This window comes from Amyelois transitella, chromosome 18 (genome assembly GCF_032362555.1).
Source record: "Amyelois transitella isolate CPQ chromosome 18, ilAmyTran1.1, whole genome shotgun sequence".
NCBI classification, from domain to species: domain Eukaryota; kingdom Metazoa; phylum Arthropoda; class Insecta; order Lepidoptera; family Pyralidae; genus Amyelois; species Amyelois transitella.
Genome location: NC_083521.1, coordinates 4,665,087 through 4,784,985, shown reverse-complemented (window position 1 = coordinate 4,784,985; position 119,899 = coordinate 4,665,087). Strand labels below are relative to the sequence as shown.

Genomic DNA, 119,899 nt, shown 5'->3' with positions numbered 1-119,899 from the left:
TTAGGTAAAGTCTTAATTCCAGCCATCAAAAGCTACCAAGCATGTATCAAGTAGGTCATTTCAGGACTTAGGAATGTATTAATATCTAAATGTAATTATGTAAGTACATACATTTTACACATTTTCCCTTTATTTTGTAACAGATATGACATCATGTTTTAACTGTGTTCTTAGCTGAATACCAGAATAAAATAATCTATAAAAGCATGGACGACATAGAAACAATAGTGGATTTAATATTTGCGAGTAGTGGGTGCTAATGCTTTTAGTTAAGATTTGTGGTAATATATCGTCATGCGAAATGTGAGGTGGAAGTGAACATATCTACCAGTGTAATCATTGTTTGCTTGGTGATGTGTGTTGTGCGTGCTGATTCGAATAAGTTCATAGTTACGGTGCCAGTTCAAAGGGACCAATAGTACCACAATTAAGGATTAGGTATAACTGCTCGCACGCTATAATGGATGAGAACACAGGATGGACTTCTATAGAATTGGAACAATTGATGGCAAGATATTTGTAATATCATTGGTACCTAATAAATTATGATGGCGATTAAACGCTATTCAAACCTTACGGGTATGTGGTTGGTGAATTTATTAACTGTATTAGCAATTCGTATATAACTTTTGTAATGGCTGATTTGCTAAACCTTTCGCAGCCGTTCTTTTATTTTTGGACGCTCATTAAATAACTTGCAATTTCTTCTTATGCTTTGTTGTTTCGCAAATTTCAACTCTTGTATTTATATAATGAAGAGGCTGCGTACATAAGCAGTCTCTTTTGTATAATACCTTTTTTTGAGTTGTTGTTGCTAGGCGCTGTTTGAACTTAGCGGTTTTGGTGCACGTACCCATCATGGCACGACGAGTACAATAACATTGACACAATCACATCGCGTCTAGAGAGGTTAAAAGCATGGATACATGACAAAATGTATGGTTGGTCACCGCTTGATAAGGATGATTGCAGTACAAAAAGTGGAGTTCAAGTAAAAATGATTTCCAACTTACCCATGTGAAGCGATCATGGATTCTTCCTACTTAGAACAAGTTATGTATTGGAATGTTAATGTTTGAACTTGACTTCTAATAAGTAATATGCATAACCCTAACTTGTGCACTTTTTCCATGCCTTGTCTGTTTAGCTTAGGTGCACGTTGTCTTCCTCGGTCCTGTATAGTGCTTCAGAAAAATTACTATAAAACTTTGAACCAACTATTAGTGACAAAAATACCTATCAACCCTATTTTTGTGACTGATCAATGGAAAAAAATCTTACTTTAATGAAATCGAAGGGTATTTTTTGCTCTAACCGGTAATGTCTTTTTTATTTATACTACTTATAGATCTAATGGTTATGACAGCTGATTGTAGAACTATTAATTACTAAGCTATGTAATTAATTTGTAATGGCATTAGTTGAATTGAAATTTGCAATATCCGGCGTGTTTTGTTTCGATTTGTTTAGCTTAGGTGTTAATCTGCTCACGAGAATGCAGCTGAAAATTACAATTACGGTGACTGTACAATGAGATCACATCATTATCATCACATGGTCAATGGCTTTACTAGAGGAATATATGGTTGCTCCTGAAATACTTTGCGCTAAACCTTATAATTCCAAAGATCCTGCTCGGATGTGAACGATGCTTTAAATGTTTTAATCATCACTGCAGCATTGCAAGTATGGTATATTTCTTTTTATTAGGAATTTTATTATTTAATCTTTATCCGTTATTTTCAAATTTATTCATACATTGAAGCATTTCTTTGAACAAAACAAAATTTGTATAAAACGTAGGTAGGTAGGGCCCAAAGATACTCTTTTCTTTAGAATTGCAGAAACCAGAAAATGCACTGCGGCACATAGTTTAAGAAATGGAAGCAATAATGCATCAAATTATAAATAATCCTCATCATCCAAAAGTGGCTTGGTAAAAATGGAACCAAAGTCAAATCTTTGAAAAAAAATCTACATTAATTATCGACGCCAAAATAAATCTTGTCATAAGTATCGTACACCTACATACTCATCTGACAGGTAAATTAAGGTAGTTACTGTATCTATAATCTTAAAATTAAATAAAAGTATTACCAGAAGCAAATGGCCATGCCAGGCATAGATTATTGGGAGTTCTGTCTTGGCAGCACACATGAGACCGCGCCTGTCTTCACAGCCGGTGCCTCTAGACCTGGGGCCTTGACCGCGCCTGTCTTCACAGCCGGTGCCTCTAGACCTGGGGCCTTGACCGCGCCTGTCTTCACAGCCGGTGCCTCTACACCTGGGGCCTTGATCGCGCCTGTCTTCACAGCCGGTGCCTCTACACCTGGGGCCTTGACCGCGCCTGTCTTCACAGCCGGTGCCTCTACACCTGGGGCCTTGATCGCGCCTGTCTTCACAGCCGGTGCCTCTACACCTGGGGCATTGACCGCGCCTGTCTTCACAGCCGGTGCCTCTACACCTGGGGCCTTGACCGCGCCTGTCTTCACAGCCGGTGCCTCTACACGTGGGCCCTTGACCGCGCCTGTCTTCACAGCCGGTGCCTCTACACCTGGGGCCTTGACCGCGCCTGTCTTCACAGCCGGTGCCTCTACACCTGGGCCCTTGACCGCGCCTGTCTTCACAGCCGGTGCCTCTACACCTGGGCCCTTGGACTGCGCCTGTCTTCACAGCCGGTGCCTCTACACCTGGGCCCTTGGACTGCGCTTCTTTTTCAGCCGGTGACACCACCTAGGCCCTTAGACCGTGCCTGTGTCAAAGCCGGTGTCAACAATCATCTTCAGCCTCATCGTTAACAAACTTGTGGCAATGAAAACACATAAATAACTAAACATGTGAGCATAACATCCTGCTGTATTACTGAATAATCTAATTCGAAATAAAATATCAAAGAATGAATTACACCGCGCCTTCTCAGCGGGTACCATCATGCTAAACCATTGTTCACAGCCGGTGCCTTCGAATCGATTTTGCCTCTGAAGTCGACACCACTGCCTTAGACTGGCAGCTTTAAAGCCGCTAGTAGCTACCTACTGGTTCCTACCCTTGGACCGCTCTTGTCTCACAGCTGGCGTTGTTTGGGTCGCGCTTCTCGCAGCCAGTGGCAAAGCGGCGTCATTGGGCCGTGCATGTCTTCGCAGTCGGCGCCGCAGTTCTTCGTGGCGCCCTTAGGTGGTGCCTGCATACATCTTCAATCTCATCGTGACAAAATACTTGTGGTAAAAATGAAAATACCAAAACTCGCCTATCATGCCAATATTATTGAATGATGTCACCTTGAAAAAACAAGAATAAAAAAACCTATACCGCACCTGTCTTCGCAGCTAGAATCACTACCAGAACCCTGAATCGGCCTATCTTCACGGCCGTTATTATGTTCTAATACTAGACCTTTGTACCGCGCCTGTTTTTACAGCCGGTATTATAGACAACCATTTATTTCACAGTCCATTAGCCGCACCTATCTTCACAGCAGGTGCCACTAAACCTGGGCCCTTGGATCGCGCCTGTCTTCATTGTTGGTGCCACTACACCAGGGCTCTTGGGCCGCGCTTATCTCACTACTGGTGCCACAGCTATTGCCCTTGGGCCGTGAATCTATTTGCAGCTGGTGCCACACCAGTCGTGTTGGACCGTACCTGTCTTTGGAGCCGGCAGGTTTGGACCGTACCTGTCTCTGGAGTCGGCAATTTTGGACCGTACCTGTCTTCGCAGCCTGTGCCCTTGGACCTCGCCTGACTTCACAGCTGTTATTTCCTCCATCTTCAACCTCCTCGTTGACGAGAAACTTGTGGTAAAAAAAAAAAACACCAAAACTTACCTTATCTTGCAAGCTAATGAATCTGCGATATTTGTGAATGACTTCACCTGAAAAAGAAATTGGAATACAAAATCTTTACCGCGCCATTTTTCACAATCGGCGCCGTTAGAACTGGTACTGCAAAGGGCACCTGGACCGTGTCCGTCAGCGACTGGTTAGTTTTGTAGATACTCTGAATTCACAACCACCGCTAATAGACTTGATAGCAGGTACCACCAAAAGATCAGAAGCCTCAATCTAGAAATCGGACAAGACATTTCTGACGACTGAGTCATATTTTTACAGTCGATGCCACAGAATTTGACAAACGCATTTGTCTTTTTAGTCGGTGCAGTACATATAGGAAATTTTTGCTACCAATAGATGTTACTGCATGGGTGCTATATATCAGCCGCACAAACCGCGCCTGCCTTCAAAGCCACAAACCTTTTATGTTTTCACAGTTTGTGCACAATCTCGCCTTTCTTCGAAGGCCACGAAACGGGATTTTCTTCACAGCTAGTTTCATAGACTGCCCATCTTCATAGCCAGTGCCAGATCGTTTTCATAGCCCGTGCTGCAGACCGCCCCACTACGCTATGTATACTGAGCGTATCACAAAGATACGTTGTGGATGATTTTAAGATGTAATGACAAAGGAATTTTCTCTGGTAAGAAAGAAATATAGCATAAAGCTAGCTAGCTAGCTATAGCAAAAAGCGTATGATTCATTAGTACATAATTATATCAGACAGTCCTGTGGATTGACACAGCTGGACAACACTTGGACATCGTAACTAGATGATTTGAACTGGACGAATATGATAGCAAAACCAAAAGCAGCGATGCATTATCTCTACCAGTTTTCATAACTGGTGCTTTATTTTGCGTTTACCTCGCTGAAATCAGCGAACTTCATAGTGCTGTTCTCAGGTGACCTCTGCCTAGCTCTTTGCGCAACATCGAAATGCGAAGATCCAAATGCTGCAGAACATCAGCAGCTCTGCGAGTACCTACGCGGCAAAGCGTCTGAGCATCACAACTGCTGCTGCTGCTGCGTCATCTTTATATTGCTCTTGCGCGCAATTAACGCCCACGCACGTATATCGTCATTCATTTCCGTATAATACGATAGATATAGTACATACAGAAAATAGCCGTGCGACATTAAAGACTAAATAGCTGTTGGCAAGAAAAATACTTAGGTTAATATACTTAGGTACCTAACGTATCTTCCTTAAGATAATTGATAGATTGTGGGTTGCTTTGTGGGTGCTCAAAGCGTACCCTGCCTTCTTCCCGTCAGTGCGGGAGCTCGAGTCGTCCCCTGGTGGCTTCACAACGCGTATCCTGCCGCCTTCCCGCCTGTGCGGGAGCTCGAGTCGTCTCCTGGCGGCTTCTCAACGCGTATCCTGCCGCCTTCCCGCCTGTGCGGGGCGCTCGAGTCGTCCCCTGGTGGCTTCACAACGCGTATCCTGCCGCCTTCCCGCCTGTGCGGGAGCTCGAGTCGTCTCCTGGCGGCTTCTCAACGCGTATCCTGCCGCCTTCCCGCCTGTGCGGGAGCTCGAGTCGTCTCCTGGTAGCTGCTCAACGCGTGTCCTGCCTCCTTCCCGCCTGTGCGGGAGCTCGAGTCGTCTCCTGGTGGCTGCTCCACGCGTGTCCTGCCTCCTTCCCGCCTGTGCGGGAGCTCGAGTCGTCTCCTGGTGGCTGCTCCACGCGTGTCCTGCCTCCTTCCCGCCTGTGCGGGGGAGCTCGAGTCGCCTCCTGGCGGCCTCTCAACGCGTATCCTGCCGCCTTCCCGCCTGTGCGGGAGCTCGAGTCGTCTCCTGGTGGCTGCTCAACGCGTGTCCTGCCTCCTTCCCGCCTGTGCGGGAGCTCGAGTCGTCTCCTGGTGGCTGCTCAACGCGTGTCCTGCCTCCTTCCCGCCTGTGCGGGAGTTCGAGTCGTCTCCTCGTGGCTTCTCAACGCGTATCCTACTTCCTTCCCGCCTGTGCGGGAGCTCAAGTCGTCTCCTGGCGGCTTCTCAACGCGTATCCTGCCGCCTTCCCGCCTGTGCGGGAGCTCGAGTCGTCTCCTGGTGGCTGCTCAACGCGTGTCCTGCCTCCTTCCCGCCTGTGCGGGAGCTCGAGTCGTCTCCTGGTAGCTGCTCAACGCGTGTCCTGCCTCCTTCCCGCCTGTGCGGGAGCTCGAGTCGTCTCCTGGTGGCTGCTCCACGCGTGTCCTGCCTCCTTCCCGCCTGTGCGGGGGAGCTCGAGTCGCCTCCTGGCGGCCTCTCAACGCGTATCCTGCCGCCTTCCCGCCTGTGCGGGAGCTCGAGTCGTCTCCTGGTGGCTGCTCAACGCGTGTCCTGCCGCCTTCCCGCCTGTGCGGGAGCTCGAGTCGTCTCCTGGTGGCTGCTCAACGCGTATCCTGCCTCCTTCCCGCCTGTGCGGGAGCTCGAGTCGTCTGCTGGTGGCTGCTCAACGCGTATCCTGCCTCCTTACCGCCTGTGCGGGGCGCTCGAATCGTCTCCTGGTGGCTGCTCAACGCGTATCCTGCCGCCTTCCCGCCTGTGCGGGAGCTCGAGTCGTCTCCTGGTGGCTGCTCAACGCGTATCCTGCCTCCTTCCCGCCTGTGCGGGAGCTCAAGTCGTCTGCTGGTGGCTGCTCAACGCGTATCCTGCCTCTTTCCCGCCTGTGCGGGGCGCTCGAGTCGTCTCCTGGTGGCTGCTCAACGCGTATCCTGCCGCCTTCCCGCCTGTGCGGGAGCTCGAGTCGTCTCCTGGTGGCTGCTCAACGCGTATCCTGCCTTCTTCCCGCCTGTGCGGGAGCTCGAGTCGTCTCCTGGTGGCTGCTCAACGCGTATCCCGCCTCCTTCCCGCCTGGTTCTGTGCGTCGCGTGTCGTCCTTCAGGGCATCCCCGTGGCTACGCATTCCGTTCCCGAGCTAAGTGGCTGCTCATCGCGTATATTTCAGGTATATTTTACGATCAAAAGAAGACACTTTTGTGAAAATCTTTAATTTATCATCGTAAGTCATCAATTGAAAATTCAATCTTGGCAGATATTAACACACTTCTCCGAACGTCTCCGTGGCTCACTGCATGTCTACTCAGTTCTTCGTGGCTGCTAGACGCGTGTCCTCCATCGTCAGCCTGGATACCGTTGGTCGTCGTGTCCCCTGAGACGCCCCGTGACTGCGAATCGCGTATCGTCCATCTGAGAGATCATCGTGTGCAGTCCTCCTGAGCCTCCCCGGGGTTTGCTGTTCGTCACGTGTCTTCCACCTGGGGCTACCCGTAGGTGATGATTGCTCGGCTGCCTCCGAGCCTGCCTTTGAGGCTGCTCATCGCGTATCGCCCTGAGCCGCCTCCTTGTGACTGGCTTCTACTATACGAGCATATTTCAGGTATATTTTACAATCAATAGTAGACACTTGTGCCAAATTTTTTAATTTGTCAGCTTTAGTCATCCATTGAAAAAATAACTTTGGCAGGTGTTTGAAACTTTTCTACGAAACAATCACTGGGTGTTTATCCAAGTTCACTGTGGCATCTCATCGCGTGTCATCCTCCCTGAGCCTCTCCGTGGCTACTCGTCGCGTCTCGACTTCCTGAGCCTCTCCGTGGCTGCTCGTCGCGTATCGTCCTCCCTGAGCCTCTCCGTGGCTGCTCGTCGCGTATCGTCCTTCCTGAGCTTCTCCGTGGCTACTCGTCGCGTCTCGACTTCCTGAGCCTCTCCGTGGCTGCTCGTCGCGTATCGTCCTCCCTGAGCCTCTCCGTGGCTACTCGTCGCGTCTCGACTTCCTGAGCCTCTCCGTGGCTGCTCGTCGCGTATCGTCCTCCCTGAGCCTCTCCGTGGCTACTCGTCGCGTCTCGACTTCCTGAGCCTCTCCGTGGCTGCTCGTCGCGTATCGTCCTCCCTGAGCCTCTCCGTGGCTACTCGTCGCGTCTCGACTTCCTGAGCCTCTCCGTGGCTGCTCGTCGCGTATCGTCCTCCCTGAGCCTCTCCGTGGCTACTCGTCGCGTCTCGACTTCCTGAGCCTCTCCGTGGCTGCTCGTCGCGTATCGTCCTCCCTGAGCCTCTCCGTGGCTACTCGTCGCATGTCTTCCTTCTGCACCTCTCCGTGGCTGCTCGTCGCGTGTCTGCCACATGCGCCTCCCCGTGGCTCCACGTCGCGTGCTTGCCCCCTGCGCATTCCCGTGGCTACTCGTCGCGTGTCTGCCTCCTGCGCCTCCCCGTGGCTCCACGTGGCGTGCTTGCCTCCTGCGCATTCCCGTGGCTGCACGTCGCGTGTCTGCCTCCTGCGCCTCCCCGTGGCTCCACGTGGCGTGCTTGCCTCCTGCGCATTCCCGTGGCTGCACGTCGCGTGTCTGCCTCCTGCGCCTCCCCGTGGCTCCACGTGGCGTGCTTGCCTCCTGCGCATTCCCGTGGCTGCACGGGCTGCACGTCGCGTGTCGTCCTCCTGAGCCTCTCCGTGGCTGCTCGGCGCGTCTGGACTTACTGAGTCTTTCCGCGTCGGCTTGTCGCGTGCTTGCTTCCCGAGTCTCTCCGCGGCTGCTCGTCGCGTATCGTCCTCCCTGAGCCTCTTCGTGGCTACTCGTCGCGTCTCGACTTCCTGAGCCTCCCCTGGGCTGCTCGTCGCATGTCGCCCTTCTGCACCTCTCCGTGGCTGCTCGTCGCGTGTCTGCCTCCTGCGCCTCCCCGTGGCTCCACGTGGCGTGCTTGCCTCCTGCGCTATCCCGTGGCTGCACGTCGCGTGTCGTCTTCCTGCGCCTCCCCGTGGCTCCTTGTCGCGTGTCTACCTCCTGTGGCTCCCCGTGGCTGCTTGTCGCAGGTCGGCCACTTGCGTCTCTTCGTAGCTGCTCGTCGCATATCGTCCTCCTGCGCCTCGCCGTGGCTCCTCGTCGCGTGTCTGTCTCCTACAACTCCCCCATGGCTGCTTGTTGCAAGTTATCCTTTTGTGCCTCTCCGTGGCTTCACGTCGCGTGCTTGCCTCCTGCGCATTCCCGTGGCTGCTCGTCGCATGTCAGCCACTTGCGCCTCTTCGTGGCTGCTCGTCGCGACTCGGCCTCGTCGCGTGTCTGTCTCCTGCGCCTCCCCGTGGCTGCGTGTGGGTCTTCAAAGACTGTCTCTCTTTACTTTTCCAGGTATGTTAACTGTAGGTTATTGGAAATCTTTTCTTCGAAATTACTATCGAGGTATGATATCCATTATATTATACCATAGTATACCATCTACCACCATCAAGTAAGATTGCGGTCCTAGTTTTTAGTTTAAAGAGATCCGTGTCAGTCAATATTTCACTTATGCGTTAGCAATGTAAGCAATGTAAGTGAATATAAACCACGCTTTGCAGGAAAGCAACCGTTAAGTATGCTTAAAAGGTGGCAACGGCCGACAGCAGCTCAAGCTACCTTGAAGCTTTAGACTTTTAGCAGCGCACGTTGGTATGGCCGGAGTAACTTCAAATACCCACCCATGCGTAAGTGAACTGCTAACTCGGTGCAAAATTGGATCTCAAATGGATTAAACTCACTTCTAACACCACAACGACACGATTTCAAGTTGATATGAATTTCAAAACCATACTATTCCTAAGACAATGGGGGAATCCACAGGTAATTTAAAGTTATTCTTTTTCCTTGTAGGTATATCACATTTTCCCAAAGGGTACATCTTTCTTTGCAGATTTAAAAATTGACAGAGAATGTTGAAAATCTCTCATCAATTTGTGTTTGTTTAATTACATTAATTTTATAGCAATTTACCTGGAACAGCTTCCATTTCTACTTAATTGATTCATAACCACATCTTTGTGAATGCCTAATTCTAAATATTGGGCCTAACAGCAAAAAATCGAGTATTGGTTCTGCGTATCAAAAAGGTGCGTTATTTTTACAGCATAAGCATGAATATAACTAAACTCTAAAGTTTTAGCTAAGGTCCGTTAATATCTGAAATTAGTTTGTTCTAAGTGTTTCGTGCCTGATAACACACAGAATCAAGTGTAAATTACCATATGAGATATATATGTTGATATGGCATGAAATAAGCTTTGAATATTATGGTGGTGTCTAATGACCGAGCTTACACTAATAAAATACAAACCGGATCGAGGTATGATTTATACATAAAAACTAAGTTTAGAATAATTAGCGAGCTTAACACACAAGTTCCTGTTTAAGTAACCGACGTGAAAAAGGAAGATATAAAACAACTGAAGTAAGTCAGTTTGGAAAATTTTACGTTTTTAATGGGTAGCCTCTTGTTTGAAACATTGTACATGTGGCACGTCTGAAGTAAGTGAATTTAGATAACTGATTGCTGATAACTTGTAAGTTTCTATTGAGCAAGCTTGAACACGCATTTCCTGTTTAGACAACCAAAATGGTATGTTGATACTACATTAACAACTAAGAAAGGCTTTTACGAATACTTCGTTTCGTTTCTAATGAGCAGCCTTAAAACACAGAATCTGGCATGTCTGAAGTAAGTCGGTTATAACTGTTTTTAGCATCTGTTGAATGAGCTTGATTACGCATTTCCTGTTTAGACAACCAATATGGTATGTGGTGTGAATTTTATAATAACAGCTGAAGTAAGGGAGAGTATACTTTGATTCGTTTGTAATGAGCAGCCTAAACACACAGAATCTGTTTGCTTGCACACGCATTTCCTGTTTAGAGAAGCAGTGTTGGTATGTAGATATTACATTTAAAACTAAGTCGGGCAGTTTAGAATATTTTGTTTCGTTTCTGACTAACGAGCTTAAACAACCTGCATGAGGTATGTGGATACTGGATATTATATTGTTGAGCCAACCTGACCCATTACTTAGATTATGCTTGGACATATTAAAACAAAAGAAATCTACAGACAGACGATGTTTTACGTTTGCTGAAAGGTACAACTTTATAATCTACTTATGAAATCTCCTCGTGTGACATGGGGAAGCAACAAATGGCAACAAAATCTTAAAAGAGTAAAAATATCAAGATGTAGAGCTTTCAAATTTTACATCTTTGTAACAATCGAGTACGAAAATCGCCGTGAAAATGTGGTTTGTTAGTATTAAGCATACTTACACTACTTAATTATATAACACCGCTTTAAAATATCAAGAAATGTAATAATTTGGAGAAATGCTAATAAGATGAAAATGTTAAGGTACCTAACATTGTAGGTACATTTGTTATGGAACGAGGTATGAAATAGTTAAGTGACTACAAAAAAATCACAATTATCTGCGTGTTGTATTTGCCTAGATGTTACTGCTATCAACTTTACCTACAATACTTTTCTTTCAGAAACCTCTTTAGGTAATGCTTTTATTATTTATTTGGACTGATTTTGTTATTATTAACATTATTTTCAGAAAACCAACATAAAGGTAATTTTATGTTATCTTTAATCAAATAATGCTTTAAAAAAATTTTGTCTAGAAAAACGCAATTGAATTAAATTTTCAGACAATTGTCACTAAAGAAAAATCATCATTGCAAAAAATACTTATAACTCATTAAAGAAAGCGGTAAGTTCGCTAATGACTACTTACTTTGCAAGTTATAATCATAAAATTCTACTACATATGTAGAAAAATGACGCTGTCGCAAGAAATATCAAGATCCAAAAATAATTAAGAAAGCGGTAAGTTCCGCTAATGACTAATTTACAGGTTATAATCAGGGAATACCTATACAATACAGAAAAATATTTAGATACAAATTTTTGTACCTAATCAAAATAAGAAAGCGGTAAGTTCGCTAATGATTAGTTTAGGTACAAGTTAAAATCAAGGATTAGACAACAAAGAATATTATGTAAATAATGAATATAATATCTTTAAATAACGACGCCATTACTACGAAATAAAGAAAAAAAATATAAATAAAATCATGAAAGGGATAAGTGGCTAATGACTATTTTGCAGGTTGTTATCATGGAATTCAACAAAACATAAGAAAAATTTCTTATATTACCTACATAACACAATAAAAAATGCAATAGGAGGCTCAGTGTTAGGAGGCCTCAAAAATGATATTTATTATATTCCCAGGAACAACTAATAGCTAGATAATGAGTTAAGACAAAACCAATTATATATAATTCTTATCTACCTATAATAAAACAAAAGATGAAATGTACTATTTTAATTATCAGGAAGAAAATTACGAAAAAAAATATTGAATTATCGTAACAAAAACACTTGCGGTGAGTTTTTTAACAAAGTTCCTTTACAGGTACCTTACATTTGCCTAGTTTCAGATTAGATATAAGAAGCAAGTAAATCAAAGCAAGTAAAAAGAAAAATAAATTGTTGGAACTAAAATAGAAAACTCAATGGAATGACATAAATATTTTGAAAGTAGTTCAAAATAAATATTGTTACCAAGCAATTACCTACTTTCCAAATTTACCAAATAAGCATACCTATTTCAATAGGTAGATAAAAACTAGTTTTCAAGATTTAAGGAGGAGGAAACTAAATTACTGAGGTTTAAATTATACCTTCATAAATAATTGTGACACATCAATGACAAATTACCATAAACTTCAAGAATATCTTCATCATTATAGTTTTTTTTTTTACAATGCAACGTGCAACATGCGATAACATGCAAAATGCGACATCGTGCAACATGCGACTGCCAATATTTATTTTATAACAGGTTCAAGTTTTCGTTTAAAAGTATTATCTGCATTGCAAGACACAGGCGAATGCCTAAAAGCGCCAAGCTTTTTACAAGAAAAATATTTGTCGGTGATAGAATAATTCAACGAAAAATAAAACAAGAGAACATGAAATAGCTCTCGGAGATTTTCTAATTTGCAGGTCAAAAGAAAACTAGTATGACCCACTGAAATATAAATTATCGATAATTAAAATCACTTAAGGAATATTAAAGTATAGAAGTATAATATTGCACCTAGGTAAGATAATACATTTTTTCTACAGGTGTTCCTGTCTTATGTTTGAATTTCAGGATGTGATGCAATATAATTTAAATACATATTATAAATATAAATATGAGATATCTAACGAACTTGTCAACAGGTTTTCCAGTATAATCTTTTGTTACTTTTAGGATTATTATTTTATGATGAATTTGTAATTTTTTAGCTATTCAAACTTAAGCATGTTTAGAAAATAAAAAAAAAAGAAACAAAATGCGGCAAAAAGAAATTGTGCCCAATATATACATTTATATAAAAAAAACAAGTGGAGAAAAAAAAAATAAAACATTATGAAAAAAAATACATAAAACACTAATCAATAAAGAAAAAAATAACGAAAAAAAAGACGACAATAAAAATTAAAACGAACTAATAAACACGATGAAAACAATATGTAACACAAATCTGAAGTAAGAAGACATCGGAAGCAAGAAGACGAAGTAAGAAGACATCGGAAGCAAGAAGACGAAGAAAGAAGACATCGGAAGCAAGAAGACGAAGAAAGAAAACATCGGAAGCAAGAAGACGAAGAAAGAAGACATCGGAAGCAAGAAGATGAAGAAAGAAGACATCGGAAGCAAGAAGACTAAGAAAGAAGACAACAAGAAGAACAAAAAAGAGCAAGAAGATGTCAAATTAAGGCTAAGAATACAAAGAATAAGACGATAAAAGAATACCAAGCATTCCAAAAATAGACCAAGAAGATGAAGAATGGAGACCAAGAAGATGTAAAGAGTGTCGTCCTCCTGCCCCTTCCCGTGACTGTGTGTGTGTCACCTTTTCTTTCCAGGTATGTTGAGTTTAATTGAAATCATTACTTCTTTTTCTGTTAAAACCTACTATTATGGTACGAAAGCCATGATATTAACTATTTGTTTGCAGGTGCTCTACTAAACCAAGTTCTCGCTGTCTTCTGCTCCTGCTGAATGTCAGGTATTCCTCGAGCATCGCTTCAGTCCAGTTTCATAGTACACCATCTACCACTATCAGGTGACATTGTGTTCCTTGTTTTAAGTTTTGACCCGTGTCCATTCACTTATTATTGCTTATGGCAATATAAGTAAATATACCACGATTTTGCAGGAAATCTACATTATGTCAACCCAATACCCTTATGCCGAAAAGATGACATCAGGTTAAGCTTCCTTGAATCTTTCTTGACTTCACATGACATGACAACAGCAAATGGGTGTATTTTCGGAGTAATTTCAAATATTTATCCAAGACTTCAGTGAACTGCTAACTCGATGCGACACTTATCAAGTTTACTGAACCCACTTCAAACATCACGATTTCAAGTTGACATATTCCAAGCCAACATTACTTTTTCCCCTGAGAAGACTCTGGCAAGGGTCCCGTTACTCGTATAAGGTATACGTCTACAGTTACTTTACAATTACATAGTCTTTTTACTATTATATCGCATCCTTCAAACGTACGTATTTCGTTGCAGGTAAAAATGTTGGAGATAAATGTAAATTGCGTAAAGTCTATTCTGGCTACAATTTGTGAGGTTTTAATCACAATTTTTGAGCCTTCAATCTGAACCAGCTTGAACGATTTCTTCATAACCGCATTTTTGTGAGTTATTCTAAATATAATTACAGCAAGTTATGGAGTATTTATTCATACTGTGCTTGTACTGTAAAGTTTTAAGGTTGACTAGGATGAATATCTAAACTCAGTTCTACTTACTGTATCGTTTCTGCCTAAAAACCTTCTTACTAAAGCCTGTGACCTAAAATAAGCTTTGAATTTTTGTATTTTGTGTCTGATGACCAAGCTTACACTCACAAAATCAAGTACAAACCGGAATGATTGGTACATGAGAGCTAAGTCTAGTATAATTTACTGTGTATCATTAGCGACCTTAACAAAATTCTGTTAAAACAACCGAAGTAAGTTAAGAATATTTTGTTTCAGATTTATCTGATGTACGAACTAACCAATTAGTAATCCTCTTTATTTAATCAGCATGTGGTATGTTACATTAACCATTGAAATATGCAAGTTTAGCTGCCTGTCATATCGGATGAGTAGCCTAAATACACCAAATCTTAATAAAACATTGTTATGTACATATGACACGTCTGAAGAAAGCTAGTTTAGATCGCTGCTGCTGTTTTAGTATCTATTGAGCAAGCTTGAGCACGAATTTTCTGTTTAGACAAACAGATTGGTATGTGATATTACAATAACAACTGAATAAAGGCTTTTAGAATACTTCGTTTCGTTTCTAATGAGCAGCTCTTACATATGAGTCAGTTTGAAACATCATACATGTGGCATGCCTGAAATAAGTCTGTTTTTAACATCTGTTCAACAAGCTTGAACACGCATTTCCTGTATAGACTACCAATATGGTACGTGGTGTGGATATGCAGTTTAGAATACTTTGTTTGTAATAAGCAGCTTAAACACACAGAATTTGTTTAAGACATCGTACTTGTAGCGTCTGTTGAGCAACCTTGAGCACGCATTTCCCGTTTAGACAGCAAGTATGGATATTACATTAATAACTCGAAGCAAGGCAGTTTAGAATACTTTGTTTGTAATGAGCAGCCTAAATACACAGGATCAGTTTAAAACGTTGTACGTGTAGCATCTATTAAACAAGCTTGAGCACGCATTTTCTGTTCTCAGTATGATATGCGAGTTAATACTGAAGTAAGGCAGTTTAGAATACTTGTTTCTGATTATCGAGCTTAAACAACCTACATGAGGTATGAGGATACTAGATATTCTACTGTTGAACCAACCTGACCCATTACTTAGATCATGCTTGGATATATTAAAACAAAAGAAATCTACATATAGAAAAGTTGTTTCACGTTCGCTGAAAGTCTACAACTTTAGAGTCTACTTAAGACCTAATTGTAATGGGGAATCAACAAATGACGGCAAAACGTTTAAAGAGTAAAAATATTAAGGAGAAGAATTATGAAAATCGCCTCGAAAACTTGGTTTGTAAGAATTTAAGCATTTGAATACTGTAATTATATAACACCGCTTTAAAATATCAAGAAACGTAATAAACAGGAGAAATTCTAATAAGATGAATATATTAAAGTAACATATTACGTACTTTTGTTATAGAACAAGTTTCAGATAAGCGACTATAAACTTATATGCACGTGTAATAATGGGAGAACTGAAATCTCCGAAAAATGTTATATACAAAAACATTGACATATAAGGAATAGAATTAAAGGTCAAATAAGCGATGTGATAAAATTGAGGAGAACAAACATTGCATGGATCAATATTTCTGACTTGAAAAGTATCTTGCATAGTTGCATAAGAAGCAGTTCTTAACGAGTCAGTGGCAAATTGTTAGTTTACCTAACAATCTGCGACTGATTTTATTTTCAGATTCTTCATATTGATACTGAGTAAAAAGGTAGAAAGAACCACTTTAGAAAAATTGCTACCCTTGAATACCACAAACGTGTGGCTTAGCATTCACTACGTTACCGCTGAAAATTGTAAAAATAATTGCATAATTATAAAATATTTTTTTTTTGCTAGAACCGAAATACAAAAATAGTATGGCTATAATAAAGAAAACATAAATTAACTGTTGTATCGGAAACCTGCAAAATAAAAAGGTAATTTATATTTGAAATTACTCTCTTGGTCTGCAACTGCGGATAAATAAACAAATGTTTTAGAATATGCACAGCACAAGCATGCTACATCATTGCTTCATAATGTTGAAATATATCTACCTACTTATCTAACTGCATACACTGTAGGCTTTCTACTTTATTTTGGTGTAACCAATCATTTTTATTTTGGTTTTCGTTGTTCTTTGTTTACACTTATTCATTATCAATTCTGTGTTAGATTATATTGTGCTCGTTTTAGCATTACGTAATACCTTTTTAATGTCTTAAAATTTGTTTGTCGTGCGAATATTTTTTTAACAGATCGCCAGTGACGGTTTGGTAATTTATTTCGATACAATTTTTATTTTTTATTTTTTTGTGTTTTTATTCAGTCTTTATTACAGTGACCTATGTACTGATATCAAAGCAGGTATTTGCCTAAATGTTAGAGCTATCAATAATTAATCAATTCTTTCAGAAACCTCTTAAGGTAATGCTTTTATTATAATTTGTTTTCGTTGATTTTGTTATTATTTATATATTATTTTCAGAAAACCAACATAAAGGTAATTTTGTGTTAAATAAATCTGTGATCAAATAATGATTATAAACTTTTGTCTAGATATGCATTTGTAGAAGTAAATTTCGAGACAATTTTAACTAAAGGAAAATATGTACTGATGTATATATATATCTGCAAAAAATATAACATGTAAAGGTATATTATGTACATATCTACAATAAATATATATGACAGTAAAGTTCAAAGTCTAGATTCAAAAATCATTAAAAAAGCGGTAAGTTTGCTTATGACTACTTTGCAGGTTATATAATCGTGGAATTGACTAAACAATACAGAAATATGTTTACACATATTATTGTCCCTTATCGCGCTATCGCTATCGCTACGAAATAAAGGCTAGATGCAAAATCATTTAGAAAGCAGTTCGCTTATCACAGTTTACAAGTTACAATACAGAATCATAACTAAAAAAGAACATAATATCCTAAAATTACGGAAAAGAAATAGATCAAAAATCATGAACGGGGTAAGTTTGCTAACGACTAGTTTACAGGTTGTAATCATGGAATTTGACTATACAGAAGACAAATCATAATGACGCTGTTGCTAAGTTATAAATGCTGATCGAACGAAAAACATGATGATCATTCAAAATACTAATGAAAATTTTCTTATATTTGTAATATAAAACAAGGAAAATGCAAATGCAAATGAAGGCTGAAAGTTAGGGTAAGCAATAAAAAAAATTATTTTCCCAGGAGCAACAAATACGTAAGGGTTAAGAAAAACCTATGATATATATGTATATAATTACCTAAAATAAATGAAAAGGTTAAATGTAATAAAGGACATTTACAAGAACATTAATTAATTATAAGCAAGAAAATTACGACCAAATTATGAAATTATCGTAACAAAAGCACTTGATAGCGGTGAGTTTCTAACAAAGTTCCTTCACAGGTACCTTACATTTGCCTAGTTTCAGATTAGATATATGAAGCAGGTACAGCAAATAAATAAAATCGGAACTTTTAGCGAAATAGCTTTGCGCCAAACAAAAATAACTCATTTGTTGGAAGTAGTTCCAGATAAAGACATTTTCTTACCAAGAATAATAATTTTTATCGTGAACTTCAAGAATATCATCTAAATCACAATATTATAACGCAACTTATAACATGCAACATGCGACATCGTGCAACATGCAACTGTCAATTTTTTATTTATTTTAGGATCAAGTTATCATTTATAACCAATATTATCTGCATTGAAAAACAAAAAAGCTTAAAAACGCCAAGCTGTTTTGAAGAAAATATTTGACTGATAGAATATTTCAACAAATATACCTAATAAAAAAGCTCTCGGTAATTTTGAAATTTGCAGGTCAAAGGAAACATGTACTGAAAAATTTATTACTGATAATTAAATTATCATTTAAGGAATATTATTAATGTATAATTAAATATTAGTATTAATGTAAAGGATAATATAGTTAGTATAATGTTGCTAGTAGGTATGATAAAATAATTTTTCTACAGGAGTTCCTTCTTTATGTTTAAATTTCAGGATGTGATGCAGTATAATTAAAATTGTTTAAACATAAGATCTAAAAAACCTGTCAACAGGTTTACCAGTCCAATTCTTTTATGTTTTATGTTTAACTAATGTAGAAATAGGAGAACGTGAATACCTAAGAATTAGGTATATAAAAAATAAAAGAAAAAATATGCGGCAAAAAAAAATTGTGCCCTATATATATACCTAAAAAAATAATAATACATACCTATCTAAAAAAAAACAAATTCTACTTACAAAAAAATATGTTGAAATACTATAAAAAAAATATACGTATAGAAGTAAATAAAAAAGATGGAAAAAAAGTGATCCAAAAAAATTGTACCATATGATGTAAAAAAAAAACAAATTATAAGATAACCACGATGAGAACTATATGTATGATGTGAGAGGTGTGGAATGAAGAGAGAAGACCGAGAAGCGAGAAGATGAAGAGAGAAGATAGAGAAGATGAAGACGGAAGACCGAGATGAAGACGGAAGACCGAGATGAAGACGGAAGACCGAGAAGATGAAGAGGGAAGACCGAGAAGATGAAGAGGGAAGACCGAGAAGATGAAGAGGGAAGACCGAGAAGATGAAGAGGAAAGACCGAGAAGATGAAGAGGGAAGACCGAGAAGATGAAGAGGGAAGGCCGAGAAGATGAAGAGGGAAGACCGAGAAGATGAAGAGGAAAGACCGAGAAGATGAAGAGGGAAGACCGAGAAGATGAAGAGGGAAGACCGAGAAGATGAAGAGGGAAGACCGAGAAGATGAAGAGGGAAGACCGAGAAGATGAAGAGGGAAGACCGAGAAGATGAAGAGGGAAGACCGAGAAGATGAAGAGGGAAGACCGAGAAGATGAAGAGGGAAGACCGAGAAGATGAAGAGGGAAGACCGAGAAGATGAAGAGGGAAGACCGAGAAGATGAAGAGGGAAGACCGAGAAGATGAAGAGGGAAGACCGAGAAGATGAAGAGAGAAGACCAAGATGAAGACAGAAGATTAAAAAAGAAGACGAAGAAAGAAGATGAAGAAAGAAGATGAAGAAAGAAGATGAAGAAAGAAGATGAAGCAAGAAGATGAAGAAAGAAGATGAAGCAAGAAGATGAAGCAAGAAGATGAAGCAAGAAGATGAAGCAAGAAGATGAAGCAAGAAGATGAAGCAAGAAGATGAATCAAGAAGATGAAGAGGGAAGACCGAGAAGATGAAGAGGGAAGACCGAGAAGGTGAAGAGAGAAGATGAAGAGGGAAGACCGAGAAGGAAGATGAGATGAAGAGGGAAGACCGAGAAGGAAGATGAGATGAAGAGGGAAGACCGAGAAGGAAGATGAGATGAAGAGGGAAGACCGAGAAGGTGCGGAGAGAAGACCGAGAAGGTGAAGAGAGAAGATAAAGATGAAGAAAGAAGATAAAGAAGAAAGAAGACGAAGAAAGAAGACGAAGAAAGAAGACGAAGAAAGAAGACGAAAGAAGACGAAGAAAGAAGACGAAAGAAGACGAAGAAAGAAGACGAAAGAAGACGAAGAAAGAAGACGAAAGAAGACGAAGCAAGAAGACGAAGCAAGAAGACGAAGCAAGAAGACGAAGCAAGAAGACGAAGCAAGAAGACGAAGCAAGAAGACGAAGCAAGAAGACGAAGCAAGAAGACGAAGCAAGAAGACGAAGCAAGAAGACGAAGCAAGAAGACGAAGCAAGAAGACGAAGCAAGAAGACGAAGCAAGAAGACGAAGCAAGAAGACGAAGCAAGAAGACGAAGCAAGAAGACGAAGCAAGAAGACGAAGCAAGAAGACGAAGCAAGAAGACGAAGCAAGAAGACGAAGCAAGAAGACGAAGCAAGAAGACGAAGCAAGAAGACGAAGCAAGAAGACGAAGCAAGAAGACGAAGCAAGAAGACGAAGCAAGAAGACGAAGCAAGAAGACGAAGCAAGAAGACGAAGCAAGAAGACGAATCAAGAAGACGAAGCAAGAAGACGAAGCAAGAAGATGAATCAAGAAGATGAATCAAGAAGATGAAGAGGGAAGACCGAGAAGGTGCAGAGAGAAGACCGATGACCGTAAAGGTAAAGCGGGTAAATAAAGAAGATGAAGAGAGAAGATGAAGAGGGAAGATCAAGAAGATTTGAAATGAAGACCTGCGAGATGAACAAAGAAGATGAACAATGGCGACCAAAAAGATATAGAGAAGTGACATAGAAGTGAAGAATAAAGAATAGAACATGAAAAGAAGACCGAGAAGATGAAGAGAGAAGACAGAGAAGAAAATGAAGATCATGAAGAAGATGAAGAAGAGAGAAGACCTAGGAGGGAAGAAAGAAGGTCAAGAACGAAGTATATCTAAAGGATCAAAGCCAAACAAATAAAAAACATAAAAAATATGCCAAATGAATCAAGAAAACAAAGTTTTACAAAGTTCCAATATAAGAAAGAATACACTGCGGAGGCAAAACTGCAAAAAATGAAGATATCTAAAGCAACGAAGATATCTAAAGCAACAAGATGTCAGAACTCACGAACTAGGAGTGAAAGGTTTGCCAAGAAAGTTAAAATAAAGAGGAAAAATTGAGTCTTCAAGTTCAAGCCAAATATTGAGAGTGTACGGGATAAAGACCAATAATTTTTAGGTAAGTACATTGCACTACCAACTTAAACCTGTTAAATATTTATACTAAACAAGCGACCAGCCGTAGATTCGCAAAAGTAGCATTTATAGATATAAATCTACATCAAAAAATACTCCTTTCAACATTTCAAACAGGACAGAATCCGTCCACTACTTTCCGAGATTTATTTAGATACAGTATATGGGATCTTTATAAAATATATGTAGCGATGATGAAGTTAAATGATTTATTTTATGGGATATTATAATAAATCTTCCAAATATTTTTTTAAAATAAAAACTTTTCCGAAGCATTTATTACTCCTGAAGGTTTTGTCTTTCTCTATTCCAAATAGCAAAGATGGTCCAGTAGTTTATGATAGATTAATAAAAATCTTTTCTTTTTAATTTTAATATGGATAGTTCACGAATACCTATTCAGAAATACCTAGTCTTATGATTGTTATTCATTTCATTTCAGGCTGTATTAGTCAGACGAAGGAATCCTGAAAATTCACTGAAAAAGAGTTGGAGGATAATATTAAAAGAAATGAAAAATGAAGACAATCTTGAAACTGGCCAGGCATAAAAGGTATAATAAGTACTACATAGGTAAACCTACATAGCACCTATCTAACATCAAACTTTTATGAACGACTCTGCTTATCTACTTTATAATAATCCCAATGTGTTCAGAATTAACATGACTCTTTTGCCTGGGTCTTCACTTCCGTGGCAATTTCATAATAGCCGCAATAACTGTTACTCCTGAAAGCTAGTTACCTCTGCAAAATTTATCAAATTAATTTTAGTTGTTTTTTAAGTTCATAACTGGGTATACAAATTAACCATAACTTCTCTTTTTACAGGTAATCTTCAAATGAGAAATAACTACAGAAGACAAAAATGAGAACCCAGAATATCGACAAAGTGATAATGTTTTAATCAAAGAATATGTATAGTACCTACACTTTCTATAATGAAATAAAGTTCCATGTATATAAATACTTAGTGTAATTTATTTTATTTCCTTTTCTCTAAATAAGATCTGCGTATACTGAGTATGACTTGCTTAAAATGTATTAGGTATGTGGGTATTTTTTGGAAAAAGAAGCCTGTCTTTCGTTAAAAATACTTTCTTCTAAATCAGCCCACCAGACTGTCGTACCTAGCCGTGAAAGCATTACACGGAAATTATCGGGGAAAAAAAGCCTAACCCAATGCTCCCTGAAGCAGAACCACTTTTGATTTACAAACATACACGGAATTCACTACAGGCTTCGTAGGTAGGTACAGGCTACCTACAAATAGCACACGGGCGCCCTCGCTCCGTATTCTAATAAATTTGTGGGAGAAGCATATATATATATGTCACCAACAAAAAAAATTTTTGTCTGTACATAATATATTGAAAACCTTTAATTTTGGAAAATTGTTAACAACATCACGTATGAGTTCCCGCCAAAAAGTTCCATTCCGTTAATTTGCGATTCTTTGTTCTCAAGATGATGTAGGAAGCGGAGAGTTTCAGAAATTCCCACGGGAAAGAGGAAATTGGTAATTTCGGGCAAAAGCTATGGTATATAGCGCACCTAGTGCCATTTTTAGGTGTGGTACTGAGTAGGGGGTGGGTACTTTTTATCCCGGGAAAAGGAACTCTTCCAGTAGAGTTACCAATAAACAATACGTGCCTTGGAGAAACCGCGGTTACAACTAAACAGTGTTGCCAGTATGATTTCCCAAAAAAGGACTGTTGACTTTCTGAAAAAGTACGGTTTTCAACTTCAAGGTACGGTTGGGTCGGGATTCTGCAAAAACTAGATTTTTTCCTTCGAGTTGGCTGTCTGCGACCATAGGTTAGAAAAAAGCGATATAATATAATTGATTTACAAATGAATTTGTTCGATATTGGCAATCGGAATTTTCTAAATTCGGTTGTTAATTCACAAGATGGCAACCCCAACAAAACATTAAAAAAACAGGATTTTTAGCATCAAACTTATCTGTTTCATTTTGACGCTAGTGGTGATTATTAATTTTATATGTCGACCAGAAATATAGCAGACTTTGCCACACTGCGGATAAAAAAAGCAACAAAAAAAAAAAAAACTGGCAACAAGGCTAAAAAAAAATGTTACCATCACCCGACAATATTCAGTAATCAGTGTTGCTCTATGGTCTTGCTTGTTCTTACATCTTCTAAAATAAGTCTGATTATATTTGACAATTTGACAGTTTACTCAATATGACATACCTATTTGGTGTTGCTTTGCTAAAAAAGGACTGATATAAAATATATATTTACGAAAATGAACACTATTTTAATCAACAGTTTTGGCTACTCAAAAATTTCATTGAAACACTTATATTTTTATGGTATTTTAACAATTGTTAAGTCAACAAATAACAATCGCATTAATTTCTTTGCATGTATTTTTAAATCAAAAAGAAAATATAAATTTATATTTCGCTTTTTTATTTTTTATGGTAACCCTGAAAATCATATCATGTCATGGCGTCGGATGATTTAGCATCTTTTTAGCATTTAATGTTTTTTATAGCATATGTTATATAAAAACAATTCCAAATTTACAAAGTTAAATAATCTTAGCAAATTCTAATTTGTCTCACATAGCCAAATCGCCTCTATCGCGACTATGAAGTCGCCTATTAAAAAGGGACAGCCGGCCCCCGTACTACCTATCTCGCTCGGGTCGTTTTTTCGCTAGGTATCTATCAGTTATCAATCCTGTTTAGGGTATAATGTTATTGTATAAAATGCATAATTAGCGCCCTCGTTGACAGGTCTGCAATATTTCTGGTCGACCTATAAATAATTTATTATATCAAACGTCCAAGGCGATTAAATATAGTTCTACCCTTGACCATCAGATCGGAACAGATAGTTTGCAAAATTTTAAGTTGTTTGTCAGTATCTTTTTAATAAGAATGAATGAAAGGCAATAAACCACACCTTGGCTGTGGTGATAAGAAAAGAAATAGCATTGTCATTTAGTCACACAACTTTGCCTTCTTGCCATGCAAACAAAAATCATGCATGAAAAATGCAAACCATCATCAACATCAACTTACCTTGACTTAACTTTTCTTCCGTCTCGAGATTCGTATTGTTTTCTCAATCAGTTATGTGATTATCCGGACAACAGAACACAGTACTTTATATTAAAACCAAATTCTAATCATACTTGTGAAAATAAGTTATTTTTAAATATTTAGTTCGATCTCGGTTTCAGATTGACTATTTGACATTTGGTGATAGTCCCGCCAATTCTTTGAGTCCTGCAGACCGCAGACTATATTTTGTTTTTTTTTTTTAAGTTCATCGTTTCTTAGTAAGAAAGGCAATGAATGTAATCCAAACAGCTAAGTCTTATTTGTTTGGAAGAAAAAAGTTTTTTGAACACAAATTCAGAATGTTGAGCAAAACATAAAAAGGCGATTTTTTATTGTTTTTTACCCTTTGTAGGTTGTAGTGAAAAATAAACTACTAATATGGAAAAGGTACGAAAAAGGTACGGTCTGCACTGAGGTACGATAGTGGTACGGTTGTGTGATGAATAGTACGGAAAACCGTACTTTTTGGTACGGTCTGGCAACGCTGCAACTAAAATCGGTCCACAACTTCCGAGATATGCGCATACCTAGATACAAGACAGAGAAACTAGGACCTTAATTAATAGATAGTGTTATAGAGTTTGGGTTCAAATTATTCGTCTTGACGAGTATACTTATTATTATTTCTACCTCTTTTCTTTCTCTACTCTATGGTGGAATTGTAGAGCTCATAGGTTAAGCACCTATAATAGGCACGAAGACAATTTTTCTTTGTCTTGTGTTAATTTAGTTTCAAAAACAATGGCATCAGTAAACTACCTGAGATATACGAAGTAACATAACACATTATTTTGACGAATCCAAAATGCTCCTTACAAAACGCTACTCAAGTGTGACATCATACCATACCTGAGTTTCTTGTATAATTCATGAACTTTATTTGTATGGCAGCTACGTTTATGGATATGATGTCTTAATAAAAAATATTCCATATTTTTGTTTATTGACTCCTGGCAAAGTTAATTTTAAATAATTTGAAATTTTCCATCGTACATTGAAAGATTATAAAACATATGAGGCGTCAAAATTAAAACTAAAAATTCAGTTTACGTGTATTCTATCATGTTATTAAATAATTAATATTGTTTTACGACCTTGTTATAATACCTATTATGGTAGAGTAGACCTGCTGCGTAGATAGAGAAAATTCGCCGTAGGTATCGTTAACTTTGATGAGGAAAAATCAAAAATGGAATTTATTAACACGTGCTGTCAACTGTCATTTGTCACTGTCATTAGTTATTATTTGAACGTTCATTCATGTAAAACTTCAAATTAAATCGGCTTGCATTATAATTCATTTCATTTCTTTAGATTGTGTTATTGACTAGATATATACGATAAATCATATTAGACATGTCTTACCAGCTATACAGAAACACAACAATTGGTAACACACTTCAAGAAAGCTTGGACGAATTGATACAAGTAAGTTTGTTTCGACTATAGATGCAATCGAAGGCCACTTGTGGCATTGTTTATTTCGTTAATCTATAAGTACTTAAACTATTATTTCAGTATGGGCAGATAACTCCAGCATTGGCGATTAAAGTATTACTGCAGTTTGACAAGTCTATCAACCAGGCACTCTCCAACAGGGTAAAATCTAGACTCACATTCAAAGCAGGGAAATTAAATACATACAGGTATTTGCTGCTTACAATTATTTTTCATTTGTCAGTAATTTCTTTCTCTCTCATTTTTGCGTGTTTCCAGTTGTCCCCTCGACATAATGCTTTCGGCTTCTTTGTTTGTTATTCCTAAATGCTGTGGATTCGACCTTGCTCCAGACGGGCTGTTTTTTAGAAGACATAAATTGTCCCCTAAATCCTATTCACACTTGTTATGAGAAATACATTCTGAATAGGTATGAAATGGACAACGATACCGTCAGAAGGCTAGAACAACACTACTAAAAATTTTGAGATGAACGCAGACCATCTGATCTTCATTGTTACTTCCCCAAATGTTTATGTTAGAGAGAGAAAAATATTACAAATACTGCGCCTACAGGCAACTGAATATGTCATCATGATCTAATATGAGGTCCATATATAAGGGTTACAGAGATCAGATAGATGCCTTGTGTAAAAACCTTATGTGAGGGTACAATAAGGATTAAATGCTGGGAGGATAATGAATGTTCTCATTGCTATCTTGATAAACTGTTCTGTTTTAGATTTTGTGACAATGTATGGACATTTATGTTGAATGATGTTGAGTTCAGAGAAGTGCAAGAGGTAGCTAAAGTGGACAAAGTAAAAATAGTTGCTTGTGATGGAAAAAGTAAGTAACTATCTGTAATCTTTATTACTAATTCTGATTATGAACATGATACTTCACATATTCATAATTTAAACAAACTATGTATAGCTGGATTTTCTGTTTTGCTCACTTTATAAAGTGTGACAAATGCTTAAAATTATGTGGAGGAATCGTGAAGTATAAAGGGATTTTGGTAAAATGAAAAGACATACAGAAGTCTACTTTCCTGTAGTTTTATGTTTACATAAAAAACAAAGGAAATATTTTTATTTTTTGCAGATGTGGAAGATCGGAGGTAACCACAGAAGAATGATTTTAGTCTAAATTAAAAACGAAAATGTATTATAGGTGTTCCTGAATATGCAAAAAATTATAAATATTCCATTATTCACAGTGTGCAGTAACTGGTATACCTTTGTATTTATTACATAACTTCTATACTACATTTATTTTCTCATTTAAAAAGGACTTTTGATGTATAAATAAAATATCTTATAACTCTTCTTTTTATTATTATTATAAAATACCTAATAACACAAATTATATCTATACATAGTATTTACAAACACCTATAGTCATACCAATTGAAAAACAACCCAAATTTATTAAGTAAAGGTGAATTAGTCACTAATTACATAACAATCCAAAATCAATAACTAAAACCAATTCGAAAATAGTCGAGATATAGATAGAATTATATGAAAACAGATTGACTTTGAAATCTTTTAATTTTAAACTAGGTCCATGATTCGGGGTTAATCAAGGTTATTATTTCGGAAATTAAAGTGGTTTTTAGTTATTCGAAAATCTCAAATAATAAATTGCACACTTTAATAAAAAAAAAGTAAGAACAATCATGAGCATTGTGTAAATTTAAAAGGAAACAAATGAACTCTCTATTTCAAATAAGCAAAAGATAATTGTCTTGTGACCGCCACCCAATCATGTCTGGATGCATTAGCCATCACCTTTAAATTAATTTATTTTGCATAATATATTATAATGCAATAAATTGGTAAATTTGTATTATATTATTAGCGAGCATAATTTTATAAGGATTTTCAACAGAATAGAATACAAAAATATACTTTGGAAGTAATATTGAGCAGAATGTAATGACGTTTCCAAAGAAACTTGATGCAAAAACAGGTAGCAAAACTTATCACATGAGTACAGCCTAAATTAATATTTTGCCGAGATGTTGTCATCCAAACTGCATGAGAAATATCGCGGTTCTGAAACTATTCTCCGACGAACGCTTCGACCACACCAATTTTATCTTTAGGCATTCAGCCCACTAGACTTAAGTATTCGTTGACAGAATGGACTTTTCTATTTTCTGGCCACGGAAAATTAATCGCCGAATTAAGCGCCGACTTTAAGCCAAACTTCCGTCGAAGAACAGTTACAGACTTAAAAGTTCTCATTATCTCTAAGCGCAATAACTGGGAGGCGATGTGAGGTCTGCGAGTAGATCTAGTTCTTCCTCCGTCAACTGTTCCCTGTGTTTCGGCCAGTCGTCCTGATGTGTTCTTCTGAAGTCGGCTAGCGCCGTGCGTATGGTCGCTGGTATGGGGTCGGGTGCGTTCGTGTGTCTCGCCAGTTCCGTTAAAACGTCTCCCAGTCTCGGGCCGAGGCTGTACGGTCGGGAGGCGAGGTAGGCGCAGAGGCCTAAGACGCCACAATGGCGTTCGACCAACTCTCTGGAGTGACAGCTACGCATCAATTTCTTAAGTGTTTTCTCCTCGTCGGGCAGAGCGCGACAGTGCATCAGGCCGGTGAGGAGTTTTGCTGCTGATTGCCGGACCTGGAAAAAGATTGAGTGATGATTATAAATTTTTATGTAGTACAAAAGAAATATAAAAATGGCAAGCCTATATTTGTATAACGAGGTATCCAGATTGCATAACGAGGCCGTATATAACAATTACCTCGAGCCTGGGGTCCCTCATCAGCTTGAGCGTGAAGTTCTCCGCTCGCACTGCTCTGTCTGGATCCGCGCACAGCATTGGTAGCCCGTAGAATAAGAGTGGTTGTGCGAACTCCAGGCACGAGAGTCGAGCCCACCACGACCGGTCTGTTGATAAGTTGGAAATTAATTAGGTTGCTATTGATACTTTAAAAATAATAACGTTGTATATTTATTTATAATTATGTGGCGACATCTCTACGCCACTCGTCACAACATCCAATCACACGACAACTGTCAATCATCGCGAAGAAATTGACGCGCTCAGCCAATAGCAGCGAAGAATCCAAGGCGGGCGGGTGGTACGAGCGCGGCGAGGAAGGCGGCTACACACTGCACTCACCGTCGGCGAGCCGCTCGAGCGTGCGCAGCGCGGTGTGGAAGGCGGCGGGCGGGTGGTGCGCCAGCGCCAGCGCGGCGAGGAAGGCGGCTACACACTGCACTCACCGTCGGCGAGCCGCTCGAGCGTGCGCAGCGCGGTGTGGAAGGCGGCGGGCGGGTGGTGCGAGCGCGGCGAGGAAGGCGGCTACACACTGCACTCACCGTCGGCGAGCCGCTCGAGCGTGCGCAGCGCGGTGTGGAAGGCGGCGGGCGGGTGGTGCGCCAGCGCCAGCGCGGCGAGGAAGGCGGCTACACACTGCACTCACCGTCGGCGAGCCGCTCGAGCGTGCGCAGCGCGGTGTGGAAGGCGGCGGGCGGGTGGTGCGAGCGCGGCGAGGAAGGCGGCTACACACTGCACTCACCGTCGGCGAGCCGCTCGAGCGTGCGCAGCGCGGTGTGGAAGGCGGCGGGCGGGTGGTGCGCCAGCGCCAGCGCGGCGAGGAAGGCGGCGGCGGCGCGCGGCAGCTCGTCGTGCTGCGCGCCGCGCGCCGCCAGCGCGCACGCCGCGGGCGCCAGCCGGTACAGCGTGCTCGTGTAGTTGCCGGGCCCGCGCAGCACCACGCCCAGGCACCCGCGAAGCACTGGTAAACCCACATTAAAAATATCAAATACTAGCTTTTTCCCGCATGCGAAGAAGAAATCCAACACATAACGTTACGTCAGCGTTACTATGATGTCGGTGTGAATTGCTATTTGACGAGCTATGCCATGTCTGAAGTTCAGACTGACTGCAGTAGTAGTTCAGAGTCTGAACTCTTTCGTACTACTTAAAACATTTCTGGCGCAAGTAGACATACGAAGCATGACATGCGACACTTTCGTGTGTGCCATTCACATTCATTATCTTTCTCGCAAGTAACATATTCAAATATGTGTGAACCCTGAAAAGGTTCAAAATGGACAAGGAAATTGAATAAAGATAATAAAAGGCTATTACTGACCTGTGGTAAGCAAGCTGACCGCATTAGCGTGATCGCTAGCCAATGGTGAAACAGCGTCTCCGGCCAATCGCAGAGCAGAGTCCAGCCGCGACACTAGCGCCGCATCTAGGGTTTCTCCACAGGCCATCGCATCCTCCTTGTGTTCAGATCCACCGGTTGTCTGATGACAATTTTAACCATGATTAAACGAATGATCAGCGAGCTATGTAGAGGGGCTTCTTGGCTTAGAGTTTGTCTAACGCGTTCGAATAAGGTTAGTAATTAAGAAAACTATAATCAAATTGGTTTAGACGCTTCTTCAAGTTTGCAGTAAGACAAATATGTCTCTTCCAAGGAGGAAAACGGGTCTACGTCCAGCAAAGGACAAAAATAGACAATTGGACTGGAGCCACCAGTAGCTAGGCCGTAGGACTGCAGAGAACGAAACCTGACGATGGGTGCCGTGTCCAAAAGTAGTACCTTCTGTCCAGAAGACAGACGCAGGAAGCGACTTTGCTGTATAGTGACAGTGACATGAGACCTGCGGGTCGTCGTCGGCGAGCGCGGCGGCGGGCGCCAGGCGCGCCACGTCCAGCAGCACGGCCAGAAGACAGACGCGGGAAGCGACTCTGCTGTATAGTGTATAGTGACAGTGACATGAGACCTGCGGGTCGTCGTCGGCGAGCGCGGCGGCGGGCGCCAGGCGCGCCACGTCCAGCAGCACGGCCAGAAGACAGACGCGGGAAGCGACTCTGCTGTATAGTGTATAGTGACAGTGACATGAGACCTGCGGGTCGTCGTCGGCGAGCGCGGCGGCGGGCGCCAGGCGCGCCACGTCCAGCAGCACGGCCAGAAGACAGACGCGGGAAGCGACTCTGCTGTATAGTGTATAGTGACAGTGACATGAGACCTGCGGGTCGTCGTCGGCGAGCGCGGCGGCGGGCGCCAGGCGCGCCACGTCCAGCAGCACGGCCAGAAGACAGACGCGGGAAGCGACTCTGCTGTATAGTGTATAGTGACAGTGACATGAGACCTGCGGGTCGTCGTCGGCGAGCGCGGCGGCGGGCGCCAGGCGCGCCACGTCCAGCAGCACGGCCAGAAGACAGGCGCGGGAAGCGACTCTGCTGTCTAGTGTATAGTGACAGTGACATGAGACCTGCGGGTCGTCGTCGGCGAGCGCGGCGGCGGGCGCCAGGCGCGCCACGTCCAGCAGCACGGCCAGAAGACAGGCGCGGGAAGCGACTCTGCTGTCTAGTGTATAGTGACAGTGACATGAGACCTGCGGGTCGTCGTCGGCGAGCGCGGCGGCGGGCGCCAGGCGCGCCACGTCCAGCAGCACGGCCAGAAGACAGGCGCGGGAAGCGACTCTGCTGTCTAGTGTATAGTGACAGTGACATGAGACCTGCGGGTCGTCGTCGGCGAGCGCGGCGGCGGGCGCCAGGCGCGCCACGTCCAGCAGCACGGCCAGAAGACAGGCGCGGGAAGCGACTCTGCTGTCTAGTGTATAGTGACAGTGACATGAGACCTGCGGGTCGTCGTCGGCGAGCGCGGCGGCGGGCGCCAGGCGCGCCACGTCCAGCAGCACGGCCAGAAGACAGGCGCGGGAAGCGACTCTGCTGTCTAGTGTATAGTGACAGTGACATGAGACCTGCGGGTCGTCGTCGGCGAGCGCGGCGGCGGGCGCCAGGCGCGCCACGTCCAGCAGCACGGCCAGAAGACAGGCGCGGGAAGCGACTCTGCTGTCTAGTGTATAGTGACAGTGACATGAGACCTGCGGGTCGTCGTCGGCGAGCGCGGCGGCGGGCGCCAGGCGCGCCACGTCCAGCAGCACGGCCAGAAGACAGGCGCGGGAAGCGACTCTGCTGTCTAGTGTATAGTGACAGTGACATGAGACCTGCGGGTCGTCGTCGGCGAGCGCGGCGGCGGGCGCCAGGCGCGCCACGTCCAGCAGCACGGCCAGAAGACAGACGCGGGAAGCGACTCTGCTGTATAGTGTATAGTGACAGTGACATGAGACCTGCGGGTCGTCGTCGGCGAGCGCGGCGGCGGGCGCCAGGCGCGCCACGTCCAGCAGCACGGCCAGAAGACAGACGCGGGAAGCGACTCTGCTGTATAGTGTATAGTGACAGTGACATGAGACCTGCGGGTCGTCGTCGGCGAGCGCGGCGGCGGGCGCCAGGCGCGCCACGTCCAGCAGCACGGCCAGAAGACAGACGCGGGAAGCGACTCTGCTGTATAGTGTATAGTGACAGTGACATGAGACCTGCGGGTCGTCGTCGGCGAGCGCGGCGGCGGGCGCCAGGCGCGCCACGTCCAGCAGCACGGCCAGAAGACAGACGCGGGAAGCGACTCTGCTGTATAGTGTATAGTGACAGTGACATGAGACCTGCGGGTCGTCGTCGGCGAGCGCGGCGGCGGGCGCCAGGCGCGCCACGTCCAGCAGCACGGCCAGAAGACAGGCGCGGGAAGCGACTCTGCTGTCTAGTGTATAGTGACAGTGACATGAGACCTGCGGGTCGTCGTCGGCGAGCGCGGCGGCGGGCGCCAGGCGCGCCACGTCCAGCAGCACGGCCAGAAGACAGGCGCGGGAAGCGACTCTGCTGTCTAGTGTATAGTGACAGTGACATGAGACCTGCGGGTCGTCGTCGGCGAGCGCGGCGGCGGGCGCCAGGCGCGCCACGTCCAGCAGCACGGCCAGAAGACAGGCGCGGGAAGCGACTCTGCTGTCTAGTGTATAGTGACAGTGACATGAGACCTGCGGGTCGTCGTCGGCGAGCGCGGCGGCGGGCGCCAGGCGCGCCACGTCCAGCAGCACGGCCAGAAGACAGGCGCGGGAAGCGACTCTGCTGTCTAGTGTATAGTGACAGTGACATGAGACCTGCGGGTCGTCGTCGGCGAGCGCGGCGGCGGGCGCCAGGCGCGCCACGTCCAGCAGCACGGCCAGAAGACAGGCGCGGGAAGCGACTCTGCTGTCTAGTGTATAGTGACAGTGACATGAGACCTGCGGGTCGTCGTCGGCGAGCGCGGCGGCGGGCGCCAGGCGCGCCACGTCCAGCAGCACGGCCAGAAGACAGGCGCGGGAAGCGACTCTGCTGTCTAGTGTATAGTGACAGTGACATGAGACCTGCGGGTCGTCGTCGGCGAGCGCGGCGGCGGGCGCCAGGCGCGCCACGTCCAGCAGCACGGCCAGAAGACAGGCGCGGGAAGCGACTCTGCTGTCTAGTGTATAGTGACAGTGACATGAGACCTGCGGGTCGTCGTCGGCGAGCGCGGCGGCGGGCGCCAGGCGCGCCACGTCCAGCAGCACGGCCAGAAGACAGGCGCGGGAAGCGACTCTGCTGTCTAGTGTATAGTGACAGTGACATGAGACCTGCGGGTCGTCGTCGGCGAGCGCGGCGGCGGGCGCCAGGCGCGCCACGTCCAGCAGCACGGCCAGAAGACAGGCGCGGGAAGCGACTCTGCTGTCTAGTGTATAGTGACAGTGACATGAGACCTGCGGGTCGTCGTCGGCGAGCGCGGCGGCGGGCGCCAGGCGCGCCACGTCCAGCAGCACGGCCAGAAGACAGGCGCGGGAAGCGACTCTGCTGTCTAGTGTATAGTGACAGTGACATGAGACCTGCGGGTCGTCGTCGGCGAGCGCGGCGGCGGGCGCCAGGCGCGCCACGTCCAGCAGCACGGCCAGAAGACAGGCGCGGGAAGCGACTCTGCTGTCTAGTGTATAGTGACAGTGACATGAGACCTGCGGGTCGTCGTCGGCGAGCGCGGCGGCGGGCGCCAGGCGCGCCACGTCCAGCAGTAGGGCGCGCGCGGCGGCTCGGCGCGGCGCGGGCGCGCTCGCCTCCGCTGCGCGCGCGCCGCACGACCCGCTCGGTAATGATGTCGCCGGTTTCACCACTGCCAAGGGAACACATTCAACATTGTTGTAATTAAACTCTCGACCTTGTTCACGATCCGAGTAAAACTATGGTTGACTTAAAGAAATTCCAATGTACATATTTTTCTAAATCCAATGACTGTTTTGTAATTTTTTGTAAACTTATCCAATCAGCCTCACTCCTCACTCGCGCAAAAGAGGCTATGTGTGACGTGTAAAAAATTGTAAAAACTTATTTATTTAGATATACCAACAGTGAGTACATACTAAATTCACAAAAACAATAGCATCTTAGTTCTAATGTCTAAAAGTTATTAACAACTTAAAACTAACAGCCTAAATAAATCCTCGCAGGTTGTTAGAAATTACCTGTCTGTATGGATTTGGTTCACAGACCCATATTATAAACTTTGTTTTTTGATCAACTATATACCCATGCTTGTACCAACAGTCCGGTTATAGGAGCAGAATCATGGGTGTGCGCTGCTTCTCGTGTTCGCTTTCTTTAACAGCACACCATTTCTTGACCCCATATACACATAGTATTCCTTAAATTCTATATTACTCACTCACTCTTCACGACTCCATATTTTGATAGTTAAATAATTGATTTGACAATTCACTACTTTACCTATATCTCCGTTCTCGTCGTACAAGGCAGCGAGCCGCGGCAGCACGGTGTCGAGGTACTTCGACAGGTTCGGAGAAGGCCCGTGTTCACCTCCAGGAAACACTAACTCCAACATGAAGATTGTCATAAGTAAGCTGTGGGAACAAATTGGTATATATTTTTTGATAAGGGGTTTAATGAGCAATATCAAAATAAATCAGCATAAAACTTATCAAAAAATCCGCAAATTACTTTCTGATGAAAAACGGACTTTCTAGATAAAAAAACTCTTTATTGCACCATAAGAGTAAAACATACAAAACAACACAAAGTATAGATGGTACAAAGGCGGACTTATCGCTAAAGCAATCTCTTCCAGTCAACCTTTGGGTGGAAGGAAACCAAACAGGAGATCGGCGTTGGCGCAGAGCAAGATAAATAAATGTTTGAATATAATAAAATACAAACAGAATATATATCTATATATAATACATATAAATACATACAAATACGCATAAATACAGATAAATACATATAATAATAACATATACTTAGGATAGAGTAGAAAGATAATGAGACTTAACGAGATTTTTGAAACTATTAATAGTCTGGGCTTTCCTGATATCGACAGGGAGAGCATTCCATAGACGGACAGCTTGTACAGTAAAAGAGTGGGAGTAAAAATTGGTGCTGGATGTCGGTAGTCTTAGTCGTAGGGTAACCGTGCTACGCAGACTGCGGGTGGCGCCTTGGGCATCGCTATAAAAATTGAAGCGCTCCTTTAAATAAGATGGAGAAAAAGGATTAAATAAGACCGAATAGAGCATTGTCACAATATGCAAATTGCGACGGAGTCGGATAGGAAGCCACTTCAGCTGCGAACGGAAAGAAGAAACGTGATCATATTTGCGAAGCCCAAATATGAAACGAATAGAAAGATTTTGAAGACGCTCGAGTTTGTTTAACTGTTCCTCAGTGACGTCGAGATAAGCAGTATCAGCGTAATCAAGGAGGGGGAGAAGAAGAGATTGTGTCAGCGCAATTTTAGTATCAACAGGTAGGAAATTACGTAACCTTCTAAGCGAGCTGAATGCAAAGAACATTTTCCTGCTCACGTCATTAATATGATGCGACCATGACAAAGTTTTGTCGAATATTAAACCCAAATTTTTCACCTTGTCACTAAAAGGAATTACCACATTATCAAAATTAAGAGGAGGCACTAATCTCCAATCAATACGAGAAACAAAATAAGGGCTACCGATTATGATTGCCTGCGTTTTAGATGGATTCACCTTAATTCCAAAAGATCTGCTCCAGTCAGATATTCGCATCAAATCACCATTAATAGAGGAAATCGCGGAAGGTAAATCAGCTAATGGAGAGTGACAATAAATTTGCAGATCATCCGCATAAAGATGGTAGGAAGACCGAAGGTTATCAGTGATACGGTTAATAAAAAGTGCGAACAATAAAGGAGAGAGCACACCGCCTTGAGGTACCCCAGCCGAGATGTGACACCATGATGATAGATCATCATCAATACGGATGCACTGCTGACGGCCACTGAGGTACGAACTAAACCAAATAATTACCGATGGAGATATGTTCACAGTGCGCATCAAACTGAGTAGAACATCATGATCGACAGTATTGAATGCATTTGTAAAATGCACAAACTTTCTATTTAAGGATGGTTTCTTATTACTTTCAGATCGCACTAATAATATTACATAATATACATAAATCAACCAGTAGTCTCGTTATTGTAAAAAATTCGAGGTCACGTTGGCTAAATGATGGATTTGAGATGTAGATACGGAGAGTTTAGATAAGTTTCTACAAGCATTTTCCTTTTACAATCTGCACGAGAAGAGAAACAGCTAGCATACAATATGTTTGTTCTTTGCTACCAGCATAGAAGAAATATTAATTACTGTACTTACGCCCCAACGATTTCTCGCACGTTCTGATATGGATGCTGCGTAAAATGCGCGGCTTCCAGGCGTTCCAGGAGTTCCGTGGCGAGGGGCGCGCCTCGCCACATCATAGACACTAGCGCACCCTGCCGGAGGAAAAGATGTTATAGCTTTTGAGGAAAAATATACACGCGGAAATATAAACATAAATACAAATTTGTCATATTTGTTCTACATCACTTACAAGAATTGAAGAAGTAGAATTGAAATTCTGTTAGTGACAGGTTGCTCAGCCCATCGCCTTATGTGATACCTGTAATATTTTGTAGTGCAGTGCAGTGTGGTTTCCGGCACTTAAAAATTATAAGACCACTCCTTCTCTTTCCCATGGACGTCGTTAAAGGCGACTGAGGGGTTAGGTTTCTTTTAGGCGATGGGCTAGCAAACTGTCACTATTTGGATCTAAATTCTATCATCAAGCCACAAAGCTGAACATGGCTTATCAGTCTTTTCCAGACTACGTATACGTACGTATGTCTTCTTGAACCGGATTCAACTTCTCCAGATCAATACTTAGAGCAAATACTAAAAAATATACCTGTAAAGCATAAAGCCGGGCACAGATAACGAATGATGCGTGTGTATCGGGCGTCACATCAAGGTCTTGCTTTGCTGGTGGTACACACAGTTGAAGTAGGGATTTGATGACTATGGCGCCTCGAAGAGGATCCAACTTCTCCAGACCCATGCCAAGGGACGTGCCCCAATCGTCCATGGTTTCTGGTGTAACCGTTGTGAGTCCTGATGGGAGGTAGATAAGACACACAGTTTAGCATTTGTGTATTCATCAATCTGCCAACCAATGCTGACAGTGCGATCTCAGAGTTAGAGAGAGAGGGAAAATAAAGCATATGCCTTGCCAACAAAACGTCAGTACTGGAAAGGCATGACAAAAGATATTTGTACCCAAAATACAAATGCTGCGTCGATTGTGCGGGATTTTTTCGTAGTAATCTATTTATATACTATTAATTTTTAGTCTGTACCAAGCCAACTGTTTGCGCCAATTACTTATCTGTGCGCAATTTCCATATTAAAAAAAAGAAGAAAAATCTTCCCGCCTTTTTTTGAACGTTTTTCCGAATACACATCTTTTTATCGAGTCCAGAGTTTTATTTCGTCAAAAATTATAAATCAGGACTAGTTGTCCTCATCACCAACTCTTACCAGCCTGCACAATATCCATGGCAGCCTGCTGTAAAGCCAAGGCTTGTTCCCGGGGGTATTTTCTGGATGCCCTCAATGCGGCGGCGGCCACTTCCGCAGCAAACCTTTGAGGCGCTTCCTGAGTGTCGCTTGCGCATTTTAACGCTCGAGATAGCAGTTTCTCGGTGATTTCGGAGCCAAATTGCGCGAATAACAGCTGTGGATGAAAGTTTTCACATTGATTACTTGCTTCAAAAGGTAAGTAAAACTATGATAAGTTCCCTTTGGTCGTGATATGACACTCAGACCCAGGGTTTGCGCATATCAATAAATCAAAAAAAAAACAGTGTGGAATATAAAGATTCATCTAGTCTTTAACCATTCGCACTTTCACAATCGCTGAATTCCGGTTTCAATTAACTATAAGATTGAACTTTTTCTTCCTGCAAAATTTCCATCATCTTGCCAAAGACGCAATTTTTCGTTATTTTCGTTGGTCACTCACCTTAAATACGGAGAACCTCATCCCGCTAAACTTGTCCTTCCCCTTCTTCTCCTCCACAGTAAGAAAGCCCACCAGCTTGTCTATATTCGCGTCGTCACTAAAGAACTCGTGGACATATTGTTCACTTTCCGTCATCTTGTCTAAGGGCACGTCGCAGGTTCGGACTTGCTCACTTGAAGGGGCGGCTACCTGACGAATAATATAAATTGTAACTAACCAAATCCGAACTATATTTTTAAATGACAAATTTTTTTTGTTACCTCTTTAGAGGTGAAGCAATGAATTGATCTCTATAAAAATTTGCATACATATAATATGGGTTACGGAAAAGAACATGAGTATTTGTCACGTCGGCAATGGGTATGCTTTCTTGTTTTCTTTTTTAGCATAGTCAATAAAATTTTAACGTGGCTTGTGTATTAAATAACCTGAGACCTTACTAACCTTTTAGGGATAGAGAGACCAATATTTATAATATTTATAGAGTATCCTTTTTTCATTGTTTGCTTCAGAACTTTCGCTTGTAGGTATTACTTTATTTCATGTTAGTACGACATCCAAAGGAAGATGAATGCAAAACAAATGATTTAAATTTTACTAACATTATAACGACGACGAAGCATGCATGGGTTAAAAATGTATTTTTGTAAAATGACAAAAATCTTTTAAAAATACCTCTAATTTCTTAGGCCATGCATAGAAACCGTAGATAAGGTTCCTGAGCCAGGGTTTATCCCACTCTTCATCTGTCTTTGGTACCCTCTCTTCAGACCATAGAGTCCACTCAAGGTCTTTTCTGTAGCCTGTAAAAGCAGGAAGTATAGTTTTTAGTAAAATATACTGTATATAAAACAGGAAACTGAGTGACTGACAAATCATTGTACACCTATACCGCTAGGACTAGAGATTTGAATTTCGCCAGGTAGGTTTATGTGTGTGGTTTAGGGGTGCGTTAAAAGATGATTTCCCAAAATTACCGCAGGAAAATAAATTTGTGGAATTTTCGCTTCACGCGGGTGTACTCTGGTACTAAAAGTCCACACAGCATGAAAATGAAACCAATAAAAATAAATCATGGTATGTGGACTTTTGGTTTCGTCACACCAGACATGTCGTAAGGTTCTCCAGCTGATATTGTTCTTACGGCAATATCGTCATTTATAAGCACCGTAAAATGTAACCAGATACCTATTTAATAATACAGATAAAAAATACTTGGTACATGGACGTCTGGTTTTGTCAGTCCAGTTACTTGCTAGCGATCTACTTATATTTTCATCAGGTCGTTTTCACTATTTCAGCGCATAGTAAATTAATCTAGTTGATATTTTCCGCACGACTATATCGTCATATTTCAGACCCCGAGGAAATACACAAGGCTAAATAAAGCAGATTAAACAATACCTGGTACATGTATGATTGGTTTCGTCACTCCAGCCACTTCATAGGGATCCACTTCTATTTTCTTCAGCGGTCGTTTGCACTGTTTAAGCGCATAGTATGTTAATCCAGTTGATATTTTCCGCACGGCTATATCGTCATGTATGAGACCGCGTAGCATGAGGCGTACCGCGCGAGGAGTATAGTCCGTTTGTATGGACGGACAGAAAGTAAGCATTTGCATTGCTAACTCGAGACGGCGCCATTGGCTGTAATAAATTATGATTTACATTATAATAAAAACCACTGCGTAATTTTCAAGTCTGATAAAAGCCGTGAAACATTTGATTGTCGATAGCTAAAATACAACAGTTATTCGCTATCAGTTTGCCGATTTAGACACTAGGCAACTATAAACATGGTAAAGTCAAAATTGTGTAGTTTTATATATTTTAGGTACAGACTTATATAATGATGTACATAAATATAATCATGTCTTTATCCCTTTTGCGGGAGACATAGAAAAGAGTGAAAGGCCACGACATACATAAAAAAGAGAAAAACAAACCTACATCTTTTCTAAAATTAGGATGTTGTAATTAAACCTCCATCGTAAGGTCAGAAGAATAACAATTTTAACCTATTGTGGGACTTGACGTAAAAATAGATATATAAACACTTACATATTTGGCGTTTCGGCAATATCAACCAACTCTTCGATCAACTCTCTGTAGGTCGCTTCCAATTTGTCAGAATATGCTTTTTCTTTTTCAGGGGCTTTTTTCAATAGCTCCGCAAACGATGGCTCTGTTAGTTTAGATTGTGGAAGAAGAGTCTGGGCGATATCTATTGCAGATTGCGCCATGGTAAGGCGTGTGTTTACAGCGGGGAAGTTGCGTTGCAGACAGTCGATGAACGCTTGCTCTAATCTGTAATTAATTAAATTATGTTGATAGGTAGCTTATTCATGTTATTTTATTTATATAGTCCTAGTCCTGAACATATGTATATTGATTAAACTTTTATTCTTGACAGGCAATTCAACTTTTCTAAAAGCTGTTATAATACTCGTATCAGAAAAGCAAAGATAAAATACTAGGTTTACAATTAAAATGGTAAGATACCAACCTCAAAATACTAGGTTTCTCACTGAGAGGCGCCTTCAAAATAGCTGGCCATAGCGTACGCACTACCTCCCAATCTTGCTTAGCCACGAACGGCCAAGATCTCGGGCCCAGCATAATGTAGAGGACGCCCTTGTGCTTGGCGTGCCACTCGTCGCCTTCCCCGCCTTTGTTTAGAATTTCCGCCAGTTTCGGCACAAGCGCGCGGTACGAGTATGGGTAGTGGCTTAGCATCCAATACAGACGTACTTGAGAAAGTACTCTTACCTGTTGAAATAGAGAAATAAATGTCCAAATAAATCAATCAATGGAATAAGAACTACATATTTGTATAAATCAAGTTACTAATTGTTATGCAATAATTAGTGTGCAATGGCGGGAATGACCGGATTGCTGAATGTCGATAGTCAGTCACTAGCGTGAACAATTTACATAAATTTGATAAGAGGAATTAACGTACCGTGCTATAGGTATTGACAGAGAGTTCAGCCAACGCGTGTAAGGCGTCTAAGGCGGAGCGGGTTATTCCGGCATCGCAGACGAGGTCCAATCTCGCATCGTCTTGGAGTCTTGCAGCATCAGCCAACAGCATTCTTAACCGAGCTGTTCCAGCTGGGCTGATGGAGATTCCCCCACGACCGTCGGTGGCCCTTTCCAGGGCTCCGAAGGAACGGAAACGGGCGTCGAGGCGAGAACTGGCGCGGAGACCTTTTGTCACTACTACTCGTTCCCAGACCTGGTTAAAAAAAATATTATAGTAAATGTAATGTAAAGTCTTGACGTTAAGTGCACAAACCAGAAATGGAGAACGATTTTATGATTTCATAATTGGATCAACTAATCATCATCATATTTTCAGACAGAACATATTATTTTTAACTCTGAAATCAGTTTTAATATCCCATCAGTAGGTACAGAAGAAATTGTTAACCAAGGCGCACATGAGCGAAGAAAGTTCAATGAATTATCAAAAAAAAAATAAAGCTTCATTACCATTACTTATTTATGATCTACCAAAATTTTAAACCACTATAAGTTGCCACTCACCTGTATGAGCATTTCAAAGCCGCGCGTGTCATCCGACTTGTCGGCCAACATGCGCGACTGTACTTCTAGCATCAGCTTCGTGAGCGACACGCGAACATTCACTCCGTCCAATGTCACTACGTGTTTGATGCCGTTTGTTAGCGGCATGCTCGTGGCTGGTACTTGGGATTCCATGCTGGAGTAAATGAATGGAGTTATAAGTACCTGTTGCAGACCCCATAGCGCTTATAAGCGATATTTCGCGCGAAAAGCTATCGCTTTCCCGTTTCACGTCATAATAAAAATCGAAACAGCGATAGTTTTATGTATGGGGAAATTAATGTTTTACCATCATACAATACCGGTTAGGTCTCCCTGCAGAGGTTGTGGATGTCAGATACAAGTCGCTTCGAGTAAAAATCTGCCTTACCCAATATGGAATGTATGGGCAAAAAGGCGCACTCCGGGCGGTGAGGATATAACCGGGACCAACGCCAAAAGGAAGAGGAGATCATTCAGATTTTTTTAAATCAAACGCACGTCGAAATTATTGTTACGACGCATGTCTTAGACAAGAGAGGCGACAGAAATAGACATATGAATGAGAGCAGAATAGCAATATATTTCGGTTCAGTGGCAATTAATATGGTCATAATCAAAATTCTTTTAAGTAAATTATAAAGGTATATTTTTACAAAGAGCAAAATAAGTACTTACACGGCAATATGATCTTCATCAGGTGGCGGCATGAACGTAGCACAGGACAGCACCGCATTTATTATATGGAAACTCCTCAACCTCCTCTCCCGGCAGATCGGCCTCTCATCACTCAGCCACTGCCTTAACCTCAAAATCTCCGGCTTCAAATACCTATCTACTAACATTTGAGCACATTCCGCTTCTAGAGCGTTAGGCATATGCCATTTGAAATTAGCTTCCTTCAACAAACACCCGTCGCCCCACTCTCGTATCGGCAGCCATTTTTCCGGAGCTTCTGAATAATTCTTTGGTGAACTTTTCCACTCATAGATATATAAATTCGATAGAGACGTAAATATGTGACTCAGAATCTCACAAGCTCGCCCGAGAGCCACGACAGAGTGAAGTTTTAGAGCGCGATCTAACACTGGCAATATTTGCGGTATGTATTTAAGTAACACCACGCCATCACATTCTACCGCGTGCATTAGCAACACCAATCTGTAAACCAAATCTCTAGATGGATTTTCTTCGTGTAAAGTTTCATCTGTGGCTAGTAATTCTGTCAATTCTTGACACAATTTAGGCACAAATGCGGCTAATGTAGCCTCGGAGTCAACGCGAGCGAAGACTCTTAGTAGTACCCCAACCATGCTGCCCGATACGTTGATCTCGAAAGTAGATTCAGTGGCGAACGCTTTGAATTTCCTCAACGCCTCTTTGAAGATTTTCGGCGAACATTGCATAAGGACCGCGGTGGCTGCTGAAGACATTGATGTTTCCATGACGCCGTCTATCTTACTACGACTCAGCTCTGACTCTTTCGTATCCAATCGCACGTGTTCCATTACACTAGACTCGATAAACACGAACAGTCTGTCTAAGAAGACGAGAACGAAATCTTCTAACTGCGCTGTAGATTCACATGTCAATAGCTCTTCTTCGGTCAAATCCGACCAGTGCTCGTGCGCTGAGCTGCAATCTATGATGGGGACCATCCAGCTGAAGATAAGTATGAAATGCAGAGTGACCAATGTCTTTTTCGTGTCATTGGGGTCTAAGCCGGGTAATACAGCCATGAGGAATGGAACTACATGGGTTTGCCCTTCAGGGTAATCAGAGTCCCGGCCTCTTAGCATGGGCCTAGCGACTGATGCGACAGCAGACATAACTGCCGTTACTCTATGTGGTTCTGTGAGGGACGTTAAAGATGTGCGAAGTTTTTCCAACAGGGGAGGCACTACAATCGCCGGCCTTAGCGTGGCTAGATTCTGTAAAGCCATGAAGATGTCGAGAGAACCGCTTCTGCTGTATACCGCTTGAAGGGTCGGCTCAAATACAATGTTCACGAATTCAGTGATATCCTCTTCTCTAAGCTTGTATGCTTCAGGGGTTTGGTTCTCCCATGTCTGTTTGAATTTCTTTTCGCGTTCGCGTCGCACCCTGAAATAAACATGTGATTCACGAACGAAAAAAAAACACGAATTATCCACATTAAGCAATAATAAAATAACAGACTTCAGATGCATTTATTGCAGGTCCCTAGTTCGAAGCAGTTAAATAGGTATAAGGATAAGTACAAATGACAACCTGTAAGGTCATAGCAAATATTACCACATCCAGTTGCCACTTTAATTACAAATTACATTTGACATGTCACTATTTCTCAAAACATCAGATAGGTATTTCATAAAAGCTTCACATATCAGGAATTTAAAAATTCAAAAACTTCAACTCTCCACCAAGTTCAAACACTTCACCCACCTATTTAGAAACTCCCTGGCTAGCTTCCTCAGTAAGTCTCTAAGCTTATACGACCAACGGCCTGAGTTGGCGCTATGGAGGTAGCTTTCGACCCCAGCTAGGAAACTCCGGAGGTGTTTTAGTACCACGCCGTCGGGATTTATCGCCCATACAATCCAAAGGGCCACTTGTTTCATGTCTGTAAAAGATGGGTAAAAAAAAACACTTAAAAAGAATTGAATCAATTAAAATAATTTGACTAGCTTTTTTATTTCTTGATATTACAGATTGTAGTAAAAATATTGACAGTATATTTAGAGCTACGCAATCAATTAAATAGGGCTTTATCACATTCATTAAACCCTTTGTTAATAAACTCGATTCTGTAATGAATATTCCACTATAAGAAAGTCTGTAAATGTGGGTTATTTTAATAAAAACTTTTAAAAAAACTAAAAAGCACGAACTAATGATATAGTATAGATATAGACCGAGGCTCGAGGCTAATTAGGCTACCTGGTCATAGAATCATATCTCAAAAAATAAACCAGCTCACCAAGCGAATGGCACTTCGATATCTGCATATCCTTGTAGCTGACGGGCAGATACAACGCGTGTAGGAATCGCGTGAACATGTTGGGCACGAACGGCGCCCAGTCCACCGAACCGGGGTTGTGTTTGGCCAGACCGGCGAATAGCATTATCAGCTCCTGGGGAAAAGATAACGGACACGTATCAAGTGTGGGATATAGACGAAGTACACAGAGCCAAAATTTCTTTTAAATTGCTATTTTATTGTAATTAAACAGTGTCTTTTATTTTTCTGAAAAAATAAAATTGCTTCTACAAGACTAGCGTTTATCCATACTAATATATGTTAGTGTCTTTCACGTCAAAACCACTGAACCGATCTCCATAAAACATTGCATACATATAATTACCACGTTCTGTACATACTTCTCTTGGTTAGCGACTTAACAAGAGAAATACTTTCTTTTCTACAAAAAAAAGCCTTACCGAAACACCACAAGGTGAATTATGACACGAGTCCCACAGCGTCATCATCTTTTCGAACCAGAGCAGGTGACCCTGCGCAGCGTTGTTCGGGTTCAATGACACCGGCAGGAACACCACTAGTTGGCCCAACACGTGGGACTCTGTGTTCCACGGGCAAACCTGCGGCAGGAACTCGTCTAGGATTTCTTGAGTTGCACTCAGTTCAAAGTACCTGTTTCCAAATAAAATTATATTATCTATTAGTAAAACATTATAAATCATTACATATAACATCGCAACTGGAGTAACAAATGGAGATATTTAATTAAAAATACATAATTTAAGGAAAAGTATGAACTAAAAGAAAAATTTATAATTTTCAGAATTTTTCTCCGACTGTGTGCGTTTTTCGCAAAAAATACTGAATAAAATTCGATGCGGTCTATATTCGGAAGAAATTCATGTAATAACTTAAATTACTAGAACTCAAAAACTTAGCAAACTTTTACTATACGAATTTGGCGGGCAAAAATTAAAAAGGTAAATAATAAAATAAATATACTTACGGCCTTGCGCATTTGACCATTGATAGATAAGAGCTCTCCAACGATCTGAAAATAGGAACGTTTACTAATTATACTCAATGTTTTAATAATATGATTAATTTATAATACTCGTAGTAGAACTGCCACCAGAAATACCGAAGCATTCCCGTTAATGACACCTATAGCAATGAAAGATGATATGAGAACCCATCGAGATAGAAATATAGGCTGATCGGCTTAACATCACACTTTTTGCCTATTCACATAGCAGCAAGGTCAATTTAATATTTTTAAATTACGAATGAAGCCGCTGAACGGGTTCAAGCTTTTACATATTTCATGGAACGATGTGGTGTGAAAGAAGATATAATGATAGGTATAGAAAAGAAAATATGTTGATGGTTTGGCCAAGTGGAGAATGAATGAAAGCATATTGGCTTAGCAAATATACGAGGAGTGTCAATAAGAACGGTGGAAAGGAAAGGAGTCGTATTGACGAAATGATAGGTATAGTTTGCATGAAAATGGTGATAGATGTGGATGGAGCGAAAGTATGCAGGGATCGTGGCAAGTGGAATGATATAATCTTAGCTTAAACCTCCAGAGACGTGATTTTATGTACTATGTATTAGCGACCCATCCTGGCTTTACACGGGTAGCATGTATAGAAAAAAGCCTCTTTCCAACATTTTAAACAGGAATAAAATCCGACCACAACATTGCGAGATTAGCGCATACATACAGCAGAGAAAAACTTTAAATATGTACTGAAAGTGATGCACAAGAGAAAGGGAAGTTAACTACGTAAAAGTAAAACTTACTAGTGAAACTGGAATTAAAGACATTTCATTTACCATACGACGGATTGTATAGAGTTTGCAGGATGTCGTAGGAACTTAGTTGCTTACGTCATATAGTCACTGTATATGTTATGAGGGACGCCTATGGGAATGAAAGTGATGACATTACAATGAAAGCCTAAAATAAATAGCTAATAAACTGTTTTACTTCTTGATATGATTGTACACAATGATTTTTTTAATGGAGCCAAACATAATTGGGCAAAATACACAGGGAGCAAGTAAGAACCGGGTTAAGAGTATGGCGGATGTCGTTCCTTGTATTATATTTGCGCGACAATGTACACTGTCAGCCTAACGAACGGTTAGTTAGTTAGTTAACGAACTAGGTAGTTCTCGTACGACATAACAAACTTCAAGTTGCCGTACTCTTAACTTATCTAAATCCGGTAAGTGTGTTGCAAAATGACAAAGCAGAATTTTTAAGAATACACAGTGTGACATTTAAACCGGTCAGGCTATAATCTCCAGCCAAGGATATCCCGAACCAAATCACCAATACAAAACCTTTTTATTTACTTGGGCATATTAAGTTCCACCCCTTGTGAATTTAAGAAGTGGGCTACGTCTATTCCTGGCAGTAGGTTGGACAACCCAGCAAGTAATGTCGATGCGTCGTTATCGGGTTGGTCTGGCCTGAATATTATAATGTAAAGAATTTAAGAATATGCTTCAGTATAGCAGGAAGATTAAAACAAAAATTCTTTGTTTGATAATATTAGCTTAATTAATACTTTTTCTTTTTGTCAATCTGTAAAATGTTCATAGACTTCTTGAAAGTATTTATAACTACCTCTCACAATAACCAAGAAAATATATTTTACATTCAGCTTCAAAGGCATAAATGACAAATGCACAAATCCTAATTACTTTCTGCTACATCGTAAGACGGTAGTATTGACACAATTGCGAATTCATGAATATTAGTGTTCACTTTATACACAACATAAAACACGGTGCGATACTAACACTGACCGCCACGGGGTTTAGTACCGCGCTATATTTATGAAAAATTCTCCATAGAAAATAAGAACATACAAAGGGTTATAAAATGTACAAACATTCATTAAATATTTATAAAAATATGTAATATAAAAAGGAACATGAACAATCTAAAATACTTACGTAAGATAATGGAATAAGCCCGAACTCTTGTCGTAAATTTTCTTCCCCAATTCATAGAGTGGACGCCACGGTAGTGTCAATTCTTCAGGTGAAATAAGATGAAGTTTCCTAAAATCATATTCAGTTTCATGTTTCAATTATTTAAAGCGGCTCCCGAACGAGAAACAGTGGGAAATGTAAGATGTAAAAATCCATGTACTTAATTCTAAATGAGTTTGTTAAAATGCGATAGTCTGCCTGTAAGTATATCTATCTTAGTGTCTGATGACCTCTGTGGCGCAGCGGTAGTACGCTTGTCTGTGACACCGGCGGTCCCGGGTACGAATCCCGGTCAGGGCATGATGAGAAAATAACTTTTTCTGCTTGGCCTGGGTCTTGGATGTTTATATAAGTATTTATCATAAAATATAGTATCGTTGAGTTAGTATCTCGTAACACAAGTCTCGAATGGGTAGGGCATAATAATAAAGTTGTATAAATAAATAAGAATGTCTTAAGTATATGACTAATGATTTAATTCTTGACCTTGTGTACTAATCGCTCAAGTCATGACTTACAAACCAATGCATCAGATTTGCACCAGTCAGAATAGTGCATGACTAGGTGGTAGGTACTGGTATTATAGAGTAGCTGTTTCCCGCGACTTCGTTCGCCCTAAAAGTTCACTAACAATCCATCCTCTCTCTCTCACATCTTCTCCCCTCCTTTCTCAGGATTTTCGCATTTATAATATTGGTAGGGATAGTAATTCTGTACTAAAAAAGTTAAAGGAAGCGCAACATTGCCAAACAATAAGACACCCTAAAATACTTGGCACTGTGTAATGACAATAATGATACCTATGAAGGTTAGCATTATGCAATTTAAGATGAGGAAAAATGGCTTTTACCAAGCCTTTAGTCATAAAGAAACTAAAATGTTTGTTCATGATCGCTTATCGAAGTTTTGCTTTAGGCCAACATCAAAAAATGTTGATAGTCTTTTACTACTGGACTTCGATCAACTCAAACTAGATTCACATATAAGAACAAAATAAATAAATAAATAAATAAATAAATATAAATATATACGGGACAATTTACACAGATTGAGTTAGCCTCGAAGTAAGTTCGAGACTTGTGTTACGAGATACTAACTCAACGATACTTTATTTTATAATAAATACTTATATAGATAAACATCCAAGACCCAGGCCGATCAGAGAAAGTTCTTTTCTCATCATGCCCTGGCCGGGATTCGAACCCGGGACCTCCGGTGTCACAGACAAGCGTACTACCGCTGCGCCACTGAGGCCGTCAAATCAATCAATCAATTAATCATACAAATGAACTCTTTTTTACTCAATCTCTTTAATACCATGCAAAAATGGATCTTTACATATTGCAATAAAGCACAAAATCCTTAGATATAAAATCACTCCAAATGAACAGAGGTTGGACAAATATTTATATTTGAGGATTGTGAGATTTATTGTTACTTATATTAAGATCCATTATCGTACGAAAAATGAGACCCTAAAATTTCAACAATATGGTCTGTTCAATACACTAGAAGACGCCCGCAGCTCCGCCCACGTAATACGAAAAAGATCAACCACAATTCCCGTTACCGTGGAAATTACGGTTGGTAATTTCGGGAATTCCTCTCTTAGACTACACATAAAACCTACACACTAAATTTCAAGTCTCTAGATCTTTGGGCTGTGCGTTTATATGTAAGTAAATCATTCATTTTCTTCTTTTATATATTAAGATATAGTATAGGAATATCATATGTAATTCAGTCAGTATAAAAAAGTGTACTGCCATTATTCATAGGTACTTCCATACAGTAATGTCTTCCTTGTGAAGTGACAAAAGTTGAAAGATTATTCAATGAATAAAAATAATCATTACATGTAGTAAAACCCAATTATACAACTCTCGTGAAAAAATTGTCCTGGTTACTGAACTTACTTTGTTAACATGGTAAAAATTGTAGCAAACTTGTGGATCTTGCATGGCTCCAGGTCAGGCGTGAGAGCCAACTCAAATGTCAACTTTACAAGTGTAATGTGATCTTCCTTTGAGAATTTCAGTCCATATATTCTTATGTACCTGAAAACCATAATAAAGCAAATTTAGTGATTTTGATAAGCATATTATACTAATGCAAAATTGCAACTCATGATGCGATGACATCATTAGGGTATTACATAGGGTGGTCTGATGTTTATAGTTTAAGCCTCTTGTGTTTCTATTCAAAACTTTAAAGCCCAGCAAAAGAAGACTATACAAAAAAAATCAGGCTGAGTAGAAAAGCTCTTCCTTTTTTGAAATTGGTTAAAACCAGCATTAATTCAAACAAATATTTATACACTTTACTGGAGCTACTTACTTTAATATATAGGATTGCAAGCATACTTATTTTAGTTTACATACAGATATTTCTCTTTCATAAACTCTTTGTTTAGAATACTTTGCCCATTGTATAAACATTAATTTTATATTAAAGTCTCAATTATGGTATAAGATATACAAGAATATTAGTTATGATTGAAAAATGTGTATTTCAGCTTCATAAAATTACATAAAAGATGACCATTATTGACAATACAGTTATTGTCATGTGCCTGTAAGGTCAGGAGTCACTTGTAGGAAGTTCTGGGCAATGGCCAGCACATGTTTGACATATCACCATTATTGTGTTGCCAAAGGTGAACTTACTCAAATATGATTCACAATAGCCATAGCCCGACATTTATGTTTAATTATTAAAAAGCTTTAATATGTGACCTTGTACATGGTAACTATATGAACCTCATATTTTCCCATTCCAACTGGAATTTTGGGAATCATATCCTTTGTGTTAAACTTTTTTGGAAAGCTTATTACTCTTATTCACATTTTGTTCATATCCATTGTATGTGAAAAATACAAAAAATGATGTTTATTTCATTCTTTATGTTCACATACTAGTTTCAAGTTTTCACCAAACAACAATTATAACATGATCAATAAGATTCAGATAAGTCCAGATGGAATAGCAGGTCTCTTACTTATTAACTGTATTGTCATATATCACAATGTTTATAATTTTATAAAAACAATAAGGTAGATTCTTAACAATAAAAAATAATTTTATTTAGATAGTTTTTAGTCTTATCAATAGATTAATTAATACAAAGGCTAGCTGAATAGTTAGTTGAATTATAATTCAAAATAATTGCATTCCATAAAACAGAAAAATGTGTGGGAGGTAGGTACAAACTAAACTTTAGCTAGTAATTCCAAAATTATTTTACTTACTTCATAAGCCTGGAAGACCAGACTCCACAAGCGGGTTTCATCTCTCTCAACATAACAGACTTGGCCAGGTTCGTCTTCACCTGCTCCAAGAACCGCAGAGACTCTTCATCTAACTCCTCGGCATATGGTAATAACCGGTTGGTCAGGATTTCCTTCTGCGGTTTGAACCCCAAGCTCTTAATACGCTCGGAGCTCGTCACCATATTCTCATAATCGTCGTCTTCAAACATCTTGTTAAATTCACAAAACAAGTTATTAACAATTATCCTCTAGTACTGACGGCGGCATGAGCCTGGCCGGGAGTAAATAGCCCTGCACAACTTTATTATCTATTATTGCACAAAACTTATTGTTGTACCGTCATCAACAAATCAACATCTAAATTTGCACAAGTCATTGAATTGAATTTTATTCTATTGAAAAATCCAAATCACTCCAATAGTGCGTTCCGTTTCACAAAAAATTTGACATTTCGCAGATGACATCATACACGTTTCTTTCCACGTTATAAAAATTGCATATTTACCTAGAGCAAATAAAACATCTTAAAATATTAGTTTATTTCTTTAGATCTTAGAAAATCTTAAATTTCATTTCATCTAAAACATAAAAAACTAAAAAGTGTTTTGTTTTGTAAACAGACAACTTATTAAAATTTGTATTAAATTTTAGACCTAAATGATTTCAATTCAGTCTTTAGTGCATGTAATGGTTTAGATCTACCATAAATGTCTTGAAGCCCCTAGGAACGAATTCCGTCGTAGTGCAGTCCAGCCACAGCCAAGTCGAGAATAAAGATATAAAAAATATTTTTGTACTTACGTAGAACTTTTATTAAAGTAACCATATACTTACCTACATATCAATCATTATAGTAATTATAAGCAGGGTCTAAATCGAAGATATCTAGGTATCTACGAAAACATAAAAAAACAGTTTAATACTGTCGATCTGAGAAACCTCCCTTTTTAATAGTCGGCTAAGAAAGAAGATACAAATATTTCTAATTTAAAGTATGGTTAGCAAAAGTAAAATAATTCATTTCGATTTTTCTTCTTCATAGTAAAAATAGATATGGGAAAAAATATTTTTCAACGTAAAGACGGATCAAGATTTATATACCTTTAAGTAAGGCTGATTTAACTTTTAATGTGTCTAGTTCTGTTCTGTTGTTCCATTAAGTAGATTCTAGGTATTAAGTACTAACGGCCCGTCACGGCTTCACTCGTGGGACATTCATAGCCGACAACACCCGAAAATTATATTCTTTTTATTATATAGATTTTCCATGATCGGTCCAGTGTTTCCGAAGATGAACCTTTACAAAAAAACTCAACTTTACCTCTTTATATAAATTTGAGACACTAGCAACCCGGCCTGGCTTCATGCGGGTAGCATTTATGGAAATTTTCGCCTTGAATCATGCTTGAACACTCTGATAGGTACATACATATTGTCACATCTATATTCCTTGTAGACAGAGCCAAACTGTTTTGAAAAGCAACGTTCAGCTGTACGGCAGAAATGATGGAATTGAAATTTAAATAGTGACAGGTTGCTAGCACATCGCCTAAAAGAATCACTTTGATTATTTAAAAAAACTGCATCAACATTTTGAAGTGCGTGCGTGAAATTTTAAAGGTTTAAACCATACGTAGGTACATACAGTCAGACATAGGGGCAGACGCAGGTAGCGATTTTGCTATTTTATAAGTCGAGAAAAAGAAAGTATACAAAAGGTTATTGATGCCAAAGAAATAAAAAACGATAGGTAGGTACATAGTATAATTAAAAACTGTATGCAAAGAGAACAATTATTCTATTCAGCATATAAAATATATTTAAGGATATATTATAACAATTCTAACTCAGCATGCCTTGACAACTCAGTACGTGTAACAAACCATGCTAGATTATATATTAAAAGTCAAGACTTAGTCTCTTTCACTCATGACAAACTGTAATTTTAATTTCAATGAAATTGTGCGAAAATAGAGTATTCAGGAGAAGGAATTGAATATTAATACGCTAAGAGATTGCCTTAAGCAAGATTTCTGGCTAGCTGGAAGTTTTCATGATAGCTCAGTAACAAATCAAGTTTTTGACAAATCGAATGCCGCATCAATTATATGACGATGTGTAAGAAAAAAATTAGTCAGTCTTAAAAACCCAGTGCTTTGATTTTAATAAAAATAAGAAAAACTTAAAATAACATTTTATTAAAATCATATTCAAAATATTGGTAGTGGTTATTTAACACTTCAAGAAAATCGTCTTAAAACCGAGAGTTACGACATAACGGCCTCTTTTTGCGTAGTATAGAGACTGGCCGCGAATACTATGTCTCGTTTGATGGCAGTGGACGCCTCCATCATCTTCGCCTGAAGCTTGGGATCGCCGACCGCGACCGCCGCGTCTTTCACGTCTATCAGCAACTGTAAAATTATACGGAGTATTTTATCAAATATACAGAAAATTATGCTCAACTTTGCTACTGTAGTGCTACCCTTACCTAAATATTTCCGTATAAGGAAATATTACTTTATTTTTACTTTAATTTTTTACCGTTTTTGTTCCGATATTCTCTTACATATTGTTATTTTCTTTTCCCTTTATACCTCGTAATAGCGTCGTAGTCTAACTCTGTTTACATGTAATTGGTGACCCGAAGGAAAATTATTACTCAAAAAATTATAAAATGAGTACCTCATGTAATTGCTGTATACACCTAACAATGATGCCCTCCTGTACGTCGGTGAGATCCATGATTTCTGCGAACGGCTTTTCCAGGGCCCATTCGTATACGACTCGTACCAGGCCGAAGTTCAGCCTCTCTGGCTGTCCTTCGAATTGGTCTACCTGAAAATTTATTTTTGTTGACATTTAGTAATCGCCTGTTGTTGAACTCATATATTACAGCAGTGAACATGACAAAAAATGCCCATTTTAACCAAGTAATAATTTTTGTCAGAAATAAATAATATCTTTTTAGATATCGCTCACTAAAATTTATGTTTTACTATCATGACTTGGCCTGTATTATCCTTAGGTTACACTAACTCTGTCATAAATGTTATCAAAATTCGGTCCCGCGCTTAATGGTTAAAACTAAATAAACCAACTTTCACATAACTAATGGAAGTATGAAAGTATGGATTTAAAATCTCTAACTTAAGTAGTTAGAGATTATATTATGGATATGTTCTATTGAATGAAATGAGCTGTCCTTGGCTTCAATGAATTTAACACATTTGGCTAGTTTCTCCGTCATCTCGGGCTCTATGGCCGTTGTTGCATAAATATATATAAAACTATTGATTTCACTGCTTTTAATTTTCCCAATTCAAAGACGGATATTTGTCAAAATAACAAAAAAAAAGAACTCACCAAATACTTATGTTCTATTTTCAAAAGCTCCTCGTCTATGGCTTCAATGGCTTTAACTCCTTCCGCTAGTTTCTCCGTCAGCGCGGGCTCAATGGCTGTTCTTGCTTGGAACACGAAACAGCTGAGAAGGGCCGCGATTTCCGCTGGACTCTTATCCGTGAATACGTTTCGGAACACTAGTTCGGAGATTATGAGCTCGTTCGTGCCCATACCGCATGCCACACGGCCTTCAAAGAATAAGTACAATTTTGTTAGTTTTTTTTATTTAGATATAAAAAAAGGATATCGATTGATTGACTGACTGGGGCTTATTAACGCACAGGCAGAACCGCAAGGCTTAAAGATTTTACTGTGCCTATTCTTTACAAAATTGCACAGAGGGATAAGTGCGAGCTTTATGTACTCGCTTTGAATGTAATTAAATCAGCGACATCTAGTGGGAACGCGATGCCTATTCTCTTACAAATAAGTATATAATGCAATTCCTTACAAATTCGTGTTTACTTGCTCGACTCGTTCGATTAAGTTAAATTCGCACTACCCTCATTAGTATCTATAAACTTTACCTTTCAGTATAACGCTGTCATGTTCATCAATATAATTGAGTTCCTTCAGAACCAACAACCTCCTTTGGTAATCTGGATACAAAGCGAGGTTCTCAAATGACAATAATCGCTTGTATTTGTCCCGTTTTCGCTCGGTCTGCTTGCGCTCGTATACGATCGCGAATTCCGATTTGAAATTCGCGATATCGGTAATTTTCTTCTGGGTATTTAGTTCTGCCTGAAAGAACAAAATATATTCTTTATTAATTTTTAAGAAGGCCGATCCTATAACTATAATGTAATCCGATTTCAATGAGAGCGGCGCGGCGAAGCGGGATTTTATGTGGAAGTGCTGACAAAAGTTAGTACTTACCTTGTACTGGTCCATTTTGTCCAAAAGTTGCAGTAGTTCTCCAGTAGATACAGGCAAAGACTGTTTGAGGTTAATGACCTCCAGACTGGTAGCGCCTGTGCGAACTTCATGCGATATACGAGACAACTCTTGTACTGCGCTCAAGCAAGTTGAACCTACTGGGGCGTCTTTGAAACTGGAAGTAATGAACAAAATTACAATCATTATTTTAGCCGTAAGTCCAGAATAAAAAATATGTGTTCCTTAACATAGAACTTTGACCGGTTTGAAGTGACGTATATACGCCTTCCCACAACCTTAATCGTATCGGCCACTGCGATGTAAGTTAAGCCGTGTGGTTCCCAGCACTTCAGAATAGGATACGATCATTCAATGTCTTCTTTTGGGTGTGACAAAAAAGAAGCGAACTCCACCGTGGTTACTTACCGTGGCATCTGTCTTTTTTCCCAGTCTTGAATGATTATGTTGGCATCTATTTTCAGGGATAATTTGGTTACAGCCACTATGTTTTTGGGAGCGATACATAAAATAGTGTGTTCTAATGTGCTTTCCTCCGTGCCTAAAAATAGCAAGTTATACATCTGAGCAACATAATGTTCACTAATGTTCACACAACTAGATAGGTAAGTAATAAACAAGCTAACTAGCTTTTAACCGGGAATTGAAACTGAGACCACGTGGCTCAGCGGTACAACTTTTACCACTGTGCCACAGAGGCAGACATTTAAGCATATTCATCAATATACTGTTTACTTTATAGCCCAGAGGCAAGAGGCAGAGGCCGCTAAAGGCAGCAACACATACATACGATACGAGTATACAAGAGCAACAATAATATGGTGCGAACATATTTGAGTAAAAGCGGTAATTAATCAAACATACCTATAAAATCATACATAGCTGAGAAACTCAACATTCTGAACCAGTTGTCGTCCACATCGAAATTGTAACGCGTAGGGTCTTGTTCGTTTGTGTTTAGTACTAACACTTTGTAGGGCGTTTGACGCGGACCTGAAATAAAATTAGTTCGTTTTTAACAGTTAATACGAGTTCTTTTTACAATAAAGCGAAAAAGACAGTCCTGCAGTATTTATGGACACAAAATAAATAAAAAAAGGAGAAAACGACCATGAAATTCGGACTTTAGATTGTGGTAAGTAATATTTTTTGAATTGTGTAGAAAACTGGGTGTAATGCAAGTCAAAAGTACAAATGGCATTTCTACATATAAAGTGGTTTATTCCGATTTCTATAAGTACCTATCAGAAACTAAAAAACCAACAACCACTCACCACTGCTATTCAAAAAGACACCCAATTGATTTATATACGGTCCAGCCGACACTACAAAAATTCTACCAGGCGTCAATTCCTTCACCAATTTCGGTGAGTTCAACAGCATCGGCATGATATCATTCAACACGTCGATATAGCTTGCTGCGGTGTCGTAGAAAGCGGCTAACGGCGCCAAGTGCGCAGCCAGCGGTGTACTGCATTTCTCTGAATATTCCTTCTCGGCAAGTTGTAGTTGTTTCTTGTAATTGTCCGCTTGGCAGATCTGATTGAACTCTCGAAATGAACGCTGCATCATGCCTTCTACTGATACTGTTGCTACACTGCAATGAGTTTGTATATTCATGACACTGACCCCTATTATATGTTTATACTGTGGAATTTTTGATGTTAATATGACTTGGTATTCGTTGCGAAGGAACTTTTGTACATGTGTTATGCCTCAAGTCAGAGCATCTAATTTAAAGTTACATAGTTTGAGCATGTGGAAGCAATATGTTAATTAATCAGTAAAAGGCACTCACCGTAGCAGACTTAAAATCATGGCATATGTTAGCCTAAACTGCGAAGATAGCCTTTGTGGGGTTCCTAGCATCATCCCCTTCAACGTCATTTGGTCTGGTACACCTTCTTTGCATAGAATTATCACAGTTCCAGTGTCGTCCAGACCTATACAAACATTTTTTTTTAATTAGATTAGGTCATTCACATTTAAATGTAATTTTGATAAATACATTCAAAGCTTTTATTATGAATACGAAGACAAAAACCTCAACAAATCTATGTAATTTGAAAGTGATATTTCCTACCAGTACCTAGTTTTGTAATATGAGAGAGGAAATAGTATTGAAGAGAAATGAGATAATTTTTCAAAATAATTAAAAAGAGCCAGATAATCACCTGAATAAAACCAATCAAATCAAAATGGTTAATAATTCAGCCAAGCAGTAAAACAAGACAGGTTATAGAAATGAACTAGCCTCTTCTTCCGGCGCGCCCCGCCATCTGTATATACTCGGCTGGTGCCAAAGTTCGTCGCTCTTTTCCGTCGAATTTCGTGACTTCGTCGAACACTACCGTGCGCGCGGGCATGTTGACGCCCATCGCGAACGTCTCCGTCGCAAATAGGATCTTTACCTAAATTAATAAAAAAATATAAAATTTTTACATACATACATACATATGGTCACGTCTATATCCCTTGCGGGGTAGACAGAGCCAACAGTCTTGAAAAGACTGAATGGCCACGTACAGCTATTTGGCTTAACGATAGAATTGAGATTCAACTAGTGACAAGTTGCTAGCCCATCGCCTAAAAAAGAATCCCAAGTTCTGTAAGTCTATCCCTTAGTCGCCTTTTACGATATCCATGGGAAAGAGATGGAGTGGTCCTATTCTTTTTTGTATTGGTGCCGGGAGCCACACGGCACAAAAAAATTTTGAGGCTGCAAAACCAATTTTGAAGACAATAAATAAGTACTTATAGGTCGCGCGGTGGTTTAAGAACGCTCGGCAAAAGTAGAAGGGGCATGCGCAGTGATCAATTTTTAGGTCTATTAGGTGCGACGAGGAGAGAGGGGGGGCGGGTGTGCGCCGACGGCGACACGTATTGGTGGATTAGTCACTCTTTACTTCCCGCGTTGAGTTCGCGCGTCCCGTGTCTCTTGGGTACTGTTGCGCACAAATTGTTTTATCGTATTTGTACGCGACAACTTAAAATAATATATCAATTCTCAAACAGTACAAGTCGCCCCTACCCTATGTCCGTCCACGGTTGAATATAACTATGTCAAATTTCATCAAAATTGGTTCAGCCAGGTCAGGTTAAGTGTGAAAACTAAACATGCATACACACATACACATTTTCGCATTTATAATATAAGTAGGGATTATAAGTATTTATAAGGCACAAAATCCATGCTAACATTATAAGTATATTATAAGATATGGATATACATAGTTAAATAACCGAGTTAAAACATAGGCTACTTTTTTTTGGAAAATCACGCGGGCGAAGTTGCGGGACAACAGCTAGTATTAAATAAATAAAAAAAAACATTTCCCTTAGCATTTTTGAGCGCGAATGTACACATGCGCCGTTTGCCCCCACTATTTTTTCCGAGCGTTCTTTAACCACCGCGCGACCTATAACAGTCTTTTCGATGGGCGCAATCAGGTGCAATAATAACATTCAAATATAGTGAGTAATCGTTGTTGTTGTTACCTTATTGCATACAAAAATCATTTGAACGAATAGAAAAATATACTCACTAATCCAGTCTGGAACAACATTTCTACTATTTCCTTGAGCAGTGGCAAAATACCACTGTGATGTACACCAATGCCATTTTCCAGGACTCTTTGCATTCTTATCACCTAGAATCATTATTTGTGAAATAAAAAATTAGTTAGCAGTAATTCATACTGACTCAGTGACTTAGTGATTCCTTTTGCTTTGACTATTCTTTATCTTTTAGTCTATGCATTTAGTTAAACATCATCTTATTTGATTTAGGCGTTTCTGGAGGTAGGTACTTTCATGTATTACGAAAGCAAAAGCGATTTTAACTAACTTGTGGTAATTTTCTGTCCGGTTCCTTCAGCCTCTGCAAGCATCTTTGGAAAAAAGATCTTATGTGACCTTTCTCTTTGGCAGTAGTCAAGTCGACTGACATCAAGTTTTCGGCGTTTTGGTCGCATCTAAAAATAATGAAATAGGCATCAAACCTGCGCAATATTTTTTAGTTTCTGATAGGCCACGCTCAGCTGTTTGGCTCATTGATAGAATTGAGATTTAAATAGTGACAGGTTGCTAGACCATCGTCTAACAGAAGAATCTCAAGTTTATAAGCCTTTCTCTTAGTCGCCCTTTACGACATCCATAGGAAGGAGATTAATTTTCCTATTGGTGCCGGGAACCACACGGCATTTACCTATTCATTGAAAATACAAATGTTTTGGTGACAGTACAAAAAATTGTCCAATCATTACAGATTACGGTGGATGGATGGAACTGTGAGAGCCCATCGCCTACTATAAATATTCCAGGTTTGTAAGATATTCTCACGATTTGACGATCAACTTTTTAAAAACCTGCTCGGAAAAAGAACTAGCTAGCACACAATATAGAATTTATTTACTCACAATCAATGGAATTATGAAAGCTTGCTTAATTTAATTAAGAAAGGTCAAAATATATTATAACTTACCTGTTACGAGACAAAGTAAAAGCAACCACTGGCAGTTTGTCCTTCTGTTTGAGGTGGTCTATGAATGCCACCCACATTGTCTGGTCCGCTTTAGGATTCATATACTGTTTATTACCTGTAAACATTTATTTTATTGAGCAACATTAGTATGCTCGTAGCTTCGATTGCGCGTGATTTCCAAAATGCCTTGATTGTAACTATCTACATATTTCCTCGATAAATGTTAAGTTTTTTCGGCACTACGTCGATAGAAAATACCCAAATTTATGCCTTTTGTACATAAAAGAAGTTCTTTATCCTTATAAAACTTACTTAGGAATTAATAAACTCATACCGACGATAATTTTCCAAAAAACCAAAATATAAGTGAAATTTATAGAACTCTTCTTACTGAAGAAAATTTGCCCAAAAAACCTATTTATAAATGTAATTTACGGATAAGAAAATTATGCAAAACTGCGTCTTGTTCTTACCTTTAGGACCAAAGTTTTTCTTATGTTCATTCTCCCTCGCTTTCTTAGCGGCGACCGCTTCGTTGTACCCTCTGAGTTGAAAGTTACCATCTTGATCAATGACTAAGAATCTTTCGTGCTTCGATTTACCTCCAGAACCTATTAAGATGACGGTAATAGTAAAATATTAAATACACTACGTGAAAATATTACGTAATTTACTAATATATTTTACAGAGGGCGACGTTACTAATGCAGCTTATCAAAATAAATAAGATAAACCGAAAAGCATGTTTGAAAAGATTAATGAATGAAGTTGAAGTAAAAGAAATATTCAGGAATCATGGCAAGGGGAAAATGTTACCCCTGCCTGTAGGCAGGAGGTGGTCTACCTGGAGGTGTATCTCCAGGTAGAAGGTCAATTGTATTTAAACTAATGTATTCAACATTTTATCTCCTATTGAGTACAAGTGCACTCAATGAATAATATTCTTAAAGTTCAAAAATAGAACAAATTTACCTGTGTACAAGTAGTGACATAGTGGTACTGGCCGTTTTGGTGTAGATACTACATAGACTTTTCGCTTTTTTGTTCGTCCAACCCAGTCTGCAAACTGTAACGTGTTCGGTACAGTTGCACTCAACATCACTATACTAACGTGGGCTGGTAGGAGAATAAGAACTTCTTCCCATACGTAGCCTCGCTGTGTAAAGAAATAAAAAAATTCTCAATTATATTTTTTTTACTTTATTTAGTACTTTAACATACTCAGTATCTGCCTGCGCCGTCGCCCTAATCTTTACATACATACATACAAATCGTCATGTCTATATCCCTTGTGGGGTAGAAAGAACCACCAGTCACGTTCAGCTTTTTAACTTATTATTTACAAGCATTTCTTATTATTTACAATTTCTCACCTCCGCATTATTAATATAGTGCACCTCATCGAATATGACAAATTCTAAGTCTCTGGTAACGTCACTACCACAGTACAACATTGACCTCAATATCTCCGTGGTCATGACCAGGCAAGATGCCGTGGCGTTGATTTGAAGGTCTCCGGTAAGGAGGCCGACTTCACCGAACTGTTTGTTAAAGTCGTTGTACTTCTGGTTGGAGAGCGCTTTGATTGGCGACGTGTAAATTGCTCTGTAAAATGTTAGGAAACAGTAAGGAAATTTATTTATTTATTTAAACTTTATGCACGTAAAATGTACAACAGGTTATTTCATTGAGATTTCTGGTATGCTATGTTGGCGAACTATAATAAATTGTCATAATTGTGGTAAATAAAAGGCGAAGTATTCATTCTCTTCTTTCCAATATTTTCTTATAATAAAATCGATTTAACTTTTTCTTCTTGGCTTATCGCGGTTACATTCTCATCTTTTTGGAGATGAGTCCGGATTGCGTCTCTTACCGTGATCCTAAACTCGGCAAGGTAGGTTTTTACACGACGCGACTCCCATTATTCTGTCTCATCTCCGCAATATTACAGGTGTAGCTGAAAGCGCTAGTATAACCGATTGTTAATTTAAAATCTATTGCGATTTTTTATTGAAAAAAAAAAAAAACTGATACCTTGTACAATTTCTTCTTGACATAGCAATAGCATATTCAGCCACGACTGTTTTCCCGGCGGACGTGTGCGCCGCCACGAACACGTGATGGCCTTCTTCTAGCTTCAAGATAGCCTGAAAGGATATCATGTTCAAAGCTTTAACAATAAAAAGGTTATGTAACCATGGAATTAAAGAGAGTGTGGATGGAAAGGCAGGAGTGGGGTAGACCTTTTTTTTTGTTATCGAAGGGGAAATCCTTTTTACGGACAACCCCCCGGGCCAGGAGTCCCACACTCTCCCGGTGAAGACCCGGGAGAGTGTGGGACTCTCGGCACCTAGTATACCAGCCTACCCACTAAAACCTCTCCGTTCGCCCTTCTTGCCATTTTGAGGGTATCATGGGATCACAGGCATTTCACCACGATGGAGTGGGGTAGGCCTAGACAAACGTATCTTGATTAAGGACGTCTTGGAAAAAGGTCAGGTCAAGAGTACTCAAATCCGCTGAGTTGAATGAAGAGTTATGAATGTAGATGAAGCAAAAGAAGTATGCGGAGATATTAGAATTCAGCCTATACCTGCTTTTGGAAATTATCCAACTCAAATGGGTAACTATGTGCCATATCCTTGATTTTCTCTTTGAAATCTGGTACTGGCAGTGAAACGTCTATCATTTCCGCCCACTCGGTAGAAGTCACCCCAGTTCTTACAGAACTACTGGTGATGTTCAAAACTGGAATTTCCGGTAACTCTACTGGAGGTTGGATTATGGTGCTTTCTAAGAAGTTATCATCTTGCACAGTTGTATCTGACTCAACTCTCTTTGGTTTTGGTTTCTCTTTTGGTGTTTCGTCATCATCTCTCCAAAGACCTAGAGATAATAAAATAACTTTTAAATCTAATAATTATGTAAGTGATTCATCTTAAGAAGTGGTCTATGAAAATTTCAGAAATTTTAGAAATTTACAAAAAATATAGTAGCTTTCATTTGAAAAGAAAATTAATTTACCTTCCAGGTGGACATTGTTGTCAACAATTTCTTCAAGATTGATATTAATCTGGATATCAATGTTATCAGTTTTCTCAAGATTTTCCGCCTCGCCTCTGCTCTCTGTATGATTGAGAACTGTGACTCCATCTTCTGCAAATAGAACCCCTTCTTTTTTACCAGGAGGAGTTGTTAAGATATCTGAAAAATAATTGATAATCAGTTAGTTTGGAATTTATCCATATTATATATTAATATTATTATTTGTTTATTATACATAATATTATATTAAATCTTTCACATCAAAAATATTAAGGCCATCTCCATAAAAAATTTTATACATATTGAGTGGAGTATAGAGATGGTGAGTGAGAAACTGCCGACGAAAGCTAGTTCTTTTTATACAGTAAAAAGTTATATAAATCACTAGATTGTAAGGGTTAGCTGTACAAAAAATATTGTTATTCTTTTTTCTCTTTCATATAAGCATAGAGGGATAAAGACTACCTTCTCCCAAAAACTTTCCAGGTTCATCTTTGTCCATATTAATATTTATCTCAGTAGAGGCAGCATCCTCCAGGATTTTCTGGAGTTCCTCTTCAAAACCAGCGGGAATGAACGGGCTCTGTGTAGTAGTTCCTCTTGTGGCCAGGCTCGGTGGCAAAGGAGCCCGTGCCATAGACAAACTCTCCTCATCATCCTCATTAGGAATGCTAATCTCTTCTAACCCTACAATCTCCCCAGTAAGAGGGTCTCGTACCACCTGGAATAAGTAAAATTATACTTTAAGTGAATATATAAAATAAACTCCTATCATCTACTTTATGGTTGGTAACTGTGCACAACTATGATTTGACTTTTGTACCCAAAACATGTGTATGTCTCAAATGCAGCTGTAGAATTTATTGAGACTTCTCTACAATGACAACGAACTACTACGAATGAAACTATTTTTCCAATGATTGTGTTGCGGGATACAGGAACATTAGCAAATGAACTTACTTTGCCAACTTTGAGTAAGTGGGAAAAGTAATTTAACCAATAACAAATCTAAACGAATGTGTTCTTACTTCTAGGGTTGTGTCCGGGCCAATGTCATCATCGTCTGTTTTTAACAAGGAATCTATATCAGTTTTTCTATGCCAATGGGTCTGCGACCTTTCCCACTTATGAATGGAAAGCCTCTCTGGCTTTAAAATGTATTCTTTAACGCGTTCGTTGAAATCCTCGAAGATTGGTGGTATCTGAAACATTTTAATTGGAATACAGATAGATAGATAAAAAAATGAATCAACAATCGTATGTTTACATCTTATTTTAAGCGGAATCAACGTAAATGTATTATTATTTATGGCACCTTAAAGTCGGCAAATTCATCTTCGTTGTCCACTGGCATTTTTTATGCAAATTTAAATGTATTTGTCGTATTATTACAATGATATTGTATTTTTAAACTAAATAATAATACAGTTTATTAATTTTTAGGTAATGTTTTTATCGTAGAAAGACAGTTGTCCATGTATGACATTGACATTCCATCACTTCTTTTGTTAACTTTACTTTTATCTTCGCAAAGAGGCTAAAGAAATCGTTTGCCCATACAGCTCATTTTGTTCTAAGTTGCTTCTCTTCCTTTGACAGATTGTTAAAGCCAATCAAAGGAAGGGCTTATAAATTTTGGTATTTTTCTTTTAGGCGTGGATGGCAACTTATCACTATTCGAATCTCAATTCCATCATTTACCCTAATAGATCTTAAAGTAGCCTTTCAGTCTTTTCAAGACCATTGGCTCTGTCTATTTATAGGAATGTAGGTATGTCTGATTTCTAAGTCTAAGATTGATCTTAGAGTCATAAAGTCAATATGTCAGTCCTCGTTTTAACCTACAGAATTTACTTCGTACTTTCTCGGGACTTCCAACCTTCCAAAGACTATGATATAAGTATTTTTCGTAGGTATTTATGCCATCTAAGATATTTATTCCATGGCCATAACGAATTACGATTACGAGAAAGCACTTTGTTAAGTAGTACCTGTTAAGAATCCGCATGGTAATTGTGAGTAGTGTTTCTCAGTAAGTGAAATAAGTAGGTACCATTGTAATTTTATGAGACAAAGTTCTTTAAAACTTTACGAGCTTCTATGCTGTTCTAGTAGGTAGTTACCTAAGAGAAATCATAATGTGTGCCAGCTTCTTCTGTTCTCATGCAGATTGTAAAAGGCAATCAATGGAACGGCTGATAAACTTGGGATTCTTCTTTTAGGTGGTAATCTGTCATTATATAAACCTCATCTTTTAATCATTACTTTCCATCCAGTCTTACGATTTAGATGAAACTTGTTGTTGCTGCCTAGGTATTTATATTGGCAACATAAATTATTATTATCCATTTAATTAATTGGAGAAGAACAAGGAACACCTGATGAAGCACCGTAATGAACTTCTTACTGCAAGATATATGGAACTGGCGCTTTAAAAAAGTTATCTAAAGTTTTTGCCGTTATCACACCTTTATACCTGACGAGGTAGACATAGTCAATAGTTGCAAATGGCACATTAAACTGAATAGCATTTTAATAAGTGCACCCATAAATTAATATCTAAGTATGAAAAAAAAGCTGCTAATGGGTGATCATTACTTACTTAACTATTTATAGCCAGAGATAATTACCTACTAGCCGGACGGGAAGTAAAGAATCGTGACTAGATACTACTGTCAGGTTTCTTGGCTACAAGCGCAAAAAGGGCACCATTTTTTTCCATTGATAAATAACGAAGACACGATGCGAATATGTGAGTCAGTGCGCCTTGACGGTCAAGGTCACAAAGCAGGTCCTGCTACCACCTTCAGGCCAGGCTTGGAGTGGACACTCATTCGTTGCCGCAACTCAGGGCCAGTGACTCGTTCGTGGCTGCATCGGATAATATCCGCTGTTTAAAAAGTATAAATTAGCATTTTCTTTTATATAACAATGGCAAGAACTTTTTTATCGTGTGTGACAGTGTTTTGTTTATTGATTCTGGAAGTCACCGATGTATTGACTGTGGTACGTGATAATTTTAATTTGTTTTTAATTAATATTTTTATGCGTTATTTTTGTTACGAAGAAAATAACGCTAAAACAATAATATTTTTTTTTAAGTTTTATTTTTCGATATATAGGTCCATACAGCGGGATCGGGTAATCAAATCAATGTTAAAGTAAACATACAAATTAATTAGGGACTTATATGAAAATGATAGGAAGTAAAATCGGATAATCGGGTAGATACCTAAATGTATAATAAAGTTCCCATAAAATCTTATCGCTGATTTAAAAAGTCATGAGATACTTACCAAAAGTATAAGATATTTTATACTTAATATGATCTCATATTAACTATGAAAAATTTATTTTTTTTAATTTTATTCAACAAATAAAATAAAATCTCTCGCCATAACTTTTTAGTGCGACTACCACTTCCACTACATCTACTATTAATTATTCCGTTCAAAGAAATATGTGGTTTTACTGTTTCCTTACATTTTTATAGGTACCTAGGATTTGCTATTCACATTTTGTAGTGCTAAAGTTCAAAATATGTATTTTTTTCGGAAAACACATAACCTGCCCATTCTGAAAATTAATTAAACAGATTCCATTGTTTTAGATAGGCAAGTAGATACTAAGTTTTTTCAAATCAGTTCTCTTAAAAAGAAAATTTTTACTTTTTATGTTATAAAACTTCTTAAGTACATTATCATTTTAGATCGGCATTCAGTTAATGAGTGCCCGGAAAACAATTAAAATAATTATCTTTGTAATCACTTTTGCAAATTGCACTTTCTTTGATATCATAATATTATTATAATAACAGATTACTTCGTAGTGACATTAGAATAGAGTCTAATTTTGTTGACATCATTCATGGCTTAGTTTATCTCTGCTTGTGAATCGTGATAATATGTAAGCTAGGTGGGAAATGCAGGTGCATACGAGTAGGTACTTGTAACTAGTGATGTGGAAATCTATTATTTGGGTTACCTAAGTTCTTTATGTTTTATCAAAATATTAAAAGAAATTATAATTATGTTTTCTTAGTTTACAACTTAGTTTTCCCAGATATCTAGATACTAATAAGTTAAGTGGTCACCAAGTGCATAACACGAGACGGGACAACGTCATCGAAGTACATAATTATTAACAAGTTACGATTTTTCTCTCTTCTTGGAGGACAATCTTTTTCATCTTTATTATCTACTAGCTATTACCCGTAGCTTCGCTCGCGCGAAATTAGCGCCGCCTACAAAAAATACAGGTTTTTCGAAAATCCCACTTAATATAAAGTTTTTACCGACATAAAATACTTCTAGATTCATGAATATTGGTTTGGAAGCTTCACATGTTATCAACTAATCCAATCAAGTAGGTACCTAGTCATATTTTCACATTTATCTTATTAGTTGGTATTGGGATGACTTGTGATATCATATATGAAAGAATATCTTTTATAATAAATAGTATGTATCCATATAAGACCACAACCAGCCCAGATCTTTATATACTCGTACGTAGGTACCTATTTACGAGTATACCTACTTCGGTACCTAAAGTTACTTTCTCTAGCGAGCATAATAATTTATCATCACTCAAAGATGCTATGTCACTAGTTTGGTAAAACAAAATAAAATTTGTCACCAGACAAATAGTGTTTACATCACTACTTACTTATTTAATCCGAAGTGGGAAGCGTTTCGCAACCGGTGCAACCTGCATAGATAATGTCTCTCCATGTTTGTAGGTTACTACGAGTCATTCAAGTTGGCTAACAAGTGTTTTAGACGAGATGAGATTGAAATTATATGGGGAAAATATTGTTTAAGAATAAACTTAAAAACTAATGGACCGGTTTCGTTGATATTTGTGTAAGTAACATTGATTACCTACTATTTTCTAGAGGATCCCATGGGACCAGCAAATAAAGAATTTTAAATTTACGTAGGTAGAACTGGGGCTTACAGTTATATATAGTAGTGCCGTGTGGTTCCCGATACTTATAAAAAAAGAATAGGACCACTCCATCTCGTTCTCTGATGTCATAAAACGCGACTAAGGGATGGCTTATACGCTTGGGATTCATCTTTTAGGCGATCGGCTAGCAACCTGTCACTATTTGAATCTCAATTTTATCATTAAGCCAAACAACTGAACGTGGCCCATCAGTCCTTTCAAAACTGTTGGATCTGTCTACCCCGCAAGGGATATAAATAGACGAAGGATAGACGTAATTATATGCATGTATGTATATCTAGTAGTTCAGTATAAGTTGAAACTCTTGCGTTACTGAGTAACGTACCTACAGCCGAAACTCGATAAGTACCTAGTTTGGGACCTGTGGGAAACCAAACCACCCACCTTTTAATATTTTGCGAGACGACTAATGGATTTATGGAAATTGCAGGTATTAAATTGTAGAATACTAATGTACCAAATTTTTACGTAGGCACTTTATGTAGGTATGAATAATAATACTGACAGTTTTTACATTCCATAGTTCTTATACCAAAATAGAATTCCATTAAAACAGAAACATTGTACCCATTAGGTATATTTGGTATACCTACGCTTTGTGTTTGGTTTTTGCAATTATTATCGACTAATTTTTGCCCATGACTTCACTCCCAGAGACAAGTAGCATATGTTTGATCTCGGGTTATACATGACTCAAGGTCAAAAATTATCTCCCTCTTCTACCTTAGCCGTGAAAGTGTAACATGCAGACAGAAAGACAGACAAACTTTACATTTACAGATTTTCTCCATCACAAATGATACTCGTAGAAAGCATTCAATAACAAATTACATACATTACATTACATTAGGTACTTAGAATCTAAGAGAAAATTTCCCAATTCACTACTAGGTACTTAAGCGTAGTTCGATCGGCCATCATTATTAAATTACTTAATTATTATGTGATTTGAGTTAATTAATGAGTTCCGATTTTACAATTGCATTGTCATGTCATGGACACGAATAATGACCGTTGGATGAAACGAAAATTAAAAATAATGGATGTTGTATGGGGAAACGTCAGTGTGCACTTGGTTGTGAAGATCGGAAGCCTTGACATCCTTTACGTCTGTTATTTTGGCGCACATGCAAGCAATGTTAAAAGTATAGGGTTAGCCTTTGCCCCTGGTTGCGCCCGCATAAAAAGTACCATATCATATGTCCTTTGTAGGTACCTACTTTACACTTATTTTATGCAATTTCATGGAGATCGGTTCAGTGAGTTTGACGTGAAAGACGGACAAACAAACAAACGTTCACGATTATAATATTATATGGATGGATAATACCATTATTATGCTTGAGAGAGAAGACTTGGGATTCTCCTTTTTTCGCGATGGGCAGCTATCAACCTAATATCACGACCTGAATGTTAGTTCTATTATTAAGCCATCCAGCTGAACGGGTCCTTTTTGGTTTTTCGAGCCTGTCTTCCTTTCCTGGAAGGAATATATGTGATGTGATATGTGTTTATAATTAAATATAAAGAGTGTTGAAAAAAGAGCTAGGTAGATAGGTACTATATATAATAAAAAATACGTAGGTACTTCTACCTATTAAAACATTTTGGCATTGATGAAGTCATAATGATTTACATATAATAAGACGTTGACTTTCCTTAAAACATGTTATTTATACTTCGCATCATTATAGCTTATTTGGAAAAGACGAAAAGGTTAACATAATGTCAAGATTGTACCTTTAATAAAATCCAGCTGAATTCAATAAACCATAAGGGGATTTGGATCTGCATCTCTGAAATTGTCAGTCAGAATCTCCAGAACCATAGGTCGTACTCGTAACCTTGGTACAACTCGTACCATACATATAATCTTTCTTATCCTTCACGGAGTAGACAAAACCATTAACTTTTACCCGTATTTAAAATGAACAAACGGTCTAGTCCAGCGCCTTAAGAATCCAAAGTTAGTTAGCCTTTTCCTTGACTAACTTTTACATAACGTAGGTATGCTGCGTAGGAGGAGAAGCAATGTTGGCATATATTACCTATATTGTTTACTTGTTACCAGACTTACTACTACCTACTAACTAGGTGTACCTACTAATTTGTTAGCATTTTTCAACCAGTTTTAAATGCAGATGATTGTATTAATAAATATATAAATACAAGATAAGCATGTTTGTGAAAGAGCGTGATCTGATGCGACTCCAAATAGCGTGGAATACCAAGTTAAGTCAATGTTAATTGCCTCTAATGTAATTCCACTTAACACTTTCTACGGATATGTAACAGATTACGCTATCAGCATGCGTTATTGAGACATTACCCAATCGGGGAGAGAAAAGACAAATAATATATATATTTCTACGCTTCGCTTGTAAATATATATACAATTTTTCACTAATTTTGAACACGTACAATGTAGGTAGATAGTGTAACAAGTTGGAGAACACAAATAGCAAAAAATAAATATAAAAAAAATAATTCATATAATTGAGGGGTGTGTTTATCTTTCTGTTAATCGCGTATACGTGGATAGTTTGTCTAAACATACATAAAAGGCATAACTGGGTGATTAAAGTGGAATAAACTATAATATACATAAAATTTATAGGCCATTTGATATGTTTACCAAATAAATATAATCTGTATTTAGGCCATTGTTTTAGCATGTAAAATATTTGTAGGTATCTCTATTAGTTCTCACGCAAAAACTGACTTGCTAATAGAACGTAAATCATACAAGATAGGTGTAATACCTTTATTCGTATTGAATTGCTAATTATCCTCACCCAAACAGTGGTATAATTAACTACGTCTGTAAACAGTAGGTACCCTAATTGATTGATAAAGACCTCTGTGTTAAAATGTTTACACCAGTCCGCCATTCCAGAGGTTTCGGGTTTGATTTCCAACGAAATATTTACTTGCTGCCTGCGGCTGTGCTCCCGTGGAAATTGTAGTTTATGTTATTCCGATTTCAATGCTGTTCTATTTTAGGGGCAAAAGGTACTCACAAACTATCGCAAATATAAGATGAAGTAATAGGTATGAAATAAATACCAAATCAGAATTTAGCACCGTCTCCTAGAATTATTAGCATAAGAACCTATAACTATTATATTTACTGCGTTACCTGCTTGTTAAGGTTACAAGGCTAACCCACTCTCTTAATAAGTGATTTGATATGGCTTAGACACTATTAGTTACTTAATAAGTACTCGTAAACTCGGAATTCTGTACTCTCCAAATAGAAAAAAACTGCTACACATAATATTTTTGAATTGCTGCAATCGGCAGTTCACAGCATGTGCATTAGGCGCAGCCTCTTCTTAGCCTGCGGGGGTGTGGCATACGTAATTTTCTTTTGTATACTTGTCTTAACTTTAAGCCACATAGAGATTTACTGTGGAATGATATAACAAAGATATAATATTAGCTACCACCAGTGCGGTTTGGTGGGAATTGGAAATTTATTTTAGGAATGGGACTTAAATATGAATGATGATATACCGATATCATACTTTAAGATATTCTCAATCTTTGACTATTCTGTTCATTTAAGTTATGTAAAGAGAAATTGGGGTTAAATGGTCAGGAGGGCGTTGCAGCACGCACGTAAACTTATGTAAACTCTATTGACTTTGTGCATCTTTGTAATAATTTATTGCTAATTTTATTTTGTATTACTTATCTACCCTTAATATGTATACAAAAGTTTATTTTAATATCACAATTCAATAATTAGAAAATTGTATGCGAAAATACTGAAAGGCATAAATGAGGACAGATTTCTTAAATATAGTACATACGAGTAAATAAAACTTCACAGAGGTATCTATCACTAGAGGTATAGGAGATCTTTTCTCATGCCTATTCTCATCTTTTAATCTTTAGACAAGAAAACATGAAAAGAAGAAACAATGGTTTTTTTTAATAGGCACATTCTAAAAGGCACGCACTAGATTAAGTTTGAATTTGATTGTTGTCCACCACCTAGGTATAAATTTCGCGAACAATTTTTGCAATAAACAGTTTCGACATATTTTTGAACGAAATGAATCTTCCCGAACGGTAAACCTTCGACTACCCAACAACAATCCTCAAACAATTTCCCCTATTTTCAGGGTAAGCCAGTAAATAGGGCCTGCGTGATCGGTGCAGGTTATTCAGGTCTAGCTGCAGCCAGGTACCTGCAGCAGTATGGGGTCACCTACACAGTGTTCGAAGCCACTAGACACGTTGGTGGAACATGGCGGTTTGACCCTCATGTCGGCACTGACGAAGATGGGCTGCCACTTTTCACCAGCCAATATAAATACCTAAGGTATCTTCTTATTTGATTATCTTTCTTGTATTTGTCCTCGTCACGACTTTCTTAAAGAGAATCCGAGCCCATCTACGAATATGATGAAGCCAGGCAGTCATGCGCACAGCGACTAAATACCTAACCTGCTTAGATTATGTTTTAACCATCGAGTATAAATTTATACTTAGAAACTAGGACATTGATACATGACCATGCAGGTTTATCCAGCAGTTTCTTCAAAGACGGTTAGCGAACTCATAATGCGTGCCAATTCTGAAAGAGGTGTCTCCGAATCTAAATGAAATGCCAAAACATATTTTCTAGCACACGGATGTTACATAATTTAATTAAAAGGTTGAAAAGACAGTAAACTCGTTATGTCTCTCATTATGAAATGAAATATGGCAGGTAGGTATATCCAATCCCAACTGCCAACCATATTCCGGTTTTATCGTCGAGATAAATAAGTTACTTCGTTGGCTGCACGAAAACATAGGTACGATTCCACAACATTCAATGTGGGTCATCGTCATTTGTATAATGGCTAATTCCATTTGGTTTTACCTGACCGCACAAGAACTGCGATGTAATTCAAATATTAAATTACCGATTACCATAAAAGTGGATGGATAAATACATTTTTTGCTCTGGATTTCGTACAAAAGCAGAGAAACAATTGACATTTTTGTCCCGACAGACTAGGTAGACTGTAAACACGTTGGCGAATTGGGAACAACGATAATTATTAATCATGGGATATGATGACCAAAATGTGAAGATAAAAATTCTTTATCTGCAAGATCTTCCATTTTTTCCTTGTATACAAAGCCGTCAACCGTCAAAGTTTAAACTAAGCATTAAAGCTAGCAAGGCCGAAACCAAAGGAGTTTTCCAAATTGTTATTCAATACGAGGTGCCGTGTGGTTCTTGGCAACAATAGAAAAAAGAATAGGACCACTTCATCTCTTCAGATGTTGTAAAAGACGACTAAGGGATATACTTATATACTTAGGATCCTCTTTTAGGCGATGGGCTAGCACTATTTGAATCTCAATTCTATTATTAAGCCAAACGGCTGAACGTGGCCTTTCAGTCTTTTGATGACTGTTTGCTCTGTCTACCCCGCAAGGATATAATACTCGCTTAGACGTCATTATATGTAGGTATGTATATATATTTGTATTAATTACGAGCATATTCAAGTGAAATTTTACACCGAAGAGAGAGTTTCCCAACTTTTTAAACATTATTTTTTTTTCAGGACCAATACGCCGCGACATACCATGGAGTACAGTAGTTTCCCATTCCCAGAAGGGACTCCGTCGTATCCCTCGGGAACGTGCTTCTACAGGTACCTGAAACTCTTCGCCAACAAGTTTGACCTCATGAAAAATATACAGGTAAGATTTGTAAAGTATTCAATTCTGTAATTTGTGGTTATCAATCTTTAGAATAGGACTAATCCATCTCTTTCATTGGATGACGTGAAAGGTGACGAAGGGATTGTTTGTTCGTCGACGAAGGCAAATTGCAGGCATAGTGCAGCTATTATTATGACCCAATATAGATTAGTTACGATGTTCCTCTGAAAAGGTTGCGTCCTGACGGTCCAGTGAAAGTCAGTTCGTTTTAAAACCTGTCTTACCCCAATCTTGGTCAAAAGATGCACCACGAAGTATTTTCCAAAGAGGTGAGGACGGAACCGTGATTTACATCAGAAATAAAAAAACAATGATAGTAGTTTTCATTATGTGCATTTTAGTTCAACATAAATAGAGCTACATAATAATGGTGTACACACGCGGATATAAAGACTGTACTGATTTTATGACTAACACCATTGCTGTTTGCCTTGATGAAATTAGCACTGCAATAGATCGATCTGAAGATCTTGTGATGTTATTGTTAACATAAATTGTATGTCTGTTAATAAATACGCTTCTTAGAATTATAATGCAGTCGGCACTTATAATTAAGGTGTTATCTTTTGTACGTTCGATGGTTTATTAAATGATTTGTTTAGATTTGATGTATGTAATTATATTATTTCGGTTATTACAATTCTGTTATTTGGTCCACCAGTAAAAAGCGAATACCAATGAGATTATTAAAAAAAAATTATGTAATGATAATTGAATTTGAGGTTTGGACAATAAATCTAAGAGACCCGAAACAGCGCAACAGGCTTCAGCTGTTTCTGTCCCTGCGTTCTATTAATAAGAAGTCTTGTGCAGATTATAATTTAATTTTATTTAAAATTCTTTCGGTTGTTTTGGAGTTAACGATAATTTATGGTTTAACCAATAAATAAATTATTAGTCAAACTGCAATTAAATTATTTAAAATATCTGCTACATTGATTGAAATAAGTGTCAATTTCGTCTATCCCACTAATCCTATTGAGTTGTCCCATGTCTCACTACTAATCAACTTTACATATTTCCAGCTGCGAAGTTTCGTGACGTCAGTGAAATGGGCAGGTGACCGCTGGAACGTAACGTACATGAAGACAGACACGAGGAACAACCACACGGAGCAGTGCGACTTCATCGTGGTGGCTAGTGGGGAGTACCGCCTGCCGTCGTGGCCGAAGATCGAGGGGCAAAACCTTTTTAGAGGTAAACAAAATTTTTTTTAGTATACACACATACACATATAATCACGTCTTTATCCCTTGCGGGGTAGACAGAGCCAACAGTCTTAAAAAAACTGATAGGCCACGTTCAGCTGTTTGGCTTTAAGATAGAATTGAGAGATTCAATTAGTCAGCTAACCCATCGCCTAAAAGAAGAATCCCAGGTTTATAAGCCTATCCCTTAGTCGCCTTTTACGACATCCACGGGAAACAGATGGAGTGGTCCTATTCTTTTTTTCTATTGGTGCCGGGAACCACACGGCATGATTTTTTTTAGTAATTTTATTTAATTATTAATTATCTTGAGCATAAGCCTATGCGACAGAAAAGCAATATTATTTAACTTAGTACCTACATATAAAGCAGCTTATAAAAATCCGCTAAAGGAACATGAAATAAGGTCTATGGCTTTCAGTTCAGCTATTTCGTTGAGGTTAACGTTTGTGATTGCGATTCCTTGACTATAACTGGTAATACATAGTTATTTATATCACCATCTTCCTGGCTTTAGTCACGGTATTCTCCTCACCTGTTCGAAGAGTCCGGCTAAGACCACCATCTTGGATTGAGTACGTCAGATTTTTATACGAAGCGACGACGGTACTTATCTTTGGTTCTTATAGTTCACTTGCACTAAAAGTTACGTAAGTTTAGAAAACAAAATAACGAATTTCCAGCTAAGCATTCTACAAGCTTGGGAAAGTACTTGAGTAATTCGATTTTTTCTTAATCTATTCTGCCTTTCACCCGTTTAAATCAACGTTAAAAGGAGATGAGTTTGCTAGTTAACTTTTTTTGCCCGAATGTTGTCATTGTCTTTTTAACATCAGTCTGTAACCAAATATTCTGTGGTTCAAGTCCTTATTCTTATTTTGGTTTTTGATGAGTAGGTATATACAACATACAATTATGACGTGCGGATTTAGTTACAATCGGGTCATTTACTCAAAGCCTTCTTACTCTCTCTCTATTTTTGTAGTTTAGTCAACGTTCGTGAAGTTATCACCTGTTGCTTCTCTGTCGTCCTTAATCTAAGAGACGACTAACCTGCCTGAAAAGTCCTTAAACTTAGTCGCCTTTTAGTTTGACGACGGCAATATTACTGTTTATTGGTTTTTAGAAATTCTTCCTGGTGTGTCCCTCCAACAATAATTTTCTGCCATTTCAACTTTTTACCGACTTCAAAAAAGAAGGAGGTTCTCACTTCGACCGTATTTTCAAACCAAAAATCTCCTATTTTCAGGTAACATCATTCACAGCCATGATTACAAGGAGCCGGAACCTTACGCCAACCGTCGGGTGCTCCTCGTGGGCGCAGGAGCCTCAGGCCTGGACCTCGCTACACACTTGTCCAACATCACCTCTAAGCTGGTGCATAGCCATCATTTGCAGTACAACCAGCCAAATTTCTCCCCAACCTACGTCAAGAAGCCGGATATCAAAGAGTTCACAAGCAATGGAGTCATCTTTCAAGATGGGACTTTTGAAGAGATCGATGATGTTATATTTTGCACAGGTATGAACTCCTTAGTGTAATTTATATAGCTAATTGTATCAATACATATGTTTTGTTCATTTTTCGATTTACCTACATGCAAACATTTTTCTTTATAAACCGCAAATGGGCTTTAGTTAACCTGCTCTTTACTCAGCCGAAGCCCAGAAATTATTCCAAAAATATTTTTGCATTTCTATGCCATTTTTTACGAATGTATTTCAGAAATTACAAATCCGCCCATCATAGTATATTTTGGTTTCCAGGCTACGAATTCGACCACCCATTTTTAGAGCAGACAACTGGAGTGACCTCAACGGGCAAATACGTGCTTCCCCTGTACCAGCAGACCGTCAACATCAGACACCCCACCATGACCTTCGTTGGCATGTCGAAGGGAGTCATCAACAGAGTGATGGACGCACAGGTCAGTCTAAATCTTATATATAAAATTCTCGTGTCACAATGTTCGTTCCTGTACTCCTCCGAAACGGCTTGACCGATTTTCATGAAATTTTGTAAGCATATTGAGTAAGTCTGAGAATTGGCCAACATCTGCTTTTCATACCCCTTAGTGAAAAGGGTTGTCTTGTGTCCCTTAACAATTTTTTAACTAGAAATTACTTAAAAATAATTTATAGGTATGGCAAAACAACGTTTGTTTGGTCAGCTAGTATACCTAATATATAAAAGAGGACACTGACTGAATTCTTAAATTAACGCGTAGCCCAAAGCGCTGGGTGTAGAGATTTGAATACTATTGAAATAGTAACTTTGGTTCTTGGGTAATTCTGCACGTTCAGGCTCATTCTATATTTTTCAATGATTCAATGCGGGTTAGGTTTTCCTGTAATGGTTGATAAGGAAAAACCTGACTTAATTAATCCAAGATTGTAGTCAGAGACGCTTCTTGTTCAGGGAGGTGAGAACACAATTAAAGCTGATGCTAGCGTAATTTTAGTTTCTAAGCTACAAATTAAACCATTCAAATTTAGACCAAATTCTGTCAGTTTGATTGGAGGAGAGTGTGGCTAGTAAGCTCACCTACAAGTTGAATGGGTTAAATACATTTTTAAATAAATAAATACTTATTCGAATTCCTTAATACCGTTGTTCTGCTGTCGACATAAATTCCCTTCCATGACCTTCATGAAATTGAACAATGCGTGATCACGTCATGAAGGCCATGAGTTAATTTAACACGGAATGTTAAATTTGACCATAGAAATAGGATAGATTATTCCGATTTTTAATAATGGTTTTAATCAAGTCACGACAATAAATCCAAATTAACCAATTAATATGTAAATAGTAGATATGTTGGGTTCACGAAATACCTACATGGTTTTAAGCAGATATATGTAAACCATACCTACCTACACGTATTATTTCATTGTGCGTAATGAAGTAAGGAACAGGAGACTTGATTGATCAACATGATTAACATACAGCACAAACCGCTAAGAGTCTTAAAATCTACCATTTAGTATGCTTATACCATTTAATACACTAAGAGCGGCATTCTCTAAATTCCCACGGGAATGAAAATAAGCGGGACTTTTCGTTCAACACGTTTCTTATATTAATAATCTTATATTATAATTCTGCAAAAATATCCTAATTTTAGGCACTTACGTTTTCGAAATTCTTTTCAGGCGGAGTATTCTGCAGCATTAGCAGCTGGTAAATTCCAACTGCCCAACCAAGAGACCATGCTGAAGATGTGGCTGGACCATGTGTACTATCTCCAGGCGCAGGGCAAGAAGATAGTCGATGTCAATCTTATTGGGAATCAAATGGTAACAATTTCTTAATTAATATTAAAAAAAAGTAGGAAGCCACGTTTTTATGGCTGAATGTATTGCAAACTGAATACGGGGAGAGAAGTATAGTGAAAAAAAATGATAAAAATGAAGATGACAAAACAGAAACAAAAAGAACTAAAAACAATTTAAATAAGTTCATGTAAAATTTTTTTTAAAGATTATATTTAGCGCAGACTTTCTTTAAAATATTATTACTATGTAGATTTGTATTTATATATATTTGTATCCTTTGTGCGTGTATTAATTTCTATTGTAACAATTTGAGTTGACTAAAAATTATTTATAATTTTTTTCAGGATATTTATTTCGCCAACTTGACATCAGAAGCGGGCGTGGTAAGAGCCCCACCAGTTCTAACAGAAATACGAGATTTCAACGCCAAGAATCGTCTCGAAGATCTCCTTAACTACAGAGATTATGACTACGAATTGATTGACGATAAACATTATAAGAGATGGTATAACAAACGAGAAGGATTTCCTTGCCCTATTCAAGATTCGTAACTCAAAAAATCTAAAAGAAACTTTTCGAAGACATTGAAAAGTAATGAATAGCTGGTTTGCACCTAATGGAAAATCATTACTTAGAAAGGCGGATATTGAAATAAAATATTGAATTTTGTTGTAACACAAGTATTGACAAACTAATCGTATATATTTTTTTGTTAATGTTTATATATTTAAGGTCTACAAAGTCTGTCATGTCAGCTATAAGAAGGTAGGTAAATGTGATATTAGCCATGTCCATGACATAGAATAGGGTAAGTGTAAAAGTTAGAGTTCAAATTTAATGAAATGCTTTATTTTGAATTGTATGCATTTGAAAGAAATGTTATTATCCAATATTATTTGATTTTTTTGAACTATTATAAGTATTAAGACTTTTTAGGGTCTCGTCATTTACTAATAGAACTATTATAGGTTTGGTTTTAATCCTCAATCTGTCCGTCCGTACCGAAGTTAACTATGTTATTAGGATACTCATTTAGCACTTTAGAATTTTAAATTTATAATTAAAAATATACCTACGTGTAATATTAACAGGAAGAACATCAAGAAAAAACACAACAGTTACAGGAATTCGTCCATTAATGCTTGATTTGTTTAGGAAGTTAAAAAAGTGAAACCGAAGGCATCCAATAATATTTTTCCAATAGAAAGTACAACAAAGCCTTATTTTGAGAGTAATATATTGTAAGAGACACAATTAGGTAAAGAAAAGCCTCTGTTTAAAGCCATAGTGATATATAATAAGTAGGTATTTTTGTTAAAAAAATTAGTCCATTTAATAAATAACCTTCTACTTACGAATACTTACGAGTAAAAACTTTTTGAAGATTATAGGTTTAAGATTAGTTTAAGTCAACATCCGTTACCAGTTATTTAAGTTGAATATGACAATAAAAGATATTGGTGTCATCAATATAGTTTTATTTTATAGTCTACGTTACAATCATATCGTTCTATGTAAAATAAATTCTGTTTGGAAGACATAAGTTACTTATCATTAATTGATTTGTACGAACACTAAAATATAAAGAAATATCTTGTATTATATATGGTCCAGTTCACAGATATAGTAGTGGTGGTAACGCCCCACGGATTTAACCGTGATTGACGTTGTCGCCTTATTTTATTTAACTCAACTAATAAATGACTAGGTAATACCTGTGGCTACGCCAGACTCTAATTCTACTTTTTATATCGAACTTCTTTAAATATAATTTGAGAACTCCTAATGAAGTAGATCAAAAGGCTACCTATGTTCGCATAATCTAACAAAGGCTATATGGCGACGTAGGCGACCACTAAAAAGGATTTTAGGAAATTCCCACTACAGCTTTAACTTCAAATTATGGTACACAACTTTCATTTTTTCTCTCATTCTGGACGGTGTCCAAAGTTGTGGTGAAATTCTCACTGTCCAGCACTTTGTAAGTGTAACGTCTGTATACGAGCAGGTTTTCCAGTTTACTCTTGATATCATTTATACGAATTTTGAACATGACTGGAGGCACTCTCGCTATGCCAGACTCTTTTGTTAGATCTGCGTAGTACTCATCCTGGAAGCAGAATAAGAATATTAAAAAGAACATATATTTTTCAACTTTTGTCTTTCTGGCATTTTTCCTGATAATGTTAATTCTGGAGAGCACAAGTAGGTGTATACAAATCGAATCCCGTCTTATCTCGGTCACCTTATAGGTACAGCAAAGCTAACCTAACTCAGTGTTGATAATGGTTTTTGTATTAGGTGCTTAACCTCTCAGTAGCCTCATATGAATTCCACAGAAAACAGAGGAACTGAAACGAAGTTATTCTAAAATACTTCTACTATTTGTGTGATTTTTCCCCAATATTGTTTCTAACATTAAGAAGGTAAATAAAAGGCTACTTACTTCCTTTGCTTCTAAAAAGTGGATATGCGACAGAGGCTTGCCCTGTGATTTAACCACGTCATATCGTCTTTGCCATTCCGCCATCATTTCGTCATGAGAGGGTAGATTGAAGTTGCCGTTGATAAGGGCTGCTGTGTATCGAGCCTAGAAATATTAAATTCTTTATAAAAATTATTGCACAGTATTGGCAATAGATTAAAGGAGCAAGCTAGAAACGTTAATAGATGAAAACGATATAAAAGAGATCATATTTAGCCTTTTGTATGATCTGATCGTGAAATTTCCCTATTTATTCTTAGATATCTCAACCTTCAATCACAAACCACATCAAAGATAAAAAGAGAAAAATCCTACAAAAAGATAATAATAATACTTCGTCAGTATACAGCAAACGAAATAGATTAGTTCATTCACGGAATTCGATAACTCTTTTTCTATGACTCCTATAGATCTTAGATGTACTTATCGACAACACTAATTTGCCCATAAGGAAAGGTGAAATCTTAACAAATAAAACATAAATAATATTTTGATTACCTGGGCATCTAAGGCAATCACGACACAGGCTCGCACCACAAGCCCCAATAACACCATGGTTGGTTGATGGATGTTCACCAGGTACCGGTACAAGGGAATCACGCTATGGTGGGAAATTGATAGACCGCTGGATTCGTCTAGAAATGGGTAGTAGTATTCGTAGCCTATAACAATATTTAATGATGATTAGTAGTGGAATTAAAAAATATTCTATAAATTAAACTGCTGACTTACTTAATGTGGGTAAGCGTAGTCGGGTGCAATGAAATCGGTCCATATGATAGAAATTGGAATGTAATTAAAAAAATCAACATCACGCACCAAAATAATTTCAAGACGATCACGATGCTCAGGTATTATATCGTGAACGCTCTTAGAATAGAGTAGTGAGTACTCTAGGTGAGTAATACAGAATACTAAAGGGATTCTAAAGAGATTTTGTAGGGTAATCAGAACGCTAGACCAGTGAAATTCTCCCATAATTTGGATCGTTTAACTGGAACTGGGTAATTTGTATGATCCTTTTAGCTCCAAAATTATCATAAAAGTTATACGAACCTGTGCAATAAATAACATCATCAATTTCTTCAAAAGTGCCATCAACGAAGACGACTCCACTTTCACTTAGTGCCTTCACGTCAGGTTTTTTCACATAATTTTCTGGATACGGCGTTAAGTCCTCGGCTGTGGAGTGATGACTATGAAAGACGGTGGTGCTTACTGTGGCTACATCCAAACTGATGTCCATGCCCGATGGACCGGCTCCAATGATCAACACCCGACGGCATTTGTAAGGATCAGGTACTCTGTAGCTGTGACTGTGTATTATTGTCCCTGAAACGTTGAAAAGCCGATTAAAGTTGTAATTATGTAGTACTAGAGGCCGCCCGCGACTTCGTCCGCATGGAAACCCTATCAATCCCGCGGGAACTCTGGGATAAAAAGTAGCCTATGTGTTATTCTGGGTCTTCAGCTACCTACATACCAAATTTCATGGTAATCGGTTCAGTAGTTTTTGCGTGAAAGAGTAACAAACATCCATACATCCATACAAACTTTCGCCTTTATAATAGTAGTAGGATTATATCATTGAAGGTAGTGAAAAAACAGCATATAGAATGAATCAGTTTCTTTTGTTACAAATGATAAAAAAATCGTAATCGAATTTTTCTGTGTGGCCATATTCTGTATTCACCATATATTTTCACGTTAAAAATCCTATCTATTAAATAATTGGTTCCAATACATATTATATCTTCGAAAATGTCTCTATGAAATTAGTATACCTTTGAACGTTTCCTCCCCCGTTATGTTTGGCATGTGAGTTTTGCTATGGTGTCCCGTGCCAATAACGACATAATCATACTCTTCTTCAAATTCTTCTTTTGTAACTACTTGTTTGTGTTTTACTCTCCAAACGTTTTCATCTCTTTTGATTGATATAACATTGTGTAAGAACTGAAATTCAAATTATAATTTAGATATTTTTCTTTGAATTTGTATTTATAATAATTTATTATATTTTTTAAATAAGTGCGTAGCATATAATATTTCTTTGCAAGTAAGTAGTTTGAACGTGGGCACTTAATGTAATGTTATTTATATAAACCGACATAATAATCTTAATAATGACAGCAATATCCTTCTATGTAAGTACCATTTTTACTTATCTTAAAAACATTGAGTAGTTTTTGTTTGATATATAGGTACAAATTTTTATCATGACTGTGAAGGGCTATGGTTTTGATAAATATAGTAATTGGCATAATCTAAATATGTTTTGAATTATGTCGTAAAATTATAACAATTATCTCACCTTTATATTTTTCTCCAAATCAAAGTGCTTAGCATATGACTGAAGATATTTGTAGTAATCTTCCCAACCAGGATATGAAGGTGCATCATCAGGTAATGGAAACCCCGGTAGCTCCATTGTGGGTTTAGGCAAATTTGTTCTAGAATTGAAACGATTAGGTTACGTATTTAAAAAGTTTGGGAACAGTATGTATGTCTTGAAATTTCACTCCTTACTTATGTAACAATTAGGCTGGACTAGTGGTATACCAATGGGATTAAAAACAAAACATGAGAAAAATACTAATGAGATTGGTAGGTAGGTAACCGTAAGTAGTAGGTACCTATCACTGATTACGCGAATCAATCAAAGATTAGGTAGGTACTTAAATACAAAAAGTAAGTTGATCTAAGTTAATTTTTAAGTAAGAAAAATGTCTTAAGGTAAGGACTGCGGGAGGCATTTACCATTATGAGTACGTTAGACTATGACGAGTAAAATAAGCGGAACTAACATATTTTAAATAAGCAAGTGGTGACTTTCAACCTTCGCTGTACCTACTTAATTAAGACTACATACTGTAAATGTTTATACATGCTGGTGTACATAGTGACATTATTTTCATCGACGTCTACTCTTGGATCGTATCGCCATGTGCCGCCGACATATCTCGTGGCTTCCAGAACCGTGAAGTTAATACCGTCTTCCTTCAGGTACCTGGCGGTTGTCAACCCTGCTATGCCAGCTCCAATTACACACACTCTTGGGTTCGTCATTTTGGCCTGTAATAAATTTAATAAAAAGAATTAAGCCATGTCGATAAAAAAAAAAACAACTGGACTGATTTTGATGAAATTTGGTACAGAAATAGTAAAGTTTCAGGGGTTACATGGCGAGAGCTATATATATTTTTTTCTAATAGGACATTACTACGGTTGCGTAATCCTGGGTAAAAATCACTACTATGTGCCTAAAATAATGTCTCTTCTCTGGGAACTTAACATAGAAAATAAGCAGTAGGTATCTACCTACTGAATCCACAAAACAACACTTTGATAGTTAACTCTCTTCGTGAATGCACATGAACTGTCAAAATTACAAACACAAACGACTTCGAACTCAATATGACATACGCACACATGCAAGAAGCCGTGGCATTGAATAGAATGTAAACATATTGTTTGAGTCTGTGCCGATGCCGACACTACAGGATATTTAATCAATTTTATTAAATTTCGATTATTTAGGTAGTTTTTAATCTTAATTTTCTTAATGCAATATATCTATGAAAGGAATAATCTTCTTAGGAAATTGAATTCTTGAAATAACGACAAGCTGTAAAATATTAATTTGCCCTTACCATGTAAACTCGCATATAAATCAACGTCGTTCAAATAAGATGCCGTGTATTTCTACAAAAAAATCGCGCAACTTTATCTGTTATCGTCCGTGTGTCATTGTTTACTGTTCCCCACAAAATAAATCGATACTTAGTGACGTCTGCCTCTTTGTGTGCGTTTACGGAGACTGACTAAATATTTTCAGTAAACATTAACTGATATTTCACACTGTCATCTCTCTCTTATCAGTAATATTATCAGTCTTTTGTTTTATTTCCTTTTAGTTATCATTAGGTAAGTAGTTGCTGTGTAACTTATTATAACAATAAGATTTTTTTGTATGAAATTTTGAATTAATTTAATTACCTACCTATCATACTCATCTTAAATTTTAACGTTTCCTTTTTATCTCATTTTTTTATATGGCTTACTAATTTATATTTTGAAATAATGCTACAATACAGATTATAATTCTACAATACAGGATCTTTTTGTGTTGTCTTTTTACTGACATCTGCACGACATTATATTATTTAAAAAAAAACCAGAAGCATACAAAACCTACTATTTCAAGTTGTAGTTGCGCTTGGTTAGTCTACTATTTTATTCCTAGATGTCGTTACAATACACATAGCGACGGGCCCTTTACCAAACTAACTTTGATAGGGGGCTTATCCTATCATAGTATTGCTTGATCTGGTAAAATAGTACCATGACCTAATTGAGAACGTTCTGGCAAAAAGTCAGGTCAAGAGTACCCGAAACCGATGAGCTTGCATAAAGAGACACTTATGAAAGTGGATGAAGCAAAATAAGTATGCAAAGATCCAGGCAAGTGTAAAGATGAAGTCTCTGCCTCCCCTCCGAAAGAGAACGGGATTTTATGTATGTATCTAGTAGATCTGAGAACTGCTTATTACACGGCCACCAGAATCTCACAGTATCTTTCAAATATTAATAAAATCAGTGCAATGGACTAGAAGAAATTAAACATGACAATAAAATAAAATATAATGTGGTGGTCTTTCTAGGACAAGAAGGAGAAGCGACTAGACACAAATCGGTAGGACTATAGATATAAATGCAGGAAAAAATTTTAAACTCCTTTTACTTGTATGATGGATAGGTATAATTAGGCCCCTGGGTAGATAAGTTGGGTTATGGGCAGGTTGGTTAAGATTTGTGGATTCCTTACCTACCGATCAGAGTGCCCCAAAAAGAGGATAATAGTACTTGCATTTCGATGGTTATAGGTTTCGATAGACATGAGTAAGTTGCAGTTGTTATACCAATAAGAAGGTTGCTTAAATACTCGAACTACCATGAGCTTTAACATACATTCTCTTGCTTTAGACACGCGCATAAAACAAAGATAAGTTTTATGGAAAAAGACCATGATGACGGAGGTGTTTGCGTGCGTAGAGTGGTCAGAGAATCACATGACTGACAGCCGACCTCCGTGACCCCGTTACCAGGAACAGGCGACCAGGGTCGAATGACAACCAGTCAGAATAAAAATTAATAGCCTTTATCGCGTTGTTTAAAGTTTTCACAGATTTCCTCACTGTATATCTCATCCGATGGAAATCAAAAATGTAAAATAATTATCTCAAATACAATTTGTATCGATAATAGTTTCTGATTATTTTTTATAAAATTTTCGGCTTAGTTTATGTTTTGAATTGTAAATCACTCAATTATACCATGATTGATCGTGCAAAAAACACTTGAATTTAAAAGAAGAAATGCATAAAAAAGTACTCACAGCCAGTAGAAATCCCACTTGATATGCACAGATTGCGATTATGTACCGAAACATTTTATTTATTTAAAAATCACACTTAGCATTACCATTCCGGTTACTAACTATCTTGACTATGGACCAAATTAGATCATTATATATTACTTACATTTTACTATAGTTATACACATAAGTTATCGGTTAACCTCATAACTTATACAAAGCAGTGATAATGAATAATTAAATGTAGTGATTACATACTGCGGATTTGTAAATAATCTCTAATCTTTAATAAACAACAACGTTACCTTTTTTGCCTACAAGACCTATATATGTATTACTTGGTTTTTGTTTTGTCCACACATCTGTAAAACTTAATTATATCAATACATATAATAAATAAAATATAAGAACAACAGTATCCAAAATGTTTTTTAAAATTTCTGTATGTTTGTATTCACATGACGAGAAAACAATTGCTCCAAGTATGCGGTTTACTCAGAGGTGTTAGGCCTGGTCCAACTTAAACTGGTGTATAAAAATCGCTCCTCTACCCCTCTATGGGGCAATGCGGCGGGTCAGCTTTTTCAGTGAACTTTTACGTCGAATGAAGTCGTGGGCAACAGCTAGTAGCTCATAAAATTTTTCTTCAAATATTTTTGCATTATTATGTTACAAATAAACTCACAAACTACTGGAACCATTTTTTATATTTGGCCCAAGACTTAAATCACCTTTAAAATATCTAGTTTATTTTTAGCATACAAGCATTTTCATCCATTTCATTTCTTCATCTCTTTCCCGTGTTTGTCGTAAAAGGCGACTAAAGGATAGGCTTATAAACTTAGAATCGTTCTTTTAGGCGATGTGCTAGCCTGTCACTATTGAATCTCAATTGTATCAGCTGAACGTGGCCTATCAGTTAAGAGAGTTCGTTGATATCATATTGATCCTATCTTTTTAGGAAGTCACAAACATCTTGCACAATTTTTCATTGGCCACAAAAAAGAGAATATTATTTTTTATCGTATTATTGTTTGTTTAAAGAAGATAATATTTAGACCCCCAGCAGCCAATTTTTATGATAAACCTTATCTTATAAAACAATAAAACCTTATAGTATTTACTACGAATTTGTTATTTCATTTTAGGGATCAAGATCTCAAAAATAAAATCTAGTAATTGTTTTGTACTTTGTTATATTTTTATGTGTAATAGAGAGTTTACACATAAACAAATAGTTACTCAGTCTGACTCCTGCAAAGAGAACCATGAAAAAGGTAGCCATCAGATCAGTATTAAATATATCCTCCTGCGTTTGTTTCGGTAACATTCTCACCTCTCTGGAGAGCAGCCCGGGGTGCCGGTTACGATATTTGTGGGAAAGAGATGGAGTGGTGCTATCCTAAAGTTCCGAAAACCACACGGCACAAGTATTAAACGGAGACTATTGATAATTATGCAGTATGGAATTAAATAATATATTTCTTGGAATGGTCTACTCTAATTAACGGTCAGAATTGATGCGTTACTTAACTCAAGGTAAAAGGAAGTTATTTGGCATTTCGTAATTTTTCATATTTAAATCTCATACAGTGAGGACAATGAAAAAGTTAAAATAAATAAAGATGAAAAAATACACCTTTGGATCAGATATTAATAAAATATGGAACCTTTGGAAACTTTGGCTATTGTATAAGATATCAACGCATCCGACTTTTTAAAAGGTTATCGGTTTGAATCGTTACTTATATAGTTAAGTATCCAGATACTAGAATTTCATAATATTTTAACATCCCAGAAGTTTAGAACTTTCTTTGGGGCTAGCTCAATCTGTTTCACAGATTCTGTCCTGTTTTTTAATAAGTATCTTAGTCTATGGAGATGTAAAGTGTGTCACTTCGAGCTATGAAAACTGTATTATTCCGATATCAATGGTAAGACTAAAAACTTATACTATGTTTATCTATTTTTTTATAGTTAATATCCTACCTAGTGTGACATCTTGAGAATGACATTGACAATATTGAATAATGCCGTCAACGAAAGCAAGAAAATGTGAGTAAACCAATTCATTTGCTGAGTTCGTAGAAGATATTTTGGGCGCTAAACAAAAAAAAACAACTTAACAGTTACTGAAACTTTTATTTCGTTCATGTTCATTCTCGTTACCCTCCCATGTTCTAGTGAAGTGCTCACTATCCAGCACTTTGTAGGAATAATGTCGATAAGTCAGTAAATTATCGACTATAGCGCGGGTGTCACTCGCGCGGATCTTGAACATGACTGGTGGGACTCTTTCAATGCCGGACTCCTCTGTAAGTTCTGCATAGTATTGGTCCTGAAAGAAGATGACGTCTGGTGTTAGTAATCTTAAAGGCATGAATTACTAGTGTTGCAGTTATTTGTAATAAATCCAATCGCAAGAACTAGATTTCGGCTTTCAGCGTCTGTCACTCAACTTTTAGCAGACCTTTAGAAAAGTTATTTCCGGTTCATCTCGTAATAAATAAGAGATGAAAAGGTCAGTTTGTTTGTTTGTTGTTTGTGTAAGAGGATGATTGATCTTTTCCCATAATTACCTCGTTTCCACCTAAGGAATGCATGTGAGATAGCGGCCTGCCCTGAGCTCTAAGAGAAAGATATTTTTTCTGCCATTCCGCCATCATCTCCTCTTGTGAAGGTAGACTGAAGTTCCCAGTGATGAGTCCTGTCGTATACCTAGCCTGAAACATTATTCCGCAGTAATGTATGTGTTACAGAAATCTGAATATTACATTTTGTAAAGATGGTTACATAGATAGTTTTTATGAAACCTACCTCAACAAAATTTGTAAATAATACGGCTACAGTAATCGGTATTTTACAATTCATGACCGAAGCCGCTGGCATATACTAGTTTCATAATGTTTGCATACCTGAGCATCTAAAAACCTCCTGAATGTGCAACTATGAACCAATATGGGTTCTTCCCCTGCGAAGATTGCGGAGATCAGACAGGAGTCGCTTCGTGTAAGAACCTGCCTTACCCGATCCAGGATCTTTGTCAAGGCGGACCTTGTGCTCCTCTCCAGAGAGGTGAGGAAGAAGAAAACAAAACTTCGGGAAAATTTTAAGGTACATATTTTTTATTTCATGCAGCTGTTGGCATATTATTATGCTAGTTATTAGAATAGAATAGATTTATTTTCAAAATTGGATATAAGGTATCACTTATTGACGTCACATCACTTAAATCTAATTATAACTACTACCGCTTCCAAAGCGCATGTGTAGAAGAAGAGGCGGAACAAACTAGTGCAGCATTTTCATCGGACGTCAATGTACAAATATAGATCTCTTAAATCTAAATCATGGACGAATGCACATTGTCTACATTAAAAAACATGACTGAATGTAGAACTAGTTATTTCAATACGAATATTTCGTCAAATAAATAAAGAATATATATAAGAAATATTAAATCTTTGCATACCTGAGCATCCAGAGCGACCACGAAACAAGCGCGTACGACCAACCCCAACATTACCATGGTGGGTTGGTAGATGTTCACCACATTTTTGTGAAGAGGAGTGACGCTACTCTTCGTTATGGTAAGGTTACTTGACTCGTCGATAAAGGGGAAGTCGTATTCATATCCTGTTGTAACAAGTGATGAATTTATCATTCCTGTGTATGTTCCAAATAGCGAGAAACGGAAAAGAAAAGAGTAGGTATGGTGTTTTCAAAATTTCCGTAGTAAGTGAAAATTATGCCATAGTCTTTTTAGACATAGAGAAAAACAGAAACCATTGCAAGGACTATACATAATTTATAAATATAAATTTAGTTTTAGCTAACATTAAAGGTTCATAAATGGTAATTACAAAAGCAAGGTTCATTAATTTTTTTAAAGATTTAAAATTTTAAATTGCTTGTATATTAAATAACCTGTGCAATAAATGATGTCGTCTATATCCTCATAAGTGCCATCAACGAAGATAGCGCCAGTTTCATTCAGCTCTTTTACGTCGGGTTTCTTCACATAATTCTTTGGGAATGGCGTCCTAAACTTGATGAAGGTATGACGACTGTGGATGACCTTTCTGCTGACGTCAGTAAGTGCTATAGCAATGTCCATGCCTGACGGGCCAGCCCCAATGATGAGGACGCGGCGGCATTTGTATGGATCATGAATTCTATAGCTGTGACTGTGGATTATTGTTCCTAAAAATAAACGAAAAAATTAACTTCTCTTTTGAATGTCAACCATGTTTTATAATGCGATTGTCACATTGCGTAAAATACCTATACATACCTGTGCCATGTGTTTCCCGGCACCAATAAAAAAAAAGAATGGGACCACTCCATCTCGTTCCCATGGATGTCGTAAAAGGCGACTGAGGGATAGGCTTTTAAAGTTAGGATTCTTCTTGTGGGATGGGCTAGTAACCTGTCACTATTTGAATCTCAATTCCATCATAAAGCCAAACAGCTGAACGTGGCCTATTAGTCTTTTCAAGACTGTTGGCTCTGTCTACCCCGCAAGGGATATAGACGTGATTATATGTATGAATGTATGTACATATACCTAGTGTGAAATCATCCTTGTATTGGACAACCGACAGTCGATTCAGTTTTGAAAATGTTCATTACTATTCAAACTAGAAAAAAAATATGGTAAAAACATCCAATGAAAATGCAATCTTCAGAGAGCTATCAACTAAGAAGCCAAACAGCTCAATATGTATAGAATTTGGTAAAATAAAGGGCTATTATAGAATATTATTACAATTTATGTTATACTATGCTCAAACCTAAAAATGCAAGAGAGTATGGACGTATTTGTCCTTTCACATACCTTGAAATTTCTTTTCTCCCTTTATATAAGGCATTTTAGGCTTGCTAAGATGTCCAACACCAACTATTACAAAGTCATACTCTTCTTCAAATTCTTCTCTTGTCACCACCTCTTTGTGTTTAACTTTCCATTTATTTTCCTCTCTTTTTACTGATACTACATGGTGCAAGAACTGAAATCGATATTTTCAAATGTTAATATTGTTTATTTTTAATCTTCTATAACGTGATCTGTAGCGTCTTTCCACATGACAGCCATTGGCATATTAAACATTTCACAATTTATGTATGTACTTCTACATCTAACAAGTCAACAGCATAAAAAAAATAACTGTTTCAATAATATTAATGAGAAATATTTATGTTTAATGAAAGCAGATAGCGTGTGTAAATAGAAACGATGGATAGGAAGACCTAGAGGAACGTAACTTGATAAAATCAGGCGTATTCTTTCGTGTATAATGTGGATAAAACATACCTTTATATACTTCTTCAAATCGAAATGCTCAGTATAAGACTGAAGATATTCATAGTAGACTTTCCAACCAGGGAATGAAGGTGCATCCTCAGGTAAAGGAAACCCCGGTAGCTCCATCGTAGGTTTTGGTAAATTTGTTCTAAAAAAATTTCGATAAAATTGGTTATCTTAATTTTTTTTGTATTATTAAATATTAAAAAAAACTTTCTAATTATGTTTGTTAAATAACTACTGTTAGAAATGATGACGATCAACATTTATTGAAAAATAATTTTATCAGTATGTATGATAATTATTTATAATCTTTACGTTAGTATCCCATAACACATTCGACATTACCTATAATGCTAGCCCAATATGTTTAATTTGGCCCTATTTAAACTCATAAAGGTTTAATAATAAAAACATACGTTTGTAGACATCCAAATCAAATTCATACAATAATATGCTTACTTCAAATCTTTGTACATGCTGGTGAACACCGGCAAACCATGGTCATCGAAGCCGACCCTGGGGTCGTATCTCCAAGTGCCTCCGATGTATCTGGTCGCTTCCAGCACCGTGAAGTTGACACCAGCCGCCTTCAGGTATCTGGCCGCAGACAACCCTGAGATGCCAGCGCCGATCACACATACCCGAGGGTTAGGTATTGACACCTCAAATTGAACGTTCATTGTTTTAAATTTATTATTATAATTTTTATTAGGATTAAGATTCTACATGATTTATCAGTTGATATAAATCGTAATAAATAACTTTTTACGAACATAATTTCCAAAAAAAGTACTTCTTTGGTTTCTCTACGGATTAAAAAAGTAGGAACACGATCTATAGACTGTCAAGCATATACCTGGTAGCGGAGGGTGCAACTGGGAACATGTTAAGATGAGAGAGAGGAGTATATCGAGAGTGTATGTATAGATTACCACATTTATAATTTCCATTCATTAATATACTAAAAAATTACATTCAAAATTAAAACTAGTCATGCACCAAAATCAACAATTTTTTCAAGATTCTTTTTTATTAGGGTTCCGTACCTAAAAGAAAAAAATGGGACCCTATTACTAAGCCTCCGCTGTATGTCTTTCTTTCACCAGTTTATCAACAAGATTATATAAATAAATCTTGGTAATGTAAACTATTCTAAAGTTTCCTTAGTTTTGTCAACCAAAATTTAAAAAAAAATACTTACCGCCATCACAAGAGATACTTGGCAATAACAAACAAATAGAATTAGTAACATCGTAATATCGACAATTAAAATTTTGTTTACCACAAGATTACTATTCCAATTTGACTGGGAATCAACACTACCTATACTGGACTGGATACAATCGGCATAATAAACTTAAACTAAGTATATTATGATTCATACTGATCAGAAAATATACATAATTAATGACATCTCCTCTGCCCATCCTTTATTTGCAATAGTAAATTATGTATGCAGTTATGGTCATAGATCTTAAAATGTAAGACTTATGACGTATTTTGGTAGGTGTGGTTTTGCATATAAATATTGTTTACAGACAAATTGCATTAAAAATGGTTCTTTTTGTTAAACTAACAAATAAAAAAAAATAGTAATGAAACAAAATCGAATCTTGTGTTTCCATTCTATATTTTACTTTTTTGTTTGATTTGTTGCGTTTTAGAAAGATATGACTTCTTGAGTGCCGTGTGGTTCCCGGCAACAATAAAATAATAGGACCACTCCATCCCTTTCCCATGGATGTCGTTAAAGACAACTAAGTGTAACTATACAAGCCTATGCTTGTAAACTTGGGATTCTTCATTTAGGCGATGGGCTAGCAACCTGTCACAATTTGAATCTCAATTCTAACAGCTGAACGTGGCCTTTCTGTCTTTTCAAGACTGTCTATCTATCCCGCAAGCGATATAGGTGTGATTATATGTTTTTATATATATTTATAACCAGGTCAATAGTAAAGAGAAAACATAGTGTTAGCTTGCAACAAGAGATTCTTCTTTTAGACGATGGATTACCAAGTAACCAAAGTCACAGTTTCTGAATCTCCATTCCATCATTAACCCAACCAGGTAATGCTCTGTTAACCCCGTAAGGGATGGTAACGTTATTATATACGGAAAACTAAAATCATTTTGAGAAATAATTTTATACAATTGACGAATAGTTTGAAGCATATTAGAACTTTTCAAACATAAAATATAAGACGTGTCTCATATTTTTTGTTGTGTAACTTTATGACACCCTTAGTGAAGCCAAAAAGGCGCAAATTAGATTCAGCAGGGGCTACGAGGTTCCGACAACTGTATTATGTTTTAAATTGACCATGAAAAGAATTTGCGCGGAGGTTATGCGACTTGAAGTGTATAAAAAGTATGTGCAATATTTTTACATGCAACAAGTTATTAAATTGTGTATGTATCGTTCAAAACATGAATGTCCACATTTTTTTCTGTCTCTTACAACTACGTGTCTTTCTGTTTGCTTTCCCAAGAAAGTAATATGTGGTGAAATAATATTCCAATTTATTAATCGTCATACCTCTTTACACATATCGATTGTCTTGTAAGTAGGAAGTTAATGATAGAAATATAAAAAAACTTGTTTATTGGTGGACCTTTGGAAATGTATTATGCCTGTGCCGCATTTTGAATTAAGCCATTATTAAAATACATTATATAAATAGTTCGACCATATCATGATTGAATAATTAAATATCACTTCATAGCATTATTTAAATATACCTACGCTTGCCTTTTAAATCACGTTCCTTAACTACATATGAACCTACTTGTTTTGTTTGCATTTTTAGACCATACTATAACTAGAGGTCCACCCCCTGCAGATTAGCCAGACGAATGTCAGAGGGTCACGCGAATCACCGCCCATTCACTGATCGAAATTGAAACTTCAATCATATTTAAGTTTACTTTGATTTTGCGCAATTCAGTATAGAACTGGCGTTCCTCCATGGACAGGAATAGACGGTAAGAAAAACTTGGTGTAGTAAGTTATGTTACATAAATAGGTATATCACTCCTCTTTCCCGGAGAGAGCAGAGACAATTTATTTAGTCACTCCCACTCCTTTTGTATACTTATTATGCTTCTTTCACATTCATCAATATTTACAGACATGCTATTTGGTTTCAGCAATAGAACGTCTATTTCTGTATGTAGGTCTCCCCCAATGACTTTCACCTCGCTATGTTAGAGGCGAACTGCATACAACATTTCCCCGCGGACTTCACGAGATTGAAAACCGTAGCCGAGATGAAGAAGTGAAGAATTTGAAGAAGGTGCGTTCCTATTGGCGTTGGTTTATAAAAGATAATTAAAAAGGTAAAGGTAAAATATTAGATAACTCGGCGTAGTTTCGTCTGCCGCTAGTTTTGGTTGTGCAAAGGATGAGGAGACGCCGGTATAAACAATAGATTGAGCTTATCAGACTATTCTCGTGTTGATCTGGTACATAACCCGAGATCTTTCGATTTAGAGACATGCGGTTCTTATTTCAATATGATATAGGTACCCACCTGTTTAATTCATGGATTCGTTTTTAATGGAAATCGAAATGTTTCAGAATTCTATACATAAGGAATTCGTTTCAGAGAAGGCAATTTCTCGGCTCACATTGGCCCAATTAAGAGATGCAAAATGACTGATTTACATGGAATGCGAGCACATTCCTCGCCCGACTCACAAAAGGGATGCTTGCTCTATTAAATTTCCTATTAATTGATAAATACTTGACCAGTGGCGTGTGTAATCGAATGTTCATACACATACTTCGGGAACGAGCGAAAACAGATTCTAATAACGTCGTCAGAAAGTCGTAAATAGTCGGAATGTATTATTTATAATGAAGTTCGAGTCATAATAGATCGTAATAGGTGACCAATATTGGGGGCGTATTAATATGGCTGGTAAAATATATTTTATGAATGGAATACAATGTTTGATTGGTGAATGTAGAAAAATTACCCATTAGAAAACGTGGAGTCAAAAAACGACGTTTTAATAGATATCTTTAAAGTTCTGTAAATATTTGCCAAAAAATACCTCTATAAAAGGAAAAAGAGACTCGGAATAATATATGATTTTATAATTTTTATTTCTATGGCCTCGCTCAAAGATTTAAACCTTGAACGGTCGAACGCGCCCTGCATCGTGTGCACTCTGCATAAAAAGAAAATTTAATATATTTATACTCAATTAAATATGAAAAATGGGGCAAATATCACAGACTGAGGAAGCCTCAATACATGTTTTCTTGTAGAAATTCCACGGTTTTCTCCATTTTATGTATTTTTTATGGATACTTCATTGCTGTGATGAATACGGTAGTAGGTATCAACTTTAAAAAAAAGGAAATAAACAATCTAGGTAAATATATTTATCTTCGTCATGCAATCAGAGAAACTGGAAACATTAAACATGTAATAAAATCTGACAGTACAATTGACAACCTTTTCTTTAGGCCCATAGCACACGGCGTATTTTAAACGCGCAGGCGACGCGCGTATTACGAACGCGCGTTTTCGGCACCGTATACGTCGATTGTTGCGTTTGCATCGATGATACAAACGCGCATATGAAGCGCGTTTACGCGCGTTTGAAGCGTTTCAAACGCGGCGCGTAAAAAGGAGCGGAGTGAGGCAGAGGGGGAAGGGGGTGCGCGTATACGTGCAGTAGAGGCGCGTTTCACGATCGCCCCGTGTGCTTAGGTTCTAAAGTTGCGTCCGAATCGCGTTTGAAGTGCTTATACGCGCGTCTCCTGCGCGTCTTCTGCGCGTTTAAAATACGCCGTGTGCTATGGGCCTTAGAAATGGCTGTTCGTATGAAATAATATGAAGTGGTTCGTCAAAGTTGTGCAAAAGGAAAACAATATCATTAAAATTATTATATTGGAGCGTGCAGCGAAACTTTGAAGACCGCATCATTTGGGACTCCCTCGTTACCTGACCGTGACCACACTGAACTGGACCGGACAAAGGGAAGCCTTGTCCAGTTTGTTAGATCTATGTGGTTACATGTGAAATACACACTTCAACTCACATATTCGGCTCATTGAAGCCTTTTACATTTACGCTCACAAAAATTAAGATAAAGAGGTAAGTTTACAAGGAGGTATAATAGGCATAAGAGAGACACGTTTTTTATACCCTAAATATCACTTACCTGGAAAATGTCCAGGGTATAATAGCAACCCTGCGGATAATCCAGGGTGAGTGTATGACTGCGATTCGTTTAAAGAAGAACCAGCGAAATACGAAAACAATTTGAACTTTATTTTATTTTTACAAGTTTGTAACATTGACAGATTTATATTGATTGACAGTGATTCTAATTTCTCGCATCTACTTAACTCTTAATGCGCTACAAATACTTACAAGATGTACAATACTTGCAATTGAACATTGAAATATCTTATTGTTCTCAAAAATTTAATAATCAAACTTATTGTAATATTTTTATGGATATTCATTGTACGTTATCATTGTTTTTATATTTTCCCTCGTCCAAGATTGGAATAATTATATGCGGCCACTATTAATTACACTAAGAGGTTGCACATCATAAGGTAGTTGTGCAACAGGTATACATGAGTATGAGTTAATTTTTATATTACAGAAATAAGAAGGAACATGAAGTAAACAGCCTAATAATAAAGATGTCTAGAAGCGCCTGTAGATTATAAGGTGGCAACGCGCAATTTGTCGACGTAATGGAAAAATTCCAGGAAAATCGGTCGCCATCTCGCCCGACGCCTCGCTTCCTTGCTGTTTATTGAAAAATAGACAAAGTGGTTTATTTATACTTTCATCAAAAATTCATATTTATAAATATCAACAACTGAGAGAACGTGGGAAGTGTGTATTGCCTATAAAATAATTTATCTAAGGAATCTTGTTATTAAATATTAGGAAATAAACTTACAATATTCTAGTTGATTAATATTTTGTACCCGAATCTGAAATCAATAAAATTACATGTACATTTCCAGCTATTTTCAGAAGTTTTTATATTTGTAAAAACTCTTTATTGCACAAAAATATACTTAATAAAATACACTTATTAGACTTAACCAAATATGTACAATAGGAGACTTATCCTAATTCAGAATTCATCCAATAAACTAAAATAAAAAACGATTATCTATAAGCATAAAGGCAGCACAGAAAAAAATAGTTCTCGTCTGTTGCCCTGAACGGACTACATATTGCTGTTGAGAAAACCAAAAATCCTTAAGACCGTAATTTAAATTACCTACACATAACACACACACTATTCACTTAAATGCTATTTCTTACAAAAATTTCTACCTTGTACAACCCAGTCCAATTGGCGGTGACATACTAATCTTGTCCATCACAATACCAGTATTAGAGATGCCCATAGAAAGCCTTGCAAAGCCGAGGAGCGCGGCAGAATGAGTTCCGGACCTCCAAGATTACCTCACACAAAGGTAGGCTTACGGCCAAGAACTACAATATTAAGGGCTTAACTTTTGCACAATAGTCTACCGACTATTGTAACGTCGGAAGCTCACACTTGTTAGATCAAATTTTATTGTAGGCAATAAGTTTATTTTACGTTTTAAATACTGTGGAAATTAATGCGTTAAAGGCGTATATTCGGTATATAATTAAGTGAATAACAAATTGATAAGGGAAAACTGTGACATACAATACACTAAACAAGGGTTGGCTTACGGCCAAGAACTACAATATTAAGGCTAAACTTTCGAAAAATAGTTGACAGTATTGTATCGTCGGAGGCTCACTCTTATTAGATCAAATTTTATTGTACGTACTAGGTTAATTCTTTGTTTAACGTTTTATGTGGTAGAAATATACAAGGATGGCAACGTCGGGCAATGAAGACTAAAACGAACCTACCCTGATCAAATCGGGGATGCCATGGCGAAACGTTAACGTAAACACCTGGTAGATGTTGATTTCCAGTCACCTTACAGATATTTTAAGTTAGTGGTCGATTAAATAATTAGCATTCTGGGCATCATCGGATACTTGATGCATTGGAATTCCCAATCTTCTTCAAGAATTATTTTTTATTAAGATAAAACAATGAATGTTTAATTTCATTCACTTACTTTGCAGAAGTTGTTGGATGCAGGCTGCTTATAAACTGAGCAGCCTTCCAATCACTGAAAGAGTAGTAGTAAGTAGTAAGTATTAAAAAACCTTTATCCAGAAAGTATTGGGCAACATCAAAAGATTAGGCCGACTGTCGAATTAGGTTTACCCACATGAAAGTATTTTGTGTGGATAACTAATACTTACGCGTGGCCCGTGTCATTGTATGGAGGCTTACCCTAATCTCCTGTAATTCTTAATGGAATCACACAGGTGATCGCACAAACATTTTTGATATTTCCAGATAGGTTACAAACTGGTGTTTCTCAAACATTTTTAGAGTAAAAAAATCTGTTTTTTTTTAAATTAATGTAACTTAAATTCTTTGATTTGATGAAATCACAGACCGGACATTTCTCTTACAGAACCGATTGTTTCAATAATTATTATCCAGTATTGCAAGGGGGAAATACTTAAAAGATTTTAAGATCCAAATTGATTCTGAAGGAAAAAAATTGAAGCGTTGTTTGCATTTGAAATTGAAACAAAAATTTTAATTTTATTTTTGTGTTAGGCGTATATTACTGTAGATCTTTTTATGTCTTAGATTCGTTGGTCTATTTATTTTCATCGGTTACACAGTACTTCAATGAAGGTTGAGAACGACTGGAAATATAATCGCGTAATACCTCGATGCCATTATCATTGGGCATATTACGCTCTCGCTACTGTTAAGGTACTTTTCCATCGACGGGTAAAGCAGGGAATGAAAATTGCGTCTATATATATAATCACATAATCACGTTTATATCCCCTGCGGGGTAGACAGAGCCAGCAGTCATTTCAGCTGCTTGGCTTATAATAACATTGATATTCAAATAGTGACAGGTAATTAATTACACAAAACTTAGAAAATTAACAAACTTAGTGTTTGACTAACATCATTAGAAGTCTGCGTATTTTAAGCCATATTGTGTAGTATTTTTTCAATCATGCACAAAGTATTTGTGTGTTTTCTATCACATTTTACTGGCTACGTGATATATTCTTACAGTATGAGTGTTTTTCTCGTGATCGATTCCCAGTTCACACAAGCGGTAAAATCTTATAGCGTCGCTGCTTATGGAAACAACGCTTTAATGTCTGATCGAATGATTCTATCGCATTATTCGCTAATACTACCGATCAAAGGTTCCCTCTAAGAGGAGTAAGAGGGCGAAAAAATGGTGAATAGGGCTTAAGGAATCTAATAAAGTGGGACATTCTGAAAAGATCTCAGCTGATTCACTGCTCATATGTTATATCAGATATGAACTCTCTTTTTTTCATTAATTCATTTTACCTTCTCTGCTATGATCAAAGTATGTGTGTAAGCAATACTTCACATTCGGTTTTTCTGCCAACAACTGATAGCTACAAACTTTGCTTGGGATTTTTGAAGTCAAATCCAGAATAGTCAAACTACTATTTAACAGGTGAGGTAACATCAAAAATTTTCACCAGACTAAAACTCCCGTCTAAAGCTGGTAAAAAAAACACACAATAATCACTTCAAAAACGACGTCTCGCGTATTCCAAAGGACTAAATAAATCCTTCAAAGAGAAACTCCACATAAAGCTTAAAACGTTGCTATATGTAGCAGTAGAACATAACATTGGTGGCTGTAGGCATTCAGCGTATTACTATGTAAATATTAATAATTCTGTGGCATTACAAAGACAGTGGCGCCATTTAGCATCGGCGGCAATCCGCTTACAACCGCCGAGGTATTAAAGCATGCATCAAATATGCATGTAGCACTCAGCATCAGGCATATAAGCCCCCCCCCTTCCTCCCCTCCACTCACCCACCCTCAGACATTACTCAGGATTTTAGTGAAAATAATTTCAGGTTATATCTGCGGCATATTGTGGAAAATTTATGTAGCAGAAAAGGGTGAGTATTTTTCTATCGCTATTCAGTTAAAAAGATATATAAGTATTTAATAACTTATGCATATAAATGTTAATATAATAATTAATATTGTGATAAGAAACATATCGGAACTCGTAGCAGAGCTACGATTTCGTAGCGCCGCTACGACTTTCTTTATCTCGAATAAGTCACGAGAAAATTCTATGACTTTGCTTCGGTAGACATTATATATTTGTTTATTTATAGTGGGCGTTAGAAGGTGAAAAACTCGTGTAGTGTTAAAGTTATTTTACACAAAGCCATATCACACCTTTTCTTTTATCGGTTAGTTAGCCAATACGTTATATAAGTCCAGGGATAAGTCCGCCCTTGTGCATTGTTATTTTTATGTCTTTTTATGTACGACTAAAAATTTGTTATGTACAATAAAGTATTTACAAACGAACAAAAAACAAACGCTATATACAGATATAAGTTTTCTAAATTAATAAATAAATTGTCACATGGATGACTTATTGCTGAAGATTAGTTTCCGACATAGTATCAGGTTAGTAACCCGACGCCAAAGGTGAAAGGTGAATAAGAAACAACAAATCAAGATCCTTAAATGTATACCTTTTACGTCAATAGTCTTTGACAATCTGCGCTTAGTTATAATAATAAGCGTAGTCCTAACTTTTTCAGCAGAGTTCGCACGCAGCCTCCGCAGCGCGGGGGCGGAGCGCGATCCTCCAGTAGTGGCGCGGGGCGGTCTGTGCATACTAAATCAATCCTTTGTCATTTTGTTGCCGCTCGCCTTTGTAAGCTTTGGTGTCGAGCTGTAAAGATGATATAACCCATAATGAAAGGTTGCAGAGGTCAGGTGAAAGTTAGTTCGTATAAAAACATGGGCACGCAGGCACGTACTCGCTAATTACGTTTTCATCCCTTAAAAGGTTGACAGAGCCAGTCTCAAAGTACAAAAACAACTAACGAGTACAAAATAAACCTAATTTAAATGTATTTAATTACTTATGTTAAACATTAAACCTGAAATTGATTAAGGACCTTCGGTTTGGTGGTGATATATTGAACCAATTATACGTACAAAATTGATATTAAATTATAAAGGGTAGAGAACAAACCAAACCGCCATATGGACATGCAAACGCTTAAGCATCCAATAAAAGTACGGGTAAACATTATAGTTAGTGGGATAAACATCTCAGCTCCGCGACCCCAACAATTTGCATAGTAAGCGACAGCCTAAGATAAAAAATGCGAACATAATGGCTTTATAAATAGATTTCTGAAAGTACTTTCTATTATGTAAACTTCCATTTGACGTGGTGTAGCGTCGCTCGTATGAATAAATCATATCAAATAACTATCAGGGGATTGAATTCTTCTTGTTTACAGCAAAACATTTAGGGTTGATGCGCCCTCGCCGTGATGGGAACAGATTTTTGTTTCCATGATTTTTTAATAATCATCCGGCTTTTGTGATGTCTTTGCATTTTTTGTACATTTTTCGTATAAATCTTATTTTGTTTGGTGACATATAAGGTTCAGTTAGCATTTGATTCATAATTTTAAGTTTAATCTCTAATATCATAGTGCTTATCCTATCCAGCTGCTGACTTTAAAAGTCACTCAGGACAGCATAAAAGTGTGAATTAATTAATTTATTTAACGTTTTTATCCAAAAAGAGTTATACTAGTTACTGTTAATTTTAAGAAAATGTCTCATTAGCTCTGGAAGTCATATAAAATGCTTTTGTAGATGAATCTAATAGGATAGTAATAATAAAGTTAAAAATGGATCCAATATCTACGATGATCATATGATATTTTAAAAATGTCACATTGAACATTATTTAATACATTATCGATATTTATACGTACTACTCTGTCAAGAAAGTAGCGGGAAAATATCAATAATACACAAATTGTTTGTTATTCATCCAAATTTATTTTATCACCTTCAAAATATGCTCCTTTATAAACGATACACTTACGCCAACGAATAATCCAATCATCAAAACATTTTTTAAACGCTGTTTCCGGAATTGAGGTCAGTTCTCGCCGCGAATTCTCTTTTATGTCTTCTACCGATTGAAAACGGGTGCCACGAAGTGGTAATTTGAGTTTAGGAAAAAGAAAAAAGTCGGCTGGAGCCATATCTGGTGAATATGGTGGTTGCTCGATGATATTTGTTGAGTGTTTGGTTAAAAATTCGTTCACAATGATGGCCTTGTGCGAAGGTGCATTATCATGGTGCAAAATCCAAGAATTTTCATTCCACAAATCTGGCCTTTTTCGTCGGATTTGCTCTCTTAAACGCCGCATAACACTCAAATAATATTCCTTATTTACCGTTTGACCTTCCGGCAAGAATTCCGAGTGCACAACACCGCGATAGTCAAAGAAAACAGTCAACATGACTTTGACTTTTGAACGACTTTGGCGTGGTTTTTTCGGTTTCGGTTCAGTTGGAAGGCGCCACTCCGAAGCTTGTTGACTAGTTTGCATGTCAAACTCGTAAACCCACGTCTCGTCACCAGTAACAATGCGTTTCATGAATGTTGGGTCGGAATTGACTCGTTCTAGCATGTCCTCAGCGACTCTCATGCGATTGAGTTTTTGAAAAAAATTCAGGTCTTTTGGGACTAGCCGAGCGGCAACATGTTTCATACCCAAATTATTAGTTAAAATGGTACGGATCGACTCGTGAGATACAGAAAGTTCGGTGGCTATCTCTCTCAAAGTTGAATGAGGATTTTCAGTCACTATTTCCTTCACTTTTGCGATGTTAACTTCAGTTGCAGACGTTGATGGCCTACCAGAGCGAGGCAAATCTTCCATCACATCTCGACCGCTTTTGAACGCTTTGTACGACTCATAAGCACGAGTTTTTGATAAAGTCGATTCACCGTAAGCCTTCTGTAACATTTTCAGTGACTCCGAACACGATATTCCATTGGCAATGCAAAATTTAAGACAAACTCTTTGTTCGATGTTTTTATCCATTATGAAATTAGCAATACACACTAGATATGATATAACTAAAAATATCACTGTATTTAATGTAAACAACAGATGCAACTCAAACTCCGCGCCAAAATGGAAAACAGTTGTGCCAATCTAACAACAACAAAAAAAACAAAAATTTGAATTTGGAACCATAAATAAATAATCTATTCCCGATACTTTTCTGACTGAATGTATATATACATCACAATATATTCTGACTCAACCATCTAAAAAGAAAAAGTAGACATTTTTACCAAATTTCCACACTCTCTACTCTACCTACGCGTGAAACAATCCTTTCAACGCGTCCCATAATGAGCTATTTCACATTTCATCTACACACTCGTGATCGTATCAGGTTTCGGGATTCCCCAAGGAAGCCTAGGAACGGCCATAGAGAACCGATTTATCTATAGAACGTGCGCAACCCATCATCGAAGTATTACTAACTAACCAAGGAGCTTGCATGAAAATAGTTAGATGCAAAATAAGTATGCAGGGGTCGTGACAGGCGGAAAGATGTCTCTGCCTAGCCCTCCGAGAAAGAGGTATGATTTTATGTATACTCATGTATGTATTCCCGAATATTTCATTGGAGGATTTAGGCATAAAAATATGTAAAAAATTGGTACTATTTTAAGTGAATAAGGAAGATTTTTTGCCATTTCTTCATTATAAATGAGACCATGTACTTTTAATTTCGTAGCATCCAAAGCCTGTTCTACTTTTTGCACGCGTTTTTCTCCAGCCAAAGAAAGCTACACTAACTGAAGAGAAAGAGCTGTACGGCACCGTAGCCCGTAAGCCTCTCAACTCGTCGCCATGTGATTGAATCGCGACACGCCAGAGGATTTTAAGATATTGATACTTACACCTCAGGAGCGGAAGGAAAATCAGAGAGGAAAAATTCTTTGACTGATTTCCTCTTCTGGAAGTTCATGTATCAATACTTTTAAGTTTAAATTTTTTATTGTCTTTTCTAGACTTTGAATGATGAAAATTAAAATTTTCTAGACTTTGAATGATATAGAATGATGAAATAATTGAGAATGTAATCGGAAACGCGCTACTGTATAAGAGGGTTATGTATCGATATAAGAAAACAATGTAAGAACCAGAATATTCTAAATAAGAATTATTAATTATTCAGATTTCTTCTAGAATACTTTTCTATTGGACAATATCTATCATAGTTTAAATGTCAGTAAGGTGTCTAACTTGGCGGGGCGTGTAATAAATACAAAATAACACTTTAATTAAACATTTTACCTACCAAGGTATTCAAATTTACAGATGGATACATAGTATGTATAGAATCATAGCTTATTGGTTCCAATGTGAATATTCGATGTTTAGATCATAATAAAAAAAATAACAAAAATAAGCCAGTCATTATCCTTGCGATTTTAAATTTGAAGCGAGGAGGCGTCGAGGCGTGCGCTTGGCATGGTGCATTGTTGTCGACGCAGAGCAAGAGACGCCAGTGTCGCCCTTCTTTTACTTGCTCTGTGCTTGTTAAACTCAGGACCCATAATTATTGACTTGCATTTGACGTCTAAACAGAATTCAAAACTTTTCTGTTTAGTATATATGTACGTAAATACAGTATTTGTTAAATTAATGACAACAATTGGTAACGTTTATTATGGATACTTAATATTTATATTTATGTTCAAACTTGCGTCGGGTGTAGTTTAATTCCAAGTACGCAAAAAATATTCATAAATATTCATTTAATAATCTTTCTTTTGGGATAATCATTCAAAGCTGTAGTAAAGCAGTCAAAGCCTAAGCTAGGTTAAAGCGTTGACCGCTGAACCAAGGAGTCATTCTATAAGGTCGTTCTTGTAGATTATCATCATCGTCATAGCCTTAGTCCTGGTTACGTGCTCACATTTTTAGGGAGGAGCCGGGGTATATCTGTAATGAAGAAAGCAATAAAATTAATATTCATAATTTCTCAGACAGTACGTGGTCCAGCTAGGTATCCCTTGAGACGTTGGACATGCCCGCGATAGGATTTGACATGTGACCGCTTAAACGGTAGGTACACTGGCATTATCTACATTATAATCTTTTTGCCGTGCCGTGTGGTTCATGGCACCAACACAAAAAATAAATGGACCACTCCATCTCTTTCCCATGGATGTCGTTAAAGGCGACTAAGGGATAGGCTTACAGACTTGGGATTCTTTTTTAGGCGATGGGCTAGCAACCTGTCACTAGTTGAATGTCAATTTTATCGTTAAGCCAAATAGCTGAACGTGGCCATTCAGTCTTTTCAAGACTGCTACCCCTACAGGCTCTGTCTACCCCGCAAGGGATATAGACGTGACCATATGTATGTATGTATAATCTTTTTGGGGGTTCGAAGGAGTGTACCTAAGTGAAAATCTGCTGAAGTGTCTGTCGATTTGTCACCATTCGCCCCGGGGCTTAATCGCGTTTAGACCCTTCGCGACTCAGTTAAAATCGCAAGGCTAATAAAATATTTTGACCCCTTTATGAGATGAATACGCCCACTGTGCGGTACAGTCAAGAATAAACTTGATGATATTTATTTTTAAACATGATTTTACTCGCAGCTTTCAGAACAAAATTTGTTTAAAAAAGTAGACTTTGTTAGACCTCGGATATTAACTTTATTCATGTAACCGTAAAAATTTACAGGCCTTTGCATTAATATTAGTATGGTTGGAATTGCAAAATCATAGATATACTATTTGCAATTTCTACATAGAAAGAATACGTTAAAATCATCAACACAAGTAAAAATCTGTAAACGTTGAAATTAACAAAGAATTGGATTGTGAAACGAAACGTAAAAACAATAAATTTCGCGGGTTATTTAAAAAAAATTTCATGTTCCATTAAATGAATCTAAATGAATATAGAACTTAATGTTTAATTGTGCCGTGTGGTTCCCGGCACCAATACAAAAAAGTATAGGACAACTCCATCTCTTTCCCATGGATGTCGTAAAAGGCGACTAAGGGATAGACTTACAAACTTGGGATTCTTTTTTTAGGCGATGGGCTAGCAAACTGTCACTATATGAATTTCAATTCTCTCATTAAGTCAAATAGCCAAACGTGGCCGATCAGAATTTTCAAGACTGTTGGCTCTGTCTACCCCACAAGGTATATAGACGTAACCATATGTACGTATGTAGTTATAACATAGTTTTATCCTTGGCAGGGTTGATAAAGCCAATAAGCACAAGACTCAATGGCTGAGGCATGGACGTACTTAGTGGCTTCATATCAGAGTGTCAATGAGATTTTTTCTAGATTGACGATAAGCGCAGGAAAAGAAGTAGCTGACACAATTATGTTTTTTTTGGCAACCAGATCAGTACGGTAGATATACTTTCGCATTTAGTATATTGTTAGACAGGTGAGATTTAAATAATATTTCTAGCTAGCATATGGTCTATGGTCCCAATATAGCGCGAAAAATACATTTCTGTCCGAATGTACCGTGGGTCCCTACAAAACTATTCGGATGCGACAATAATTGAAATTTGTGCCCGGAGGCATTCATGGCAAATAACTTTATTCAGCATTTAGCACCCAATTTCCACTCAGTATAAATTAAAGACAACATAGAAAAATCCTTTATAATAAAGAAAATGTATCATCCAACATGGATGAACATTTTTAATTGACATGATAGATCAAATATTGTTAACTATGAGAAGATGATGAGAAACATTTTAAAGAAATAATATGCAACTGAAATAGACTATGATTTTCAGTAAGTAAGCCAAGTGTGACATATGCTAATGGCATTTGTACGCAGAAATCCGCACACAAACGTTGACAAACATACTAACTTGCTGTCTGTCTCGCTATCTAGTTAAACGTTTTAGTTAATCTCAAAGATAAGAAGCAAATGCCTTGTAAACAATTGTAAATAATCCCTTTGTATGTTGTTAAGTCACCATACATATATAAAGTAGTTAAAGTTCGCAAAATGCATTGAACTGTGCTTCGAAAAAAGCATTACAAAATGTGCTGGGACCAGTTCACTCAGCTGTTTCAATACTAAATATATATGCATTTAGAATTGAAATAGCTATTTATTTAATAAAAAAGTAAAAAAAAAACTCCTAAAATCTTTACATTTTCTTTTGTTCTGTTACGAGTATAATATATTTCTACAAATACTATATTTTATGTCTCCTAGCAGGAATCACGCCGCCGCCCGCCCTCGCTAGACGAGGGGCGCCGCCCTACGCTTGTCTACGTATTAGCATATCATAATATTTTTACCACCTTCTTGAATGTATCTTACTTCAATCTTAAGTTTTTGAATATGTTAAATGTTTAGAACTTCCAGTAATAGCTAAAGCTCAGGAATATATTAAATTTTCGTATTGACTTGTATGAGACAATAACTTATAATAATATATATATATATTTTACTTTGTTATTATTGAGCATTTTCAGTGAATTAAATTTAATTATTAGTATTTATTACTATTTAAACTTCAACGGACAAAAGAAAATTATTAACATACAAGGTTAAGATTATGTAAACAAAAATTTTAGAATAAGCAAAACTTATGAAACTTATGAAACATGTGTTATATATAACTGAAAACATGTCACGTAAAATTCCTTTGAAATATTTAAAATTAAGTATTACACATGGTAAAACACAGTCGCGTGCAGTAAAAACTATTAAAATGAAATAATATTTAATTATACTTCTAAAAGATGGCGACACAAGTCCACGCTAGATCGCGCCAGGTGGCGTGAGTGTAGCGATGTGAAAAATTCGCGTTTGCCCCTTTTTCTCGTTTGACTAATTGGTAATATTTAAAGAATTATGTTTATCGTGCGCTTGCGAAACCACTTCGCTATAATGAACACCGACACGCTACTTGTGAGGTTCTCAAACTTTCCTTTCATTTTTGTACAACATCATAGTACGCCCGCGTTTAGCGATAAATCCCGCTAATTTTCCTTCACAATAAAATTGCGGAAAGTCTTCCTTAATTGGACTCACATGGAACATGGCGAATTTCAAATCCGCGAATGTTATGTTGGGAATATCTGTAGGCTCTTTTAATTTTCGCAAGAGTTTAAAAGTATAAACAAATTAGCACAGTTAAAAATATATAAAACTAGTATTTGCGTGGAGCTTCCCTTAAAAACCAATGCTACAGAAGATAAAATATTGGCTAAAATACACGCATAAATACCTACAAGTATATTCGGAATACATAGCATAAATCTTTCATATTTAATCAATTATGACCAATATGTTATTATAAAATAAAATAATTTGTCCCAAAAATAAATAAATAAATAAATAAAATTTAACATTAATGACATTGATCTTTAGAAATTGGCTAGATAAATTAAAAAAATGGAGTTGTATGTTTCGATACGTAAGTCATTCGTCACTAGATATTATAATAACAGAAGATTCAGGTTTCTCAATAGCAGTATCAAAACTCAAAGAAAATTAAAGTCTTCATAATCAAACGCAAATTAAACAATAAATTAACAAACTCCTTTTCTTACCCTCCAGAAATACTTGGCGAACTGCCAAGTAGTTAATTGTCCGTTGTTTATTGGTTCCACATAATTGAGTCCGTGGAGGCTGAAGGTTTTCGACGCGGCAAGAGTATAATTTACCTTCGAACTTCGACATTAGCACCTCGGGAGGAAAAAATATACTAGGCACGGGGTTAATGTTATCGATAAAATTTTATTTGAAGCAAAGCCAAGCTAATAATGTAAATCAACATCGCTTTTATAAACTTTGTTTCTTAAAAAAATAACCTTTGCACAATATTTTCAAGTATGTTGGCTCTGTCTGTACCGTAAGACTATACTACGTTATAAAGTATAAACCTATCAAAATTGTTGCAATAATAAAGATAAGGTTGTTTAGGGGTTCCGTGTGGTTCCCGGCACCAGTACAAAAAAGAATAGGACCATTACATCTCTTTCTCATGGATGTCGTAAAAGGCGACTAAGGGATATGCTTACAAACTTGAGATTCTTTTTTAGGCGATGGGCTAGCAACCTATCACTATTGAATCTCAATTCTACGAGTATCATTAAGCCAAATAGCTGAGCGTGGCCTTTCTGTCTTTTCAAGACTGTTGGCTCTGTCTACCCCACAAGGGATATATGTATGTATGTATGTATGTTGTTTAGGGGTCGGATTCGAACCCATAATATACCTAGAACGAGCGCAAGAAATCCGATTTATTTTAGTCAAAATCGTAAAATATAAATATAATAAACACACCACATTACACGGTTCATGCCACATGGTACAATCTTTGACTTTGAACAAGTGAGAGTATCGATCTTATTTATTTTTGTTATTTATCGATAGTATTACAACACTAAAGCTTATTTCCTCATACAAGACGGCACTTAATAAAAATATTAGCCGAACAGGCGTCAAAGAAGCGGGCTTAATTTAATTATCTCCGCCTTTTAATATAAACTGGGTAACACCCTCACAGCTAAATAATTAGTTTGCTAAAATCAACGCAGCGAACTTCATTAAATTTATATTTCTATTTTTTAGAACATGCCTCAATGTTTTAAAAATTAGTCATCGTCTTCAAGTTTTTGAAGATTTCTTCTTAATCATACCGTTGAATTTTGAAAAAAATAGGGTGGGTAAGGGTACTTTGTTCGTGTAATATATATGTATGTATATACAATAATAACTACCACAAATATAAGTATACAAAGTAAAATAATTACATAAAATCATGAATTTTTTCTTGGTTGTAAATTGAAATACAAGTTTGTGCCAAGCTTTATAGGTTCCATTCTCTCAATAAAACTCCACTGTAAAAAATTGTATTAAATCTTTAACTTGTTTTCGTCACTTTGTCTATTTATATGCATAGAATCACTATGCCGTGCCTAGTGATTCCTGGCACCAATAAAAAAAAAGTATTTTGTAAGTACGTGATTCCACAAACATAGGCACTTTATAATAATCCTGTAACTCTTCGGTAGTTAAATTGTGGTTTTAATACAGGCTGCAGCTTATTAAGGCAATATTTAATTATAACTTTACCGCCGTACATAGGCAAGTAGGTATATTGTGGTAACTCTATACTTCGTAGCAGCATAACATGCATTGCCTGCAGCATATTGTATGATAAATGTAACTGTGTAACCTAACACTATAATGTTAGCCCGGAGCGCACTAGCTCTCTCCCTGATAAATCCAGTTATTTGATTTTGATCATTGGATTTTTTAAATCAACCAGAATTGGGGTGGATTCAAAAGTTAATTAGGCGTAGATTCAAACAGTAAATGTAGCTTGTTTTATTATTTTGGAGAGGAGCTCGAGGTGCGCCAAGATGCCTACGACTTTCAAGTTTCAAGACAACACTGAAACATATAATTTGAGCTGGCGTGTATCACTTTCGACCTGAAAAGAAAATATTTTGTTTTTATTCTAGATAATAAATAAAATAAATTTTACAGACTAGTACAGCCGAATCCACCCAATATCAGATTGATATTTGACGCCCTCAAATTTACAATGAAAACAAGACAAGATGCAGACCATTAATGGTTATCCCCTAAGGTTATATCACTACTGCCGATATTATGCCTCTATTCCGAGCTACGTAGGTCAGGAGGAAATAACATACACATATTGGCAAATGAATTTGGGACCAAGGATTTTGTGAACCATATTTACAAAGGAAGCCGTCCATGTGCAAGTCAGGTTGATTGACGTATTATTTCTATATATTGATTAACTTATTCCAATTATTTCAACATCTCAAATATTTGTCCGGAACACCTTTCAGTCGGCAATCATGCGTTACGATCACATTGTAACCAAACGCCGACGGAACTATTCACACCCCTAGTTACGCACAAATTTAATTTAACAATTTCCAGAATAGTTTATCAACCTTAATTCTCAGTCATAGAGTCGTTTATAAAGTTTTTGGTTGGCATATGGAAGGTTGCTATAAACGTTAGGTATGTTGAGGGTGTGGGCCACTTTGCAGCTTGCTTTTCCGGAGTGTGTGAAAGCTGTCACTTTGCTTTTTAGTTTCTATGGAGATCAACGTTTTTGTTTTAGGCGGTTGGGCCGGCCGCACCCTGATGGTACGTTATGAGTACTCACAGAACTTGGAATAATAATTTTTATAACCAAATATAGTTTTGACCCAATATACCTTTAGTACATAATGTTAGGAAAAATGTAGGATGGTGAATTTCAAGAAAGAACACCAAGAAATTTACAGAAAGTAAATATTACCAAATTAGCTTTATTACCCTTTAATTACCTAGTTGTATCTCAAAAAGTTAAATCATCCGAATTATAGAAAAGACGTCCTGAAAAAAGATGTTCAACCTGACGAGCATTTTCTTTTAGCGAAAAAAAAATGATAATCTGAATTATGTGATGTAGAAGCCAAAAGGACCAGCTACTCTGTACCGAAATTTGAGTAAATTTTATAACCTTAACCTTCGTATTTCCAATAACACGCAGTTACGGGCGTCAACTAGTATATACCTAATAAGATTTTTATTATATTTGTTTAAAACCTTTTTCACATCATTTTATTATATGTAAAAATAATATCGTTTACATTCAAGAGTTGACAACGACAGTACACACAAACACTTGACGGGGCCGTGAGCGTCCGGACAAGGAGCAAGACCACTTCCGTTCGCATCTACACAACTTTAAAATATAGGGATACTGCGCTAGGGTGGCCAAACCCGTATAAATTCTATAGACTGACTTAAATAAACTTAGATTTTACTTATGTACATCAGGTAAAGAATTCCTGATAGCAAAATAAAACTTTCATTGATTGGCTTTGGGCTTGTAATCTTGTATGTTTATTTACAAAAATATGTTTTATACATACCTAAAATATAGTATCATTCAGTTAGTATTCCATGATTAAATATCAGATTTTCTTTGAGATAAGCTCAATATGAGTAATTTGTTCAGTATATTTAGTTTATATGTAAGTCTCAATAAATATAAGACGAGCTTATCATCGCTAACAATACTTCCGTTCGAATTCCGTTCTTTCGGTTAATGAACTATTAACCATTTAACATATATGTTCCTTACAAATCCTGATCTTCTGTAATCCGTGTCCCCTTCTGAATGTATTATGCGGTAAACCTAATGCGAAGTCAGCGGGGACCAGCCTAATAGCCTGATAGTCGGAGGTCCTCTCGGACATTTAATATTTATTCTGCGGACCATATTAAACTATCGATGGATTTGAGATTAAAATCAACAATCCATTTGTTTTTGACATCCATTTGTGTTTGATCTGTTGTGGTCTTTTTGATGTTTGCTGAAACTGTGTGTTGGATCAAAAAAATGTATTATTTAGAGATATGATGATGTTATTTTTACAATAATAGAGGTTTGGCAGCAGACGTAGCTGTACTTTTTAATCATTGATGATGTTGAAGGATCATTAAATGTTATTTATTTTTACTACCAACAATGATACTTCTTCATTTTTTTCAATTCGCTTTAACTTTTTGGTTGACAAAATACAAACCTGAGTGAGATGACTAAACAGAATAATAAAAAAAAGAGTGTAAATGTGTTTTAACACAATATTGTGAGCACCCCATCGATTGCTATCAAATGTTGATAATGCATTAGTAACAGATGTTCGAGGATTAATCGGAAAGTTATCTTTTTGTGTACGCCATTAATTAAAATTATAGGCATAAATGTTGTAGGTACTGGAAAAAGTAAATTCGTATAAAAAGGGCACATTAGGTGAATTAAACCAAAACGTATATGTTTTCTAAAATAACATATGATAACATATATTAGGTTTAGAAAATTAAAGGTTGACTAATACAGACTCAAACTACCTACATAAGGGTGATCAAAGTTTTTAATTAAAAAATTATTCAGATATTGCCATTCACCATATTTACCAAATTCGACATCAAATCTAGAAATCATTAGTGAATCATCAAATAAATCTGATTAATATTGCAATATTGAATATACAATTGTTTATTTTTTATTCTCTGGTTGTCTAGATTTTAATACAACCTAAGCATAAAAACAACGTAAATATTAATTGTAGCACGATTTATAGCCCATTGTTCTCATTGCAGCATTTTGCAGACAATTATTGCGTTAGTATAAAAAATAGGCCAAGTGCGACTCCTCTTTGCAAATTATGGGTTTTTTAAAGACGTTTGGTTTGAACCGTCAGCTTCGCTAACCTTAGTGACTGTGGTGCTGTATAAAAATGATGTTTTACCTCTAAACTAAAAGCCTAAATTACATTAAGACTAACGAACAACATTATGCACGAAATTATGTACCTAATAGGCATAATATATACCTATATGAATTATCAAAAGGCAATTTTTAAATTTTTTTAATTAAATTTTAGTTTGTAATCATCTTTATAAGTAGACTAGCTGTGCCCGCGACTTCGTCCGCGTGGAATAGTTATTTTGGGCATCAGTGAAGCCCTCAAGGATGAATAATTTTCCCCGTTTTTTTTCACATTTTCAATTATTTCTTTGCTCCTTATAATTGCAGCGTGATGGTATATAGCCTAAAGCCTGCCTCGATAAGTAGTCTATTCAACGCAAAAAGAATTTTTCAATTCAAACCAGTAGTTCCTGACATTAGCGCGTTCAAACAAACAAACTCTTCAGTTTTATAATATTAGTATAGATTTAGTTTATTAAGGACTAGATAAAAACTTCTCACATAGACCGATAATCAACCCCTATATACTATAAGGGGTTCGGTTTTTCCACGGAATCCTAAAAAATCATAATAATGAGTGGAATGTCACGGCAATTATCGCACGTGTTCGCCGATGGAAAAGACCACCCCTGTGCAATTATGTTGTATTGACATTCTGATTACGTAGTCCTGTGATATTTTACAACTTTATGTGTTAAAAAAATTGAATAACCGTATTAGGAGATCGCTCATTTAGCTATGTAAAAAGCAAAATATATTTTGTTTTCATAGTCGCAAGTGTAATAGTTTTAAATATTTTAGGTTAAACACATTTTTCCTCAAAACATTTCTCGTATGTTTGAAAAGCGTTTTGAAGCGAATCGGCTGATAACTTTAGAAATTTTACTAATCGACCTAAAAGTGGATCCATGTGACGTAGTTATCTCGATCTATTAATGATTTTTTTATTGTTGCTTAAGACCTATGATGAAATATATCCTGGTTGTTTCTGTATAATCACTCTATTAGTTAACTCTTGACCATAAAGTGGCAGTACCTCTAGTTTACGATCAAGGCAATGTTTTGCTTTGACGCATTTCCGCCTAGTAGACTCGGGTAATTTGCATTATGATTTCATCACAACTCTTTATACGGAAATTACTAAAGAAACTAACTATTGTTGTTTGTAACTATGTTTATTTTTTTTATAACTAGACTTGTTGACTTGTCCGGGGTTTCAGTAAAATCGGTGCAGTTGCAGTAGCAGCAGTTCTTGAGTTTATTCGCTACATAAACAATGATATGAATGTCCAAAAATAAATTTAATTTTCTCTTGAATATCTTTTAATACATCGAGAATTTGTTAGTAAGTATTGATTATAAAATAAAATTATTGATAATACTGTGCTACGTCATATGTTCCTATTTAATTAAGATCCGCTTATCTTTATTTGCTTATGCCATACTTTAAAGCAAACATTAACTATTACCAAAAATAATGTCGCGTTTATTATTATTAGGCGGTGTCCACACTAGCGGCACGGCACGCGCGCGCGCAGATTTATCAAAACCCTAATTAAAAAGCGGCATTACCGTATGAATACGTGGCGGGTGCGTGCCCAGCACGGCAGCTGTCGCTGGTGTAACTCGAATTACATTTTTGATACTTATCTGTTCGCTAATGTTTACATTCAAGTATTGCTAGTACTTAGTTGATAAGTTGTACAAAAAATTATGTGATATCCATTAATTAAATATTCATGTCACTGCTTTTAGTATTCCACTAATTATATTATGTTCCAATCTATATACACTGACACGTTTTATAATATAAAATTAAAATGCGTTATTTGGTTTGCTTGACTTTTAGAGAGCCAATAGTCTTCAAAAGACTCGAAAACCAAGTATAGTTAAATAACTTAAACATGGAATTTAGATTCATAAAATTACATGTTGCTAACTTTGAATCTTGGCTTTATTAATCTCAAATAACGCCTATATCAAAAACATTATACAGAGATTTAAATGAAATCGATTATATTTTATAAAAAAAATCGCGGCTAAAATTACGCTATAGTATTAATAATTGTATATATACATAATAAGTTTATATTATTTTATATATTCTTTTTATTATTTTATTGGTTTCCATTTTTATAAAAATCCGATTACATTCAATTTGTCTATAATAAGCGTATAACATAGAGCTTTTAGAAATCGCCGACTAATTTGAACATTCTATAAGTATCAAAACTTTTTGGTCTCTATTCTTCACAAATCGCGTGACGTATCGTGATTGTCTAAACGTCGACAGATGTGTGCCGGAATGTAATTGTTTGCCGTAACTTTACATTTTATATCATTTTGTACGCACCCTAATGTTAAGGATTCATTCACCTCGTCAGATGTTCAATGGTGCGAGGTTCGGAAGTAAGGTTTTTTTGCAGAGAAAGCTGATTTTTTATTTGATTTGGTAACAGTAGGAAGGACTTTATTTATTGCTACTATTATTAATATAAGAGATTAAGTAGCAATAAAGCTTACAGTTTCATATTTACAAAAAATATAAAGATACTATTCGATATTTTTTATCGAAAATTGTTTCATGCTTCGTGATATGAATACTACGTAATAGGTACCTAGATGGATAAGTTAGACAACAATCTTACATGGTTTCATGTAATAATGTAATACGGTTATGTAATATGTACCTACGCTTAAATCATGATAAATGTGGATGAAACGAAAGAAGTATGTAAGGCAAATAGAAAGACGTAGCCTCTGCCTACCACTCGGGGAAAAAGGAACAATTTAATGTTTGAAATTTAAGTATCATATTCAAGACGAACGAATCAGACGATATAAGGAGTGTTTCTATTAGGTAAAGGTAAGATTTTTGAGTTTCAATTTAACTTAAACAGGTAACTAGTTATCTACTATCTGCAAATAATATGTATTAGGTATATTGTTGATAAGTTATAACATAAATTAATTTGATATTAAATGATAATTTTACAAAAAACAATTAAGGAAAGAAAAATATATTTATATATTTAAAATTCACTATTAAGGAACTAACTACTTATTCTTTCTTTTATGTACCTAAGATAGGTAATTTATTTTACCTAAATTATAAAAACTTAAAAGACAGAATGAAACTTCTCAAAAAATATTTTAAATCACTGCTCTCAATGTTCATATACTCGTATGGAATACTACAGGTAATTATATCACGTAAGTGGTTCATTTTGTTCTGTGGACAGCTGCGTGTCTAATTATGATAATAGGCTAATTTCAAAGCTTCCTGCGCCAGTTATAACTACATTCCTGCCATAAAATGTTACCTTATGTTCATTCACAAACATTCAGTCATTTTGTATGCAAATGTCAGGATTAATTAATTTGTGGCATGATCTTGAGTAGCGACATGAGTTTAGTGATAACGTAATTAATTTTCGAACAGCTGGTTAGCTTAAATGAGCGTTTTTGTTGGAACAGTCTCTAAATTTATGACTTTAGGATAAGAACGAACTGGCTTTGTTATGTTTGCTGAAAATAAATACTAACTTTTGTAGAAAAGACTTAAGAATCTTATAGTGACAAGATGCTGTATATGCAGCATTTTATTAACTTTTGAGTTATTTTTCAAAGTTTTATTTAAAAGTTCCGATGTACTACATATCTAATGCTTTATCAGCTTCTTCCCGAGAAGGCAGTACAAGTCAATCAAAGAACTGGTTTCACTTTTTATTCTATAAGACGTGTTAATAATAGGTAGCATGCCTTATGACATAACAGGTGGCTTAAGGAAACCGAAACACGGATGTATAGAAACCACAAGGCACAACAAGAATTTTTAGGCTTAAGTAAAATAGATAGATAGAGTGCCCTTTATTGCACATAAAATTATAGTATTATTTATAGTATTACAGATTTAGCCTCAAAGTAAGTTTTATTTTGAGGCAAAATCTGGGTAATTTGCCTCGTTCAAATTAAAGAAAATCTTTTTCTTCTACAATTATCTACTATAATTTTATGTGCAATAAAGGGTAGTCTATCTATCTATTTTACTTAACCCTAAAAATCTAAATCAGAATAGAGTGACCGGAGTCAACTATTTCCCTTTCTTCACCTGACTTGCACCTTCCAGTAAACATAAGGGTTCCCTTCCCTTCAAGAAACAGGTCACGACGCCAGCGCCACCTGTTGCGCCCCTCAAGGAAATTAGGGTGACTTACACCTTCATTGAGGAGTTTTTCAATGTTATGACTTTGGATTCAAGTTGAATGGGGCTTTGAACTAATGATCGATAAGTAGCTTGATTTATGCAGGTGGAATAGTTTAAATAAATATACGATTTTACTTTTTATTGAAAAATAGTTTTGTTGGCCACGTTCAGCTATTTAGCTTAATGATAGAGTTGAGATTCAAATAGTGACAGGTTGCTAGCCCATCGCCTAAAAAAAACAAGTTTGTATCCCTTATGGCCATTTAGTCTCTTCAACACTGTTGGCTCTGTCTACCCCGTGAGGGATATAGACGTGACCATATGTATATATGTATGTAGTTTTGTTGGCATGAATGTGTAAATTAGTGTACTTATTGTTATACTTGTAAGTATACATTAAATAAATGAACTTAACAGAAGAAAAATGTTTATGATTTATTCCAGAAAGCCAGATAGGTTGTTGAAGGATACTATATGTAATAATGTAGATACGAAAGGTTTTTTACTGACTGCTAGATCGATAATTTAAGACATCCCTGAAACTATATATTACTAGGTTGAACCTTCGCTCTCGTAAGAATTTAAAAAAAAATGTATGATGACAATTTAACCATCCGTTAAAATAACGCAAAAAGATTGATGTATAGAGACAATTTAAACGAATAAAAAGTACCTACCTGATTTTTTTTTTAATTATTCAAAATCTTGTCAAGACATATCCGCAAAAAGCCATTGAGTGAAATAAAATGGCGAAGCTCGTTTGCATATGAAGTGCCCGCATTCCGCTCGCTCTAGTGCTTCCAAGATAAGTGCTATTATGTCATGTTACCTAAGCTATGGGTAATGGCATGAACAATTGTAAGGGTATTTACGAATGGGTGTATGAAATTGGCTTAGACAAAGATTTTTTTAAAATATTATCGATGTCAAAGTTATTAAATATGATGTATAAATTAAGCTATTTAAATAAATATTTATCACGTCATTAGTTTTAGACCAACAACTACGTATCCGCAAATGTAGCATTGGAAAATTATCAAATTCATATTGTTATACGATACAAATTAGATGTTTTTTTTATTAATGTTATGACATCCAACTAAATACTTTTCGCAGTTGCGAGAGAAAAGAGTACATTATTTTATTATTTTATTTGGTAAATATAATCTCAACGACGCTAAACTGATTTTAAACTATGAAACTAGGATGTGCAGTATCGATAGTCGAAAAATGACAACCGACACACATTTACGAGATATAAGAAACAGTTTTGCAATATGACAGAAAAGTTACTGCAAACATTTATATTTGAGTACTTCGTTTTTTGATAAGCTAACTTACCATAAAGTTCGTCGCACTTTCACGCTGATTCATAAGGGCGAGAGCACACTGGTACCACCTGCCCGCACACGGCACGGGCGCAGCTGCTCATACAACCAAACCACCCGACTTCAACTGTCGTTCCACTATTTATCTTTGGTATCAACCAGTTTGGGCTATGGGGGCGCAATGCAGTCTCTATACAGTTGAATTGAAGAGTCAAGGAACAATGGCTCTTTCTCTAAAAAAAAAAACATGTATTCATTGCTTCTGAAGTGAGATGTGGGCCTGAATGTCAAGGTATTTGTGATTTAGTCATTTAATTAGTAGTCATAAGATAAGAGTCAAATATTTTTGAAGCTTCTTACTTGTTACACTCTACCTTCCTGCCTAATTTCATGTTTATAAGCTTCGTAATTTTTGAGATTTCGTGATCAAAGAGTGAGTGAATGAGTATCTTCGCTTCTTATATAAGATACTTTGTCACAAGAGAGAAAAACATCAGCATTTTCATCTAAGGTGATCATCATCCACGATTCTGGATTGGTTTAGGTCAGGTTCTAACACGAATAATCCCTTCTGATCTTCGCAAAATGAAGCGGAACCAAACCATTCCAACATCGACAGTCATTGCCTACATTTACTTACTGTAATCTGGACGAATGCAATGTGGATAACGTTCAAATCCATTGTTGCATTCTTGGACTACATGAAACAAAAATTTTGCTTATTGATGAAGTGGTAAATCACAGCCTTTTGTTATTATACCTACCTGTTGTTTAAAACTCAAATATCATGACCAACTTTTAATCTTACAGATATTGCTTAGATAAACAATTTTAATAATTCGGACAGTTCAGGCAAATAATATTTTAGAATTTAAATGTACAACTTTTTCCTGGCTATAGTCACGGTTGCAGCCTCACCAGTCTGAAGATGAGCCCGGGGTAAGCCTTTGACCATGGATCCTGTATTGTGTAAGTCAAGTTTTTACACGAAGTGACTCCCACCTGACCTTCGCAACCTTGCCAGTGGAACCTAACCCGTATTGAATCACATTCCGGTTACACATTCAGTTATCGAATGTGCAGGTTTCCTCACGATGTTTTCCGTCAGTGTAAGAGCATTGGTTAGTAATCAAAAGTACATAACTTCGAAAATAGTCATTGATACATGGCCGCGGTGGAATTCGAACCGGTGTTTTAACCAGGCACCTTACTGATTCGAGAGAATTTAGAATTTAAATATATGTATTATATAAAATGAATTCAAACTGTAAAAATAAACAAATATTAAATATGCAAT

General features: G+C 37.4%; 7 protein-coding genes across 12 annotated transcripts; 3 read left to right on the top strand and 4 right to left on the bottom strand.

Annotated features, from left to right (window-relative positions):
• The first annotated feature begins 13,545 nt into the window (after positions 1-13,545).
• Positions 13,546-22,032, top strand: LOC106129231 (uncharacterized). Its single transcript, XM_060949301.1, has 4 exons — positions 13,546-13,727; positions 14,661-21,047; positions 21,507-21,617; positions 21,895-22,032. Exon 2 carries the CDS (start codon positions 19,821-19,823, stop codon positions 20,424-20,426), a length of 606 nt encoding a protein of 201 aa, XP_060805284.1. The 5' UTR covers positions 13,546-13,727; positions 14,661-19,820; the 3' UTR covers positions 20,427-21,047; positions 21,507-21,617; positions 21,895-22,032.
• Positions 22,033-25,399: 3,367 nt separating this feature from the next.
• Positions 25,400-26,928, top strand: LOC106129977 (transcription initiation factor IIA subunit 2). Its single transcript, XM_013328713.2, has 4 exons — positions 25,400-25,588; positions 25,679-25,806; positions 26,340-26,446; positions 26,705-26,928. Exons 1-4 carry the CDS (start codon positions 25,517-25,519, stop codon positions 26,722-26,724), a joined length of 327 nt encoding a protein of 108 aa, XP_013184167.1. The 5' UTR covers positions 25,400-25,516; the 3' UTR covers positions 26,725-26,928.
• On the bottom strand, positions 26,639-51,049 carry LOC106143630 (proteasome activator complex subunit 4B). Of its 2 annotated transcripts, XM_060949053.1 has the most exons (25): positions 50,595-51,049; positions 49,263-49,403; positions 47,308-47,415; positions 46,702-46,818; positions 45,344-45,388; positions 44,799-45,009; positions 44,338-44,491; positions 43,803-43,980; positions 42,057-43,481; positions 41,361-41,535; positions 40,774-41,049; positions 40,318-40,580; positions 39,873-40,118; positions 39,214-39,458; positions 38,485-38,612; positions 37,810-37,998; positions 37,326-37,521; positions 36,697-36,899; positions 36,126-36,244; positions 34,201-34,334; positions 33,435-33,589; positions 29,717-29,876; positions 29,138-29,356; positions 28,357-28,502; positions 26,639-28,232 (listed from the first exon to the last, which is right to left on the bottom strand). In XM_060949053.1, the coding sequence occupies exons 1-25, from the start codon at positions 50,822-50,824 to the stop codon at positions 27,858-27,860; spliced, it is 5,838 nt and encodes a 1,945-aa protein (XP_060805036.1). In that variant the 5' UTR covers positions 50,825-51,049; the 3' UTR covers positions 26,639-27,857. The 2 variants fall into 2 exon arrangements, with proteins under 2 accessions (XP_060805036.1, XP_060805034.1); XM_060949051.1 differs by lacking the exons at positions 26,639-28,232; positions 28,357-28,502; positions 46,702-46,818 and having other exon boundaries at positions 29,106-29,356.
• Positions 51,050-52,793: 1,744 nt separating this feature from the next.
• LOC106130529 (superkiller complex protein 2) lies at positions 52,794-63,911 on the bottom strand. The gene is made up of 22 exons (XM_013329385.2): positions 63,764-63,911; positions 63,477-63,650; positions 62,914-63,169; positions 62,428-62,607; positions 61,997-62,289; positions 61,438-61,550; positions 60,774-61,005; positions 60,373-60,556; positions 59,874-60,011; positions 59,401-59,515; positions 58,765-58,891; positions 58,463-58,567; positions 57,172-57,328; positions 56,716-56,860; positions 56,192-56,514; positions 55,782-55,910; positions 55,326-55,458; positions 54,900-55,074; positions 54,548-54,764; positions 53,982-54,208; positions 53,301-53,453; positions 52,794-53,029 (listed from the first exon to the last, which is right to left on the bottom strand). The coding sequence occupies exons 1-22, from the start codon at positions 63,800-63,802 to the stop codon at positions 52,883-52,885; spliced, it is 3,762 nt and encodes a 1,253-aa protein (XP_013184839.2). The 5' UTR covers positions 63,803-63,911; the 3' UTR covers positions 52,794-52,882.
• A 1,384-nt stretch (positions 63,912-65,295) lies between these two features.
• LOC106129092 (senecionine N-oxygenase) lies at positions 65,296-79,105 on the top strand. Its single transcript, XM_013327558.2, has 8 exons — positions 65,296-65,454; positions 71,550-71,749; positions 72,993-73,131; positions 74,178-74,349; positions 75,610-75,882; positions 76,128-76,288; positions 77,517-77,660; positions 77,984-79,105. The coding sequence occupies exons 1-8, from the start codon at positions 65,380-65,382 to the stop codon at positions 78,188-78,190; spliced, it is 1,371 nt and encodes a 456-aa protein (XP_013183012.2). The 5' UTR covers positions 65,296-65,379; the 3' UTR covers positions 78,191-79,105.
• On the bottom strand, positions 78,847-85,591 carry LOC106130170 (senecionine N-oxygenase). 5 transcript variants are annotated; one of them, XM_013328948.2, is made up of 8 exons: positions 85,523-85,591; positions 82,997-83,199; positions 82,439-82,577; positions 81,909-82,080; positions 81,181-81,456; positions 80,623-80,786; positions 80,086-80,229; positions 78,847-79,749 (listed from the first exon to the last, which is right to left on the bottom strand). In XM_013328948.2, the coding sequence occupies exons 1-8, from the start codon at positions 85,574-85,576 to the stop codon at positions 79,540-79,542; spliced, it is 1,362 nt and encodes a 453-aa protein (XP_013184402.2). In that variant the 5' UTR covers positions 85,577-85,591; the 3' UTR covers positions 78,847-79,539. The 5 variants fall into 5 exon arrangements, with proteins under 5 accessions (XP_013184402.2, XP_060805161.1, XP_013184410.2 ...); XM_060949178.1 differs by having other exon boundaries at positions 83,012-83,199; XM_013328956.2 differs by lacking the exon at positions 85,523-85,591 and adding an exon at positions 83,778-83,956.
• A 2,032-nt stretch (positions 85,592-87,623) lies between these two features.
• Positions 87,624-92,142, bottom strand: LOC106143670 (senecionine N-oxygenase). Its single transcript, XM_013345808.2, has 8 exons — positions 92,011-92,142; positions 91,269-91,471; positions 90,816-90,954; positions 90,339-90,510; positions 89,429-89,704; positions 88,974-89,137; positions 88,081-88,224; positions 87,624-87,839 (listed from the first exon to the last, which is right to left on the bottom strand). The coding sequence occupies exons 1-8, from the start codon at positions 92,059-92,061 to the stop codon at positions 87,624-87,626; spliced, it is 1,365 nt and encodes a 454-aa protein (XP_013201262.2). The 5' UTR covers positions 92,062-92,142.
• Between the last annotated feature and the right edge of the window lie 27,757 nt (positions 92,143-119,899).

Bases quoted from the DNA above. Each gene is read 5' to 3' on its own strand.
- LOC106129092 (XM_013327558.2), top strand. From the start codon at position 65,380: ATGGCAAGAACTTTTTTATCGTGTGTGACAGTGTTTTGTTTATTGATT. The intron at 73,132-74,177 runs GTAAGATTTGTA...ACATATTTCCAG, and splicing joins ACCTCATGAAAAATATACAG to CTGCGAAGTTTCGTGACGTC. The intron at 74,350-75,609 runs GTAAACAAAATT...TCCTATTTTCAG, and splicing joins GGGGCAAAACCTTTTTAGAG to GTAACATCATTCACAGCCAT.
- LOC106129231 (XM_060949301.1), top strand. From the start codon at position 19,821: ATGAAGAAAGAAGATAAAGAAGAAAGAAGACGAAGAAAGAAGACGAAG.
- LOC106130170 (XM_013328948.2), bottom strand. From the start codon at position 85,576: ATGTTTCGGTACATAATCGCAATCTGTGCATATCAAGTGGGATTTCTA. The intron at 82,081-82,438 runs GTGAGATAATTG...TTTGAATTTCAG, and splicing joins ATTTGGAGAAAAATATAAAG to TTCTTACACAATGTTATATC. The intron at 80,787-81,180 runs GTTCGTATAACT...ATATTGTTATAG, and splicing joins TGATGTTATTTATTGCACAG to GCTACGAATACTACTACCCA.
- LOC106143630 (XM_060949053.1), bottom strand. From the start codon at position 50,824: ATGTTTGAAGACGACGATTATGAGAATATGGTGACGAGCTCCGAGCGT. The intron at 45,389-46,701 runs GTAAATAAAAAG...TCCTATTTTCAG, and splicing joins GTGGAACTTAATATGCCCAA to ATCGTTGGAGAGCTCTTATC. The intron at 28,233-28,356 runs GTAATTGTTATA...ATCTTTTTCCAG, and splicing joins TGAGGGACCCCAGGCTCGAG to GTCCGGCAATCAGCAGCAAA.
- LOC106143670 (XM_013345808.2), bottom strand. From the start codon at position 92,061: ATGTTACTAATTCTATTTGTTTGTTATTGCCAAGTATCTCTTGTGATG. The intron at 89,138-89,428 runs GTTATTTAATAT...TTGTTACAACAG, and splicing joins CGACATCATTTATTGCACAG to GATATGAATACGACTTCCCC. The intron at 87,840-88,080 runs GTAATTATGGGA...ATCTTCTTTCAG, and splicing joins ATTCCTTAGGTGGAAACGAG to GACCAATACTATGCAGAACT.
- LOC106129977 (XM_013328713.2), top strand. From the start codon at position 25,517: ATGTCTTACCAGCTATACAGAAACACAACAATTGGTAACACACTTCAA. The intron at 25,589-25,678 runs GTAAGTTTGTTT...CTATTATTTCAG, and splicing joins GCTTGGACGAATTGATACAA to TATGGGCAGATAACTCCAGC. The intron at 26,447-26,704 runs GTAAGTAACTAT...TATTTTTTGCAG, and splicing joins AGTTGCTTGTGATGGAAAAA to ATGTGGAAGATCGGAGGTAA.
- LOC106130529 (XM_013329385.2), bottom strand. From the start codon at position 63,802: ATGCCAGTGGACAACGAAGATGAATTTGCCGACTTTAAG. The intron at 59,516-59,873 runs GTAAGAACAAGA...AAATGTTTACAG, and splicing joins GAAAAACTTTGGTCCTAAAG to GTAATAAACAGTATATGAAT. The intron at 53,030-53,300 runs GTACTCATTTTA...ATAATTTTACAG, and splicing joins GTATACAGCAATTACATGAG to TTGCTGATAGACGTGAAAGA.